The 144179-nt window shown below is 39.4% G+C and overlaps 2 long non-coding RNA genes across 3 annotated transcripts; both read right to left on the bottom strand.

The window, feature by feature from the left end:
* Window positions 1-14639: 14639 nt before the first annotated feature.
* LOC103175813 lies at window positions 14640-63788 on the bottom strand. Of its 2 annotated transcripts, none has more exons than XR_487535.2 (4): window positions 62507-62724; window positions 60227-60390; window positions 58688-58926; window positions 14640-14685 (listed from the first exon to the last, which is right to left on the bottom strand). It is a non-coding gene; the product is annotated as an uncharacterized LOC103175813 (long non-coding RNA). The 2 variants fall into 2 exon arrangements; XR_487534.2 differs by lacking the exon at window positions 14640-14685 and adding an exon at window positions 63639-63788 and having other exon boundaries at window positions 57350-58926; window positions 62507-62738.
* A 24009-nt stretch (window positions 63789-87797) lies between these two features.
* Window positions 87798-112221, bottom strand: LOC103175814. The gene is made up of 3 exons (XR_487536.2): window positions 111921-112221; window positions 90888-91088; window positions 87798-88937 (listed from the first exon to the last, which is right to left on the bottom strand). It is a non-coding gene; the product is annotated as an uncharacterized LOC103175814 (long non-coding RNA).
* Window positions 112222-144179: the final 31958 nt, after the last annotated feature.

A 144179-nucleotide genomic window follows, 5' to 3' on the forward strand; every position in this document is an offset into this window, starting at 1 on the left:
ATTGAGGATTAAGAACTTTGGAAATAGCACCAAACAATTGGCTACGGCATGCTTCTGAATTAATGCTTTTTTAACACTTTTCATGTTAGCTAATATTAGTGAAAATTTGAGCCTAATATCACTTTGCATTCCATGAAATCATTTTGATTTCGGTGAATGAGATTCATTGGACACCTCCAAGCTGTTGGAATTGTAGATAGCCACATAATATGGAGGGCTCTGTCTTCTCCTTTTTAATATCTGTATGCTCAGCTATGTCATCTGCAGCCATGGGATTAACTACATGTATGCAGATGACACGCAACTTTCTCTCCCTGTCCACCCTTGATTCCAGGACCATTTTTGTTCTTATCAATTGCCTGTCAGACATTAAGTCCTGGATGAGCATTAACTTTCTCCAGGTGAATTTTGATAAATCAGAGGCCCTCCTGCTTGTCTCCTGTCAGCACCTCCACACCTCAGGTCTTGACAATGTTAATCTATGTGGATGCACACTCCAACTAGTGGAGCCAGCAATAATAAATATAATCAAAATGCAAAATACTGCAGATGCTGGAAATCTGAAACAAAAAACAGAAGTCGTTGGGAACGCTCAGCAGGTCAGGCAGCATCTATGGAGAATATACAGTATATTCTGCAAAGAACTTTGAGACGTCTTGAAGATGTGATAATTCGCTATATCAAATTTAAGGATTATTATAAGGATTATTATTAACTGCACAGCCTACTGTTCCCATCTCGAATGGCTCCATTGGCTTCCCATCTCCCAGTGGATCAATTTCAAGATCCCAGCGCCCACCTTTAAATCCTATTACCTTTGCAATCTTTTCAAATCTTGCAAACCCACTCACTCCCTCTGCACACAGGCCTGCTTCATGTCCCCTGCCATATGTCCCAACATGAAAGGCTTTATCTAAATGTAAATTTGTTGTTGTTGATTGGAATTCAAATATGCTTCAGAGAGTAATGTTGAGAGTTTCTTGTGAACAAAACACACTCCATTTATTCAATTAAAAAGATGTTTAGTTTGAATACATAATAGAAACATTCAAATATAACTGCAAGTAGCAGGTGTTAAAATAGGAAACATTTCAGTTGCTGTTGCACACTGGAGTTGCAACTGGTCTTCTTTTGAGTTGGATAGTCCTGTTTTATGGAAAGAATGGCAAATGCAAAACAGACATAAAGACTTTTTTTTAAATACTGTAAATCCCCTTATTTTATGTGAAAGCTGTCTGAGATATTACCTCGGAGGACGGTTGCTAATATAATTGTTGTAATTTAGGTTATTAAGACTTTCTATTCATATTAATGATCAGGAAAACAAACCTGAAATCTCACCTTGTGCCTGAATTTGATCTTGGCAAAAGGTAGTAAACCTAGTGAATACATCTGTGCAACAAATGCTTAATCACAGTGTGCGCCAAATGTTTTTAGTTGAGAGCAGATTTTCTTCCCCCTGGTCCTCAAAAACACTAAATTGCACTTATAACCAAACATACTGCTGAATGTTACATTACCACGCTCTTATTTAATTATTACCGTTTTGCACAAACATATAATGATGATGATAGGAGAAGCCTTGTTGGCAATTTCTACACTTTGAATCATGCAGTCTTTTTACAAAAGTTTCTTCCCTCGGTAGTTCCTCTTCTGCACAAGCCGTTAAGTTCCTGCCTCCAGCATTGCCTGGTTAAATTGCACAATCCTTGTGTACATTTGGTAGCTCACATTTACGAGGCCAACAAAATGGATTATGTAAACAATAATTGACAGTCTGGCTGAGGAAATTTTCACATTCCCTGTTTTGAAGTTAGGAAATACCACTTTGGTACATTTAATTTTTATAACCATGAATACACACTAATATATCAACCTATCCTACAGCTATTTCATTTCTGTTTGTTTAATTCCATAAAAGATGTCTAGCTTTGTTTCAAAATAATGTGACTACATGTGAATGGAGAGATTACAATTAACAATAGATATATAGTAGAAACAATCTTATACTACATTGAATTTTAAAAGCTACAGGCAGATTCTAAACTTCTTGGTTTTTCATGTTTCTGCCCTAAATCATACTACCCAATATTGGCTATTTTTTATATTGCTAATTGCCTGACTCAAACTTTTGGAGGTCCTATGGAGTAACTTCAAAAACACATCAATAAATTGTGCACATTGCTATTTTGCATAATTTTCAACATTTTATTACTAAATCTTCATCATAAACATTTCAGTTAATCTTCTGAGCTTTCCTAATCTTTGAACATATGCACAAGTGTTATTAAATAATAATAAAATATTCAATAATAAATAAATAATAATAAATAAAATAATAAATATTCAAAATAGTTATAATAAAATAATAAATAATAATAAAATAATAATAAAATAAAATAATAATAACAAAATAAAATAGTCAAAATTTAAATCTGAAGTTTGTAAAATGCTCATTATTCTTTTTCCCTTTTAGCTATTACTGTGAGAAAATTAGATAATTAACAATTTTTATCTCAGGAGTGCTGGATCTTCAAACATACAGGATGTAGGGGAATTCTCTAGATGGGTGTACATTTAGAACACGGGGTAATTTTCCTCCTGCCAGTAACATTAGCGCATAAATAGTGACAACGGGAAAACAGTTTTAACAGCATAACATTTTAGTATGCTTAAAAAAACTTTTTGCATCACAAAGTGATGCAAGTGGCAAACATTGATTGGGAAACTTTGTTGAAAAAGTAATTAAGATACCTAATTGATACTGGAACAACAACAACAACAAAATGTAAAGTGCCTTTCACGTCAGGAGGACGTCCCAAAGCGCTGGACAGACAGAGTTTCGGATCCAAGCTGGGGGTTGGGGAAGGTGGAGGGTGGGGGGGAAGCAGAGAGATCGAAAGCACTGTCGAAGAAGAGGGTCTTGAGATGGATCTTGAAGGTGGCAAGAAAGGAGGCAAGGCGGAGGGACTGCGGGATGGAGTTCCAGAGGGTGGGGGCAAAGTGGTGGAAGATCCCCCCGCCAATAGTGGGGCAAAGTGGCAAAAGATCCCTCCGCCAATAGTGGAGCGAGTGAGGCGGAGGACATGAAGCAGGCCGGAGCCCGCTGAGCAAAGGGAGCGAACAGGATGGTAGGGGTTTAGGAGGTCACAGAGTTAGGGCAGAGCAAGACCATGGAGGGCTTTGAAGGTGAGGACCAGGATCTTGAACTGTATCCTCTGTGTGATGGGAAGCCAGTGGAGTTGGCCAAGGATACGGGTGATAGGGTCATGGAGCCTGGTATGGGAGAGGACATGGGCTGCAGAGTTCTGGATGATCTGCAGCCTGTGGAGGGAGGCGTTGGGGAGGCTGACAAGCAATAAGTTTGCATCGTCAAGCCTCAATGTAATGAAAGCATGTATGAGGGTTTTGGTGGCCTACGGTGTGAGGCAGTGGCAGAGCCGAGCAACGTTGCAGAGGTGGGGGAAGGCAGAGTGGATCATGGCACGGATGTGGATGTGAAAGGATAGTTGAGGGTCAAACAAGACTGCAAGGTTCCGGACTGGCTTAGCAAGGTGGAGTGCACAACCATGGATGGTGATGCTGTCAGCGCCTGAAATGACAATTGATCTTGGAAATCTACACTTTCAATAAGGTTTATGAAATGGGACAATTAAATATTAGTCCGAGCACAATACAATTTATACTTATATAGCACCTTTCACATTTATATGGGGCCTTTCAAAATGCTTTACATATTTGGCTGGCATCCGAGCTAGGGAGTGGGAGCCGAAGAGTAGCATGTCATGTGTTCGCACCATGTTGCACGTTTGTAATGGAGCATGGACGAGTTTTCATTTGTATTATGGCATTTTCTTCAATTGGTGTTGCCATTGTCTTATTGAAGGAGGAGACAGGTGTAAGGACCTTAGGTTATCTGCAGGAGACCCTTTTTCTGCAGATAAGCTCAATGTGCAGGCCCCAGACAGCTTCACCTGGACCTCAACTAGAAGACAGATTTTCTTATGAGACTCTGCCAGAACTGTGCAACAGAATGGGAGAGGACTAGAGGAAGTCCACAGTGGTCAAGTCTAATTTCCTTGTGGTAGGGAAGATCACTGTAGTTGTGAATATCTATCTAATGGGCTCCTTTTATTTTCCCTCTGGGCACTGAGCGGCATCAGTTAAAGGTCATTGATGTTTATCAATTCAGCAGGTGATAGAACTCTTGCTGAGAAAGGACCAGGAATATTGTATATTTCAACAGAAACTAACAGACAGGTGATAAGCAGCATTTTTGTTTGATTGTGGCAATGACTTGAGTTTATATAGCAGCTTATACATAAAAGAACATTTTCAAAATATTTGTCAAATAAGGTGGTGCACAATGAGCAGAGAACTAACAGAATTGAAATGTTGAGTAAAGGCACAGCGGACGTATTTTTAAAAAAGAGATCATTGACGGCAAGAAGAGAGATAGCAAAGCACATTGATTTTAGAAAGAGTTCCAGTAGACAGGGCTATGGTGGCGGAAGGTTTGGTGACTGGTAGTAGATTAAAGAGGGTAGATAGCAAGCAATAGACCTACAGCAGAAGATATGGTTTAATATGTAGGGCAGGAGAAGATTGCTTGGAGAGGCAAACTGGAATGATTTGAATGAGAGAGAAGTTCTTAAGTATTGATCTTCTGAGGTACTAGGAGCCAATGGAGCTTAGGCATGTAAACTCTTGCAGAGAGGGGAACTCCACTGCAGAGAGTGACTCTAGGGAGGTTAGCGAGGATATCATTGCAAGCATCTCTCCTCAAGCTGATGAGCAAGGTGACGATAAAGATTTTAGCAGTAGCATAACTGGGCTTTGTTCTGGTGGTGGAAGAAGATTTTGCATATGGAACAGATGTAAGGCTTGAAACTTAACAGTTTGGGGTCCAGCAGGATGCCAAGATTTTGTACTCTGTAATTCCTGTATACAAATGCGTTTACACATGATTTACACACAATGCATAAAACTTCTGCATTTAGACATAACAGACCGAATGTATACTGATTCTTAACATCTATGAAAGTGATTTATAAATTAACCTCACATCCATACTTCTGCTCTCAAACTACTGCCCCATCTCCATCCTCCCTTTCTTTTCCAAGGTCCTGGAATGAGTTATCTCTTCCCAGCTTCGCACCTTCCTCTCCCGCCACTCCCTTCACGAACCACTCCAATCGGGTTTCCGTGCCACCCAGCACAGAAACAGCTGTGGTCAAAGTGACAAATGACATTCTGTCCATCTGTAACCAGGGCTTCCTCTGCCTCCTTGTCCTCCTTGACCTCTCTGCTGCTTTCGATACCGTTGACAACTCTATCCTCATCCATTGCCTCTCCTCTCACCTCAACCTTCATGGTTCCATCCTTGAAAAGTTCATATCGTACCTCTCAAACCACCTCCACTTCAGGCGTTGACAGCATCGCCATCCATGGATATACACTCCACCTTACTATGCCAGTCCAGAACCTTGGCGTCTTGTTTGACCCTTAACTATCCTTTCTACCCCACATCCGTGCCATGACCCGCTCTGCCTTCCCCCACCTATGCAACATCTCTTGGCTCCGCCACTGTCTCATACTGCAGGATGCCAAAACCCTCATACAGGCGTTCATAACATCCAGGCTTGACTATGCAAACTCCCTGCTTGTCGGCCTTCAATTCTTCCCTCCAGAACTCTGCAGCCCGTATCCTCTCCTGCGCTAGGCTCCATGATCCTATCACCCCCATCCTTGCCCGACTCCACTGACTTCCCATCACACAGAGGCTACAGTTCAAGATCCTGGTCCTCACCTTCAAAGCCCTCCATGGCCTCACTCCACCCTACCTCTGTGATTTCCTAACTCCCTACCATCCTGCCCTCTCCCAACCTCAGCAGGCTCCGACCTGCTTCACTTCCCCAGTCTTGCCAGCCCCCACCCTCTGGAACTCTATCCTGCGGTCCCTCTGCCTCCCCCCACCCTTGCCTCCTTCAAGACCCATCTCAAAACCCTCCTCTTCGAGGAGGAGGGTCTTGATGTATTTTCAATCATCCTCCTTCCCCCACTACCCTCCACCCTCCCCAGTCCCGACCCCCAGCTCGGATCTGAAACACTGACTGTCCAGTGCCTTGGGAAATCCTCCCGACGTGAAAGGCGCTGTACAAATGTAATTTTGTTGCTGTTATTGCAATTGTATAAGCAGTTCGTTTTGATGCTAATGTTATGGAAAAATGGAAATTTATTAAAATTTTAGATATTTGGTGTGTGTGCCAGCTATGGTATTGGATCTCATCTTCTGTGTTAACATTGCATTTCTGTCACCATGCTTATGCACGTGTCATTGTGCTCTTTGTATTTCTCTTTGAATATCTCTTTTACTGAGACACCAACTGAGAAAGTTCATTGAAATCAGAGAGGTGAGGGTAAGATTAATGGCATTTCCTTATGTGGGGGGAAATTCTCCTGGATCTATATTGACTTTATTCACATAGCATTTCAGACTATTCAGAATTTGACAATTTGAACAGATAAGTAATCACAATTAAGTGATTTTAAGAACTACATTATATCAGAATGCATGAAGTTCTTACCATGGGTATCATAAGTGGAGCAATACTGGAAATCACTGACCCATGAGAGACAAATCAGTAGCTTGAGTACTCGTATCGAGTCTCTTTGGGGTCCATCTGCTCATAGGTTATAATTAACTGCCTGAGGACAGAACACTAAACATCTATAAATTCCCTGAGGCCATCCCCGTGATTAACTGTAGCCTATTACCAAGATTTTGAAAACCAATGATGATGGCTCCTTGGAGATTCAGCACCAATTGAGACGGCAGCTCTGAGAAGGTCCACTTGGGAAGTCACCAGCTTTCTCTGTATTAGCATGTGTCAGTGCACTAAGTCTCTTATCAAGTAGAACATGGTTGTACTGAAAAAAACTTTGAATTTGTCCATCCATGCCTTAACTTTGACGATAATCGCTGCTCTAATGTTCAGATACCCAAACCTCCGCCAATACTTGATGTACTTTAAGATTATTTTGTATAAAATTTTAAGGACCAGCTTCCAAATTGAGACAATTTACGAATTTTACGGCATCCTGCACAAACTTAAATTTTCAGACAAATTGTCTTATATCATCGCTAGATCAACCTGTTCGCTCCCTCCAAACAGCGGGTTCCGACCTGCTCCATGTCTGCCACCCGGCCCACCCGACCATCGGCGGTCGGGCCTTCAGCTTCTCTGCCCCCACCCTTTGGAACAGCAGCCCCCAATTCCTTTGTCTTGCCTCCCTTGCCTCCTTCAAAGCACATCTCAATACTCTTTGACCGCACATTCAGCAACCCTCAAACAGTCGTGGATTGAGTAGCCAAATTATTATGGTGTTTTTTTTCTTGAGGGATTATTATCAGGCATGTGGAGTAAGCAAACCTGCCCAAGGTTTTGCCCTGCTGGGAATCGAACCCAGGTTTCTTGCTTGCGAGGTGAGGGCTCTAACCACTTAGCTACAGGACTCCTAGTAGTATGGGAGGGAGTATGGAGTGGGTGGAAACTCGTATGGATTATAAACACCGGCAGGGACTGGTGGGCCGAGTGGCTGTTTCCGTGCTGTATATTCTTTGTTAATCTTTGTAAAATCAAAATAGTCAAAATGGCCTCTTTTTACAACAAACAACTCAGCTGAAAGAGAATTGAAAATAAAATACATGTATTCACCGACTTGAAGTTTCAATTCTGGCTTGATGCACTATACTTGTTGAAAGTAAAAAAAATGCCTCTGCTGAATACGAAATCAACCTTCACATATTATTTTCATTATACCCTTACTGTAACACTAAAAATGATTGGATGAAAAGCAATCGCATGTGAGAGAACAGTTTCAGTATTGCTTGCTGGCATCTCAAAGCACAGATTATAGCCTGCAAAGAGCAGGTGACTGCTCCCATTTTAAAAAAATGGATTTTGTCCAAAGGTATAATAAAACAACCTGCAGTCTTCAGCCTATAACTATTTTCCTTCAAGTTATTGAATTGATCATAAATATGCAGATTTTATAGCCCTAGACCAGGAATTGATTCCTCTGTCAAAATTGTAGCCTGTGTTTTTACATGGGGAATTTGGGGTGAAGGGGGAAATTTTCAAGGGAATCTCATTTAGAATTTGTCAATATTAAAATATCTATATCTTCAAGTACTTTACACAGGCTTGCCAGATATTATAATGTTGTAGAACTGATTTTTTTCCTCCAGGAAAGCTCTTGCTGAAACATGTAAATAGCAGATGATCCTCTAACGATTGAAATGAGTACTGCAGCATTTTAATTTAAACACAAGTTCAAAGACCTTTTTTTTCAAATAAAACATCAAAATTATATTCCCCTATTTTTATAATACAGTATAGAAAAGTTGCACTATTCCATAAAAATAATGAACATTAAAGGTGTTTTTTAAACACAAATCTTGGGTATGCACAAGATCCCAGGAATGGTTGGATGAAGAAAGATCTTTGGCCCATTTAATTTCATCCTTTCAGGACACCCAACCTACCATCTTCCCACCACAACAAACTACTTTTTATACTCTCCAGTATACTGGTCTCAATCTCGCTTCCTGGCACCCTGTTCCAGTCATTAATTACCCTTTGGATAAATAAAAACATTCTGGTGTCTGTCCTGAAATTGCCCTTTACAACACTAAATTTATGCTCTACTTTCTTGGTTCACTTTAGAGTATTGTTTTGGATTTATTTCTTCAATTCCATTTAAAATGTTATATATTTCTAAGGCCCCCTGTGAGACATTGTCTTTCACGACTGAGGAGCTTGAGATTGTATATTGTAGCTCATGGCTCGCTCTTAACTTTTTTTGGGGTCAACTAGTTGTGTCAAAACCAGGAAAAAATCAAGTGAGGGAGATAGATGCAAAGAAGTATGCACTCCAAGAACAAGGCCTGAAGTATTTTATATCTGTACAGTGCTGCGCAGTTGTAGGGTTCGGAAGCCATTTGAGAATGCACTATTTGCATGCCAATTACATGACTGCTCCACGTGCATTCTGGAAGCCAAGGAATTGTTTTAGAATTATTTTGTGGAGAAAATTATTTTTAACCCAATAATCTGGAAATTCATGGTGAAATCGTAAAAACTTGAATGTTGTGCTCAGTTAGCTAAATTTAGCTGGGCCAGCAGTTGGGGCACTGAGTTGTGCCCCATTGCCTCCCCTGGTTAGGGAACAAAAATTCAGCTTGGGTTCCCATTTCTATTCACGATGTAGAATATATCCTGCTGGAGTTGTGCACGTTACACAGAAAGTCAAGTTAGCAGTACTGCCTGCACATAGCGTGAATAATAATAATCTATATTTGGAATATCACTTTTCACGTCAGAAGGATGTCCCAAAGCACTCCACAGGATATACAGTAAAGGGCAATGACTGTGTGCTTCGTTGGTAAATGTGGCAGTCAATTTGAGCGCAGCAATGTTCCACAAACAGCCACAAAGTGAAATAACAATGTTATTTGGGGGAATTGTTGGCCAGTACATGGGGAGAAAGTCCCTCCTCTTTTTAAATACTTTCATGGGATTTGATGCCCGCCTGGACAGGCCTCGGTTTAATATCTCATTGAAGAACAGCACCTCCAACGATGCAGCACATCCCTAGCACTTCATTGGAGTGTCAGTTTAGACTGTATAAGTTCCAAATCCTGACTTGGACTGAACCCATAACCTTCTGACTCAGAGGCAAGTGAGCCAGGCTGACACAATGTTCAATGTACACAGAGATTTCTTATGACCTGGAAATCGATCAGAAACCCACAGCAATTTCTTATGACCTGGAATCAGTCATTTTTGTAGTTGAAAAGCTAAAAATCTGGAAAAAAGATAAAATATCTTTTGAAAATGGGAAAAAAATTTAAAAACAGCAACTTGAAGATATACAACATATGCATGAATGAACTATAAGTAATGGATTACATTCTCAATATACCTTAATGTTTGGAATTTTAAAAATCAATAACAAAGTTCTGTTTTCTTTACAACACGTTCAGATTATGAGGTTCAAAATGTTTTATTGCATACTCGATCAATCAAGTCTGCATTTGTTAGTTTTATTCCCCGCAATGCAAATTGTTAATATTCTTTCTATGTTATACCTGATGATATATCCCTGACTTTGGCAAATCGTTTGGACACAAATATTTCAGTACTCCATTCGTTGGTTCTCGTCATGCAATGTGGCATTTCAATTCAGCTAAGAATAGCATATCATCTTAACTCCTGTGTTTAACACTCAAAAGCCATCTCTGGGTAGAGAGGAACAAATGGGGCCTGCAATTGCAAAGCTGAAATCCAAGATAGTAACAGAACATATTGAAAAGAGAACTCCTTAACAAAGCACTGTGTAAAAGTCAGGTGATTTAATTAACAAACGGAAATGTATTTAGAAATATTGGAACCCCCCTGGCCCCCATATTTCAAAAGCACTTATAATTGTCTCAAATCTAAAATATTATTTGCAAATTTTACAACTGAAGATTCATTAGAATTATTCTTTCATAATAATCTTTCACCTATATAACAAGTGATTTGTCCATGCATATTGAGTGAGTTGATTGATTGATTATTTTGGTCTGATTTTCAGTGGCAATGTTAACTTCAGTTCAGTAAGATTAAAATTTATATTTCAGAGCATTGAATTATTACTGAACAATTCCCACAATTTCTAAAAGTGTGATTGCCACAAATCATTAATTTAAATGTCTCTACATTAGAGCAGTGTTTTACAGATTCTCTTTTGTTCTCAAGACCCTCATGTTTCTAAATTATGACAGAACAGTCATAATGTCTCCAACTGATGTTAAACAAGATTTTCACAGTTGTAAAACTTGCAAAAATGCTTTAATGATTTGCCTTTGAAATGTTGTTTTCCAGATCAGATTAATGGATGCTATTGCTAAACTGGGGAAACTTACATTTTTGATGATCAGCTAAAATTATGTAAGTATTTTCCAGTGAATTTCCCATTGGGAATTCAACCATATTCACACATAAATAAATCATGGTACAGAGTATTTTACTTATGTAAATTGCTGGTGTTCTCATTGAGAAATGGAAATGCGTATCAAGGCCATAAACATTTACATTAATGTGAAATAATTGTCACAATTATATATAAGGTCTGAAACTCTTGAAGTAACAAGAATATACAAAATAATAACATTTGGAAACTTGAGAAAGGATTATTTTTCTAATTTAGCAATATTTAAATTGACAACGTCCTTGGGATTGTACCTAAAGTTGTGATAAGCTCCACCTTCCTTCACTCTGAGGCCTCAATTGTCCCCAGAACCTGCCTGCCAAATCAATTTAGTTACATGATTTGTTACTAACTAATATGGCACCCCTTATTTTAGTTTCTCTGAAGTAGAAACTAGAAACTAGTAATCAGGTCAGAATTTAAGAATAATTCTAATCATATTTACCATTTTATTTTGGTCAGCTGGGTGCCTGACCCATGCGGAAACCATCAGCATGCTTAAGAGTATCCAAACCAAACAAAGTTGCATGCATCCCACCTATAAGTGGAAATTCAAGAGATATTCATTGGAATGGAATGCACACTCTATCCCAGAAGGATGCATCCTGACGACCTAATTCCGGAGAGTATTACGCACAGATTGGCCGAGGCTTGGGAAACCCCAGGATACACGGTGGGCTAACCTGCTAAAACTGCATCCAGGAAGCTGTAGGATTCACTGTTTGCAAATTTCACATTTTACACTTTGGTGTTGGATTAACAGTCTCTGTGATCTGCTGAGTTTTGTGCTGTTGTGGTCTCACAAGATATCTGAAAGGCACAAGACTAAGAAGCATTTTCGTGAGAGGTGCTAATGAGTGGGAAACAAGCGAAATAATTAGGACTCTTCAGCAGCTGTATTTAAACTGCAATGCTTTCCTTATTGTAACTATGGGAGATTAAGGATGTCATCAGCACAGCAAGGCCTCTTCTAAACAGCGAGAAATGCTTTCAGAAATGTCAGCACAACCTTACGCTTACTTAAGTCAAGGATATAAACACTCATTATCAGAAAACTGATAAACAAGGCTCTTATTTTTTTGCTAGTTGCAAGAAAGCTGTGTTCTGCTGAAGACAGGTTGAACCTGCAGTTGTAGCAGCAAGTCTCAAGACAGGAGGATCTATCATATGCCTATTTGCTGAATGGTAATCTTCTCATTGGGTCTTTACAATGGAAGATCCCATTAAAAAACATAATGAGAAGAACACTCTTTTTAATTATCAACAAATTCCAATGTCTAGTTACCAATTTATTTAATCTGATATCAAACGGTTCTAAATAAACACAAAAATATATATTTTGTCTGAGAGGCACAATCACAAAATGGTTTGCATAATATCCTGCTTGCCAAGACCACATTGACAAAATAGTTTCACCAGGAAATCAATTTGCAATACAAGAGGTGTGAATTGATTTGGTCTCCATTAAAAGCTCCACTCTGGCACTTTAACAACTTAAGAAGTTTTTAGGACCATTATTAATGTTATCAAAGAGCTGTTCACACTCTTGCCTCTTTAGCAATAATAAAAACCAACTGGAAATGTGGGTAGCGATACCTTAAAGTATAAGGTTAGCTGTACTTAACTGAGGGAGAACGGAGATGTGGCCTTTGATCCTCCTGATTAACCTCCAGATTAATTGGTTGTTCACCTTTTAGCTGTTGGCTAGCACAAATGGCTTTGGTTGCCTACAAAAAATCAGTCACTCCACTTGACAGTGATTACCTCTTAAGTACTTTGAGACATTTTCAGGCATCATATAAAAAATCTAAGTTTTGATAGTCCCAACATTGGCAATGTTCATCACAAGGTGCTTGTACAGTTAAAGGAATCTCTTTCCCTAGTTTCTGGCAACAGTGGCAAGAGTGGAAGCAAGAAAATATAAATTGACCAATTCTGTATCTGTTTTCCTGACAAATTCTCTTTTGACCCCTTTATAAAATACAGTAATTAGATGCAGGATTCATCATTTGTAATCACAAATTATTTGGATATAAATTAAACTCTATGCCTTACAATTATAAAATGACAGGGGATGTGATTACAATTCTAATAGCCAATGTATTATACCCTGGACTTGGGGGAATCCAAATATTTGGGTAACGCTATTGCCAACTAGTGCCCATGAGTGAACATTATATTCAAATTTCCTTTAAAATGCAGTCTTTGTAATGTTTGTTAAACATTTAAGATATAAACGTGACACAGACCTGTCTCTTGAAAGGACTGGATGATTCAAATAAGTTAAAAGCCTTTGTGACCATCACAACTACAGGTAGAGCTGTTGGGAATGTTGGACTGAGTTCCTTCTCCTCAGTAGGTGGCACAGTTCAGTCGCTGCTTTCCTCATATTGCAGAGCTTCCTGAGTCATTGCTCCTCCAGTTTGCCAAGGTATGAGATTCAATTATAGTACATCCTGTGAGCTGTATAAGCTATCATGCAGACAAAGCCCCTTCTAAAATTGGAATATCCTCTTACTTAGTTGGACCATTCCAAAATATTCTGTGACACTGAGACAATTATGAATGCCATAATAGAAACATAGTGGTTTCTATTATGGCATTCGTCTGCAAAGACATATCTTTGATTCCAAGGGCTGCATTTATAAATATAATAATAATAATCATCCTTACATTTAATACAGCGCCTTATCACGCCACTGAGGCATCTCAAAGTGCTTCACAGAGTATATTGTAAAGTGATTGACCGTATTTTGTGGGCGAAACACGACAGCCAATTGCACACAGCAGTGTCCCACAAATGGTATTTACTATACACTGTCAGTTTGGATCAGTTGGCAGCCTCTATATCTGAAGGCAGGATGTTGAACTCATGGTCTAGGTTGAGATTCATATACAGTGCTTGGGTGCTCTGCATTGAGCAGAGCACCCAAGCACTGTATATGAATCTCTGCATTGTCCCAATTGCTTGTTCAGGTGGAAATTAAAAATCCAATGGCATAATTCAAAAGAGAGTTTATTCATTGAAAATGTTAAATTTTCTGAACCTCCTCCTATTACATGGCATTTTAAGTCCAGGAATCATCCATATTATGTTTCTCTGAACCATTTCCAATGGATTAACAGCCCTTTTATAGTTTGGTTTGCTGAAATTAAGCACCATATTCCACCTGTGGCCTTTTGAATGGGTTGTACTTTGTTAAAATAGCTTGCTTCAACTATACTATAAACCAAAGTGTTTGTATCTGCACTGAGTGCTTTTATAAAACGGTACCAAACCACAATATACAGGTCTCCATTAAAATAAGAATTTTAAACTGTGGGAAACTAAAGGTATGTTTAACTAAACATGCTAAGTGTGATTTTTCATCGCACGCTTCAAAATAGTTTCTATAAACTCTTGTTAGCATTCAAGGCTTTTTCCCCCTGGATGTAAGGGCTTTTTGTTTCCTGTGGCGCATTCACAGACACAGCCTCAATTAAAGAGGCAAATGCATACATGGTTGCATGACTCACAATACATTATGCAATTTATTTCATTCAGTAACTTGGCAGCTGTACCACGAGCATGCTTCCCACGAACAATTCCAGTGTTGCTTTCCATTCACTATTATAGTAATGTGTGGTTTGACTCTACACCTGCAGTGCCTGAAACAGAAAAAAAACATAAAAATTATAAAAACATTCAACTAATTCCTGGCCAGTTTCATTTAAATATCAGTAGAAAATCATGATAAATTCAGGAGATTGTTTTGTTTGTTTAGATTTGGAGATATGTAATGAATGAATACTTTCAAGATTTCGTTCCTGCGTTCAATTCCCTTCATGATCTTACTCCACCCAACAAGAACAATGACAAATTGCATTTAAATAGCGCCGTGTACATCTGGAGGTTGGCCCGAAGCCCTGGAAGGTTTTCACCCAAGCTGCGAGGTTGGATTCCGGTGCAGGGTGGGGGGGTGTAAGGGGGTGGAAGTGATGGGGGAAAGATGACTCAAGGCTTGGTCAAAAATGAAGATCTTGAGATGGACCTTGAAGGAGGCGAGCGAAGGAGTGAGATTGAGGGACTCTGGGATGGAGGTCCAGAGCATGGGGACAGATAGGCTGAAAGCCCAAACACCACTGGTGGGGCGGGCAGGGCAATGGATGTGAAGCGTGCTGTGCTTGCTGAATGGAGGGAGTGGGCAAGTTGGTAAAGTTTAAAAGGGCACAGAGGGAGGGTGGGGCAAGACCGTGGAGAAATTTAAAAGTGAGGATAAGGATCTTGAACTGAATCCTCTGAGGGAAGGGATGAGAGCCAGTGGAACCGGGTGAAGGTTGGGGTGATAGAGCTTAGTGCAGCAGAGAACACAAACTGAAGAGTTTGAATCGTTTGCAGATTGTTGAAGGAAGAGTTATGAAATGTAGGAGGCAGAGAGTTGCCGTAGTCTCGCCTGGACGTGATGAACGTATGGATATGATGGCCCGAGGGAAGAGGTAGTGACGGAGGCGGGCAATGTTATAAGATTACCCACCAATTTCCAGGGGATTGCTTCCATTATAGCAGATAATTGAAATTATATGTTTTTAACAGGCAGATGGAAGCTTGGTTTAATGTTTCATACAAATCAATGTCTCAAAAATATTAACAATTAAAAAAACAGAGTTGAAAGCAACAACTTTGTGAACGGCATTTGTATGTGCATTATTTCAGCACAGCAATTAAATATCTTGAAAACAGGCCTTTTATTCATTCTATCAAATACCTGATGTGGCAATATTTCCCTATCCCAGCTGCATTTGATTGGCATTTTGTGAATTACTGTGCAGTGCACTGTTGTGAATATACCAGCTAATAACAACATCAGCCAGTTAAATTGTGGAATTAGTGATAATTATGGAATACAAATGGCTATTTTGTGATTTCAAATTACATTTTCAAGTTGCCTGATAACTACAGTGTACTCATTTTAAATTTGGTGGTAATTGATGAAGGTGCAAATAGACTTCAGTCCAAAATAGTATGATTTGGATGCCATATGTATATGTATATATACATTTTCTATATATACAAATTAAATATTAGGACTTATAAAATTCATAAATCTTCTGTTAACTGTGACCATGACCCAATTTAAGATATCCATTCATTCCCATTTGGGGAAATATTTATCATATATCATTACTGGTGATCCTGTGCAGTGCTACTTGATTACATATGTTCAAGCCATCTGTTGCAGATTTGGGGTTTTCTATTTGTGAGTTATAGCCGTTCAGCTTATGACACTGACTGGCATAATGTCCTGGATTTAGTACAAAAAGGTGTCAGATTTGTCCTCTCTTTTCTCCTCAGATGTCTTTGTTTTTCTGCTACATCAAAGTCAGACAGCTTCAAGCCATACTGCAAGGAATATTGTTTAAAGTCTTATAGATTAAATAGCTATAAATAAACAGTAGAAAGGCCATCAACATCCACACAGTCAACAAATAGGGCTTGGAATCTAAGGTTTTCATGTTGGATGATGTTTAAAAACTAGCAACGTTGAAGGCCATGAGAATTTTCCATTTACTTAACTTTGAGTAGCAAAATGAAAATAGCAAAAATCGAAGGAAAGTAAGAGTAAAAAGTGTCATTGACTGTGTGCTAATCATCATCTCTACCCTGGATGAAGGGCACTATATAAATGCAAGTTGTTATTGCTACCAATCAAAGAAGAGGTATGGGTGCACTTCACTCGGGAGTAGTCACGCACAAAATATACAGTCAAAGCACTTTGAGACGTCTTGAAGACACGATAAGTCGCTATATCAAATGCAAAAATTATTATTATTATTAACTGTTTACTGGTATAGCACATTAGTTAATTGAGGGTGATCCAACTTGCCACCCCCCACCGACCCCCACTCCCCATCACCAATTAATTTGACCCATCCACTTGCTCCATAACCTGTAAATGTTATGTTATAATAACATAATAATATTGCTTATGTGACCTGCGGTCATTTCTCAAATAGGGCATCTGGCCCTCAGTAGCTGAAATGCTGGACTACCCTGCAAATCCATTTAGGTGGTAATGTCAACACAGATAATTATACCATAACAGTCTTTCAACCCCAACCATGAACAAATGTACAAATCTTCAATCACCATAACATTAGACCAGCTTAGCCACCTATCAGTGTGAATGTTATCCTGCTACCTTCTGCATTTTCAAATAATATTTGATGGTATTTGCTAAATATATGGTATAAACAAGAACACACAATCAAATAGACATTGGGTACATCACCTAAGTGATACATGTGCATGTTGGCAATGAGTTTCAATGGATTGTTTGACCATGGAGTTGACAGGGGGAATTCACAGCCGAATCCAATTCTATCCTTATCTAATGCTCATATTTCATAATACACTGTGATCACAAAACAATATTTAACTACAGTATTACATACCATGAAACTACAAAGAAACAAACCCAGGGATGTGGATTTGACACGGTGTGCCGAATGGTCTTCTGTGCTGTATATTTGTATAACACACATAGCCTCGTGTTTTGTGAGGTGTATTTACTGATTGGTTTATGTTTTAATACACTATAGAGAACCATAATTTATATCTAAAATATTTCCTTTCTAAATGTAATGATTTATAAGTAAATAAATTCTGTGAACGGTTATAACAACTATAGACTATTAACAGCAGCTAATTATCCCGCACAAATACAGTATTGACACATCAACCATCAGCAAATGTTTAAATATCTGTAGTCGGGTGGGCAATTTGCTTGTGCACATAATGGTGTTTCATGCTGGGTGCAATTTTGAGGTAAAGGGATTTGCTGCTTAGCATCCACTTTATTGTCCTGTGTTCTGATGAGGCCTTCATACAAAAATAGACCATCAAAGCTAGCTAAGTCCCACAATTTATATTATTGATTCAGCTCTTAATTTTGCATGTGTAGCTGTTAAAAGCAAGGCAGAGGGTATTAGTCTAATTGTCTGCGAAAGTGGGGAATGAATCTGCATTCTCAGACCATTTAGTGGAAGATAAATTCATCCATATTCCTTGGCTGTGTACAAGTGAGCATACATGACATCCCTGCTGGCATGTGTTAAGAATCTAATTATTGGCAATGTTCGGATGGAATTACAACAGCTTTGGATCTTGGAAACACAAGTTGAGAAAAAAACATTCAAATGTCAGCATTTATGCACCAATATTTATAACTTTGCTTTATTTGCAGATTTAGAAAGGTGGGTTTGTTGAATTTTTGGAAAGGCCGACCTTCAAATAAAGGTACTTGGATTAAGGGCCACCTCGGACTCAGGAATCTGATGCCAGCTTAAGAACTGCAGAAAAATCTTCAACTGAAATGAGAAACATCTGAACGACATCTCAATGTAACACAGGGAAGAGTTACTGTTGTCACACCAGTACGGTGATCAGATTTACTGAAGAACTAAACGGCTCTGCTACTTTTATTCAACTGAATTGAATAATATTACACAAAATAAACATTTCATTGTAACTGGGATGAACATTTTTGTTGATTAATTTCTTCTGCTCCTCTCCTGAAGGCACTGACTATTGCCATAATATGGTTCACAGCCACTGTCCCATTTCAACTGGTCCTTCTTCATGAACAGATGTGGAAAGCTGTTTGATGGGGGTGGGAAGGTAATCACAGTCGAGCTTGATCTGTTCTTACTCAATATTAACACACATGTCCCTTCGGCAGGTGCTCTGTGTAGAAATCAGGAGTGGGAACACTGGTTGATTTATTCCTTTCTTTACCCTGAAGCCAGTGGTAGCACCATACTGATTCCCTATCTGAAATAAGATTATTCTGCATGGATTCGGATTCAAAACATTAAACTTTCTGGTATGGGCTAGAGCCTTAAGCTTTTACCCAATAGTAGGTTTCTTGGATTTCATATACAGTTTTGTTACTGGCCATATTAAGCAAAACCTTCTTTAGCATAAGCTGGGATACTGGTGGGAATATATTAACAGATCCAAACCCATGTCTCATAACTCTGATCTATTGTTGTAGTATTTGCAAGTACTGCAGTGTACTCAGAGAACAGTCCAGTGGTAGGTAGAGTTTTTCTGCCTTTTGCAGTACAATGTGGATTCTAGTCACCGGTTGGCGAATCTTTGGTAGTGGATGTTGATTCCACCTCCTCTAAGGATTTGACCTTCATTGTCACCACTATTATAATAGTTTGCATTCATTAGAATACATTAACATATGTAAAATACCTCATTCTTTCTTGTTAAGGCAGTGGATTTGAATAATTCCAATTAAATTTTGATTGGGTGTCTAAATTTATAGAAGCGGGAAGGTAAATTCTGTTAGAATTTGTAACATTCCTACCTTAGTGGTAAGTGAGCGCATTTACTCTTGCAAGACTGTACCTTCACAGTCAAAATTTAGGATAATGCTCCTTTTTTTGATTTTCAGTAGTTCTAAAGTTCAGCCAGTTTATTGGGGCAATAAAATACACTTCTTCTAAAATGGGACAGTATTAAAGTCCTTAATTTGCTATTTAGTTGGTCTGATACACCGGAATATTCCTTTGAGTATTAATTGATTTTGTAATGATATTTGTAGCATGTAATGAAGAACATGTTATTCTATTTTACTACTGATGCCAAGATCTGCAGGAGATGAAGCTAACAATATATGTTGATTTTCCATAATTAAAAATGTTTTCTTGTAAACAAATTAATAATTTGGATTCAAATTTGTCTACCTTTTTCATGTTTTCTTCTGATTTTCATGCTGTGTTGAAGCTCTAAGGAAACTTGTCAGTTCTAATTAATCTCAAGATACTGCTCCACCAGCTTTAAACGCTTTCGCCAGTTAAACCTAATACCACTGATCAATACCTTTTAAATCTTTTACTTACAATTTTTCAGTGCACAGACATTGCAAGTAATGTGAGTATTGTACCAACTATCAAAGGAAGAGGATTATAATTTACTCTGATTTTATTGTAAGTCAAAGCTATTTAACAATAAACCTTTTCAGCGTAGGTACTATTAATGATAGATATAATAGAATTCATTTTACAAAGGTATTTCATACTGGGCAGAAGTAAATTGCTGTAACCTTTATAGAGGCAATAGAACTTCACGCATGCCAGTCTTAATGTGCATCAAAATCTCAATATGAAAAACTGACATTGAAGCGCAATCCTCAAATGTATTTGACATATTAATTGTTAGTTGTTTAAATATGTTATTTTATATGGTAATCACAATAGTTTTTATATGACAACAGAAGACAATGTGTTAATGGCTCTCCCAAGTAAGACATAATTATGTTTTTGTAAATAATTATATAAGATCCAATGCACAGTATCCATTTAGATAAATGGTATGTTGAATTTTCATTGAAATGCAAAGTGTAATTTTCCTGCAAATATGAAGCTAAATTTCAGCATTAGCTGCTTTAATCAATCATGGTTCTTAATGAAAATCAAACCTGATTTTAGAGCTGAATAAGAAAAAAGATTTTGCTTTCAATCATTTTTGCAGTGTAAAATGACACCTTTTTTGCATTTGATTCCCCATCTCATGGCTATTTCAAACGCATTACATTTTTCATTAGTGAAATTTGATAGTTTAAAAATGGCTCACAAATCAGTTACACTGAGTCTTTTTTTGCTGGGTTTCTAATTATACAGGTTGAAAAATGGGTTAGAAATCATGATCCACTTTAATAACGGAAGTGGAAAAGCTTCCTAAATAACACAAATAAGTATTGCGCTAAGACTTCTTAGGACGATTCTTCATTTACAGTGTAATTAAGATATTATTTGAATGCTAAATCATTTACTAGCCATAATAATCTTACATATATTATAGATCATTTGAATTTTTTTAAAAAAGGTTTAATGCTGGTATAATATTCTGACCATTTAAACTGAAAATGTTTGCTTGTATGGTATTTCTGGATCATTTGTTTATCACTTCTCTTACAAATATGGTACTTTGTATTGTATAAAATTATTTTTTATGCAAAGCATGAAAGATCAAGCACAAAAGATAATGACAAAGAGTCTTTTCCTACCACCCAGTTGTTTGTCTTGTGTTTTCCATCTTCACTGCTGTTCTAGTTCACCTGCGAAACTAGGAAAATCTTACATGCTCTTTCAGAGGTTCTAATCTCAGTACTCCTCTATGGCTCTACTTATGTGAAAGCAATGCCTAATGCATTACATGATGTTTTTTCCTTTGTGTTAAATAACATTACAAAGATGCAGTGCATATATGTCTCCTTAGTATATATGTCCCCTCCTGCCTGAAAACCTTTCTTTTCGGTCGTGCTTACGGTCATCTCCTCCCCCCCATCCCTCCGGCTAGAAGTCAGTCTCCGCTACTGTTAAGCGCTCTGAGACGCTACCCTGCATGGAGAGCGCTATATAAGTGCAAGTTATTGTTGTTGTTGAGTTGTTATTGTTGCATTTTTCTCCTGTCAATTCCAGGTAAGTCACTGAGTATCAGATGAATTTGATGTATTGAATTTATCCAACAGAAGATTTGAATCCAGTTGAGGTGTTGGTGAGAAGCAATATCTGAAGCCTCATTTGACGACGGATGAATCCTTGTAAATCCAATAATTCAAGTAACTGTACAGAAACATTTTTTAAGCTGTCTTGTTTTGTTGCATCAGTTATCACATGTTGTTGTATAATATAAATTGATGTCATTCTTTGTCACATCAGTTGTTGAATTGCTTGTTAATAATCTAGTTAGTATTATCGGATAAATCAAAGGGAAGTTTCCTTTCAATGCAGAATAAGAACAAATGTCAGTTTCCTCCAAAGAAAGGATCATGTTGCCCTGGACTTCAGATGAAAACTATACAAAATCCATTGTACTCATTGGTAAATAGGCTTAATACTAAGTTAGTACTGCAATTCTTATTAATAACTGCAGTAGTTTCAAGCGCATGTTCTGGCTGCAAGATAAAAACAGAGGGTTTAGGTATTTAGTGTATCAAGTCAAAAGTGGAACAGAATTGTAGGACCTATCAGAAAGTACCATTTTATGTGTCCCACGAACTCTATGCAATTGCATATTGACTATTTCTACCGCAAAGAGATACGTGTTTGTCCCTACGATACAATGATGAGATTGTAACCTCATTTGTTGAGGTGCTAAATAGAAATCCTTCGCCTGAATGAAGGAAAATCTGTGTTGCTCTCCTGCATTTGCCATCAGTTAGTTACAGAGTGGCATTGATACACAAGAGAATAGGTTACCTCTTTGACCTTGCTGTCGAGGAATGCAAGATGTGACAGAACCAAAGAACGCAGGAAAAAAATAAAAGAAGTAATAATAAGAAACTCGAACCAAGCAAAATCCGAAACAGTAAACAAAATATAGGGCCAATATAGGCTTGATGACCAAATGGCCTGCAGTTTCTTTGATTCCATGATAAATATGCTATTAGGCTGAATTTTTAAAAATAAGGTAAAGTATTATGCTTCTATTTTAAATGAACATGCATTATTCCCACTCTCGGTCGAAAGTTGTTATAGGTCAATAACTCAACGTAAAGTACTGCATTTGCCCCTTATGTTTCCTAGCATAAAAAAATATATTTGTTTTTCTCTCAGTTGAAAATTTCCCACAACTGGTCTGTAATCTTGTACTAAGAATAAAAAGATAGGTCCCAATTGGGGACAAGATACAAATGGTCTTCAAGGTTCCTCTCAGCTGAAGTGCAGCCTCTTCAGAGAAATCTTTTTCTGGTCTCCAAGAAGGAGTCCTTCAAACAATACATTTTGTGAGAAGACTGAAGAATTTAAAAAAATAAGAATGAGAGATACATAAGTATTTCACCTGTCCTATAATTGCAATCTCCTTTGACTCTAGCTCATTCAGAATTCCACTACAATGCATTTTTTCAGTTCATTAAGATACAGAATTTAGACTGTTATCATATTTCTCTATGTTAACCACATAGCAATCAGTTACAACTGAATAATCTGCTCTAATAACAATCAAACAGTTTAGATTTGTATTAATGAAATTACTTGTCTGTAAAGTTGTTGTTTTAGATGGGTTTTACTAACTATGGAAATGACAAAAATAATAATGGTTGCATGAGCTGGCTAAACAACACAGGCACATTAAGCTACAATTTCGTTCTGAGGACCACAGGTGCTATACTGTAATAATAATATTAAACGGTATGCATGCTCCTTACAAATTTACAATCAAGTCTCACGTCTCTATCAATATTATTAAAACATATTTTCAAGTGAACTTTTCGTCATGCCTCAGATTCCAGGTAGGGTTGTCAGCCACTATAAGAATTGGAGAGTCTGCAGTGCTAATAGCAAGACGTGATGGAGATGGTCAGTGAGCGAAAAGGTTGTTAGAACTTTTAATACAGTATTGGAAATACGTCTGTTCTCTGCACTGTAGATAACTTCTATCGGGCAACAAAACAATTGTAACTATTATAACTGAAATAAAAAAACTAATTCAAAAATCTAAATGTCGCTAGCAGTGCACTCTCTAATAAAATAAAACTTTTACAAGCCTGTCATTATTTTCATAAATATTCTTCTTGGCAGAATAATAGTATCTCATTTATTTGGAGATATAAAATATTATCTTTCGTATTATGGTGCTCCTGGTATCTGAACATAGTTAATAAAAAAAAACTATCACTATAAAACAAATGTTTTTACGGCTAATAGGTGCTTTCACATGTCAGGTTACAAATCTAGTGGTTTAGAAAGTAAGTTCATTGTGTCAGAATAGCTGTACATCACTAATGACTTGAATACAGTTTGACTGTTCTCTTTTCTGCACTCTGTGGGATGTCAGAATATTTAATTCATGATGTTAAAAAGATCTTGAAATGTCAGAATAATTATGTCACAGCAGGCATTTAAAAACTCTGGAAAATGTCATCTGACTGAGTGCATTCCATGCTCTTTGTTATTTTAGAAAATTAATGAGTGACTGACACATATAGGGGGTCATGCTGCAAATTTCAGCTGTGACTGAAGATGCATCATTTGCATACTGCAAACTTTATAATACTCATCTTATTTTAACTGATGTCCAAAGCATGCATTATATCCGGTACATTGTGACTATACTCATTACTCTAAACCAAGGTAAAATATTATGTTAAGAAAGCTAGAAATATGCTTCTGTGATATTTAAATAATGATTCTAACCCTTACAAAAATCCTAAATACTGTAATGTTCTATTATTGAAAAACATGAAGCATTTAAAATGGTTCACATTCTTTGTTCTCTTGGCTCCTTTCAGAAGCTGAAAGAGAGTTTGTTTTGAATTGCAACCTAATTATGCAAAGAGGATTTTAAGGTGATGTATAATGCCGGTAGTCAAGGAAACAAGGTCAGAGAGATCATCCTTTGGATTCTCACTATAGCACAGTCCACCGGGCGGTACTTCTCAAACACAGTAAAATATCAGAATATCTTTTAGTTCAATCTGTAAGACAATTTCAAAAGTGGGCAAATGAAGGTGAATCAATATAACATGTTGCAATGGATTGATAGAACGTGGTTTACTCTCCAAAATACCTTACGTTTCTAGTCTCCTCTGCAGTGCGGGGTGGAGATATTAAGTGTAATCAAGGTGCTTCCCCAGAGGAAAGCAAGAAAAATCTGTTTGCAAATCATTTCAGGTTGCTTTTATGCAGCTGGTTACAGAGCAAAATTGCCAAGCGGTCTGAGGTCACCTGCCCACTCAGTCATCTGAGCAATGGCGCATGTCTGAGGGATCTGAAGAGGGGGAAAAATAATGATACAATTGGGATGGAATTGTTTTAATGAATAAATTAAATAGTATGTGCTGAGAGTTTGAATTTCAAGAAAACAAGACTTATTAGTAAGTGCCTGAAGGAAATGTCTGTAGAGTCCTCACATATATTTGATAACTCAAGTATATTTCATTCTTTGTTATGATGCAAAATAATTTAATTTGTAAGGTAGTCATATGTAAATTGCCTTCACGGTTGTTGCCAGCATAATCAGCAAAAGATCCACTGAAATGCCAACGTCTTGTATTCACCTCAATCAACCTAAGGCAAGAGAAGAGATTGAAGAGAGATAATAATAATATTCCTTGCATTTGATATAGCATCTTATCATGTCATTGAGACATCTCAAAGTGCTTCATAGGATTTACTGTAAGGTGTTTTTTGACTGTGTATTTTGTGGACATAACATGGCAGCCAGTTGCACACAGCAATGTCCCACTAACAGCCGTGGCCAATTTTTTTTATTATTATAATATAATTTGTATTTGTGGGATTGCTGTCCAGGAAGAAACTCCCTTCTTTTTCTGCTTGTGCCATGGGATTTTCAACGTCCACTTGAACAGGGAGACTGGACCTTGGTTTAGCATCTCATCCGAAGGACGGCACCTCAGGTAATGCAGCACACCCCTTGCACTTGTGTTGGAGTGTCAGCTTAGATGATGGGATTCCCGACATGGAACTTGAACCCAGGACCTTCTGACTCAAAATTGAGAGCGCTACCACTGAGCCAAGCTGACACACAATTGTCAGCTGACAAAAAAAGCTGGCAGATCCAATTGACTAAAACAAATTCCCTTCAATAGTACTATACTGACATGAATCTTACAAACTATAGAGAAACAAACAATTCCCTGCTAACAATGTACACGGTAGTATAGAACAATAGAAATTAGTTAATCAGTAGCCATAGTAGGAACATCAGTGGAGCTTTTCTTTAGACCCCATAGGCTTGGATTCAAATGTGATCTTCTGAAGCTGCTGCATTAAACTATTGTCGCAAATAGCAACAAGCAATAAAAATACTATAAGTGCCTCCTACTATTTTGACAGTAACATATATAACTATTTGAAGAATCTCTGATACAGCGATGAACGTTCATTCAAGTTTTGCATATTTATTTTGTTCTGTATTGTGGGATGAAATGAAACAGTGAAGCACGAGGAAATAACATAAATACTATTTCAATAGTCATAACAAGCAAACATTGTGTCACATTTAGCTCTATGCTTTCAGGTGACTGGCGTCAATGTTGTCTTGGAAAATGAACTGAAGTATAAAATTACAGGGAAGGAGTTGGGAAGATACAACATATCCACTCCTACCTACCATAAAGAAAGAAGCATCAAGTATGACCCCAAATCAATATGGTCTAGTGTTTAATTTATATTGTTGTGCCAATAATAGAAGCTGAAGTTCCTATCTGCAATATGCCAATTTGCTTGGTGAATAGGACACACCTATAATTCATTTCCCCAATTGCATCATGTATAGTAAGTCAATAACCGTCACACTTTGTATATGTGTGTTTGCATGATTAATGCCGTTTTTCAGCAATTTCTTCTCAGCAGTATATATTATCTGTGAGGTTATGTCATGAATACAGCGCAAACACAAATGATTCTTGGATCAGCTTTTGCAGATATTTACGGAATGCTTGTAGGTTTATAACTCCAAAGGACACTCGTGAATGAAATGCATTTGTGTCCTGATCTATGAATTCCAATGTAGTTAGAATTTGTTTCATTCCGCCAGAAACAATTAATTGAATTAAAATATATACCCATTTTAAACTTAATATCTTCAAAACAAAGACATATTTTTCTACGATTCTTGTTTCAGGGCTCAATATTGAGTACAGTAGTACTCTTAAAGTATTTTTTGAATAAGAGTCTTTCTGTTTGATGTTTCAGATTTACAACCAATTATTGAGCAAATTGATCAATGGAAAGCTACTGCAAAACGTTGTGACAGACATCTCAATAATAAAGCAACACATTCATGTTCACCAGAAGACACTTATGCATGGTCAACTCACACTGAAAACATTGAAACTGTTCTGTTGTAAAAAACTGAAAGTGATAACATTTAATCTGATCAAATTCAGTTTGCAGGATCCAAAATTTGATAACATCTAAAGTATTTTGATACACTGATGGGGAAAATGCACGTTGTATACAGAATTTCCAAATATATTTTGAGGAAAAATCTATTCTATTTAAAAAATCATTATTTATTAATAGTCAATACAATTTACATGTATATAGTGCCTGCCACATTGGGAGGACATCACAAAGTGCTTGAAGCCTGCAAATTTTTGGTTGTCTTGCTGAATCCATATCTAAAACAATTATTTTGATTCATACAGAATTTGCTACATCACATATTAGGACTTATTTCCATTGAAAAGAAAATTATTATAATGCAAATTGTATTATCAAGGATGTATGGCAGGTTGAACTGTACAATGGATAACATTTTTAACAAAACTGATCTTGTACTATAGTAATTGTACTATGAGTCTTTTATAATCTAAATGTTAAACTGTGAAGTCAGTGTTAATACTCTGCAGTCTCCCCACTCCTGCCAATACAGTGCATCTTTATTGGGAATGATCTTAAGACTCCTAGGATGCACAGAATCAAAGTAACAACCGTGTTGGTGAATTTGCTTCTTAGTAATTTGAGACGGCAAATATTTCAGGGAACGTAACCTCATTGTTCGAAGAATCGCCGTCAAATGATGGAAAAGGCAACCAATCAACAGTGAATACCAACAGGTAGCTGTAATACATTTAGCTCTCCACAGCCACAAAGATGTAAGAATTATTACTTTCAAAAAGAGAAAGCCTGTGTGTGACATTCACAAAATTACATTATGCTCTCATGAGAAGTCGATCTCCCTCACCCGTGCTTGCATTTCGACAGACGTTTGAAATCACATTTCATTCATCTAATTTCTATCGATTAAACCTTTAGCTAGTAGCAATGACCATCTTTTTCTCACTGAAGTCAATACTATGTAGGCATTTCTTTATGTAGCAATTCTGCAGTAATTGTTCTGCATTGTTTCTCTATGTCTTTGAACTACATCATGTGTTTTTTTATTTCAATAAAAGCTTTTAAGAAAAATCAACAAATCATTTAGAATCTAGGTGCCATGTGTGTTTTATTGCTTTGAATTGGAGCTGCAGTAAGCAATGCAAAAGGACTGATTAATGATTTACTGCAAAACAATTAATTAGATGTCCACTGAAAATAATTACTTTGTGCTTACATTAGCTTCATTTCCATTTTTAGTGTGGTAGGGATCAATCTCTAATAAATGCAAGTTGTTATAATATGATAGTCTGGCCAAAACCTATGCATATATTGAGTTTTATTCTCAATTGGGGTACTTATAATATCAAAAGTGTGCTTCTATTAGGAGATTCCATAATAATTGTTCAATAACAACAACCAATTTTAATAATAATAATATTTGTATTTGATATAGCACCTTATAATGTCGTTGAGACATCTCAAAGCACTTCACAGAATATACTACAAAGTGAATTCACTGTATATTTTGTGGGTGAAACCTTTTACATTTATATAGCACCTTTCACATTGAGGGGCTGTCTCAATGTAGGAGTCCTGTAGGAGTGGATAGAGCACTCGCTTTGCATGCGAGAGACCTGGGTTCGATTCCAAGCAGGGTGAAACATTAGGCAAGTTTTCTTACTCCACACACCTAATAATAATCCCTCAAGAAAAAAACAATAATAAATTGGTCACTTCAATCCATGACTGTTTGTGGGACACTGCTGTACATAATTGGCTGCCCTGTTTCACTCACAAATATAGAGTCAATTCACTTTACACTATATTCTGTGAAGCACTTTGAGATGTCTCGAAGACGTGAAAAGCGCCACATCAAATGCAAGGATTATTATATTATTTATAGAGAGAGGTCTTAGGTGAGTTTTGAAGGTGGGAAGGGAGGGAATAAGGTGGAGCGACTCTCGAATGGACTTCCAGAGAGGAGCAGAATAATAATAATAGTTCCATTTGATATACTGCCATATCACGTCTTTGAGCTGTCTCAAAGCGCTTCACAGAATATACTGTAAAGTGAATTGACTATATATTTTAATGTGAAGCTGGTGTTTGTTGAATGGAGGGAGCAGCCAGGGCAGTAGGATGACAAAAGGCTGGTTGTGGAGCAAGGCCATGGAGGCATTTGAAAGTGAGGATGAGATTCTTGAGTTTGATTCGTTGGAAGATAGGGAGCCAGTGGAGTTGAGGGAGGATAGGGATGATGGGTTTGCAGAGCCTAGTGTAGGAGAGGAGAGTTCTGGATAGTCTGCAGCTTGTGTAGGGAGGACATGGGGACTGGTGAACAGTGATCGAGTAACCAAGTTTGGAGGCATTGAAGGTCTCAGTAGCCCAGAGGGAGAGGTGATGGCAGGTGGTGGGTAATGAAATGAGGGAAAGCAGAGAGTCAGATTTAGGGCTTCGAACCTAGTTGGGAGGGAGTGGGGGGCAAACAAGGTGTTCTGCACTGGCTCTGTAAGGTGGAGCACCCATGCATGTGGATGCGGTCAGCGCCTGAAGTGAGAAGGCGTTGACGGTAGCTGAGCAGGAAAGCCTCAGTCTTGTCAACACTGAGCTGTAGAAAGTTAGAACTCATCTAGGACTCAATATCTGACAGACAATTGATCAGAACAATTGGAATGGAGAGTAGAGGTACACTGTAGGTCCCAAGTGAGGAATCCCATTTTATATACTTACATTAAATGTCAGAATCAATGGCAATTGAATAATGGAGAACATAGGTAAACAAAGTGGACCAGTAACTACTCAAAGTTAAAATTGCATGTATCAAAATCAGCCACTGCAGTTTGCAACTATTCCTGGTGCACCCGCATCAGTGCCAGTTTTGGGTGCGTAATCACAGGGAAACTCTATGCTGTCAGAGGAAGTCTGTGCTGGCATTTGTGTACAAGTGTCACCGACATGACTGCCAACCAGCTGTACATGTGCTGCTGCACACATGCTACCAATGGAGGTTATCTCACTGACCCGTGTGAGCATCCTTAAGGTATCAGAATCCTTTTGTTATGATTTTGCCTGTAATCATTCTCCAAGAACGTTGAAGACAACCATGAATACATACAGGAATTTAGACCTCATTGTCTCCATAGCAACAGTGGAGCATTCATGAGAGATGCTCTGACTCTGTCTGTGGCCGAGGATAAGTTAAATCTGTACTGCAGCGGACACTGGCATTGCTAAGTTATTGAGGTCCGACCATCAGCGCTTTGTCTTTTTTTAGTCGTGTGGGACATATCAGTGATAACTAAGTGACAGTCTCTTTCACAACTCCCAGAGAACTTTTAAATGTTAACGCGAAAGTTGCTCCAAAACACAGGCCTGCTTCCCTACCTGCTCCATTTGAAGGAGGCCTACTTGTCTGCAATTCACGCAGTTGGAATATGAAGCCTGCCGGCTCTGACCTGTATCAGCTGACTCTCCAACTCTCCATCCCTATTCTCTTTTTTCTCACACATGTTCACGTAGACCTTCTCAGCAATGTCAAAATCTCCAATTGGGTATGTCGCTGTGCTGGAACTTTAAGTGGAGAGGTTAACTATTTTTGTTAATATGTTTGGTGATCCTCTGGTTAAATAGATGATACACTAGGTTTCCTTATTCTGTGAAGTGAGCACATGGTACATTATGAGCAACTAATGCACATATATCCATTTGGTACAGCTTTACCCTAATACGACTCAAGTGCTGACATTGCATTCCCTATAATGTGTTTATGTGTTGTCAGTTTATATGAATATGTTCATGTCTTGTACAGTTCAGATAATATTGTGCCTACCATACCACCTGACAAGATAGTTTTTCAGTGTCTGTTCAATAATGGTCAATCTGAGTTTAACACCATGGTGTGAACTTAGTGTCAAATTATAAGATACTACTTTAATTAATTAATGTGAATGAGATCTAACTCGTTAGTGACAAAGTCATGAATCAGTTAATTGGGTCATCCTTGCTCATTTTTAATCAGAAAAGCAGAGTTATTTTGGTTTCTCTCTCTTTTTCTCTCTGTCTATGCTAGAAAATATGAAATGATCTTTATTAAATCTACTGGTCCATATTGTGTGATTTAACATGATGCAGCCACAGTGTATCAGTGCCAATATTAAGAAATGTAAGGTCTATCTGATTGGATCAAAAGATTTTGGAATTTCCAAATACAGTAAAAACAGCTAATGAGAAAGCTACTTGTAACCAAGATCTGAAAACTTATCTTATTAGCTGATTTCTTGTTTAAATCTGAATATGGTTCAAAAAAAAATGTCCTGCTGGGTAGAAAGATAAACTTAAAACACCAAACCGCTATTCAGATTTTCCAAAGAATTGTTATGCAAAATATAAGGAAATTTCACTTCTATTACAGGAAGCTCTTTGAGATGTCTTGAAGACGTGATAAGATGATGTATCAAATGTAGGATTATTTTTGTTATTATTTCACATTGGTTTCACTTTAATATCAACGCGCTGGGATATTTCTACTTAATTTGAGTAGGAGTCCAAGAAGGGCTGGAGATGGAAGAGTAAGAGAGAGATCGCCAAATACACAGTGAAAGTGATAGGCATTAAACGAATTCTGAAAGCAGAGGACGGAGCAAGGCAAAGAGATTTCAGAAGAGAGTTCCAACCGGTGGGGGTAAAGTAGCTGAAAGCTCTCTTATTGATGCTGGAGCTCGCCTATCGATGTTGGATGTTTCGATGCCTTGGGACGTCGTCCTGCTGTAAAAGGCACTACATAAATACAATTTGTTGTTGTTGTTATATTAGTAGGTGGGGGATATGAATCAGGCCAGAATTGCCAGAGCAGAGGGAATAGCTAGGGGAGTAGGCATTAAGGAAATCACAGATTTAGAGTGGGGCAAGTTTGTGGAGGCATTTGAAGGTAAGGACAAAGATCTAAAAATTGATCCACTGAGGTATGGGGAGCCAGTGGCTCACGGGCAAATATGGTGGTGATGGGCTCACAGTGCCTAGTCTGAGAAATAATTTGGACTGTAGAGTTCTAGGTGATCTGGAGCTTGTGAAGGGTTGAGCTGGGAAGTTGGTAGGCAGAGCATTGGAAAAGTCGATTCTGGAGGTGACAAAGTTATGAATGAGGGTTTCTTCTACATTGGGGGTGAAGTAGTGGTGCAAATGGGTGATGCAGAGATTGATTTTGTCATTTTGGCTTGGATGAAAGGCGTATTACTATTGAAATATTACACTCCAAACAAAACACAATTTAACACAATGAAGTGATTAAATAATGTTTGTAAGAACTGTGTTCTTTTGGCGCAAAAATGTAACGTTCACGTAAATGTAAAATACCAGAACATATTATAATAAAATTAGAACAGATCAGTAAATACTTGTGCTTTTCTTTTCTCCATTCTTTCGTGCAGTTTCCATTAGTATCCAGTATCTGTCAGATATTAGCTACTCTCTCATACACTTTAAATAGAAATGAACCAATAGTTAACATATCTCTTCATAGGCATAGTGATCCTCCCTACCTCTGTGACCTAATAAACCTTTACCATCCTATCCTGTTCCACGTCTCCCGGCTTTCCATCTACACCATCCACGGTAGGGCCTTCAGCCTGTCAGCCTTTCTGCCCCTACCCTCTAGAATTCCATCCCAAAGCCCCTCCTTTGCCTCCTTCAAGGCCCATCTCAAAACCTTCCTCTTTGACCTTGCCTTCGGTCATCTTCCCACCCCTACCCCTCTTTGCCCTCCGCCCCTCTTAAGTCCACCCCCCCCCCCCCCGTTCGAGTGCAGACCCTTCACTGTCCAGTGCCTTGGGACATCCTACTGATGTGAATATATAAATGCATATTGTTGTTGTTGTTGATCCTTACTGCCATAACGTGATAGACTGAAATAAATAAATCTACTGTGTTTTTCACATCAGTCCCGTGAAGTCACTTGTGCCACATCAATGCCAAATGGACAATATAAAACTTGATTTTGTAGCATTGTAAAATATAAGAGTCTTGGTAGGAAGAAAAAGCTGGTTTCATAATATTAGAGTTATAATATATAATAGTAATCCTTGCATTTGATGTTCGTACTGTACCGAATAACATCAAAATGTTTCAAAGCACCTCAAAGCATTCTTTGCCTATAATCTGACTTCATGGAATTAGACCTGAGATTAACATCCAAACAAAGGTTGCAAGTATCATACACGTGCAAGTATTTGCTTTTTGCATACCCTATTGTTGAGCTTGCATTTCAGACCCCAGTGTCTCATTTGTATAAACTTGTGTTGATTCCTTGGTAAAACTTTCAAGAGCTCCTTTGTATCACATTCCTTTTGATTTGTAGTAAATCACACTTTATTACTGAGGAAATATATTATTTTTTACAAAATCTCATGAAACAAAGTCTATGGTTTTAAAGTCCAAAAATGAAGTCGTTGTTACCGTTGGAAATGATCTAAATAAACTGTTAGACTTTTCTTATAAAAGTTTGCTGTTGCTCATAGATAGACACATTATTACCTCATTCTTCTTCCATACCACTCGCTTATTGGACATGTCAGTCTGTTTCAAAGCCGCATTACAGCTGAAGCCAATCCACTGTTTAACAATTCAAAGCATTTTCATTTCCTAAGCTAGGAACATCAATGAAGCATAGGTCCATTTGAAGACATGCAGTAGTGTATGCAAGATATGTCTTATTAGCAGTCATTACTGCCATCAGACTCTGCTATGTATGATTGGCAGGTTCAATGAGTATTTAACAGCCTTCATTATCGTCAGATAAAGAGAACTGGTTTAAAAATCAAATCGAAAATCAATTAATTATTGCAGAAAAAGTCTGTCTTGCCAAATCGTAAGGTTGTGGTTACAGATGTGGCTTTCTTGCGAACCAGATTATGTAATATTTGATGTTCGTTGCAGAGTAAGATGAAAATTACAAAAGAACCAAAAATGAAATGCAGTAATTTGCTTCTTCCTGGAAGCACAGGAAGTATCATCGCAATAACCATTCTAGCTACAAATGTGTTTACACAGCATGGTCTGTGACACAATGGTAACAGCTATATATTACACAGCACAAAAAAAAACTTATTTTGATTAGAAAATCATTAAAATTCATGCTAACACTAATATGTATGAAAATATGAAACAAATACTTTAATATACCACAGTCACCTCGCAGAATTAAAAACACTTTTCCTTTAATGAAACACTGATGAGCTGCATTATGCTGAACAACGGGTACATAATCTAACTCAAGTAAGGTACTCTATCTCAACTCTATCTCTCTGCCTCCACCCTCGATTGCAGGACCACTGTTGTCCTGACAGAATGTCTGTCAGACATCAAGTCCTGGATGAGAGCTAACTTTCTACAGTTGACCGAGGCTCTCCTGATTGGCCCCCGTCAGCGCCTTCTCACCTCAGGCGCTGACAGCATCACCATCCATGGTTGCACGCTTTACCTTGCTAAGTCAGTCCAGAACCTTGGCATCTTGTTTGACCCTCAACTATCCTTCCTACCCCTCATCCGTGTCATGTCCTGCTTTGCCTTCCCCCACCTCCGCAACATCGCCCAACTCCACCACTGTCTCACACCGCAGACCGCTGAAACCCTTATACACATATTCATAACATCCAGGCTTGACTACGCAAACTCCCTACTTGTCGGTCTCCCCAACTTCTCCCTCCATAGGTTGCAGATCATCCAGACCTCTACAGGTCGTGTCCTTTCCCCCATCAGGCTCCTTGACCCTATCACCCCCATCCTGACCCGACTCCACTGACTTCCCATCACACAGAGGATACAGTTCAAGATCCTGGTCCTCACTTGCCTCTGTGACCTTCTAACCCTCTACCAACCACTCTGCCCCCACCTTCTGGAACTCCATCCCACAGTCCCTTTGGCTCGCCCCTCCCTTGCCTCCTTCAAGATCCGTTTCAAGGCACTCCTCGGTCACCCCCCTGCCCTGCACCCTCCCCGATCCTGACTCCAAGCTTGGATCTATAAACTGATTGCCCAGCACCTTGGGACGTCCTCGCAATGTGAAAGGAGCTATACAAATGTAATTGTGTTGTTGGTTTGTTCATGCACTTGCTAAGGTTAGTGATATAATGAAGCATTATATAATGTGTAGTATTTTTCTTTTAGACTGTGTTGCATGGTATCTTATCTAGTATGATTACATTCAGCTCCTGATACTTCGCTTTTGATAGTTGCAATGATATAATATATTGCTCCCTCTGTATTAATAGTAAGATTTCTAAAAAATGTTCTTCTATTTCTGTAAAGGTCAAACAGATATTAATCAAAACTCCGTTGCAAAGAACTAAATGATGTAAAACCTGTCTGACATGGTCCAGAGGCAACTTTAGGAGATGATGATCTAAATGTCAATCTTCCATAACATTAGTTATTCTAGAATTATATAATAGTATTTCTGGTTTTCATGCATCATTGTTCTTACTGAAATACATAACAGTTACAGATTCTCTGTTGTTTGTTCAAATGCTCATTTTATTAAAATGGCAATCTTTCTGTTTTGTTATCCTACACCAAGTTTTTTTTCAAGGGGTTAACAAAATATCCTGTTGGAAGACCAGGATCAGTAAAATTGTTTAACTATAGCTGTGTGCTTACCAATATCGTAGTGTGTTAAATACACAGTGTTATATATCACAGAGTTTTACAGGAGAAAAAGTTTATGGGTCACTAGGCTAAGCTCACTTAGTCGATCTTTACTAGTACAGCAAAGGAGAACAAAATGTGTCCTTAATGACTAGGGATGGATGATTGCTCCTGGGTGAAGTATTGACTACCATCTAATAGAACTGTGGGGAAAGTTAACTTGTGCCATGCTCAATAATAATAATGCTTATATTTGGTATGGTGACTTTCACGTTGGGAGCATGTCCCAAAGTATTTCACAACATATACTGTAAACTGTAGTGACTGTTTTCTTTTTTTGGGGGGGTAGGGGGGGGGTGGGGCATTGCTGGTTAGGATACCAGGTGAAATTATTTTCTCTTTTCGAATAGTGCCGAATAGTGATTTTTAACGTCCCCCTGAACTAGCAGTTGGGACCTTGGATTTAACGTCTCATCTGAAGGACGACACCTCTGACAATGAGGCACAACCTCAGCGCTGCACTGGAATGTCGGCTTAGACTATATGAGTTAGAAGTCCCAACATGAGGCTTCAACCCACAAACCTTCTGACTCAGAGGCAGGAATGGGCTCTACCAAGAGTGGGAGAGGAGATTTTTTAAAAAAATAACAGTTGATTTCTCTTTTCCATTACTACTGCTGAAAGTAAGCTCTTAAATCATACTTTCTGATATTTTTTGGTGAGTCCGAAACTAGAGGGAACACAATTTGTAAGATAGCTCATACTAAATCTAACAGGGTGTTTCTTCTTCGCGTAGAGGGTGGTGAGAATGTCGAACTCACAGCCAGAAGCTGTGGTTGAAGAAAAAAAGGATTAATGTATTTCAGAGAACACTTGATGCATTCACGAGGAAGAAGGGAATAGAGGGGAATGGGAGGTGTGGGTGGAAGCTCGCGTGGAGTATAAACACTGGCAAGGTCTAGTTGGGGTGAATAGGCTGTGTTCGTGCCATATCACTCTGTGGAAATTTATGTAACTAATGTGTTGCTAAACCAATACACAATGTTCCCAGAAGTACAAAGAGCAGGTGGAGAACAGCAGTGTCCGAGCTGATTTACTGCGTCACTAGTCTTGTTCTTTGGCAACCAGAGACAAGTGCCCTGGGATAACTGCTTGCCAATGCTAGGATCTTGCAAATGATGCTGGGAATGTTTTGAAAAGTGTTAGACATAAAGTAGGAACACTGTTCTTCTTTTTACTGGGTGTGAACATTAATTTGCTTGATTTTTCTTCAGAACACATGGCTTTATATGTTATACCATTGCTGCTGTTAAATTTGATTGTTGAACAATACAGACTAAATGCCTTTTTCTAATTTCCATGCACATTTAGCATTCTTTTATTAAAAATATATATTACTTCCCAAAATGCTGTGCAATATTTGTGAACATTCAATTGAGTGATTACAAACACTTTGAGGTCATCAACATCCTGGCAGTAGGGTGGAAAATTGAATTAAAAGGCAAAGAAATTCAACATAATTCCATCATTATTCCACCAAGATTTCAATTTACTAAGACAAGCCCAGGTATGGGCAGCAAAATGGCACAGCAAAGCCAAATGCTGGGGTTTTGTATTGCTATTTGGCCTATTCACTTTTAAGAAACCTAGGTCCAAAATTCCATTGAGTCTTAGATTATTTTGTCTTAAAATTTAGGATTAAATTAATAGATAAATCTTTAATTTAGAGGTTCTATAAAATATAATACAATGCAAAATTACATTCTTATATAACACCTTTCGTGACAGGAAGCTGTCCCACTGCATTGGACAGTCAGGGATTTGAAATTTTATACAATTTTAAAAGGAGCTGGCTTCCAAATTAAGATCGAAATTTTTGAATTTTCCACAATTCTATTCGATATTAAATTTTAAGACAAAATAGTCTCATAGCCTAAGAATAGGTGGACTTCGTAGTTCATGTGTTCTTAAAATAGAATCTGCGTCAATAATGCACAGTGACTTTCCAGCGCAAGTTTGTGACTGAATGCATTGACAAAGAGAGGGCTAAGAAAGAATTGAAGAATGGAAGAAAATGAAAGGGAACAAAAATTGGTGGATTATGTGCAAGTGTGTGTGTGTGTGTTTGTTGGGGGTGGGGGAAGGGGAGGGGGGTGAAAGAGGAAAGCAGAGAGAGAAAATCTGACCAAAGAGTTAAAAAGAACAATAGATTGTGAGGAAAATGGCTCAATAAGAAGCAATCCAACACAGAGAATGAGGTCAATTTAAAACCGGAACAAGAGAATCCAAATAAGAGGAAATGCAAATTACATTATTCATTTAATCATTAATTTTCTTAATCTTCACATTATCCACTTAATTTTCTTGCTCCACACACCATAGAAGTTACTGTTGGTAACATTTGATAGTGGGTACTTATAAATGGGGAAATACGGAGAGGTACAGACACCTGGAAAACCATAGCTTATCTAGTCAGCCCCTTCCAGGGAGGAAGGAAGAAAAAGGGAGAACATTGGCAAATATAGCTTGTAAACCCTTTGTGAAACCTTGTTGCATCTGCCATTAAATTGCGTCAAAGTTGTGTTTTGTAATAAGTGGGGCAATGGTTCAGAACTCAATAAGATGGCAAATCTTATAACTGCAACAAACTGATCAAGAACATCAGAACAGTGTTTGAGGAATTGGGGAGATTCCACAAAGATCCATTTAATGGGAGAGATTAATTGTAAGGAGTAGGCATAATGATTTATTTCCCACAGTGATTCATAGGCAAATGTTACAATGATAAAAATTATATTCCTTGGATTCAACATAGCTGCCTTCTCACATCATCGAGATGTCTCAAATATTCAGGAGAAGGAACTAACATTGTGGTGGGTAAGGTGTTCTATGATTCAGTGTAAACAAAACACATGAACTGCCGCGAACTGCAATGAAAAATGTATTTTTATTAAAATGTTCCAAGCACATTCCTAATCTATGAAGTGGTTATGATTGTGTCTGTGTAAATTGCCTCAATCAACTACAGTATTTTGCAAAATCCTCGATCAACAATAGAGTCACTTTAATCCATTGCGTCCTTCAGGCAGCTATAAGCCCAGTAGCCAAATGCTGACATGTTTAACATGATGCATTTCTTGAAATGTTAAATTGTTTCTAAATGGGAAGGGTGGCGATTATGTAAGGTAGCTTAAAAAATGTTGCTAGATGTCTATAACATTAACATCTTATACAATATTGAGGAGAAATACCTCTTGTTGCTAAGTGCAGAAACAAGCAATGTATATTTATAATAGGATATTTCTATTATGAGCACAGATTGGAACTGTGACTACACGTACTGAGAGGAGAAATGTCTTACTTAATTGCTTTTTTATTTGTTGATTACTGACTACTCAATACTTATGAAATATGAGACTGAGTAAAAAATGGGGTTCGAATTTAACATAGATTTAGAATTTATTTAATTTGAGGCGAAGGGCATGGATAAGGTAGATGACATAATTATAAATAAAAATAGCCACAAAATAAAATTAACATCCCAGGTTATATAGTAGCTGATGTGGGAATGTGTATATATTTTTTAAAAATCTTAGGTGCTCACTGAACGAACCTCCCATTATTGCCCATCAAAAAACTGATGACCACGGCAAACTTCCTTTGTTATCAAGAACTTCCACAAATAGTTGGATGTTCCTGCACAGAGTTATATCCTGGAGTTTGAGCACCAATGTTCATAACTGTGTCTTTCTCCCATTCAACAGTGATCCCTGTGGATATAACTAACAGTATCCAACAGTTATAACTACAGGTTCCCCTTGCACCTCCATTGAAGATGCACCTCACACAATATAACTTGATACAGTGTAACTCAGGCATAAACCATTTCAAAGGGGAAGTGGAATAATTTCAGACTGCAACAAACAAAGTTTGATATAGGAAAAAGGTGAATGAATGTTGAAATATGAGCTAAATGAAGCAGCAGGGTTAATTGTTCTCTTTTACCATTTTGTCTTTTCCTTACTTTTGCCTGCTGAAGAAGTGTTGGGTATTAAATCCTTGGCGCTACATAGAAGCCGCTACATCATATGTGAGGATTGATTGATGGATTGATTGATTAATTGCATTTTGCAATACATTCAAAGACATTCCTTAAATAAGGATATAGAATGTGTTTAGGAAAACCACATCCCAATTTTATAATAATAATAATAAATAATAATAATTCTTGCATTTGATATAGCGCTTTTTCACGTCTTCTAGATGTCTCAAAGCGCTTCACAGAATAGACTGTAAAGTGAATTGACTGTATATTTGTGGGTGAAATGCGGCAGCCAATTGCGCACAGCAATGTCCCACAAACAGTCGTGAATTGAAGTGACCAATTTTATTATTGTTTTTTTGAAGGATTATTATCAGGCGTGTGGACCCCAATGTTAGCTCAATAAATATTTTTGTTTCTGAATTTTACGAGCAAGATCTACAGCACAAGTAAAATCTGCCCTCTGCCTATTTTTCATTGAAATGAGAGACAACCTGCAATCAATCAATTTGTTCAGTAGGATTAATGATATGAGTGGGTTATCTTGGACATCCATTGTCCAAAATGATCAGCTGCCATCTTATATATTTATCCATCTTTAGTTGATGTATCAGACAAAAATTAGAGAGATAGAAGAACCATGAGCAGCATAAAATAATAATAACAATTTGGATTTATATAGCGCCCTCCACACCGGACAGCGTCTCAGAGCGCTTCACAGTAATGGATCCCAGGGCCGAGCCGGGGGAGGGGGAGGAAGGTGACCAAAGAAAAGAAAGGTGTTCAGCAGAGACCTGAAAATAGGAAGGGAAGGAGCGAGACGAAGGGAGTGAGGAAGGCAGTTCCAGAGCCTCAGGGCATAGTGGCTGAAGGCATGGCCGCCGAGGGTGGAGCGGAGGACTCTGGGGACGAGGAGGAGGCCAGACCCGGAGGAACGAAGGCAACGGGTACTGTTTTGAGGAGTGAGGAAGTCAAAGAGGTAGGGGGGTGCAAAGGAGTGCAGGGACTTGAATACAAGGGTGAGGATCTTGAAGTCGATCCTCTCTGGGATAGGCAGACAGAGTCTGGCTGGCAAGGACTGGGGTGATCGGGGAGCGGAGTTTTGTGCGGGTGAGAATGCGGGCAGCAGAGTTTTGAATGATTTGGATTTTATGGATGGTAGTGGATGGGAGACCGGCGAGGAGGGCATTGGAGTAGTCCAGCCAAGAGGTGACAAAGGCATGGACCAGCGTTACAGCGGCTTTTGGGGAGAGATATTGGCGGAGACGGCGATGCATTGGAGATGGAAGAAAGCGGTGCTGGTGAGGGACTGGATGTGGGGGAGGAAGGATAATTGAGGGTTGAACCTGATGCCTAGGTTGCATATGGGTTCGGAGAGTTTTAGGGGGAGGTTGGGTAGGTGGAGGATGTGAGAGCTGTGAGATTTTAGACGTTGACAAGAGCCAAAGGGTATGGCTTCCGTCTTGTCAATGTTCAGCTGAAGGAAATTCTTGCTCATCCGGCTCCTGAGGTCTGACAGGCAGGCTGACAGAACATCAGGGGACTGGGGGTCGCAAAGAGAGGTGGAAAAATAGAGTTGGGTGTCATCTGCATACATGTGGAAGTGTACCCCATATCTATGGATGACGTCCCCAAGTGGGTAATAATACTAATCCTTGCATTTGATAGAGCACCTCATCTAGTCTTCTCAATGTCTCAAAGTGCTTCACAAGATTTTATTGTGAAGTGTAGAGACTGCATATTTGTGAGTGAAATGTGAAATGGCTTTTTCACCCCATTAACCCTTCTCCTTTCAGTGGACCAAGTACAATTTGTCATGTCAGGAACCCTCTCTCATTTATTGAAGGAGGTGAACAACCAAACGTAACACTTTCAAAATAAAGATTTTCTTGGGGAACTGAAGGCAATAAAGAGAAAACTCCAGGATACTGCATCATGACATTGAACTCACAAGCTAAGCTGACACTCTAATACAGTCCTGGGGATTGCTGCATTGTTGGGGTTGTTGTTCTTCAAATGAGATGTCAAACCAAGGCCCTGTATGTCTGTTCAGATAGACTTCAAAGATCCTGTGGCACTATTCGAAGAGAAGACCAACAATCCCCAGAAAAAAATGATTGTTTGCAGGACACTGCTGTGTGCAAATTGTCTGCCACATTCACTAACAGAATACACAGCCAATACACTTTACAATAAATCCTGTGAAGCACTTTGAGAATTGCTCCGAAATGAAAAGGCGCTATACTGAATGTAAGGATTATTATTATTTTATTGTCTATGTCTATTCATATCCTTATACACTTAGCCTTTTCAGAAGTCTGTGATTTGCGGATAGGGAAATTCTGGAAATAACAACATATGGAAGACATGCAATTGTGTACGTTTTATTCTTCTCCAGGGAACAGTGCAGAAGCATGGGTCATAGAGTCAAGGGAAGAATTTTACATTTGGATAGATGCACAAATTCTCTGGGATAAATTTCTGGTTTAAAATGTTTGCAAAGGAATACTAGGATGTCATATAACGCAGTAGCTGGGGTATGTAAGTTGCAGATGTAGATATACTGAAGTGCAATCCAAGGTGGAACTACTGCTGCTTTCTGTTAGCCAGATACCTCACTCCTGTACCCATTGACCCAACATGTGCCAACATTGACAACTTACCATCTGGAGCAACTCCAAGTGTCAGTCGAAGCCAGGATTCAGGTTTATGCCTCCCAGTCTGTGACACAGTGCATTGATGTCTTGGATCACTGGTCCAACACCATATGGTGTTTTGAATACTGATATAAAGCAATACTATTTTTGGCAAATATTGGACTGCTTTGGAGATTGAGAAACGTCATCAATTAAAACTCTTCACATATTGTGCATATTATAAGTGACTTATAAGTCTTATAACGGATTTGTGCTGAACCAAAGTCATATAGGTTCATGTCCCCCTTCCACTTGAGCAAATAGACAAAATCTACACCCAACAGCTGCTTAGTATGTGATTGATCCTTTACACATCTTAAATACAGAATTTTGTAACGTGATCTTACAAACAAGACCTAAAACAAGTTATCAGAGCAAAAAGCCCTATTCCATACAGTGGATTTACTCACCAAGTTTATGCATTGAGGATTCTGTACCAGTTATACTTTTCCTGTAAGTCTACTTTTATCAATCTGCAATTCAGGTCAGGCTGACTTTGGTGCAGAATCCTTTTGTTCTCATTGATATGGCCATGAAACATTACAGAGTTCCCTACCAACAGGGTTACTGTTTTGAAACTCTTTAGATACTGCATAAAAGCGCTTGAATGGGTCCCATCAGCCACTTTGGTATGGTTCACAATACCATCATTGGAACAAAAATAGATCTTGTGTTTAGGAACAACAAACTCCAAATATGTTCACACAGAGGAAAAGCCCACCAGTAGTCTGCAAACAATCAATATGAAGATAACAATATTCAGTACTAATGCAGTCAAATTGCTCATCTTGTTATCTATTTTGTCGTTTGCAAGAAAGAAGATAAGCAACTGCACATGGCTTTAAAAATTGCTAACTCAAAACTATTTTTTAGTCTTAGGATTGGATGGCGAAGAAAATATTAAATTTAAATTATATTTTTAAAACGATTTCCAGCAAAATGATGTGACTAAAGTTTACTACTTCACTTTTCATATTTTGATTGTCAGCAATATCAAAACTATTTTGTTACATGGGTAACAATACAAAATGTTCTTATGCGATCCTGATAAGTAGCATTTGATTGTTGACAACAATTATTGTAAGCAACGTTAGAAGGAAAACTGGAAAATTAATAATAATAATCCTTGCATTTGATATAGCGCCTTATCACATCTTCAAGATGTCTCAAAGAGCTTCACAGAATATACCGTAAAGTGAATTGACTGTGTACTTTGTGGGAGAAAGTGGCAGCCGATTGTGCACAGAGGTGTCCCGCAATGGATTGAGTGACCAGATTTTTTTTTAAGGGATTATTACCCCCAGAAAAGTGATCCCCCAATCGACTAATAACCGGGTTCCTACTTACAGCTAGGTAAGGAAACTTGCCCAACTTTCCGCCCTTCCCAGGAATTGAACCCAGGTCCTCTCATTTGCAAGGCGAGTGCTCTAACCACTAAGCTACAGGACTCCCCTATCCTTGTGACAATTCATTAGATTTTACTCCTCTTGCTGACTGTCTGCTTAATGTTCCTTGTCCAATTCTCTCCACCCTCGGTGGGTGAGGATTCAGCCATTCTGCCCTGTTGTCTGGAATGGTGCTGAAGTCTCTCCATCTTGCACCTCCCTTCCTGCCATCAAAACCCACTGAAAGAATTATCTTTTCAACTGTACTTTCAGCCATTTCCCCCTTCTTCAGCTCCCTCTACCCACCCAAGCTCAAGTTCCCAGACAGTTGGATGAAGCACTTTGAGGTGCTCTTGCAATGTGAAAGGCGCTATATGTAAATTGTTGTTGTTATTATTGTTATTATTATTATTGTTATTATTATATTATTATTGTTATTATTGTTATTATTATTATTGTCATTAATATTATTATATTATTATGCTCCTCTCTGGAAGTCCATCCAGGAGTTCCTCCACTTTACTCTCTCCCTTCCTGCCTTCAAAATTCACCTAAAGACCTCTCTTTTTGACTGTGTTTTCAGCTACCTCCCCTAGTCAGCCGGGTGAAGCACATTATATATAATATAATAATCCTTGCATTTGATATGGCACTTTTAATGTCTTCTAGACGTCTCAAAGCTCTTCACAGAGTATACTCTAAAATGGAATGACTGTGTGTTTTGTTGTTACCCCATGCATCCTTCTCTAACTGGTAGATTTGTTTATTATCATTAATGTGTAATCAGCCAGACGGAAGTGTACTTCAGTCCGGCCTGGATTCAAACCTAGGTCCCAGAGATAAAGGACAAAGTGCTCGATTACTTTACCATTACATTTTTCCAATGGGCAAAACATATATTCACTTCAGGGCTTCCATGTCCATCAGGAGTTATGTATCTATATCATGTTACCTTTTAAATTATTAAGATGTTTTGGTGAAGTGACAAACATCATTGCAAATTCTGAAAGCCAACAATTGCCATTCTGAGAATCTGGCAAATCAAATAGCTTCTGATATGCACAACCAGAAGCCACACATAATGCAATTAAGTGTTTCTTGGTGAATATTTGTGGATGGATTGCATTATCTATTGGGGATCATCATTTAAATGGTCTCTGCTGGTGTTGTGTTGTTGCCTTCTGATGGCTATAAGTTTATGTGTGTTTGAAAAGGAAAAATAAAAATAAACTGTCCAGACACACTGTAAATTTATAACAGTCAATTTGTCCACCAGGTCCAGAACACAAAAGGATCATGAATCATCCATTTTTCTATTCTTTATTGAAATACTATAGGTAGACAGACAAGTACAGCAACAACAACAACAAAATTACATTTGTAGAGGGGCTTTCATGTCGGGAGGATGTCCCAAAGCACTGAACAGTCATGTGTCGGGGCCCAAGCATGGGGGAGGAGGGGTGTAGGGGTGAGGGAAGGCAGAGAGGTGGGAGAGCGACCAAAGGCACGATCGAAGAGAAGGGTCTTGAGACCGGCCTTGAAGGAGGCAAGGGAGGAAACGAGGCGAAGGGACCGTGGAATGGAGCAGAGAGGCTGAAAACCCCGCCACTGATGGTAGAGCGGGTTGGGCGGAGACATGGAGCAGGCCGGAGCCCGCTGAACAGGGGGAGTGGGCAGGTTGGTAGGGAGTCAGCAGGTCAGAGAGGTAGGAGGGGGTAAGGTCATGGATGGCCTTGAAAGTGAGGATGAGAATCTTGAAGTAGGTAGTTAGGCAGGTAGGTAAGTAGTACATAAATAGACAGCAGAGAGATTGATTAATAAATAAATAAATAAATAAATAAGAAACGCCACTCAAATGAAAGCAATTCCTTAAGTATTACCCCAAGGGCACAGCGATAAAAAAGCATAGTGTAAGGTCGGATTCTTGATATTTTAAAGCAAGTCCATAGTGTCTAACAAAAGGGTACATCTCCTTAATGGGTTATGATGAATGTATTGGAGTTTGCTTTCCAGTGGACACTAACTGCAGTCTATTTTAGTATTTTATGTCAGTGACTGGAATACATTATCAATACAATTTTCTTTGCAGGCTTTAAAGCTTAAAGAAAAACAGATTTGGGGTCATATTGAAAATATGTCAGTTTTTTTTGTAAATACCATGTGCTGTTGATCTTTGACAGTCAGTCACTGTGAATTCCAGAATAAAATTGATTGTAATTTTTCCATTACTCCTCCCACTCGCAAGAACTGTAGCAGTAGCTTACTGAAATCACATTTGCATTCCTCTGGAAACACGAATAGCATTATCCACTATAACATTAAGGTTGAGCCTTTATTTTTGTTAAAACCTCCCAGAAAGATAGCGATATGTATTTATTGATGGTAATATTTTTTAAACCCCTTGATGCCTTGCTTACTTAAGGTTGTCCAATTCCAATTTTTCTGATAATCCCTAAAATATCAAGAAAGGAGAGATCTTTATCACAGATTTTTCCTATTAATTGGGATACTGTTTCCTAATGCATTGCAGCTGTAATGGCAACATCTTTTTATTTTTAGTTGTATCACTTTAGTTCCTCAATGACCACAATTCTTGCCAGGCTCCACTGATTCCCGATTGCAGAATGAATCGATTTCAAGGTCCTCATACTCATGTACAAATCACTTCAAGCCCCCGCACCTTCCTATCTTTCTGATCTGCTCACGCCCGACTCTTCTGCTGCCTTTGTTCAGCTGGCTCCGACATCCCGTATATTCCTTGTCCACTCCACTCTACCATCGGCGGCCGTACTTTCAGTCATTACATCTCAAAACTATGGAACTCTCTGCCTCAATCCCTCCTCCTTCCCTGTCTTCAGATCACACCTGAAAATCTTCCTCTTCGACCGTGCCTAAAGTCACCTCCCCCTCCCCTCAGCTTGGCATCAAGCTCCACCACTGTTAAGCACTTCGAGACATTCCCCCGCATGAGGGACATTATATATATCAAGTTGTTGGTGTTCTGTTACATATCTGTAGGAGGTTCTTTACCTTTTGTTTCATGTACTATTTTCTTATTGCAAACTTCCTGCAGCTGAATGTAGACAAGATGGAAGCCATTCTCCTTGGCTCCCGTCAACGTTTTTACTCCTGCGGATCTCAACTCCTCAACCTCCCTGGGCTCTCCCTCACAATAACCGAACCAGTGCGCAATCTAGGCATTCGGTTCGACCCCCAGTTGTCCTTCCTCCTCCACATCCGGTCCCTGACCAGGATTGGCTTCCTCCACCTCTGCCACATTGCCCACCTCCGACCATACCTTACCCCAAATGCAGTCGAAACCCTCATGCATGTGCTTGTCACCTCCCGCCTGGGTTACTCAAACACACACCTCTCCGGTCTCCCCAGCTCCACTATTCAAAAGATTCGGCTGATTCAGAACTGTGCTGCCCATGTACTGACCCGGACTAAACTGCGTACCCACATCTCACAAGTTCTGGTCAGGCTCCACTGGCTCCCCATCACCGAACGGATTGACTTCAAGATCCTCACACTTGTGTTCAAATCCATTCACTCCCTGGCACCTCCCTACCTCTCCGACCTCCTCACTCCCCAATCCACCACCCAGTGCTTCCGTTCGACTGGCACTGCCCTCCTGCTCGTCCCTCTGCCCCGTCATCAGAAGTCGCACTTTCAGCCACTACCCCCTGAAACTCTGGAACACTCTCCCCCAATCCCTCTGCCTTGCCCCCTCTTTCAAGTCCCGCCTGAAAACCTTCCTCTTCGACTATGCTTATGGCCATCTTCCCACCCCACCGCCAGCTGAGAGTCAGACCCCACCACCGTTAAGCGCTCTGAGACATTACCCTGAATAGAGGTCACGGTACATGTGCAAGTTGTTGTTGTTACTTCTATGCATTGACTAGATTCTTTATTCTATCTTGCCCCTCATTTTGTCAGCCTGGCTCAATCGGTAATCACTCACACACTCTGAGTGTGAGCTCAATCCCCATGTTGGGATTTTGGGATTATAGTCTTCACTAACATTCTAGTGCAGTGCTGAGGGTGTGCTGCATTATGAGAGATGCCATCCTTCAGTTGAGGTATTAAACCAAAGTCCCATCTGCATGTTTAGATGGACTTTAAGGATCCCATGACACTAATTCAAAAAGAGAAGAGAGTTTCTGCTGCTGTCCTATCAACTATCCTCCAATAAAATTGATCATTCACATTATGGCTATTTGTGGGATATTACTGTGCAGGTTATTACAATACACAGTTATTACACTTTACAATAAGTCTTGTGAAGTGTTTTGAGATGTCTTGATGACGTGATAAAGCACAATATAAAATGCAAAGATTATTATAATAAATACGGTCATTGCGCTTTATAGTAAAAACTTTTTGATGACATAATAATGCGCTATATCAAATGAAAACATTATTAGTATTTTAATTAATGAAAAATGTTCGTCTACATCAGGCAAATTTTGAGCTAATGTCATTGATATATTTTAAATATAAAATGTGCACCTTCAATCCTACCACTGTTTTGTATTTGACAATACACATTATAGTAATTTATGTAAAGATATATTTTGAGACATCTCACCAATATTATAAGGAAATATATATATCCAATGCAAGGCTTGTTATTGCAAGCACTTTAGAAATTCCCAACTCATTTTTACATACGTTCTGCTAAAGATAACATTTTAATTCTAAGCATGACATTTAATGTGTTTGTGATTCTACTGTTTAGAAAGTTAATTTTGTATCCAGGGATTACAGTTCAAAAAGGCTCATGTTTTTTGTTGAACTTTGTTACAACGATTTTATAGCTTGGGGAGTGATTCCCAGTCAGCTGTGTGAAGTGCTTTGAATTATTTTCCTGGCGTGAAAGTATATGAATGTAAATTGTTGTAGTTGACTCTTCGACTGTTCTTACGGTCAACTCCCTCCTCCTTCTGGCTCGGTATTGTGCTCTGCCACTGTCAAGCGCTCCGAGACGCCGCTCTGTGTGAGGACGCTATATAAATGCCCATTATTGTTGTTGTTGTTGACTACTATAGAGTATAGAGTAGAGGAATATGTCTTGGGACTAGGCTGGTTTCTTTAAACGTGTTTGGATAGTGTTACCAACTGAGCCAGACTGACACCTGAGGGGGAAGTGGAATGAGAAGAAAGGGAGAGTTGGAAGAAGGGTAGTCTGGTGGCATCCTCCTCCCCTACAAATTCAGAGAGCAAACTGCACAACTGCACAACGCCACTCAGATCAAGGGTAGCCTGACAGCAGCATTGACCCGGGTCGTAACCTTGAGCCAGGCTTTTCTCCTTCCAAACACAATTGCTCTGAACTTCAGCGCAGACCAGCTGGCCCTAGAAATGTAGATGCCTCCTTCCCCCTCACCACATCCTTCCTTCTTCTGAATCCATTGTTTCAGTTCCATTTTCTATTTGACTGTGCGCAATTGGCTGCCACCCACAAAATACACAGTCAATTTACTGTTCAGTATATTCTGTGAAGCGCTTTGAAATGTCTCAACGATGTGATACAGCACTATATCAAATGCAAGGATTACTATTATTTATAGATCGTATACATGTCCCACAGGTGATTATTACCTGGGCCAATAGAAAAGTGCAGAAATATTTGCCTGAAATTGCAGGGAAATCTGAAAATTCCCCGGGAAATTGCGGGGGGTGGGTGGGGGGGGGTTGATTGGTGCTATTGAGGTACATTTTCCTGCCAACCTACATTTTTTCACTTTATTGATAGAAACTAAACATGAGGAAATAACACATATTAAACTGTTGCAAAATATTTTTATTAATTTCTTCTTTAACAAAAACTGGATGGCTCATTTGGCGGGGGGAACACCAGCGCAGACCCGAAGTGACTGGAGGTCCACTAAATCCTAACTGGGGGTCTACAGGAGCTTAGCACCTCCTGTGTCTCAGGGCCCAGCACCGAACACAGATACAGAGACACAGAGAGAGACACACATACACACACACAGACACAACGCAGAGAGAGACACACACAAAAACACACAGAGACTCAGAGAGTGACACACTCACGCAGACATGGAGACACAGAGAGAGAGACATGCACATAGACACAGAGACACAGAGAGAGAGAGACACAAACACACAGACACAGAGACACACACAGATACAGAGAGAGACACACACACAGACACAGAGAGAGAAACACACACAGATACAGACACAGAGGGACACACATTCTCAGAGAGAGACACACGCGAACACACTCAGACACAAAGAGACATACACACACACACACACACACACAGACAGACAGAGGAGAGAGAGACACAAACACACTCACAAACAGACAAACACACAGAGGAGAGAGAGAGACACTCATTTAGACTCTCACCAACACACACAGAGAGAAAGAGACACACAGAAACACTCACATAGACAGACACACAAACACACAGAGAGACACACACACAGATAATCTCAGCAGCAGGGCCTCCGAGTGAAGCCAATTTCCCGCTTGCTCTGCACCACGCATGTGCAACCGCAGCCACTCCACCCACAGTGACGACAGTTAAACAGCCGGCAGAGAGACGGTGGTTGCTTCTACCCGCTCCACTTTTCACTTGGGGGCCATTCCTTCCAGGTCCACTTCACCACCTTCACCACCGCTGGCCCTGTGTGAGTTGGCAATATTGGCTGCCTGATCTCTCGCAGGTCCGTCACAATGCACTGCTTCTCGCCACCCCGCCCCGCACACAGTAGCAGGGGGTAAAAGCTGGCCCGATAGATCACTGTTTAGTGGGTTTATAGCGGAGGACGTTGTTTAGAGCGGAGGATGTACTTATGCTGGATTCCGCAGAAAAATTGCAGCTGCACTTTTCTATTGGCCCTGGTTATTACCTCATTGTTAATGAAGCAGCCCCTGAAAATGGCTTGTGATTGCCCACTGTCAGATTTGGACATCTCCAAGAGAGATTTTCTGGTCAGTCAGGTGTCTGACCCATGTGGAAGGCCATCACCATACTTAAAAGCATCCAAACCACACTCAGAAAACAGAATTAAAAACACAAGATCCAACAACAAATAGGGGTCTCCTAAATTCAGTGCCAGAAGAAAAGGCTGATTTTAATTCTGAGTTGCCTCTAGAGACAGCCCTGTCTCTGGAGGAACATTTGAAATATATAAACAGCATCACATACCTCAATAAAGTTCCCTCAGAGATATCTCTTCTGAAGCTCTGAAGAATCATAGCTTGATGCCATAGGGGCTCAATTCATATTTTAATTACCGTATTTTGAATCCCATTAATGATGCTTGCATTTAACACTTCCACATTGCCTCCATTAACAATGCTTAATCAATCCACCCTGAATGTGACTGGCAAGTTTGATTGCTATCCAGCATTGAGACTTGGATTCTTGATCACAGAGCAGTCAAATGATTTCTCTAATATCCCACCAGGTTACTTCTGATCTGGGATTCAAACTGCGCTTGTCTTTATAGGAAAGGATTGGCTGTGTATGTGCTGGGGAACATTTGCATCTGTTAAGCAAGCCATGTAATTATTCTTTGAATGTGATCAGTAATTTCCTTTTCATATTTGAATGTAATTTGTTGAATATCACCCATTTAGTACAGTGGTTCCCAAGGCTAACCAGAAGCCAGCAATTGGTCATAATAACAAACACTGTCCATATTAAAACATGAGGTTTTCTAAAAAAAACACTCTGCTTGCATATAACATGTACTCATATGAAGAATATATATTCTTTTTAAAAATACCAAATACTGACTTGCTTTGATAGTTCTGTTAATAGATATTATTGTGCAGTTTGTAACTGAAGCATATTGATTAGGAAAGTCTTGATCTGTGCTGAACTATCTGATCTCATCTCAGCTGGGGTTGCATTAAGGACACTATAATTAGCCTCAATGTGTCTAGGTCGGGGAGAACGGAAATCAGATCCAGGGTTCTGATCTCCGAGCAGTGCCTCCCCTCTGTTTGCCCTGGAAAGTTCTGTTTATTTTGGTCTTAGATAAGGAGAGGATTGGGATCTATTGTGATTCTTCGTTTCTCATTGCATTTGTTCACAATAAAGAATGGCAATTTTTTTTTGGTCAGCTGTGTGTCTGACACATGTGGAAACCCATCATCGTACTTAATAGTATCCCAACCAAGCTGAGATTTCTATGCATCCCACCTGCATGGTAATCTCATAGATAGATTGTTGGAATGGAATATGCACTCTCTCCCTGAAGGAATTCATCCTGCTTACCTAATTCCGGAAAGTATTAGGTGCAGGATGGGAAGAGCCAAGGCTTGAGGAACCCAGAGTGTGTGTTGGGGTACTGCTGGAGTCTAACCAGCTAAAACCACATAGCTTGCCATTGATATTGCTTTCTGGCAAGCTTTCCAACTAGGACCACCCTACCCATTAGGGATTTGGCTTGCAGGGTTAACAGGAGCTGAGTGGGATGACTCCCTGTCCCATTGACTTGTCTGCTTTCAGTTTTTAAGGGATTATTTACCCACTGAAAAGCGATCCACCAATCGACTGACAACTGGGTTCCTACTTATTGCTAGACAAACAGAGACATCTGTTGTAAGGAAACTGGCTTAATGTTTTGCCCCACCCGGGAATCAAATTCAGGTCCTCTGGGTTATGAGGCGAGCGCTCTAACCACTGAGCTACAGGACTCCAAGTCTCAGAATATCGTAGTATTGTACTAAAATATTGACTGGAAGTCATTGACAATGAATTCCAAGTATCCTTGGGTTCATGTAAACTGCTAGCACCTTTTTATACTTCAGAAGTTGTTGTAACTCACTGTCAGCGGTGGTTTCTCCTCTATGTAATAACATGGGCGATCTGACTGGTTAATAAATTGATTTTTGTTCAGTAATGTGATTATAGATATTGGATTGCAAAATAAACTATAACAGAATTACATTGTTGACTAAATTGCAACTTTCCAGGCATTCTCCACATTCCTCCCACTCATTCAGCCATTGTCAGTTTCAATTTTTTTTCAGGGTTTCAGCAAATCAGATCCCTGAGCAGGGAACACTGAGCTAACACTAGCAATTGATTAATATTGTAAACAAGAAAATATTTCCATGACAACTGTTGAAAGGCTCGAGTAATCTCAGCTCGGTTTATCGGGAATTGATGGTGAGGGCATGGGTGCAAGTCCATCTCTCCCCTGGCGAACAAGCTCTTTATCAGCAACATTTTCTGGAATTCAGTCAGTCTTAAAAGGTCACAAAATTTCAAACAGTGTCTTACTCATTATGATCTGGTTATCAGAATTAGTCAGCAGGTGGAAGAACTTAAAGCTGATAGCCCTGAGTCTAATAGAATTTGGTATTTTCTCAGAGAATGAAACAACTGTGCGGAATATGTCCAGCAAACAATCCCAATAACAAACGGGTTGAAGAAGCAGGACACAAGCACAGTGAATAGCAGATTAAATGAAGCAGATAAAAGGTGCAGTTTTTCATGCTAAACATGATTTCACATGGATACATTTGATAGATCTTAAAAAGCAGATTATTTTGCAAAATGAAACACATGAACAAACAACTGCAACACTCCTCATAGTTCACAACAATGATGTGTGATTTCACGCCATCCCGATGTGAAAGGTGCTATATAAATACAATTTGTTGTTATTGTTCCTAAAAATGTTCAGGTACATTTGCTAAAATTGCATTGTGCTATGTATTTTATGGAGGAAATAAAGGTTAAAAGATGTGCAATAATAAAATAGTTCTGAAAAACAACTCTAACTGTTAAAGCTTATCACAGTTGCATACAGCTCTGCCATGTTAAAAAAAACTTGACCTTGAAACGAGCAGGGTGTAACTTGCAGTTTACGATTAAGATAACACATAAATGGAACTTTTTGTCATGGTCTGTCAATGTTTAGTTACTATGTTCTCAGACATTTGATCTTGTGTTCTCAGCACTTGAAAATTCAAAACTCTATCATTCTGTACTTACCAACTTTCATCTGCCACTAATTAAGCTGTCGATCAAAGCTAGGCTAATGCAAAGAAGCATAAATATACCCGCATAGTATGTGCAATGAATACTCTTAGATTCTAATGCAATGTATTCATTGGAAATCAGTAATCAAATCCATTTGATTGTGTATAACAAGTCAAAGTTACAATTTACCAGGAAGCACTATAATATAAGTTCTGTGGTTTAAAGTGTATTAATTGTAAGATTCTTTGGAACGTATTAGCTGCACAGTCAATTGTGCAATTTGAAAGTGATTATTTAAGAGTGTGTAGCAAATGACATAGATCTTTTTACTTCCTTTCTTTTTCTCTCACTCTGCCCTTCCATAACATATACGCATGCTTAACAGGTATTCACACAGGCTCTTACAAATATACGTGTTTTTTTATTTAGGTTTTGCAATTCTCCTATGGCTGTAAACTGTAATGATGTTCCTTATGACACAATTTTACATCGCATTGGAATATAATTATCAAACAAACCTGCATTTCATTTTGAAGGTGCTCCTTAAACTAGCTAACTTCCAATTAGCAGTTACCACATCTAAAGTGATTTAATCACCAATTACACATAATGACCTTGGAGACTTGAACTGTAACAGTTTAAACACTCCTAGCAATGCACTGAGGCAGACAATCTGCCATTAAAATATATTAGCACTGGCAGTAAGCCAGCACAGCGAAATGAGACTTTGTATGCAGCAAGTCAAGTGTATCTATCCCTACTCTACCCCCTACACCACCACCATCCAATCTGTGAGTTATTGCCTGGACATGCCTCAGCATGTGTCTTGTTACTCTTTACCTTACATAAATATCTGACAACATAAAACCAGACCTGGCACAGTTTAGGAACACTTTTTTGGCAATAGGTTAGAGTCTGTTTCAAATGAATCATTGGGAATTTCTTAAAGATCCCTTCAGAGCCTTATTTAGATTTTAAAATACAATAATAAAGCAACATTGAGCAGCGGAGGCTCTATTGCCAAGGCTGAGTAAAACCAAATAAATAGGCAACATCATTAAAGTGTAACATTTTTGTTCACACATAAAACGTGACTAGTCTGGACATGTACTACATGCCATTTCCTTATCCTTTCCCGTAAGAGTTCATTGACCTGGAACAGTTAAAAAGTTCCAGTGTTTTTCAGAAAAATCATTTGTAAAAGCATTCTGCTCACCTGAATTGACAGCTGTTTCATATTAACTTGATCACTGTTGCGCTCTCTGAGGTTTGAATGGGTCTGTGTGCTTCACAAATGACCTGATCGGAGAAATGTATAATTTTGAGCTTGTATTCTAGGGATCTGAACTCAAATGGTTTGGTAATTGTGCTCAGCATCCTTTGTGTTTTGTTTATTGATGCCTCACTGTTTAAACATAATAGGTCTCTTCAGTTTCCCCTTGGTGAGTTCTATTCCTTCCATGGCATACATGTGTCTCCTAGTTTTATTTCAGGACCTTGTATTTGTCCATAATAACTTTCATTTGCCAGTGATCAGCCCATGTGCATCCACTGTTAAGCTTTCATTTGAAAATATGGTTATGCTACATTAGATGGCTTCTCTTTATCACTTTGGAAATCACCTACTCAAAAAGTCCACAAGATTATAATAATAATAATAATCCTTCCATTTGATGTAGCGCTTTTCGCGTCTTCTAGACGTCTCAAAACACTTCACAGAATATACTGTAAAGTGAATTGATTGTATATTTGTGGGTGAAACATGGCAGCCAATTATGCACAGCAGTGATCAAATTATTATTTTATTTATTTTAGGTTAACTCAACAAGACCTACTACTTCTGATGTTGCATTGGCCATCATTTAGTAAGTTATTTCCACACATAATTTACTTCTGATTATTGAATCCATTAGTTTTCCATGGTCTCAATGAGTCTGTAATTGCCAAGTAGAACTCTGTTGTCTTTCTTGCATATTGTAAATATGTTGCCCCTTCCAGTCTATCAGAACATCCTCAATTGCTAATTGACTGCTTCAAAATAATATTCAGTGCTTACCAAATCTCTGCCCTTGTGTTTCTAAATAAACTGGGATATACCGTAGTTCACCCATTATGGGGAATTTATTGTTCTTTAAGTCCTTAAGCCAATGTAGAAACTCTGCTTTGCTAATGTCAAAGTCTTGGATATTTTTGTTTTGTCTGACTTTGGGTATATAATTGCCTTGCATGTTTCCCCACAATATTTTTTTCAATTTCTATTTATCTTTGACAGATAGAGTTGTATCCTGATCTGTGTTACTAAACTCAGGTCTTATACTCCAGGAGGGAGAATTTCCAACTGGGTCTAGATTTTTCTTAGGATTTCAGACCATGCAAAGTTTGAACAAATCTTTGGATAAATTCAGTCTTAATACCAAAGCTGGAATTTTTTTAAGACTTCAAAAATGAGTTTAGAATTGTCCAAAATTTACGCATTTTAAAATGCTAAAGAGAAAATATAATGGGTGAAAATCCCATTAAAGACTGACATTGCCAAAGGCCAATGTGCATAATGGTGAACAGAATTTTTATTGTTAAATCTAGATCTGGGTGGAATTTCTGAACCTTGATGTTATCTTGTCTAAAGCCATATGTGCCTGTGATCTTTTCCAAGTCAGATTGAATGTTGTTGTGCTCTGGCTAAAATAATTAGTTAACAAACTAACAATGGGAATCTAATTTGTGATACTTTGCTCTTCCAGTTTGCAAAACTCATGGCCAGTGAATTACAACTAGAAAGTTGGCAAAGTCCAAAGAAAGGCTAGTGAGTAAAACATGTTGTGCTGGCACAAGGCTGGTTTGGCCTTTTTTGTGTTGAATTTTGGCACATTGGGATTTGAGAATTGCATTGAGTAAGTGAGAATATATAACTCACTGCCTGAAATTGTAGTTGTAGCAGAAAGCTTCGGCATTCCAGCCTCTCCAAGGACTTTCTAAGAGGAAACTCAATGCATGTATGCGAGAGTTGGGAATAGAGGGGTATTGAAGAGAACTCCAGCAGCAGCAGCAACACCAACATTTATGGAGTACCTTTCATGCAGGGTAGGATCTCGTACCGCTTAACAATAGCATAGTTTGACACCGAGCTGGGATGAGAGGGGGAGGTGACTATAGGTAAGGTCGAAGAGGAAAGTCTTCAGTTGCAAGTTGGTGATGGGCAAAGAGGGTGTAAGGCGGAGGGATTGAGACAGAGAGCTCTGGAGGTTCTGGGTAATGTGGTTGAAAACATGTCTGGTAGTGGTGGAGTGAAAGGGTTGAGGGACGTGCAGCCTGAGCTGGCTGAATGAAGGGATTGCCATGTGAGTAGGTCGGAGAGGTAGGAAGATTCCAGGCGAGAAGTGATTTGTAGGTCAGTGTGAGGATCTTGAAATTGATCCATTGTGCGAAAGGAAACGAGTGAAGCCTGACAAGAAGTAGGGTGATAGAGGTATGGTTTGGCACAGAGGAAGATATGAGCGGCTGAATTTTGAATCAGTTGGACTTCGTGAATGGTGGAGCTGGGGAGACTGGCGAGGAGTGTATTGGGGAAGTCAAGACAGGAGAAATTAAACCGGCAGAGACGAGTTGGCCCAAATGGCCTGTTTCGGTGCTGTACAGTCTATGTAATTCCATGTAAAGTAGTAAATTTGTAAGTGTGTGCAATGTACCAATTTACCCATGACAAACACATTAGCAAACTTATAAAAGAAATGAAAAGGGTAATTTAATTTTACATAAATACACCATCAACAACTCATATTTTATATAGTGCCCTTCACCCAGGGTAGCATCTTGGAGAAACTAACAATGTTGAGTTTGATATGTATCCTATGTAAATATGTTATATTTATGAACTTTCACACACAGTCAAATTCATTAAATGTACCAAACAGAGCACAAGAGTGTTTAGCCCACATCAACAAATTAGCCACATGAAGCAGAATCTCCCCTTTCGTCCTCATGTTTGCCATCCCACTGAGTTAGACTCATCTATTGGAAAGAAACCCTTTTCACTTTTTGCGTAAATAAATACATTATCGTATTTTGGTGGTATTTGGAATCTTTCTTAATAGTTTCATTTTTGTTTCTTTTATGACTGTGTTCTCCTTTATCCCGATTTCCTTTTACAACCATCTTCACAAATTCTGAACAATAATCAGTGCTTAACCTTGGTCCAATGTTCTTTTTAAAAATAAAAAAATTCTCTTCAGTAAGGAAATATTCTAAAATTGTATTCTACACTGTAACTCATTGTTGTTTTAGATTAAAAAAAGCCTGCATCTCTTTCTTTAAAGATCAGCTATTTCTTTCCCTTGACCTCCAAAGCCTGTGGTCCAATTATTTTTGCTACTAAGAATTTTTTTTTGTTGTATCCTCAAATACATGCAGAGCTTTTTGATTCTTGTTCCATTGTTAGAGCAAACAGACAGTTTAAAGCAAAAAGCTAAACCTGAAGGCTGAGTTTATTCATGGATTGCTTGGGCATTCCAGGCTCTCCAAGGATTTTATTAAAACTAACATTTAAAGTACAATGTGAAATATTTGTAATATAGTACAAAGCAGAGCCTGTGAATATGATATCAAAGATGAAACTATTACATGAACTGTAGATGCTATATAATAATAATCCTTGCATTTGATATAGCACCTAATCACATTTTAGAGATGTCTCAAAGCGCTTCACAGAACATACTAGTGAATTCACTGTATATTTAGTGGATGAAATACAGTAGCATTGTTGAGCAAACATTGCGCAGAAGACTGGGGCCTAGCACACTGTTTGTACAGGTTTGTAGCAGAGAAGGGCGTTTATAGTGGATTCTGCAGAAAATATATGGACCACATTTTTCTATTGGCCCAGCTCATTGGCCATATATGTACAGTCCTTCTCCAGCCCAATCATAAATGAAAAGACTTTGAAAAGAACGGCTTTGTGCTCTGGGTGTGAAAAGCTTCAAAAGTTTGCTGTGAGTCACTCAGGTAAGAAATATTTCACATTTGAAAGAAAAATACATCACTGTTGTAAAAAGAATCAAACAACAGAATTACCTTCTGCACATAAATAACACAATCCATAACTGTCTCCACCTCTTGTGTCTCTTGTCACCACCTCCGCATGAACCATTTTCAAAGGCTTTCTTGACCCATTTTGTTAGGATTAATGTTTTTTTTTCCTTTTTGAACCACTGATTCCCCTTTTCTCCCTCGGATCTTGTGAAATCCTCCCTCTCCTTCATAGATTTCCAAGCACATCTTCAGTGGATATACACTCTACCTGTCCGAGTGAGCTGAGGAAAGAAGAACATCAAAACAATAACAACATATGAAAAGAGGAAAATAAATAACATGTGAAAGAAATAAAAGAAATGAGCAATTGCAGACCTTTCAACAAGAAGTGTATAACATATAATATTTGGAGCCTCAAGGATGCTGACTCACTATTTAGTTATTTGCACCAGTGCCTTTGTGGCTATAGAAAAACAAGGTCAAACTATGTATTTTTTAAAATGCAAAGCAGACGTAGCTTGTAGGCTGGGTTTTGTAATCCTTCAATACTGCACTTAATTTTTACAATAAGCGTAACTATTTAGTATTTAAGCGCTCTGGAATGCTACCCTGCGTGAGGGGCACTATATAAATGCAAGTTGTTGTTGAAGTTGTTGTATTTACCTGTTTGCTTTCTTGGGTGATAGGAAGTTACTCATTCCTATGTCCATAGCTCTTTGGAGATTCTCCCATTTGTACCCAAGGACTCTGACAATAAGGGACCTCTGATTTGCAGGATCAATTAGCATGATAAGTGTAAAGTTAAGACTGGAAGATGTGAAGGATGTCAGTAAGGTGCTTCAACTCATCAGTTTCTGGGGTGGATCCTACTGAAATAGAGGGCAGAGCAGATTGTCCGAGAAATCATCTGATATAGTTTAATAATGGTGTTCTTCCCTCCTCTATCCCATTGCTTCATGATATTGACCGCTCCTCATCTCATATAAGTGGTTAACAAATACAATCTAAGGCTAAGAGTAATTTTAGACCTTTGGGCTTTGCAGCTTCATTATTCCAACAGTGGACGAAAACGTGGTGACATGGACAATGCGGTTTTGTGCATTTAAATAATACTTAATTGAGATAGAAACATATTACATTGAAACATTCCTCAGTATTGCAGTAGTGTCAGCCTGTGTTATGAGCATAATCCTGTTGTGGGATTTGATCCCCAAACCTTCTGATATGCAGGAGAGAATGTTAATTTAGCTAACGTGGTTATCCTGAACCGTTGGGCTGACTTTGGTTTCTGTGGTGGTTTTGATGTTAGTACTTTTCTGCTTGTCTCTTGACTGTCTCCTTATATCCTTCTGACATACCTTGACTACCTATTCATTCTTGAGTGTCAGGTGGGTAAGTGATTGAAGTTGCTGCTTACTGTAGCCCTAATAGTACAGTTTATTCTGTAGGTGCATAAAGAATTAATGCTGTAGTTCAACAGTCTGTGAATGAGGAAATTTATTTCAGGTCTATGCTAGATAGCGACTGGCAATGGGTTTTGCTTGAGGACAGAATAGTCTGGAACCAACATTTTTGGATTACCTTAGATGGGGTTAATTTCTCGTCAAAATCATCCTCTTCCTTCCAATATCCTCGACTTCATGTTTCATGTGAGATGTGCTGCTTTATGTTGATCAGCAATTAATTCCCAGACTCTTTAGTATGGCATAAGCCTCTTGGATAATTTACTTTCTTGCTTTGATGAGCTGAAAAACAAAGCATTCCTCAGTTTGTAAACACCACAGTTGTTTATCCTTCCACTTCCAGCCCATCAATGTTTCTTTGATTTTTTTTCTGTACTTGAGACTCTGTTGTTTTTTTCCAACCGCTCCCAACCCAGCTGACAAGCTCTTTTGTTCTAGGGCATACTTGGTTCCTCTTAGAGACTAAATTTCTCAAGTTAAAATTCAGAGATGCTTTAGGATCTTTTCAATGATCCTTGATTAACTTTAAAAGTGTTTTTCCCGTTTTAGTTTCTAAAAAATTATATATTTCATTGCAGAGTGGACCAGTATATTGGCAACATGTAGAATTGTATCACAACTTTAAGCCATAAGATACAATAAAAACAATTTACTATTATGTTGTGTCTTTCACATTTGCAAGAATGTCTCAAAGCTGATTTACAAAGAATGAGTGGGCGTCCGAGCTGGGAGGCTGCGGGAGGTTGGGGAGAGGTGGCTGAAAGTCAAAGAGATAGGTCCTTCTGCAAGATTTGAAAGCCGAGGGGGAAGGGGCGAGGTTGATGGGATTTTTGGAGAGCGTTCCAGCGAGAAGGTCACAGTATCTGAAGACACCATTGCCAATGGTGACCAATGAAGGATCCTGGATTTGAGGAACCGAGGGAACGACTGAGGAGCAGGGTCACAGGAGAAGGTGGCGCAAGGCAGAGGATGCTGCTGAAAGTGAGGACAAGGAACTCAAAATTTATAACAACAATAACTTGCATTTGCATAGTGCCCTTCACGCCGAATGGCGTGTCAGAACCCTTAATAAGGTACCAGTGGAGGCTGGTGAAGCTGGGGATGACAGGCTCATGGGGTTGGTGTGGGAAAGCATACTGGCTAGGTTATGGCAAAGGCAAGTGATGCTGCAGAAATGGAAGAAAGTGGACTTGGATAAAGGATGAAAGGTTTATTGGAGTTTTAAATAATGAATAAAATGTTGAGCTTCTGAACAGAATTTATGAGCTGAACGGAGCAACCAGGGAGGTTTAGATATCATTTTACACATATTAATAATCTTATTGGTGGCACTGAATCACAATGAATGTAAAATGAAAGCTGATCCCATCAGTTACTATGAGTGGTACATTGGATGAGGTGGGTGAGAATGGCTCTCACAACTTCACAATGATGAATATCATCATGCATAAGATAATCATTCAGTTTGGTTGTTTGTGGGACATAGCTGTGTCCAAATTTGCTGCAGGATTTTGCCTACAAAATACTGTCACTGAATGTTACAGTAAATACTTTGGTGCACTTTGAGATCTCCTCCCTAGTAAAAAAGCACTGTATCAAATGCAAGGATTATTATTATAATGAATATAAGTCTTCTGAATGGCATTCCTCCAGGTCTGTGTTTTTGAAGTTTACTTGTTCTTTGCAGCCAAGAACAGTTGCCACTCATCATAAGATACTCATCTTCAGGAAGCAATGACTGAAGCTTACAGCATCTTATATAAATGAAGTACTACCTGTATTTATTACTTCAGAAACACTGTAGTGGGTTAACTTCTGCCAGTCCTTAAAGTTTCCAGCCTTGATGGTTGGCGCTTATATTGGGGACATTTCACTAAGGTTGGTAGGTTTATCAGTTAGTAGAACTGTGTGCCCATAAATGCTGTCATTTTACTGAATTTCCTGATTCTCCTTGATAAGCCAGATGGTATAATTTATCCCAATTGGGGAGAGCAGTTATTGCTTGCATTGAGTGACACCTGCTTTTAGTTAAATGATAACTTCATACTGTCAGTTGAAAGATAATGGATCCTTGTACATTATATACTCTCAAGTTCTGTCCTGCTATTTGCTGACAAATGGGAGATTGTACCTTGCACTCAGCAGACAGGATTTCCAATCAGCATTAGTAAGTTTTACTAATCAGCAGAAGGAAAACTCTACACAGTTGTATGACTTAACTTTTAAAAGGTTTAAAATCATTGTTTTTCCCTTCCTCTAGTGCATCGGTGGCCAACCTTTATGTTCGGCCAACAAAATACATTTTCTTGATTGAATATTTCTTGATTGATGCCAGAAAGCAAGAAATATTCAGTCAAGAAAAAATTGAAGACACACTACCAATCAAAAACGGACTTACCTACACTCGTGCAAATGTTCAGGGGACCACTTCTTGACAGCTACTTGGGCCACTTCCAGCCCATGAGCCACAGATTGCCCACTCCTCTCCAGTGAATGGTTCCAGTGGGCATTCATTTCCAGGTTGTTGAATATATGATCATGGGCTCTCCACTGTGCACTCTTTACCTTGCAGTATGTAGGAACCCAATTGTTAGTCGATTGGCGGATCGCTTTTCTGGAGGTAATAATCCCTTCAAAAAAAAATAATAATAATAATCTGGATACTTAATCCATGACTGTTTGTGGGACCTGCTGTGTGCAATTGGCTGCTACGTTTTGTTTTACAGTGCATTCTGTGAAGCGGTTTTAGGCGTTTCGATGACTGGATATGGCGCTATATCAAATTCAAGCATTATGATTTATTTTTAGTTTTATTATTATGAGTTAGTTTATAGAGCATTTTGATATATAATATTTTATTATTAAAGCTGGTGAATTTACACTGGCATCTCTAATTGCTCAGTTGGTCTACCAACCATGGATAAATAATGTGAATATTTGTATCTGAATTTAATATTACAGCAGCCTTAGGATATTTGACTACATGTTCTTCATTACTGTGAGTGTTCTGCTTCCTGTATTTCTATATACACCTGAATGTGACCTAAACAGCAAATTGCAATAACATATTGAATCTCACCGAGTGAAAATTCACTGTTGCTATGCACACTATCTCAAGGGTATAATTATGGATAATAGGCACCCAAGAGAAAGAACAGATGTATCAATTACTCCAATGTAGTCATGTTGTTTTTATGTGGATGGTATGCGCTTGATTTATATGCCACCAATTTAGCCCTGAATGCAAAATGTATAACACGTTTGAATTGGTGCGTCCTCTACAATTTATCTGACTGTATAATTTAATTTATAAAAAGAACATACAATTCAAACACCACGTTCAACAATTATATATATGTTATATACATATATATACACAGTATATGCAAAGTGCTTAAGTCTATTGCTGGGGACTGCGAGTTAGAACTGTGGTGGCTCGGTCCCAAACTCTGTTCAATAAGAACTTCTATTTAGAATCTAAAGTGATTTTAATCCAAATCTACTCCACAGCGTTCTGTTTCAAATTATACCTTCTCCGTACAACTGAATTGTGCCATGTGTTAGTCTGTTTTCTTCTGAGTCCAGCAGGTTGTGTGTTTAAGTCCCCATGTTGCGATTTTGAGCTCCGTGTCTAGGCTGACATGAAAATGCGGTGCTGCATGGCTGGAAGTGCTATCCTTCAGATGAGACATTAAAACAAAAGTGGATACTAAAGATTCACCTGAACAGGCAGAACATGGCACTATCTATTTGAAAAGAAAGGGGAGTTTCTCCTGGTGTCATGGCCACAAACCCCCAAGTAAAATTGGTCATTCACTTCATGGCTGTTTGTCAGTCATTGCTGCATGCACCTTGTCTGTCATGTTCATCTACAAATATACAATCACTACAATTTAAGATAAATCCTGTGAAGTAATTTTTGATGTTGATGTGATCAGGCATAAAATGCAATTATTATTAATAATAATAATGATTGTTTTACATATCTGATTTTGCAATCTTCAAAACAAATTGTTCACCCGAGTACTATATTATCCGAGTATCGTATTATCCAAATATTTGTTTTTGGTCAGCTGGGTGTGTGACACATGCAAAATCCGTCACTATGTTTTAATTCAGGTGCTCATGTGAGGGGCTTTGGCAAATAAATGTGCCCGCTATAAGGCCAACTCTGCATCCAGGGTGCTCAGGGACAGGTTGGTGTAGGCCGGAGTCCTTCTCCCCTGAAGCTGCTTTCTGTGTCTGTTGCAAATCCAAATTACTGCTTGATCTGGACTTTGCAAATGGGCCAGAGGAAGCCTCTCCCCTGCATTCCCAGCAGCTCAGAACCATAAAGGAGGATTGTTTGGATACAAGTCTTATATACAAAGAGCTCGATCTGCATCGGGACCTTGTGTCCAAGCAAATGTTGGACCACAACAACAACAACAACCCCCAGGTTCTGATAAGAATCAACAAATGGGCCTGATGTGCTTTATATCTTCCAATCAATATCGCTGATGTCTTCTCTTTAGCCATAAAGAATCATGATTCAGCACTTGGGAGCACCCACCATCATATCTCACAAAGTACTGTATCTGAGCACTATCTCTACTGCACTTACAGGCTTCATTACAGAATAGTTTTGTGAGGACCTTATTCATAAGTAGATACAAAAGAAGAAGGGTGGCATTTAAGCCAGAATCAATGATGCATGAGCTGGAGCTGGAGGCAGGTGCTGAGAAAATAGATACAGTATTTGGCAAATGCCCAGGCAAGTAACAAGAAAAGGGTGGACAAAAAGTATTGTGAGCAAGATGAAAGGAAAGTGCGAGGTTCCAAAAGAAAAGAACAAAACCTTTTCAGGACTCGCATTCCTGGAAAAGGTAAAGATGAAAAGGACCACAATTGCTGGATATTGGAACTAAAAAGAAAACCCTGGAACTATACTTATTTGTACTTTAGAATCAGACAGTTAGGGATGCAAATGTCCTTTTCGGTCCTATACATTCCAATATTTCCGTTTGCACAGCATACTGACTGACATCTGAAAGAAAAAGAGATTTCAGGAACAGATGCAATTGTAATGAATAAAATACCCAAGAGGCACGATCAAAAACTCAGAATAAATCATGCTAGTGATCACGATCCTGCTAGCTGGCTGCTGAACAATATAATCTGTGAGCCAGAGAACAAATGCTCTACCTAGCTTCAGGATGCCAGCAATGAAAAAGGTGTTGGGTTGTTTGCAGCATATCTGGATTATCACATTTTATACTTAAGGAATCTCTTAATTTCAATTTTATATGAGCTCCATTGCCTCTACTGTCCTGGCTGGTGGTTGGTTTGCTGTCTGCAGAGGAAGCAGGCCTGAGGGGAGTATTAGAGGTGTGAGAATGGATGAATAATCTATAATTTGTACATTAGGGATCAGAAAGTATCTATACAGCGTGGACAGAATCTACAATAGGCTAGGTTTTGTGCGTTCTGTGGAAGCAGATATGAAGGACCAAATGACTTTTTCTCGTTAAATGTTCTATTAACATATGTTCTATGGAGTCCTGTAGCTCAGTAGTTAGAGCACTCGCCTCGCAAGCGAGAAACCTGGGTTTGATTCCCGGCAGAGCGAAACATTGGGCAAGTTTCCTTACTCCGCATGCCTGATAATAATCCCTCAAGAAAAAAACCCCAAACAATAATAAATTGGTCACTTCAATCTACGACTGCTTGTGAGACATTGAGGTGCGCAATTGGCTGCTGTGTTTCGCCCACACATATACAGTCAATTCACTTCTGTGAAGCGCTTTGAGATGTCTAGAAGACGTGAAAAGCACCATATCAAATGCAAGGATTATTATTATTTTCTTATGTTCTGGTAGAGGGTTTTAAGTCCGTTTCATGTAGTTATTAGACTTTATTTTGTATCCATGCCATTTGTGTGTAGTTCCTGGGTTAAACAGAAAAAGCATCAGGGAAGAATTATTAGAATATTTTTTATCTTTACCTTTGTGAAGCTGTTGCCAAATCTGACTTTGAGCAAAATGATGGTAGAGTGACAGAATCAGAGACAGATTTTCCTTACAGTGATCTGTGTCCAAAATGGACAGATATACATTTGCTGACTTGGAAAGAATCTGTGTAATCTACTTCTTGAGTGAAAACAGATGGCATTCACTTTCTAGGTGGTCCTTTCATCCCTGTTGTTGTCCAGTATTGTTTCCATTTAAAACTTCATCGTTTCTGGTAGAGTTTGCTTTCAAGGAAGTTGATCAGAGCAAAAGAGGAAGACAAACATTTAAAAATGACATCAATCTGAAACAATTAAAACCAAAAGACACAAAAAAGACAGGAGGAGACAAGCTCGAACTAAAGTAATCTTAGCAGAAAGAGGAGACCCAAAAGACAGTATTGTATTTCTCACTGGGAGCTGATTCTACTGTAAACAGCAGTGTTTCCATTGCCCATTGATATTTGTGACCTCTGCATTAACCTTCCTAAGATTCCGGGGCCATTAAACCCCATTATCCTCTCTCTACTTCCTCTCAGTGTATAGGTTTCTGATGTTTCAACTGTATCCAAATAATCAAAGTAAAAAGAATCGCAAATACAATACATAATTACAGTTAGACTGAGTGATGCTCTATGTATCTATGATGAATAATAATTATTACTAGTAGTAATACTAATCCTTGCATTTATTAATAATAATCATATGCACCTTATGAGAGCATTGGTAGCATGTAGATTGTACACAAATGTCCAGTAGCACAAGAGTTTACTAAATTATATCATTATATGATCATAGTGTCTTATTTTGATGTATGATCCTGTTTATATCATAATATATAGCTGTTATATAATTATATTTTTTCCCCAGTAAACATATGTTCAAGCGTAAATCTAATTTCAAATTTGTTCCAGTTTGTAATAAATTGTTAAGATCTGTGTGTCACAATCGTGGGATTAATGGAAACAAGAAATGGCATGATCATCCAGTGTCTTGAGTTTTTGATGCAATCTTGTGTGTCAGGCTGGTTCAATTGGTAGCAATCTTGTCTCTGAGTCAGGAGGAAATGGGTTCAAACCCTATTAGACTTGGAACTTTTATGGTTTAAAAACTAAAATGAAAGATGCCAAACCAACTGTAAGGATTTTTACTATTATTATTATTAATCTCAGTATAAAACAGAAGAGCTCTGCATTGCCTTCTTTCCATAAAAAACACAGCTTAACATGTACTGGATTCATTGTAATGTTGCTTATTGTCATTTTAAAAAATACCTCTAATGAACATTTGTTTTCATTATATGCGTGTGCAGTGTGTGTGGGTGAGAGTGTGTGTGTATATGGGTTTATGGGGGTGATGGGGTAGGGAAAGAGAAATAAAAGTATGTTTAAAAAGATCAAAGTGAAATAGAAACAGGACCTCAGGCTATTGAATTATGTCAACAGTATTTATGAGTGAATCAAACAATTTTAAGGAATTTTAAACACGTGGATTCTGTTTTGTAGAATTCACATGCTGGAATCTGTAGCAGAGATCTGATCTAGGAGAGCTCTGTTTGGTTGCAACCTGTTCTTGTTTTATGGTGAGATGTGTTTGGAAAGTAGAAGGTTATCATCAGTGCACAATTTAGTTTTGGCTGTATTTAGCGAGTAGCTTAATACTGGCTGGATTTTCAGATAGAAATAATAGAGGTCTCATAACGTTTAAAAAATGGGCCAAGTAAAGGCTATCTGACTCTTCCAAAGACCACATACAATCTCGCTCATTGTGGACCTTACACATTTATTTAATGCTACCATTTGTATATTTATCCTCCCAGTGGTTGTAAAATCAGAGTACTTATGATGCTCAGTGAGGAGCTACCATTGGTCTATGGGACAAAGTCCGGAAACAGATGAACTGTAGTATTACTGACCTACAATATGATTGCCAGGCATAACCAGTGTTTCATCTAAGGCACAAACTGGTGGGTAAGTTTTATCACTGGACAAAATGTTTTCTGGTCAATCTCTCAGTTCCGGTAAAGTGTTATCTTCAGTGGGATGGACTCCAGCTCCACATTCCATTTTCGTTCAAATGGTACATTTAAAGGTTCTTCCTTCCTCTCAAAAACACCACTATCACAACAGACTGCCCAGAATCACAAATGCCGTCAAAATGCCTATAACTGCATTTATTGGAGGTGGTCACAGTGGGATTGACTAATAGAACCTCCAAATCGCATAGGGGAATTCCTGCCAAGGATCGGGAGGACATAATGTCTGACTTGTGGGCTGTCCCGCTCCAAAGCGTGAAAAGTAGATTGTGGGGTTCCCACAAGCTGATTAGCAGCAGAATTACTTACTTACAACGGAATCACTATTAGTGAATCATGTTTGATTATTCGCCTTTTCAACACAGTAGTCTGTGGGGAGGAGAGCCTCCTTATGTTAATATATCATTCCTAAGATGGAAAAACATGAAACTGTGGTATCAGTCACCTGTTAGGAGTGCACTCACTGCTGCCTATTAACACCAAAGCTTTGTTAACTATTTTGAGAGGGAATCAGATAAGTGTTAGAAGAAGAAGAAGAAGAAGGCAAAGGGGAAAGAGCCAATAATTAGTATTCAAGTGGATATCTTCAGTGAAGGTGGGAGCCCAAGTGGAGGCTTGATGGACCAAATAGATTATTCAAAGTGTTCTCATTTCTATGATTCTGCGATGATATTAATGTGTATTTTGTTATGTTCCTAATTTTGGGATAAAAATTAAATTTGAGTAATTATTGTTAAAACAGGAAATCTAATGAGAAGAAGCTTGAGGAGGTTTTGTCCTTGCGAGAATCTGTAAATAGTCCTAGAACAATGCTACAGTGTACAGTGATATATTAGTGGGAATGGTTAAAAGCTCAGGGATACCTTGCTGTAATGTGTTCCATTTCCTATCTGAACACGTCTGACACAGTTCATTTTATACAGAATCAATTGCATGAAATGCACACACTGTACGGAAATACACATGGCTTAAGAATTGACCTAAATGGTCCTGAAGGACCTCTTGGGAACTCTGCTTATGAGCTAAAAGTTTAAAATCCTGCTGGCGATAAATAAATTTGCAATTGAACCAATGTAAAGTGAACTCTGAAACCTACAGGGAGAAAATATCCTGTGCTTTCAAGAAGCTGCTTGATTCAGACAATCTATGTGTGCTACATTATACATACCCAGAATGTTTTATAGCCTTTACAGCTACACGCATCATTACTTTTCTAACAATGGAATTTTCCCCCCTGTAGCTTAGCCATAACATATTTTACTCAAGTATATTTATTTATCTGTTTAGCTTGGCTCAGTTGTTTCAACTTTCTTTTTGGTTATAGGTTGGGATTTGAATTTATAATCCGGGCTGATTCTCCAGTACAGTAATGGAAACGCCCTGTGTTGGGGTGAGTGCTGCCTTGTGCTGAGATATAAAACTGAGGTCCAGTCTATCTGTTCCATCACACCATTCAAAAAGAGAAGTACATTTTTCTTCGTGTCCTAGCTAACAATCCTCCAGATACGCTAGTCAATTACCTCAATAATTTGTACCAACAAGGTCCTAGTTATTTGTAGGACCTTGTTGGCTCAAATTACTGCACCATTTAGTAAGAAAACAGTCATTATAATAGTCATTATAATAATAATTATTATCCTTACATTTGATATACATTTGATACACCTAATAATAATCCCTCCAAAACCAAAAACAATAAAAAATTGGTCATTTTCAATCTACGACTGTTTGTGGGACATTGCTGTGCGCAATTGGCTGCCGCGTTCGCCCACAAATATACAGTCAATTCACTTTACAGTGTGTTCTGTGAAGCGCTTTGGGACGTCCTCCCGACGTGAAAAGTGCTATATCAAATGCAAGGATTATTATTATTATTATTATATATCATGTGGTGTGTGTGTGTATATCGTGTGTGTGTGTATGTGTATATTGTGTGTCTATATCATGTGTGTGTGTATCGTGTATGTGTGTATATCGTGTGTGTGTATCGTGTGTGTGTATATCGTGTGTGTGTGTGTGGAGTCCTGTAGCTCAGTGGTTAGAGCATTCGCTTTGCAAGTGAGACACCTGGGTTCAATTCCAGGCAGAGGGTGAAACCTTGGGCAAGTTTCCTTACTCCACACGCCTAATAATAATCCCGCGTTCGTCCACAAATATACAGTCAATTCACTTTACAGTGTGTTCTGTGAAGCGCTTTGGGACGTCCTCCCGACGTGAGAAGCGCTATATCAAATGCAAGGATTGTTATTATTATTATAGTGCCTTTCATGCAGTGATAAAGTCTTACAATGTTTCACAGGATATATTGTACAGTGGAGTGACTGTATTTTGCGTGCAAAATGTCTGCACAGAATTGTCCCACAAACAGCTATGAAATGAATGACCAATTTTATTCATTTATACTTGACAGCAATTCAGTAATTACTTGTGAGGTGCTTCAAAATAGAGTACTTTTATATGATATGGTGATTTAAAAATCTGTAGGACAATTAAAAACTTGAATTCATATACAGAGTTACAAAGAGATCCCAAAAATTAAACCAAATAGGAACATTTCACAAAGACACAGTTTAAAATAAGGAACCATTTGCATTGATTCTAGACTTAGTGTGAAATGCAAATGAACGGAAACTGGTTTTAATTTGAATCAACACAATTTTAAAATATTTGGAGAACCATATGCTTCCCTTTAAATTAACGTTGCTATAATAAACATTTTTCATAGATTTAATGGTATATGAAATATAATTGGGTGTGCCTGAGACTCTGTTCAGGAACAAATTCCATAGAATAATCTAGGTCCTTAACTCTTATGTTCACTGGAATTGAACATGCAGTCATCATAAGAGCAGTAAACGATCTGAGATGCTGTATCACATGAAGGGCACCATATAAATGCAAGTCACTACATTTTACAAAAAATGCAAGGTTTATTATTATTATTTTTATAAGTTAATTCCTGGTTGGTAAATGAACCAAGGGAATTCCCTTTGAAATTCATCAATAAATCAGGATCCCAAAAGTCCATTTTAAGACCAGCATTTTGTATTCCAATCTTTCGTCAGATGTTCAGGGCTGTTCTCATCGAGGAATTGTTGAAAGCAAAATGCCGACTGCAATTGCAAACTGAAAGTTGTGATTCATTCCCATGTTGGCCACTGACCCCTGCTGAAAAGTGACTTGTTAGAGAATTAGTGAGGCAAGAAAAGATTTTGCTTGGCTGTGAAGTCCCCATTGTGTCACATGGCTTATTAATGCTCACTCTAAGATCACACATAAAGAACAGTTATTTGGCCAAGGTGCCCAGGATAGTTGGACTGTTATTATTGTAAAGTGAAATGATTGTGTAATTGTAGGCAAAAGCGGCATCCGATTTGCACACAGCATTATATATATATATATATATATGCAAATCAGATGTCGTGTTTGACTACAAACCTGCAAATCGGACGCCTATATGTTACACATATATATATAGCCTGCAAATTGGATGCCTATATATATATGTATTATATATAGCACAAACTGCTGTGAAGTGAAAGGCGAATTTAACCATTTAAAACCATTGATTGGTCTGTATGAAATGCTTGGTAATAATTCAGCATAAGCTTACTGACAGAATCCTTACTTCAGAACATGTTAAACGCCTCAGTATTATTTTATTTGGAAATCAATTATAGTTACACGCATTTATCAGTAACTGTAATTGTTATGGTAACTTCATTGGCCATAAATTTATATCTTCTCAATTAAAACACTGTCAAACTGGACATCTGTTAAATCTCATTTCATGCCCCCCACCTTACAGTTATGCCATTACATCTGCTAAACTTGTGGGAGTATCTCCCCTTTCCGTTACAAATCTGGCTGCCTCAAGAACTGAGTTATTTCTGTCGCAAGAACAACATACGGATTTCTATTAGATTTATCACTTTGATGACCTCTTAGGGCAGATGTGTAAGGAAATTACATCATGTGTACTTCAGCACTTTGATAATTATCAATGGTGAAAGCTATTCTATTGAGACGTATGTTTTTGGTACAATATTTAGCTCCTTATTGCTCAAAGCTGTATGTGCTGACTTGGCCAGATTTAGTTAAAGTTGGTTGGGAACTCACTCTCTACAAGGCTCTCCTTACTATCACTTTTTTACCTTGTTCATACAACTTTATAACATTCACATAATCTACCAATGCCACAATAATCATTGTTAACAATTTTGTTAATATAATCTAACCCTCATAATTTTTTCCATTGTGGTCAAGGGAAAGAAGGATTTCTCCTTGTTAACTGGATGTCCAGTTCAGTGAAACTCCAGTTTTGGAGACAAATTTGTTTGGAAAAGTGTATTATTTTTGTAGGGGCTATGAAAAATTATATCATAAATAATAACATTCCTTGCATTTGTATGGTGCCTTACCATTCAGAAGGACTTCTCAAAGCACTTCACAGGATTTTCTGTGAAATGGAGTGACTATGTATTTGTAGGTGAGTGGGGCAGCCCAATTGCGCACAGCAATGCCGCACAAACAGCTATTAAACAAACGACCAATTTTATTTGGGTGATTATTGGCCGGGACACCGGGAGAAACTTCCTCCTCTTTTTGAATAATGGCATGGGATCTTATAGGTCCACTTAAAAAGGCAGACAGGACCTTGGTTTAACGTCTTATCCAAAGCACGGCACCTCCAATAAATCAACACTCGCCCAACGCCGCATTGAAGTGTCAATATGGACTTTTAGGTGGTGCAGCATTGCGTGAAGTGTAACAAAACTTAAATCCCAGCTTGGGGCTTGAACCCACAGTCTTCTGACTCAGAGGCAAGAGTGCTTCCATTTGAGCCGGGCTGGCACATGTAAAGTGCCATTATCCCTTGTAATGTCCTGCCACTGGAATGTCTACCCTTTTGTGAGGTTTCAAAGGGCAATCACAACAGTGCACCTCGTGCTGCGATTCAGTCAAAGAAATTTCAGGTTCGGCAATATTAGAAGCTAGAAAGATATCTCCTCCAATTTCTTTTGTTGCCTCTGGGCAAAGCATCTGCTGCTCGATTCTAAACTTAGCAGGTGGGCTTCTGAGAGTAATTGTGTTCAATCCACAATTAATGTGGTCAAATGTATCAAACTCTATCAGATTCTAACCCCCCGCCTCACCATCTCACTAAAGGTGAAGCTTGATTAATACTGCTGCAAATGAAAGCTCCTCAGAGAGGGGTTAAAGGAAGAGAGGAGACTGTGTTGATTGGTTTGAGGCATTTCACATAATTCTCTTCTGAAAGTACTGGCTTCTTACAGGATAAAGAAATCAGATGTTCAGAGTTTCAAAAGAAGATTCTCCAGTTCAGAGATCAGTTAAAAACTATCATTAGTTGATCAAGCTTGCAAACTGTATATTTTTTGTTTGTGAGGGAGAAGTCACTTGAAGGATAATAGGAAAGGTTTTTGTGTGAAAAGAAGTGTGACATTTCAGAACAGATTCAATATTATTTTGATGGATTTTTCTCCCATTTTCACTGAAATAGAAGATTACAGTTATGAGAATGAAGAGCAGAATATGATAGCATGAGTCAGGCTGATAGTCTTGAATCCTCCCTATCTATCTCTGAGATCTGGTGAAATAAAACAGGTTCAAATATTTCCTCACAAACAGCCATTCACCACTACGTTTGGAAATGAAGCATGTTTGCTTTGCGGTCTGTACAAAGATTAGCAACGCCTGTTTGCACATCTCTAGAACACAATGAATGAGAGTGGCTGCAGGCACCTGTTAGAAAATGTATATCAGAGAAAATGTCACAATAGTTAAATAAAAGTCATGTTCCAGTACTATATAAATAAGCCTCAATCACAAGAAGGAATCGACAGTTAATGGCTTCTAGCTTAAAATTGAATTATCTCGGCTCCACTAACCACAATAGATGCAAAACATATTGGGCATAAAATGCAAAGTTTTGAAAAATTAAAATCGAATACAAGTATTATTATTGTTATTGCAAATACAATCCCTACGTGCCACCTGTGACCACAATTGGACTTGATGTGCCAGTTCCAATGGTGATTTCAGGCTGCTCTTGCACTGACTATTGTGACAAACAACAACAACAACAACTTGCATTTATTTAGCGTCCCACATGCAGGGAAGCGACCCTGGAAACTTTAAGAAATCATTGGCGGGGGCATCAACTGTTTGGAATTTTTAACAAAGGAAACAGACCATTCGGCCCAACTAGTCCATGCTGGTGTTTATATTTCACATAAGTCTCCTATAGTTTTAATGGGAAATAAATCATTTATCTGCAATATTGTATTTAAATTATGTGAATTAAAGCAGTGGATGTTCTCATTCTGATATAAATCTGCATACAATTAAACCATTAAAGGGAGTACCTTTGAAGAATAAATACATTTTAACAGTGCTAATTGGCCTAAAACTATTTGCATATTGTGTACTTGTTGAATTTACAGAGAAGTGTCTGATAAGCTCTGGAAGTGTCTGCACAGGTCAAGCTCTGAGTGAAGTGCTAAATCAGCTGTAATGGAACTGGATACTGCCCTCACTGATTGAGAACTCAAGGGATCTCTGAACAGCAGCAGTGATGAAGAAGAAAATTACTGGATTAACTATAGAACCAATCTGCTCTGCCTTTCTACCAAGAGCAGGAGTTTCTCCTGGTTTCCTGACCAACAATCTCCGAGGTAAAATTGTCATTCACTTTGTGGCTGTTTTGGGGATGTTGCTGTGAGCAAATTAAGGTGCCAATTTTGTCTACAAATACACAGGCACTGCACTTTACAACAAATCCTGTGAAGAGTTTTGAGATGATTTGATGATATAAGACTCTATAATAAATGCAATGATACTTATTAGCAGTAGGTGATTATGCAATACAATAGTGGGGGTCTAACATTGTAATGTATTTATTAGGACATATATCCAGGAGCACTCATCCCTTCCTACCCCCTTGCCCTGACACAGATTGCTGTGAAACCATGTGATTGCATTTGGTGGGTTAATGGATTACTCTTTGAGCATCCAAGTACCTGCACGATTTACCAGTTCCAAATTGTTTGGTGACTCTTGCAAAGAACGCCCTCCTCCCATTTTTTTTAAATGACTCTCATAGTTAACAACATTTAACAACATAACACTTCATGAGAGAGGTGCAATATAAAGGCGCTAAACATTATAAAGCTGGCTGGGCACCCAAGTTTTTTCTAGAGATATTAATTTTGAGGGACCTGTTTATAAATTATTTTTGATAACAAGAAACCTTTTGCAAAAAAAAACAGGTACTTAATTAGCAATTTTTTTAATGCACAGCAACTGATTACAGGCAATGAGCATTATATAACAGATTTACAAAACTAAATAATAATAATAGTCCTTACATTTGATATAATGCTTTATCATGTTGTCGAGATGTCTCACAGAATATACTGTGTGTGTTTTGTGGCCAAAATAGGTGCAAGTTTATGAGTTACAAAAAGTAACAGTGATTATTTCTCACAAATGATTTTTTTTATTAATTACTAAAAGTGGAAGGTTTGAGCATGTATTACCTACCAAGCCCAGAAGGGATCATTTCCAAACACTTTTATTGGCCATGTAAACATCTTTTGGAAGGATGGGCACACAACTGTGATATTGCTTTCTAAAGTCCATCATTCAGATTAATATATTCCTTTGCTGAAAGATACAATTTAACTTCAGTGAAATAGCATGCAATGTGCTTTTCCTTTAATTGGCATTCCTGTTGTTTACTGCCAGAGGCCTTTAAATGATAATAATTCACATCGATCAAGTGAGTCATTCCCAACTGAGTGGTAAATTTGAATTATTTCATTTATCTCAGGCGCTCAAGATACCATCATCAATAAGTTTAGAAGCAGATCTGAATAGTGGATGTTAGTGGATCAGGAGCAAATGGAACATGATTAATGCCCAGTCCCTTCCAAAAATTGCCCTTATGACACCAAGTTTAAATATAGGACTCCAACATTTTATTACTTACATAATTGTATGTAGTACATTACCCCATGCTCAGGCCCTGACTCCTGACTGTTCAGCGCTTTGGGATGTCCTCCCGACATGAAGGGCGCTCTATAAATGTAATTGTGTTGTTGTTGTTGTAGTAGGTAATGTACTATCTTTTCATTGCATCACTTGTTTAAGTGCTGTAACCTTGCTCATTCGTTATTTTCCCTGTTAACAGTCAACACATAAAGCATTAACACGCAGTTCCCTATTAGGAATGAAATGTGAACTGAATTAAAGCCCAAAATGCACTTATTTAGAGAATTGTGTGTGTATATCGTGTGTGTGTGCATCATGTGTGGGTGTATATCATGTGTGTGTGTGTATCGTGTGTGTGTATATCATGTGTTTGTGTGTGTATATCATGTGTGGGTGTGGGTGTCATTTGTGTGTATATCATGTCTGTGTGGGTATATCATGTGTGGTGTGTATATCATGTGTGGTGTGTTTATCATGTGTTGTGTATCATGTGTGGTGTGTATCATGTGTGTGTGTGTATCATGTGTGTATGTGTGTATCATTTGTGTGTGTATATCATGTGTATGTGGGTATAAAAAAAAGGGTTAGGGTGTTTGTGTGTATATCGTGTGTGGTGTGTGTGTGTGTGTGTATCGTGTGTGTGTTTTTGTGAGTGTGTATTGTGTGTATGTGTATATCATGTGTGTATATTGTGTGTGTGTATGTGTATATTGTATGTGTATATCATGTGTGTGTGTATCATGTGTGTGTGTATCATGTGTGTGTGAGTATCATGTGTGTGTGTGTATCATGTGTGTATGTGTATCTCATTTGTGTGTGTATATTGTATGTGTGTGTATATCATGTGTGTGTGTATATCATGTGTATGTGTGTATAAAAAAAGGGTTAGGGTGTGTGTGTGTATATTGTGTGTGTGTGTGTGTATGCGTATATTGTGTGTGTATATATCACGTGGTGTGTGTGTGTATATCGTGTGTGTGTGTGTATGTCTATATTGTGTGTGTATTGTGGAGTCCTGTAGCTCAGTGGTTAGAGCACTCGCTTTGCAAGTGAGAGACTTGAGTTCAATTCCAGGCAGAGGGCGAAACCTTGGACAAGTTTCCTTACTCCACACAGAGCCTAATAATAATCCCTCCAAAAACCAAAAAACAATAATAAATTGGTCATTTTTCAATCTATGACTGTTTGTGGGGCATTGCTGTGCGCAATTGGCTGCCGCGTTCGCCCACAAATATACAGTCAATTAACTTTACAGTGTGTTCTGTGAAGCGCTTTGGGACGTCCTCCCGACGTGAAAAGTGCTATATCAAATGCAAGGATTATTATTATTATTATATATCATGTGGTGTGTGTGTGTATATCGTGTGTGTGTGTATGTGTATATTGTGTGTCTATATCATGTGTGTGTGTATCGTGTATGTGTGTATATCGTGTGTGTGTATCGTGTGTGTGTATATCGTGTGTGTGTGTGGAGTCCTGTAGCTCAGTGGTTAGAGCATTCGCTTTGCAAGTGAGACACCTGAGTTCAATTCCAGGCAGAGGGCGAAACCTTGGGCAAGTTTCCTTACTCCACACAGAGCCTAATAATAATCCCTCCAAAACAAAACAATAATAAATTGGTCATTTTCAATCCATGACTGTCTGTGGGACATTGCTGTGCGCAATTGGCTGCCGCGTTCGCCCACAAATATACAGTCAATTCACTTTACAGTATATTCTGTGAAGTGCTTTGAGACGTCTAGAAGATGTGAAAAGCGCTATATCAAATGCAAGGATTATTATTATTATCATCTGTATGTGTGTATATATCGTGTGTGTGGGTATATTGTGTGTGCCTATATATCGTGTGTGTGTGTATGCGTCTGTGTGTGCATCGATGGGTTGGGGAGGGATTCTTTGTGGATAATGGAATTTTGTCCCATTTTGATATTTTGGATTTCGGTTCCTTTGTTACTTTTAACTTTAAAAGGTGGCATCACACACAATAAAAGGAAGTAACGCTTTTCTTTTTCTCCACCTGTCAATAGTTTTCCTGCTGTCACGGGTCATGAATAGTTTCTGTCTATGCTTGAAGTCACAACAGCACAGGCGTAAGTGTAATCATAACAACAACAATAATAATCTCTGCATTTGATGTAACGCCTTATCCCGTTGAGATATCACTGTAAAGTGAATTGACTGTATATTTTGAGGACTGAAGTGTAATATCTAGAGAGAGAAAGAAATTATAATTTTATCTTGCCTTATTGTGTTGAAGCATCTCAAAGATTTTCACAGCTAATTACTGTCAACTGTAGTGACTGTTTTTAAATGCAAACAAGGTAGTTATTTGCACCAGTGAAGTCGTACAAACAACATGAGATAAATGATCAATTAAACTGGAGGGACATTAGCCTGGTTACTGGGAGAAACTCAGCTCTTTTTTGAATAGTGTCATGGATGTTATAGCATCATGGGGTCATAAACATTTCCTTAAACAGGCAGGTGGAAGCTTGAAATAACATCTCATCCAAAAATTGTATGTTTGACAATGCACCTTTCCATCTGTACTGCACAGCAAGGTGTTATCGTAGACTATAAACTGAAGTCCCAATGTGAATTTTGTAACTTAGGATAGCATTTAACTGATTGCTCTTATATCATGAAGTCTGACAATTTTTCCGACAGTGTTTCAGACAGTCCATTGACAGTACTTGTCAAGTACCCTGATTTTCATGCTAGAGATGCATGCATGTGATCCCTGGTGCTGTACAAGTCGAAGTGTTAATTTTCCTTCATCCTACAGTTCAGGGCTATGTTTCCATTCCTTGATGATAAAGATTCACACAATAGCTGTCAAAATCAAAATTAGACCATGATAGTCATCTTTGCAGACACCAAAATTGTGAAGCTATTGAAGTTGAATTTGGATCTATATCCTGGGGAAAAAATCTAATTATCAGCATTGCTCATTATAGGAGACTTTTTATATATCTCCCAAATGTAGAGATAGAAAATGCCTCCAGTGTAATTAGTTGAATCGTTAGTAATGTTATCACTGGAATAATTTATCCAATACAGTAGGTAATGTGTCTAAAGATTCATAGAATGAATTAAAGGCTTCTTTGGTAAATAAAATGGATTATGTGAATTACACATCAAATCCATTGTACAATAGCTACCCTTTTATTCTGCACTGAAACAAAACTAGATATAAACTGTGAATTTCCTCTGCTGTTTGGGGAGTTATGGTAATGGAGAGATGTGAATTCCATCGTAATAATAAAACTTTAACGACATATAGCGACATTCTGCTCACATGACCTGTTTAATAATAGTAAACAGGAGCTAGGTGTCAGCCTGGCTCAATTGGTAGCACACTTATCTCTGAGGTCCTGCCCCCCATGTTGAGCTTGCAGTCGAGACTGAAATCTCAATGTGTGGAGGAATCAGACCTTCAGTTTCTTGCTGTAATAAAGATATTAATAAAAACACTTTCACTTTTTTGAGGACACCATAAAGAAGGCGACTGAGTGTCTTAAGGTAACTAGAGTGTGTGGGGATGGAATAGTTCAGCCCCAGGACCTTGGTGGCACTCAGTTTCTCTCAGCGATCATGAAAGACAACTTTTTGAACAGAGGATCATATTATCATAGTCCATTCAGGATTGGCCTGCCCCTGGAATTTTGACGTAAAATCCAAAAAGTCAATGATTCATACAATTTCAGTGAGAATTGTTTCACAGCCTCTCCATTAAATTTTGTGTATCTTTGAAATAATAACAGGGCAGAAAAAAGTACATTAAATTAAGAACGTTTTTTACCGTCAAAATCAAAAATTCCATAAGTGTTTTTGGACCACAGCAATATCATTAACTCCAATGGCAAATGGAATTTCACCTATAAGAGTTTGAGCAATTAGTTTTAATCTCATCATAGCATGTTGCCCTGTATGTAGAAAAGCGATAATTGGGTATGAAATGATTAAATCAGAGGAAAGTGAATCTGAGTATTTTATATTTCATCTACATTTGCCTGCAGCTCAGCAGCTCAGCAGTCAATTTAAAGTGAAACTTAAATACATGCATTGTATCTTCAGGGTCAGCTGGATGCATTTGTCCAAATAGCTTCCCTTCAGGTTTTGACATCTTAAGGAACAGGAATCTCTGCAGTAAAACACACAGTGTGTCAAGTGAGTGCTGTTCCCCTAATGATAGTAATTACTCAGCAGTCTCCCCACCCCCCACCTCGTGAAGTGCTTCCTTTGGGTGTAGGATTATGGAACATTTCAGTTTACAGTCTTCTTACCTGAGTATAAAGCATTGGCAGAGATGTCCCCAGACATTTATCAGTCTAAGGGGTAAAACAAAACCTGAGGACAGAATTCAGATATAGCAAACAATTCTAATGCATAATGTAACCTCTTTGGAGACTAATTGCAATTTATAGACACTGAACTTTAACCTCTGACACTTCAGACCCAAGCGAGCCCAATCCTCTGTTTAGCTGGGTCCTTTGGATGGTAGTTAGTCACACTCTCGCCTATGAGTCATTGTGTGTTCAAGGCCCATGGCGGGACTTGGTACTCATAGCGTCCAAACTAACATTCCATCCCTCAGATGAGAAGCCGAGAACCCTTTGTGCCTATTCAGGTGGACGTTAAAGATCCTGTGACACTATGGGAAAAAAAACAAGAAAGTTTCTTTCTTCCTGTTTTCTGGTCTACAATCATCCAGATAAAATTGGTCACTCATTTCATGGCTGTATATGGGACACTGTAAACTGGCTACCGTGTTTGCCCAAAACACACAGTCACTACACTTTACAGTGAATCGCTTTGAGACAACCTCCCTACGTGAAAGGCACTATGACAAATGTAAGGATTATTATTATGAAAATGCATAGCTTTTCCTGAGCTCATTAATCTGAGGATCTGAGGTTTGGAGTATGTATAATGTAAGTAATACTGAGTATATTGGCTTCAGAATTCTTGTTGAGAGCCCCATCACTGGAGCCTTTGAGATTCCCATTCTCCAGATGATTTTTTTCTAGATGCCACAAGTGGGCTAAATTTAACTTGCTGTCACTTACAACTGAGATGTACTTCAATTCAACAAGTGTTCAACAATGTCACACAGGCGTATGTCTTAGTCAAATATCAAAAACATACACTCAACAACACCTTCAAAGATATCCACTGCAGTACTCCAGAGGCAGAGAAATTTAGATCAAATAGCAAGAGGCCAAGTAGATAACATTAACAACAAACCTTCATTCCAAGGCATGAAAGATAAAAGCAACAACAGCCTGCATTCATATATTGTCTCGGAGCGCTTAACAGTGGGTGAGCCTGTTGCCGAGCCAGGGGGAAGAAAGGAGGTGACCATTAGCACAATTGAAGAGGAAGGTCTTCAATCATGATCTAAAAGAGGGGTAGAAAGGGGCAAGGTGGAGCGATTGGGGAGAGGGACAAGCAGGAGGCCAGAGCTAGCTGAGTTAAGGCAGCAGATATTGAGGTTGGGAGAAAGTAGGTCAAAAAGGCAGGGAGGTGCCAGGGCATGAAGGGATTTGTAGATGAGTGAGAGGATCTTGAAATCTGTTCTGTAATAGGGAGCCAGTGAAAGTGGAGCCTGGTGAGTTCACTATACTTGACAGTAAATACCAGTGAAATGTCTTGAGATATTTTGAATTATAAAAATGCAAGTTCTTTCTTTTTTTCTGTGTATATCCTTATAATTGATGCCTTTTTAACTGGTTAAACCCCAGCAAAAGTTGCAACTTGTTAAAGTTGCATCATCACAATCCAGGTTCTCCACCCTTGACTCTTGCTAACCTGCGCCTAATACTCTTTTGAACTAGGTAAGCAGATTGCTTTCTTCCAGGTGGAGAGTGTGTATTCCATTCGAGACACAGGGACATGTCCACAGGTAGGTGATATATATATATGTGGAGCTCTGTTTGGTTTGGATACTCTTAAGCATGCTGATGGGTTTCACCATGTGTCAGACACTCAGTTGACCATGAAAGAATTGAAACCTTTGGAAATTCAAAGTAAAATGGATGTCTAACTGTTTGTTCGCAAATTCTTTGGGTTCATGTAAAATAAAAATAAGAACTAACTTCCAACTCATATTACAGAAGACTTTCTTTTTCCATTAAGTGGAGTGGGAATTGCAAGTTCCTTGATGTGCTTCACTGACAGGAGGAGGACATTAGCAGCATGTCATGACCAAATGAGCTCTTTCAAGGGATAATGGCTATTCACAATTGATTGCTTTTCTCCCGACACTTGCATTTTAGGCTGAACATAAGAAAGTAAATGACAGACTATTTCTACTGTACTTACCTTTCCCACTGTGTTCCACCATTCCCTGTCCTTCCAATGATGATCTCTGGCCTATATGTAAATGTATATCATAAAAGCACTGCGGGATCTTATATATTCTACTCTACAAGCTATTTTGGGGATTACAGATAAATGCAGAGGCAGCACTTCATACATCATAAAATGTGCAGAAAGCCCAATCATGTATATTTGAGAACCTGCAGGGAAGTTCTCCATATATTTGGTCACTGGCTGGTGAGGCACATCTGCCGTGTTCAGTCTGAAGCAAAGATTTAGATGGTTCCAAAGGCATTTGTTAAAGTACACCTCTGGCAGCACTGCTCAGTTTGCCATAAGCGAAATGATCTGTTGTTCCCAGTTGAGTAGCGACTAACGCATTCAATCATCTTTTTCAGCATATTACACAGCAATTCAAAATATAATTCATTATAGCTTCAGCCATAAGCTTCCAAATAAGTATAAGGGATTTGAAACTGTGGCTTTCATATGCCAGTGAAAGCACTTGTTCAGGTGGATGTTAAATATTGCTTGTCCCCCCACCCCGTGGAAAAGAGAAGGAAGTTTCTCCTGGTCTCATGGCCAACAATCCTTTAGATTAATTGAGCAGTCACCTCATGGCTTTGGGATTACCTGACAGGTATTTACTGTCGGGTGTAATAAACTCACCAGACTCCACTTCCACATTGCTTGACCCTTGCCAAACTGTGCCGAATACTCTCCAGAATTAAGTAAGCAGGATGCGTCCCTTCGGGGGGAGATTGCACTCCATTCCAATAAATATCTTGGGAATTTTCATGTGTAGGTGGGATGAATGGAACTCTGTCTGCTTTGGAAACTTTTAAATTGGTGATGGGTTGCATGTTTTAAGACATTTGGCTGACGAAAAAGAAATGGCATTTGCGTTTGCCTACAAAAGTAATTCCTACAATTGACAATATTTGCCTGTAAAGCAAGGTGCTATAAATACTTGCCTTCCCACTCCACCCTCCTGGCAGCTCTACCCCAACGGTATCACTACTACGTGTAGCTAATTTTCCCACAGCAGTATACCACAAGCAGAAGAATTGTTGTTCAGGATACCATGAGAAACTCTTCTCTTATCTAAAATTGCCATGGGTTCTTTAGTATCCATTGGACCAAACAGGTTTGATCTCGGTTTAACGATTCATCCAAATGATGGCATCTCTGATAATTCAGAGCTCCCCCAACACTGCACTGGACTATCAGCAAAGTCTGTGAGCCTGTTTTAAGAAAACGTTAAATATGATTGTCAGTACCTTAGGATGTCCTCCAGACATAAAAGGAGCGACACAAATGTAATTTGTTGTTGTTGATTGTCTGTCGAAAATGAGATTTGAATTCAAGTCTCTTTTAGATTAATCTAGAGTGGAGATTATGGGTTATACAGCTTTGAGTTACTCCAAATTTCTCTCATTAAGGCTAGGGAAAGTTCTGTACAATCACTAATAAGCGTGGGATCAAGAGCTTTGCTAACTGCCCCTGATGTTGGTCATAAATTGTAATAAATTGCCAGGTTTGTGACTGGAACTTGAATAACATTATAAAGCTTGAGGGCGTCAGTCCACCGGACTACACAAAAACTTGTACATTTAATTTTTTTAAATGTCTGGAATCTGCTACAATAAAACTCAATTAATATTCAGCCAACCAGGCTCAGGTCCAAATCAATGCTCCTAGAACTGGATTTATACTGCAATTCTAGCGCCAAATCAATGGTGAAGCCACATTGAATCAATGTTAACTATAAGATATAAATAAGGCATTAGACTCACACCTAAGGGATTTACTTCACTGTGTCTACTTGGCTGCACTCCTTGAAAATGTTACAAGCAGAGAACCAATAGCTATGGATAACTACTATTAGCTCTAATCTTTAACCTCATTTAGTTTGGAAATACTGTATAGGCACATTGTTGGAATTCAAATATAAATAATTTCTCCTTGTTCCTATTGGCCTATGAAACCATAGCCTGTTTAAACAAGAGGCGGTTTCCTGAGCTAGCAGGTAGGTAGGTGAAGAGTCTTTAACTGTTTTTAACTGTTTCTAACCCATTCTAGCTGACTCATCTGCCCAATGCAAATGGCTTCCTACAGAGTACATTCCTGCTTTCATTCACTGAAACAACGGAATAATGCTTTTACATTATCCATGCATGGACTGTGGCATTAAGTAGAGGGCAGTAGGGTGACACTTTTTCGTGCATTAACTGCTTTATCTTTGCCTCTGCACTTCCAGAAGGTGGGGTGGGGGGCTGGTCGGGGGGAGAGCAAGCTCTTGCAGCATGTGGGGAATGCATGCTGTCGTCTAATACGTGGCAGAATGATACTGGCCACACTGGCCAGGCGCTAACAGTTTATTTAACGGTTTATTTTCATTATTTATGGCTATTCAGGTGTATCTTCTATCCTCCAACCCCATTATGTCACGTGTGGAGGACAGGGAAAATAAACTCCCAAAGGCCTTGTGCAGCCAAGAGGAACTTAACATTATATCTTTCCATTTCCACAATGGCAGCATATTGGGTGTCAGTGGGTGGAATGTGGGCATACTCCAGTGCTCTGAAGCCCAGCCTTTTCTTTCTGCAGTTGCGTCTTCTTGCTGTGAAGAGAATGGGTGATCTTGACCCCACAAAGGGTCTGGGATAATCAGTCGCCATTCTTGGCCACATTGTGATAATATAACATGCAACATTTTTCCCGCCCTCTCTTACTTGCATTTGCAGCCCTCTCCTACTTGCATTTGCAGAAAAGAAGAGCTGGGCTGATCCCAAGTGTAAAAGGGATGAATTATGAAGATAAAGAAATTGAAGCTTTACAGTCCGTAAAGAAGGCAGTTAAGTGGGAACCTCATTGAAGTATATAAAATATTTAATGAGAGTGGCACTATACCGTCAAGTGCATCGCGAATGAATAAATCTTTTGGAAGTTTATTTTTCTGATCCCCTGCCATAAAATAACAGGAGTGGAGGATAGGAAGTGGTTATTGTGAAAATCAACTTTTAATTGTATGTACAGTATTATTATTTATTATTACATTCCTTATGCTTTACCAGCCGAGCCACCCCCAAACTGTATTTTTTGCATTTTTCACCACTGTATATCATTTGTGGTGCAGTGATTAAAACTGAGCATAATATTTTACTTAAAGCCTTTGTAGAACTCATTTTATAATAATAATATTGCTTACATTTGATATACCACTTTTTACTTAAATAGGACGTTTTGAAAGCGCTTCACAGGATATACTGTACGTGTAGTGACTGTATTTTGCAGGCAAAAGATTTTTCCCTAATACATAAGGTATGGAACCATACAAAGAACAATACTCTTTGTAATAACTGTGATATATATTGTACATTGTATTGTAACTCTTACAATACAATATAAATTTACATTTATATCGCACCTTTCATTTCAGGAGGACGTCCAAAAGTGCTTAACAGTACTTGCTGGACACCAGAGCTGGGTGCGGGAATACTGTAGTGTGTATTGTATCCATGATTGCATAACAACTGATGTTCAGGCATCAGCACCATCGCTTAAACATAATGCGGCTGGTGGCGAAATATAAAAACAGCATTAGTTTAATTAAAGTCCTTTGTATGGAACTTTGTAGAAGGTTTCTGACAGTTGGAATAACATCCTTAAAGAATTCAAAGAGGTTCTTGTTGGCATGATGATAATAATAATGTTGCTTGCATTTAGTATAGCACCTTATCGCAACGTCAAGATGTCTCAAAATGCGTCACAAGATATCCTGTAATTTGGATTGATTGTATTTTGTGGGTGAATTGCAGCAGCCGGTTTGTGCACAACAATGTCCCATAAACATGGAGTGAGTGACCAATTTTATTTGGAGGATTGTTGGCCAGGATACCGGGAGGGAGAAACTCCCTTTTCTTTTCGAATAGTGACATGGGACCGTTAATGTCCACCTCAACGGGAACAACCTCAGTTTAATGTCTCATCCGATGGACGGCACATCAGCCAATGCAACTCCTCCCCAAACCGTCTCGGAGTGTCGGCTTAGACTATGCGATTCCATGTTCTGACACAGGGCTTCTGTCTCGGAGGCGAGAGTGCTACCACTGCGCCAGGCGGACACACATAGATCATCCCCTTCTAAATCCATATTGATTGATCATTAATTTCTTACTATTAGTGGAATCCCACTTTGTTATAACTTGTAGCATTTACTGCACATGCACACAGCTGATCGTCTCACTTTCACGTGCCAGCTAGTTCCTACACAAATAAAAATTGCCGTCATCAGGTTACTTCCTGTGCTCTGGTTAGTTGAGATTTTATAGATCCCAATTACTGCCTTACAACAGAGCTCCACTACATATGAATTATTCTTCATCTTGCCCTTTCATATCGTCACCATTATATTCCTGATGTTAGGATATCAGGCCTATAATTTCCTGGGTCAGTTTTATCTTCCCTTTTAAATATAAGTTTGACATTGACCAGCTTCCAGACCTCCAGAAGCTCACAAGTGCTTTGCCTTCCATAATGGTAGGCAGTGTTCCACAAATGTCCTGATTTTCCTCCCTGGGAGATAAAGCATGGAGTTCATCAGGTTTATTTTGAAAGACAGACTTCAGGTAGGTCTGATTCAACGTAGCAGTCAAATGTCCTTGCTCCAGCTATAAAAGATTTTCCTGGTGCAGACCCCAGCTGCTGTCTTTTGTCAAAATGTACCAGTACTGTGCATTTTATGTTAAGTGACTCGGTTTACAATCCATAAATTACTGGCCTTATCTCACCTTTTCAAATGCTAATCTATTAATTGTACCTCTAACTGGGTCAGTTGAACACTCATTATTCATTAACTACTGGAGTGCAGCCAGGTTTACTGTCACACTGACTTTGAAATCCTTTAAGCTCTCTTACTGTCTATTTGTAGTGTCCTAAATAACATTGTTATTACGATTGCAAAACAACCTTGAGGGTTAGAATTCTGAGAGCCAAACGGTGGAAGAAATTGATGTCAGTTTGTTTCTGTTACACATCAGCTGCATTCAAAAGTTCGGAGAGAGGCGTACATCAATATTTGCCATCTATAATAGGGAGGAGCTACCCTAGACTGAAGCACAGAGCCATTCAACTCGAACTATAACAAGCAAAGTATTGGATTGGGCACAGGGTATGTTGTCTTCAGAAACCATTGTAGGCTGGCTAGGTCTTTTATCCTCATGTGTTGCATACCAGCCTTGTCATTCCCTCGCACAGTAGCTCTGATTGGTACACAATGATTTTAAAAATAGTTCTTGTAGTAGTAATAACTTTATGGAGACTTCAGACTGTAGAACATGATTACTTGTTAAAGACATAACAATTTGATAAATTTCATTCATGAAAAGTGTAGATTTATTTTTGATTAATAGGTCTAGAGAACTGGCATGCCTAAATTCCACATACGGTATATATCAAAAGGACATTTACCTAGAGAGATTGCAGCAAAGATAATATATTGTTGGCTACATAAAAGTAGAGTAATTAATGTCATGATTTTCATTATGCTCAACATGCATAAGTCACTAACAAAACACAGCCAAGTGTATACAGATGAACAGATGTACACATATATATCTATATAAACTTGCCACAAAAATCATAGAATCATAGAATTGTACAGCACAAAAAGAGGCCATTCGGCCCATCGAGTTTGTGCCGGCTCTTTGAAAAGAGCAATGTAATGTCAATCCCACACCCCCAGCCTTTTCCCAATAGCCCTGCACACCCGTCCTCCTCAAATACCGATCCACTGCGTTTTTAAAAGTTGTTATCAAATCGGCCTCCACCACCCTTTCAGGTAATGCGTTCCAGATTCGAACAACTTACTGCGTGAAAAAAGTTCTTCTCACCTCCCCTCTGCTTCTTTTAGAAACTATTTTAAATCTGTGATCTTGAGTCACCGACACACCCACCATATTTGTAAATATTTGTAAATCATTACAAATATTTAGAAATTGAGATAATGCCATCCTTGTCCAATCATTTTAGTCTCACACAATAATGCACTTGGAAATCTCCAGCGGTTCTTGAAAGGTGAAGTTTATTTTTCTTCACAAACAAGTGAGGATGATCTTTTAAGCATTGCAATCTCTCTACCATAGTCATGGCAATGTGCAAATAGTTTTTCAAGTTGTTGAACTGTGATGCAGGTTATAACTTGCGAGAAGAGGTGGTAATCATGAGCAGGAGTTATTTGAATCAGTTTTGTTTCTTGGCCAGCTTCAAGTTGCGGCTTGCAAATGTAAAATGTAAATAAATAGAAATGGAAAATTGTATTGCATTGTAATTAAGAAAGAATTAAGCAGCTCTCGGTCAAGAATGCAATGATGTACACAAAAGCTTCCTCCATGCTGGCTAGAGAACTTGCCTACAGCACCCTGCATGTTGGACAGAAGGCTGCCCACTGTTGAAGGTGGCCATTGGCTCCTGTTGGAGGAAAGTACATTGTTTTGAGCACTAGCAGACTATTTGCAACTCCTCCATGTGCAGAAATGGTTACTCAAGCCTGTGAGCAGTGGTAGATCGTCTCTCAAATGCGAACTGCAGAGGAAATTAGGTAAAGAGATGCACTTCACTGCACACAAGACTGACTTTATGTCTAAAGACAGATAATCATGGCCAAATAATAATGATCATAATAGAAGTGATAATAATTTTTGTTGCATTTGATATTATGTGTTTCACATCGGGAGGGTGTCTCAAGCCTTCACAAGAATTATTGTAAAGGTAGTGAATGTGTTCTCTAAGTTGGAATGGCTGAAGGTTTCAATTAAAGGAACATGTACTCAATCCTATCTGCTGTTCAGGTTGTTGCTCCCTTCTATAGTAGCATGTGATAGGTTTACAGCAACATGTAAACTAGCACTGACAAATTCCAAAACAAACTAATCGTGATTTGAACCTCAATTATCAATGAGAACCAGTTAAGGTTTTTTATAATGGTAATGTTGGATTTCTTAATGCCACAAAGAGACACCTGTGAAATTTCTCTTGGATTTAAACCTGGTTATTTAATTTTCTCTCCAAATTCCATCATTTTAAAACCATTAACTTTAAGATGGAATTTTGGGCACATTTTTCCTATGTACATTATTCTTTGTACTACAGAATACTTTCCATTTAGTCTTTTGGAAGGGTCTGACCCACATAAGTGTGCAAGATGTAACAGACCAATTAGACATTTAAGTACAATACAGAACACTTGGCACTTGGCTGGGTCACATATGCTGTGAATTACCAAAATGCTATAGAAGGCTGGCACTGAAGCTTTCATCTCCTCTTCCCTGGTGTTACCTGTGTACTTGAAAATCATTTGCTGAAACTAAGGATCACCTGGCAGTTAGTCATTAACATCTGGCTTTCCTGGAAAAAGCAGCCTGTGTATGATTGGGGAAAGGGTCAATTTGGACTGCGCTCTCACAGAGTCTCAAAGCCTTGGCTCAGTCATTGACCTGTGTGGAATTTTACTGATTTTACCTTGTGGTTCAAGGCAGATATCGGGACATAAAGCAAATCCAACCCTTTAAACCTCCTCCGGGCCTCCGCAATCATTGAGTATGTATTGTGATGGTATCGGTTATCCACACATACACGGAACACCATTAGGAATATACTTTTGAGGTCTCTGTTAACCAAATAAACAGTAATGGAAGCCAGGAGATATACCTGAATATTAAGTGACACAATTCCTTAATTCCTCATGTTAATTAGAAACATTCCACAACTACCACTGGGTGGAGCATTGCTCCCCAGGTAAGTGAGATCACTTTCTCTTAAATCACCACATGGCCATTTTTTTGAATTGATTTTTTAAATGTAATTTTTATTCATTGGGATGACTTTAACTGTATTGTTTCCTGGGCTTGGCCAGCAAGAGTGGGGCAAAATCCACACACTTTCCAGCTCAGAAATAACTTAAAAATAGATGATTGTTTAAAAGTAACTTTTGGTTAGGAAAAGAGCATGGATTTTACCTTTATTGGTTTGATCAAGCTCAGAAAACAAATATTAACAACAACAACAACAAAATTACATTTGTATAGCGCCTTTCATGTCGGGAAGATGTCCCAAGGCGCTGGACAGACAGAGTTATGGACCCGAGCTGGTGTCGGGGTGGGGGAAGGTGGATGTCGGGGGGGAAGCAGGGAGATCGAAAGCACGGTCGAAGAGGTGGGTCTTGAGATGGGTCTTGAAGGTAGCGAGGGAGGGGTTGAGACGGAGGGACTGTGGGGTGGAGTTCCAGAGGGGCAGAGTGATGGAAGGCCTGCACGCCAATAGTGGGGTATTGAAAGAACAAATTACAAATGACTAAAAATTATATTTAAAAAATCTTTGTTCCCCAAAAAGGAGTGAGCAAACAAAGGTGATTCCACTTACCTGGTCCACCTACTGATGATTATAGAATTTATCTTAATCAATAACAGCAATTTAAAAAAAATTATATAGCACTTTTCACGTCAGGAGGATGTCACCAGGACAGTCAAAGATTTGCACTCCAGCAGGGGGTTGGAGGTGGGATGGGGGTGGAGGGAGAAGATGACTGAAGATGTGTTCAAAGAGGAAAGCCTTGAGTTGGACCTTAAAGGAAGTGAGGAAGTAATTAACACACAAAATGCTAAAAAATAGTGTAAATCACTATCCCAATCTTCTTATAATTGTTGTGGACACCATTGTCTGCTAGCATTGTTTTTGTTCAACTCCCCTTTCTTCCTTGCCAAATGATTTTATTTAACCAGTTTTATCATCTATAAAACTCACAGTCACTACGCTTTACAGTAAATCCTACAAAGTGCTTTTACATGTCCTTCCGACATGAAAGGCGCAATATCAAATGCAAGGATTATTATTATTTTTTCAATTCTACAGAATTGTAGCAAATTGATGGGATTTGTGTGTGCATATACTACATTTTTAATGAAGAAAAAATCTTCAATGAATATCTACCGAGGCTAAAGGACGGAAAATATGCAAAATTCATTATTATAGTTCTAGTAAGCAAATCCATATTAACACCAGGTCAAACTGTTAAAATAGGAAACCGATACACTTGGGCTACCCTGAAGGAGGAAATCAATGCTGAGACCACAATGCTCTAGTCTACTTTCACTTTTTCAAACACTATGTGTTGATAGTTTAACCTTCAGATAACCTTAAACATTCAGAGACATCTTTGTTGTTTAGCCAAATTATCATGTTTTGTATTTCTGAGGTACAGTTTTAAATGTGAATGTTCGAACAATAGCATTAGCTTTATGCTTCAGTACATGTCTGTGTTAGATGAAGCCTCTCTTGAACAACAAAGCAATTTAATGTAATACCATTATTCTGCATAAGAGCAAACCTCCTTTAGCACATCAGCTCACATGCATCTTGAAGGGGAGTGACAGTACATTTCTTGTTCAACTTCAGTTCCTACACCACAACTAAATAATTTGGCGTCAGTGTTCAGTGAAAAATAATTAAACTTCACCTAGCATAAGAATATCTCAAAGATTAAGTTAATTTCAACAAAAAACTGCTTGTGTGATATAATTACCAATTTTGCAATGTTTAATTAATTTATTTAGATTCCACTTTCCCTGGCGTATGTGCATGAATGTCTTAAAGAGCAATATATAGTTATCATCACAGGAAAACTACTGTTTATTTGTTCTACGAAGAAAGGTTTGTATACAGGTACAGTCATTAATATCCATTTGATTCTGTTTCCTGAACAATTCACACCAGTTAGTAGGAAGTGATTGATCTGTATAATAAATAATTTCCTTTTAAAAGGAGGAACTGCACTAAAATTACAGTAATTATTGATATTAATGGAAGACACACTGTATTATTGACCCAGTTCTTAAGTGTCTCAAATTCCACTGTGATCAATTAAAACACATGGCAATTTAGATAGACAATAAGAATGAAAAGACATTTTCAGTAAGAGCGTGTTCAGAATTTCAATAATATTACTAAAGGCACTGGTGGTGGTGAGAGAAGGGGGAGAACAATAATCCCAGTATTGATATTTGAATCAATTTTTATAATTTGTTCACAGTACAATAAAAAGAGCAAAGGAATAAGAAAACGTATGCTATACACTTGCAAAAATTATGACAATTATGGATGGCTCCTAATATGTTTCCATCAAACGTACATTTGTCTTAAATTTTGCAATGAATTTTTAATGCTGTGAAAAAGCCTAACACTGCTATCTGCTAACACTGTACACATGCTTAGATCTGCTTGACCTTGAGGTGCGTTTCAAACCCACGTCTGGTCTATTTCCAAGATCACTTTCTTCCATCTCTGGAACAAAGCCTGCTTCCACCCTTGCCGCACCTCACTAATAAAACCCTTTTCTATTCTTTTGCGACCTCGAGAAGTGAATTTCCAGCACTCTCCATGGCCTCCCTAACTCCACTCTAGTGGCCTCAATTAATGAAGAATTTTGCAGCCTTTGTTCTCCCTTGCACAAAGTTCTTAGGATTCATTACGTTTATCTGTTAGCTTGCAGCACCTCAGAAGATTGAATTGAAGATCTTTATTCCGGTCTTCAAATCCCACCATGTTTTACCCACCACCATTTCTATTTGAGCCTGACTAGCAATCCAGCAAGTACCCTACATTTGTTCCAACTTCGGCCAAGTGTTCACTTCCCATTCCCTTTGTTCCACGATCAATGATCTTGCCTTCAGCCACCCTATCCTCTGGAACTCCCTTTCAAGATCACTTTGCCTTTTTCCCTGCCTGTAGAATTTTAAAAAATTCGCTTTGACTATACTTTGGTTAACATCTTAAATGAAGAGCGGTGAGATGTCTCAACAATGAGACCAGGCGGTATATCAAATGCAAGGATTATTAATTTTATTATTATAATTCTTATTTCTCTGTTTGTTGTCCATCACTGTCTTTGCCAAGCTAAAATACACTATAATAATTCAAGATTTTGTTGTTGCATATGTAGAACTCCACTCATTGATTCCAAGTGGGAAATATTAATCTTGCTTCCTGCTTCCCGCTGGTTAGTGTCTGTCCCCAACACTGTTAAGCACCTTAAACCATTCTTTTTTGCGAAGGCTGCTACATTAATGCATGTTCTTGTTGTTGTTGCTCTGAATTGCTCTACAGCTCAAAGCTAGGTCACATCAGCTCCATCAGTATAAAAAAAAGCTTCAGTGCTGATAACTAATGTACATAGTAATGTCTGTGGTTAAATATATTAGTGCCTAATAATATTCAGGGTTGATTTGCCAGCTCTGATTAGGTCAAATATTTTTAGACCTGAAAATTGCTAGGTTCATGATTTTTGTTGAAGTTGTTTTCCACATGATACATGGTGTGCAGATACATGGGTCATTAAAGGCAGCAGTGCTGGTAGATAAAGTCATGTAAAAAGGCAAACCGAGTCTTTGCTTCTTGTGAAAGCCCTTAATTACCCCAAAGTTGGAACATTATGGACACTTTTTGTCACCTCATAACAGGAAAGATATAAAAGCAATGGAAGAGGTGCAGCAATGATTCACTAAGATGATTCTGGGGATGAGAGATTTCAGTTATGAATTAGCTTTACTTTGATTTTTGCTTTTATTAAAGCCAGTTAGCCACTAACCGGGAGTCTAACATTGCAATTGACAAGCTAAACGTGTAATACAAAGTTTGGGTTGTTTTTCAGCATGGTCAATCTGTGGTGTGAGGGGTGGAGGGACACGGAGAATAATTCTGCTTCAGAACATTGAAGGTCTAGTCGATGTGTTAAATATCATAAGGGCACTGCTTTCAGCAACTATACCCCAAATCTCTGGGACTTTTTGCCTCAATTCCTTCATCTGGCCCCTTCTTTGCCCATCTTCAAATCACACTGGAAACATTCCTCCTCGACCGTGCCTTCAGTCACCTCCCCTCTCTTTCCAGTTCAGCGTGAAGGCCGCTTTGTAAAAATGGAAGTTGATATAGTCAATGCATGTGTTAGTTAGCCCCATAAGTGTTCCATTGTGACTTTCACCCATTGGCATCTGTGCTCCCAGGTCTCAGCTCCTCTGAATATTCTCCATTAGGAATATAATATGTTTTGATTTACATTATAGCACCAAAACTATATACAAAATAAAATAATAATGATAAACAATCCTTGCAATTGATAAAGTCTCATATCATACCATTTAAAGAATCTGAAAGTGCTTTCATATGATTTTACTGAAAAATGCAGTGACTATTTTGTAGGAGAATGTGGCAGCCAATTTGCACACGGTAATGTCCCACAAAAAAATCCATTGTCTTCGAAATAAAGTTGATAGTTTTAGACTGGCAAATATGCTGATCTGTTTACCCAAACTGTGGTACATATGGCTTCCTTCAGAGGAAATCCCCCTTCTTGAGCTTCCTTATTCTTATTCTCTCTTTTTCTCTCGCTCTCTTTCACTCTTTCTTTTTCTCCCTCTCCTACCAGGCATTGATAATTAGATATAGGGAAAGAATGGGAGAAGTACAGCAATTAAAAAAAAAATTATTTAATATAATTTGCCATATGATATTAACACTGATGAAAATTTTCACCAATTAATCTAAGTGGAGAATCGATGAATTCAATGAACGATTAAAGATCAGATAGATTGCTCAAGTATCTTCACATGAACGGGAGATTTTTTATAATGATTTAGGCAATAATCAGTTATCATCTTCTTGTGGGTATTTAATGAATCATTGAAGTACACAATAATTGTATCCACGTTTTAACCTTGGCCATTGTAGATGACGTGAAAGCAGTAGGCCACAATTTAATTGTTATTTGTTGCACCCTTGCTGGTTTGCGATCAATCCATTTACAGCTTGTTTCTGCTCATACATTACATTAACAATTTCTCTACCATTGTATAAATTTCAATGTCCACGTGAATAACAGACAAATGGCTGTTGTAACAGTAGCAGTAGCAGCACCTCCAAATATTCAACTTGGATCTATTTTGTAAACCACTGCTATAGCCTTTGGGAGTCAGTAGAACCTCTGCACCAACAGAGATATACGCGGCTTTACCTATAGCCAGAAAAATAGGAAACATAAGTGCTCTTCAAACGAGTCATTAACAAGTGAATTCAAAAATATATTTACCTATGTTTGGGTAAAATTTATTATGTTTATGTTTTGAAACAAAAAAGAATGTAAATAGAAAGAAAGGTACTTGGTGTTTGTTTCAGGAAAGAGAACAATACATTCTCAAACTAATAAGTGAAAAACGTATAGAAAATAACCTGAAGGTTGTCTAGGACATTAAAGCATGAGAGAATGTGCCCAAGAGAGAGATGTTCTTAGGTAAAAATGATGCATTTCAATTGCAATTACTGTGCAAATCAATTTGAAACATATAGGAGTCAATTAGCTACATACTGTGAGATGGATTATCATATTTCCATAAGAATTTCATGAACAATGCCTGCACTTTGACAAGCCTGACAGAGAATACATCAGTTTTCATGCAAATCAACTACAGTCCTACATGTTTCTAACTTCAGTCAAACGGCTGCACGTGTTGAAAAGGCAAGAAGCTGAGGAATGCATTTTGTATCAAGTGTGTGGAAATGTCAGGAGGATCGCACACCTGGGTAAAATTAAACACATGCTGTAATTATGAACAGATCACTAAATTGTTGCCAAAGTCACACAATTCTGTGAGTGAACTGGCCAAGAACGATAACAGTTCATACGCATTAAAGTGTCCAATGGAACAAATCAATTTAGAGGCAGTTACCAAGGAAAGAATGCTTTAATCATAATTCTGCCTTTGATTTAACCCTGGAAAGGAATGGAAAATCTGGCCAGTTTTATCACTCTATCCTCTGGTTGATTGCTACTCATTGACCAGTGTTACTGCTCCCATTATAACAGCCCTAATGGAAAACAAAAGCTGGAGCAGATGTTTAATAATTAATGCTTTACGGCTGTATTGCTAATATTTGAAGACATTCCAGGTTGCTTAGCAGGTTCTTGTTAATGAATTGAGATGTTGTTTTTATTGCATTTGTGGGGACAGATCAAGAGATACTAGGTTGACACTGTTCAATATTTAGTTATTCAATGTTTTAGAAATTCCATTGGGGTCGAGAATTACTCTGTTTATGTAGCATTTAAAAGAGTCCAGAATGTAATAATAATAATAATCCTTGCATTTGATATAGCGCCTTAATCAAGCCTTCGAGACGTCTCAAAGCCCCTCACAGAATATACTGTGAAGAGAATTTATAATTTGTTGGCAAAACGCAGCAGCCAATTGTGCACAGCAGTGTACCAATGTTGTGAATAGAGTGACCAAATTCTTATTTAAAAACCTTTTTTTTTAAAGGGAATATTACCCCTGGAAAAGCAATCCATCAGTTGACTAACAGCCGGATTCCTATTTACTGCTAGGTAAACAGAAGTTTGTAGAGTAAGGAAACTTGCCTAAAGTTTTGCCCTGCTCGGGAATCGAACCTGAATCGTCTCGCTTGCGAGGCAAATTCTCTAACCAATACGCTACAGGACAATTTGGCAAATTGTTGAATTCAGTCATAACTTGGAAGTCAGAATTTTGTAGTGCTTAAAACAACTTACAGGAAAACGGCTTCAAAATTATGGCTGTATTTAAGAATATGCCAAATTCTGAATGCTCTGAAATGCTCCATTAATAGAATAAATCTCGACCCGGGTAAAATTTCTTCCTACAAATGTTCATTTCAGCCTGAAATAAGACAGTAAAAACAGGAAACATAAGTGCTCTTCAAAGAAACCATTAACAAGTGAATTCAAAAATCCAAGTTAGTGTTTTGTGGTTCTCCTTACACAAGATTCTGCTTCTTACATAAAACACTTTAGAATATACCGAGGCAGTAGATCAAGAGGATATAGGTTAAGAGTTGTAAAGGGCAATTTTTCAGACAGATGTCCTGAAGTTTTTTTTAACCCAGAGAGTGATTAATGACTGGAACAAGTTGAGGCCAGGACACTGGACTCACCTGAAGAACAGCTTGATGCAATGATAGGAGAGCAGTAGAGTGGGTGTTCTGGAGGGAAGGTTCAAGTGGCCTTCTTCATCCAATCCAAACTTGTGACCTTAATTCTTCCCTACACATTGGCAAGTGATTGAATTATGTAGATTGGAAGGTTTAGTTCATGAGCATAAAACTTTGGACTGTGCCTCAGCTGAGGAATGTTTCCAAATTTCTCTGCTGAACGCTTGAACAGCTCTTGATTTTTGATTACTATGTCAAGCTGTGTTTTGTTAGTGCCCACAGTGAGCCAGCCTAAAATACGGGTAGCTGATAGTTTTGGACAACAAATAATATCATATAAATAAGATATCATCCTTGCATTCTCTACAGAAAAACTATTTCCTCTGGTGGGGCAATCCAGAACAAGGGAGCATAATCTTAAAATTAGAGCTAGGCCATGTAGGAATGAAATCATGAGCATTTTTTCACACAAAGGGTAGTGGAAACCTGGAACTCCCCCCCAAAAGGCTGTGGATGCTGGATCCATTCACATCTTCAAGGGTGAGGTGGATAGATTTTTGTTAGTTAAGAGTATCAAAGGATATGGAGCAAGGGCTGGTAACTGCAGTTGAGGTACAGATCAGCCATGGTCTAATAGAATGGCAGAACAGACTTGAGGGGCTGAATGGCCTATTCCTGTTCCTATGCATTTGCTACGGCTCCTTTCACATTGGGAGGACATCTCAAAGCACTTCACAAGATTTACTCTAAAGTGTCGTAATGGTGTGTTTTTATGGATGAACGCAGCAGCCAAAGTTGCTCACAGCAAAATTTCATTTTATGGCTGTGAGCCATAAAGTGATTGATTAATTTTCTTGGGGATTGCCATGACATGTGGTGGATAATGCCACGGGATAATTTTCGAATAATGTCACAGGATCTTTAATGTCCACCTGGACAGTCAGACAGGACCTAGGTTTAATGTCTCATCTGAAGAACAGCATCTCCAATACTGCAATTCTCCCCCAGTACGACATTGGAGTGTCATTTTGACTAGGTGAGTTCACGTCCCGATGTGGGGCTTGAACCCACAACGTTCTGGCTAACAGGTGAGTGTTACCAAATGAGCCAGGCTGACATTTGTATTATAAAGATAAATCTTCACAAACTAAACCTACCAGATTCTGAGATGTCATAGGTATAAATTCTTGGCTCCACAGATTTACAATTTACAAGCCCATGTTTTTTTCTGTGATAAGTCTGCTTTCTCCTGATAAGGTACATTCAGTAAATTGCATTTACTGGAATGAACTTTTCAAGGTTTGTTTTTTGATCTAATTTGACAATCTGAGACAGCTTGGCATATTCATCATCAAAACCCATCATTTGAAGTTTTTCATCTGGACCCTGAGATCAAAAGAGACTTCCTATCTTGAAGATAGAGTTTTTCCCTGGTAGCTGGTGGACAAAAGAATTTGGTTGGAGTTTGAATTGCTTCTGCACATGTGCAGAGGCCAGGCACAACTACAAGAACTTTTAATTCAGCAACAAATTTTATAATAATAATAATCCTTGGATTTAATATAGCCCCTTATCACGTCATTGAGACGTCGCAAAGCGCTTCACAGGATATACTGTAAAATAGATTGACTGCTTATTTTGTGGGTGAATTTTGGCCTTTATTCAAAGATTATTTCAAGATTATTAAATAAGATTATTTCAAAGACTCTTTTTACTGCTAATAGCTACTAGGTAGGTTGACAACTGAGTCGAGTTCAGATCAGAAGTAATATTCAAGCTGCATGGTGTTCAGGTTTCCTTCTAAAGTACACTTTTGGTCAAAGCCATATAACGGAGTTTCCCAGGTCCTAGAGACTGTGCAGAGCTATATGCACAACTTTTTATACTATCCTTGTCTCTTTATATACACAACCTTCTATATTGTATTCAAATGCTCCGGGACGCTACCCTGGGTGGGGGGTGGGGGAGGCTATATAAATGCAAATTGTTGTTGTTGTATTCATCTCTATACACTGGGCTTTCATATTATCCTCATCTCTATTCACACAATTTTGTATATTATACACATGTCCCTATACATGTGTACATACATATATGATAAATAACCCTTTCTTTATGACAGCTATTACTAGGAAAGCTACACAGTTGGTCCTTATTATCTTGGACTGTCTGTCATCATCTTTAAATTTTCTCTCTGAAGCGCCAGCATTTCTGCCCTTGTCCAGGCAGATAATTGGTGAAAAAAAACGATGACTTCCTTTAGTTGATTTCCTGATCTGCTGCATCGAAGCTCCAAACGCTGAGGTCCACAAATTGGAATTTAAATCAGGGTTTCTCATACTCACAGAATTCACATTTAACATTTAAGGGATCTTTTAATTTAGACTGCAAGGTAGACCCAATATATTTTATTGGAGTGGTAAAAGATTAAAGTAACCTATAAATGATATTTCATAAATGTACATCAGTGATTTATTAAAAATGCACCTCATGCAAAGCACTTATTTTCATAAAGATAATAATCCTTGCATTTTATATAGGGCCTTATCACGCCTTTGAGACATCTCAAAGCGTTTCACAGAATACACTGTAAAGTGGATTGACTGTAAATTTGTGGGCAAAATGCCGATAAAAAATGATGAAAAAAAATGAAAGGGTACCCTGATTTTAAAGTAACATCCATCCTAATCATTTCCTATTGATGAAGCTGCTCTTTCTTGTCATTTTATCAGTGTATTGTGAAGTAATCTTTGTTCTCATGGAACGCTGAAACTCCTAAAAGTAGCAAGCTGGCCCTCAGAATCAGAGTGTGTCTGTCTCGCCTTCATTTCACCACCCCCCCACCCCCACACTTTATTGTTGCATATTTTAGTGCTGGAGCAAAAATCATTATGCAGGGTTCCTCATAGCAACCTGTCCATTCTGACCCCTCGGGAGTAAAGCAATAAAGAATCCTCCTGATCTAATTGTCACTGTCGCTATAGCAACCCCTTATCCATCACACAAAAAAGGATTGAATTTTACACTGATGTCGCCGCCTAATTACATGAAATTGGGAACTATGGTTGCACGCAGTTAATAGCCAGGTGAACATGCTTCACGCAGTTCAAACAAAATAATGTTGCACCAAAAACATCTGATCGTCCCGATTTCTTCGGCGTTTAAAAATCACAGCTTTTGTATTTCGTGTCCGTGACGCTTTGATGCATTGCAATAGTCATCTCCATTAGCGCCGTACATGCCATAAACAGTTATTTAACTCTACGTTCACGGTCAGTGCCATCAATCACTTCATGCTTCTCTGAACGCTGTGCAGATTCTAATGGAATTACTGGGGCACTTACTGTATTTTTACTCCTCAGCTTTCTTGGTACCATGCTGCACAGTTAGTGACTCATTCAGGTCATCAGAATATTCATTTAAATGCCAGAGTCAGAATAATTGTGCGAGAGCAGTGGGTTTTCTCTGTGCCATTTATGACATTTTTTTGCGGGGGGAGGGGGCATTTACTTGTGGATCTTGAGCTCAGCCAGGTGCAGTAATTAAATGTGATGGTGCCCTTGATGTATCAGCAGGTAAATGTACCTCCTGGTGTGGCAATCGGCCATATGGACCAGGAAGAGCCAGGTGTGATCCCCAGTCTGTGCTGAGCTGCCTTATTGCAACAAGGTGGTGGTAGTGCTATATCTGGGCTATGGGGATAAAATCAGCTTCTGGCTGCTATTCATTAACCAGCATTGCTCTGTGCGGATGTTGGGTGAGGACACGATCAGGTTCGTATACGATACCCACTAGAGCCGTACAGCTATTGGCAGTAGCTGTCCAAAGTTACACATGAAGTGTGTGTGAGGCATCCGAGGGCTTCTGTCAGCTGTACCCCATTCATTTTTGTACTGTCATTCATTTCATGGCTGTTTGTGGCACACATTTGCTGTGTGCAAATTGGTTGTCGCATATGCCCACAAAACCCACTGCACTTTTCAATATATCCTGTGAATTGCTTTGGGATGTCCTTCCGACATGAGAGGGACTGCAACAAATGTAAGAATTATCTTTATTACGAGCTCGGAAGAGGAGCAGAGGCACAAAAAAGGGGGCAAATTGGCAAAAAAGATAAAAGCAGAAAAGGAAATTGATATTGAAGGATGAAAGTTCTTATAAACTACTGAATTTCTTTTGTAACACTGGAAACACACACACAGGTACACAAAGATGTGCCTTGTGTTTCCTACTTGTTCCGAAGGCTGTGCCTTGAGATTATTTCTGGTGCTGGTTACCCTGGAGCTGTCAAGGACAACTTATTTGTTACTTTCTGTTCAAGCAGACAGTGGAAAATGAAACACTAGCTGAAAGAGCTCATTTATAGTCTGAAATGATGAGGGTCCCTGAAATTCTATCCTCTTCCTTCTCATGCCGAACACTTGTTAACCCATCAAATATTTTCTTTATCTTCTGGAATGTTGATGTATTTCAATCGCACAGTTTTTTATATAAAAGTTTCACAGCAAAAACAACTTGCACTTATATAGCGCCCTTCATGTAGGGTAGCTGACTCCGAGCCGGGGCGGTGGGAGGTGGTCATAAGCACGGTCGAAAAGGAAGGTTTTAAGGTGGGACTTGAAAAAGGGGAGAGAGGGGGCAAGGCACTGGGATTAAGGGAGAGTGTTCCAAAATTTTGGGGTGTAGTGGCTGAAAGCACGAACACCAATGGTGGAGCTGAGGGTGCGTGGGACGGGCAGGAGGCCGGTGCCAGTTGAGCGGAGGCACCGGGTGGCGGATTGGGGATTGAGGAGGTCGGAGAGGTAGTGAGTGAAGGGATTTGAACAAGAGTGTGAGGATCTTTAAGTCAATCGGTTCGGTGATGTGGAGCAAGTGGAGCCAGGCCAGAACTGGTGAGATGTGGGTAGAGAGTTTGGTCCGGGTCAGTATGTGGGCAGCAGAGTTCTGAATGAGCTGGATTTTTTGAATAGTGGAGCTGGAGAGACTGGCGAGGAGTGCGTTTGAGTAATCCAGGCGAGAGGTGACAAATGCATGCACGAGGGTTTCAGCTGCATTTGGGGTAAAGTACGGTTGGAGGTGGGCAATGTGGCGGAGGTGGAAGAAGGCGTTCCTGGTCACAGACCAGATGTGGGTGAGGAAGGACAACTGGGGGTTGAACCGGACACCTAGATCGTGCATCGGTGAGTCTGAGGGAGAGCCCAGGGAGGTTGAGGAGTTCAGATCCGCAGGAGTGAAGACGTTGATGGGAGCCAAAGAGTATGGCTTCCGTCTCGTCTAAATTCAGCTGCAGTAAGTTTGCACTCATCCAGGCCTTGATGTCTGCCAGATAAGCTGATAGAACATCGGTGGACCTGGAGTTGGTACTGGAGGAGGCAAAGCAGATTTGTGTGTCATCCGCATACATGTGGAAGTTTACCCCTTGTCTGCGGATGACATCGCCCAGAGGGAGCACATATAGATTAGGAAAAGAAGAGGGCCAAGGATGGAGCCCTGGGGTACCCCGCAGGTAACCGGGCGGGGGTGGGAGGAGAAACCATTTGCTGAGATGAAATGGAGGTGGTTGTTAAGTAGAACTCGAACCATGTGAGTGAGGTCCCACTAGGTAGATGAGGGAGGAGAGGCAGTGGAGACTGTGTTGAACTCGGCAGAGAGATCCAGGAGGACGAGGAGGCAGAGGGAGCCCTGGTCACAGATAGAGAAGATGTCATTTGTGACTTTGACAAGTGCTGTCTCTGTGCTGTGGGCAGAGCGAAAACCAGACTGCAGGGGATCAAGAGTGAGAGGAGGGAGTGGAGGGAGAGGTGTGACCCAAGTTGACCTCCAACAATGCGTTCCAGGAAGGAAGGGTAGGTTGGAGGTGGGATGGTAGTGTGAGAGATTAGAGGGATCTAAGGNTTTTTTTGAGGAGGGGTGTGATAACAGCTGTTTCGCGGGAGTGGAACAGAGCCTGAGCAGAGAGACTGATTAACCATTCCGGCCAGCAGGGGGATAGGAGGGGAGTTGAGTGACCAGCAGTTGGGTGGAGAGGGGTTCGAGACAGCAGGTGGTGAACTTTATGCAGGTGTTTGCGGTTGAGAGGGAGGAGAGAGAAATGGAGGTCAAAATGGAGTGTAAGGAGCGGGGAGTAGTGGCAGAGGGAGAAGGTAGTGTGGCTGGTGTGGGTGGAGTGGAAGGGAACATGTGTGAGGAGGATGATGCAGACAAGTGGATGTTTTCAATTGTTGAGGTAAAGAAGTCTAGGACCTCTTTGCACTTGATGTTTGATGTGAGGATGGAGGGGATTTGAGGGGGTGCATTGGAGGAGGTGATGGACAGTGGAAAACAGCGTCTTTGGATTGTTGTTTGCCTCCAGGATGACTTTGGAGTAAAAGTCAGTTTGGGCCTGTGATAGGGAGAGGCGGTAGGTGTGGAGGTGTTCGAGCCACAGCTGGCGGTGAATTGTGAGGCTGGATTTCTGCCATCAGCGCTTGAGCATCTGGGTTTGGGTTTTAAATGAGTGGAAATGACTGTTGCACCAGGGAGAGCGGATGGATTTGGAAACAGCCCTGGGGAACCAAGGAATTAAAGGTTGCGGAGAGATGGTCATTCAGCAGCTTCGTGGCTGCATCAGGATTGCTACGGGTGGAATCGCACAAAATTCTTTAAAGATTTTTTAAAAAAGTTACACAATGCAAAAAAATTTATGACAGAGCAAAATCATATATGCAAAGCTTCTCAAGCTCCTTATTGTTCAAATATTGTACCAATATCTGCTGCTTGAATTATTTGACTGAACCAGATTATTTTAAAAGCGACAATGTGCTTCCCCTGGGTATTGTGTTAAATTACCACCTTTTTAGTCCAATTTTACTAAGGTCCTGCATTCAGGAAAGGGTCTCATCAGTCTTGCCTTTCCCATGCTACATTTACATTAGCTCCAGCTAATTCTGCTTATCATTTTCTGTTGCTCACCAATTGCCACCTCTTTCTTTGCTGAATGATCTGCTGCCACTCAGTCAGGCCTCTTGGCACCACATAATTCCTTTTATCCTCAAGCTGCTATCTGGCTTAATCTTTAATTATGAGAATTGGAGGATTTTAGTTTCAGAATGGATGTCATAAGGAAACATTAAATTTCATTTACCCGCTTTTCATTTGTAAAGCTTGTGAAAACCTGGTGCCTCATTGTTAGTCTGACTCCAAGGATGTATTTAACTGGATTTGTTCAATGTGGACATCTGAAACATGTCTATTGTCTATTCTCTGCTGCTCAAGACTTATTTCTTTTACCAGCTGACTAAACATGGCCTCTCCAGGCCAAGAACTTTACAAACACTTGCTCTTACCTCGGCTCATGGAAGGATGAGGTGAGCAAGCCTTTTGAGCTGTGTAGTTACTTGCTCTGCCTTATCCCTTTTCACACAAAGGGTTGTGGAAATTTGGAATTCTTAAGAACATAAGAATTGCTGGGCATCCATCCAATTCGCCTTCCACCATCCTGGCAGTCACATGCACATCCCAAATTATATACTGTATCCCATGATATTATTTTCTAAAATAAATTCTAATTCTAATCTAAAATGCTTTTGAAGGAATCAACACTTTCTGCATCCACCGTCTCCCCGAGAGGCTATGGAGTCTGAGGTCGATAGATATCTGTTACATAAGGATAGCAAGGGATATGGAGACAAGATGGGGAAATGGAGTTGAGGTACAGATCAGTCATGGTCTAATAGAATGATGGAACAGGTTCAAGGGTCTGAATCACCCACTATTCCTACATTCCTATCCAGAAGAGCACCATTTATGACTTACCTCAAAAATGGAGCTTTGCTGCTAGTGCCCTCTCCCTCATTCTTTCTCTGTTTCTTTTCCCAGCTCATCTCTCATAACATTGAACCGTCCCCTTTCCTGAACTTGGACACCACCACACCAAAAGGAACAGAGATCTGACAGTTAGGGGAGCTATATGCCGGAAACAACTGAGTTACATCCGTTCTGCTGGTTCTTTAAGGCCAAAAGACTAGCACTGTTGTTAATGGGAGATCCTGTTTCTTCTTTCCAGGCCAAGTTATAGGGGTCTATCTCATGCCGAGCACTGAAATCTTTATAATAGGATTTCCATTTCTCCTCAGCTCCCGGCCAATATGATTGGGAGCAGGAAGTATAATTCAGGCTTCCTGCTCCTAATTGCTTTATTGCTAGAAGTGATATTTTTTCACTGCCATTAGTATAAACAGGGCATTATATAACAGCCAAGAAGAGGTGTATGCTCCACACAAGGTGAAAGTGCAGGGACACACCACAATGCTCTCGTTCAGCACTGAAACTGTACATAGAAATATTCAAAACAAACTAGTGCAGCCAGAGACACTAGTGGCAATGGGTATTTTTATGGTGTAAGAGAGCAATGTGGCTGATCCTCAGTGTTAGAGACATGAGCTTTGAGGATTGTCAACAATGTACCGGAAGCGTAGTACACGTCCTTCCTCTGGAACTGACTGACCAACTTCCTATACGTGCACAATGTCCAGGAAATGATGTTAGCAGTGACCTGACAACCTGGAAATGTCTGACTGGCTGCCATTTTTAGCACACCTTGAGTCTGAGTTTATGATCACAAACCACCGTGGTTATAACATTGTCAGCCTGGTTAAGAATGTAATATGATAGCACGTAACAAATTGGCTCCAGCAATCTGTTAACAGCATTGGCCTAGAAACAGCCATTGATCTATGGAAAACTGGGAAGTCACCAGGCTGAAGCTATACAGACCTCAAGGTCATATCCCAGCCTGGTCTGAGTTTGATGATCTCGGGCAAGTGAACAGTAGTCAGGGTTTGCAAAATTAGCCTGATCAACGCTTCACCAAGAGAGGGGAAATAATAGCCAGGATTTGTGTTATACAGAAACTCCTTCTGGAAAGCAAACATGTGTGGTTGATAATTGAAGTCATGATATGGTGATCTATCCATCAGTGAATATCCTGATGACACTCATTGTCTGCATTCACACATTAAGAATTTTCACTTAAAACCAAAGAAAGGTATGCACATTTGGCCCATCGTCTGTACCAGCTCCTATGAGAGCAATCCTTTCAGTCCCATTTACCTGGCCTTTCCCCATACCCCTGTAGTTTATCCTTTTTAGATATCTATCTCATTCCCTTTAGAAAGGTTTATATGGATTCTGCCTCAACCACAACTCCCAACTGGGCATTTAATACCCTAAATACACTTTGTGCAAAAAACATTTCTCTAATCTTTCCATTTTCTCGTTTACTAACTATCTTAAATTGATGTCCTCTAGTCACTAACTCACTGACTACTGACTCTCACAAGGTATTTACTGAATGTAACTGTACAACAATACTCCAACAAGAGAAGCAGCAGAAAAAGTGGATAATATTAATAATAATCCTTACATTTGATATAAAGCCTTTCACATTGGGAGGAAGTCTCAAAGTGCTTTACAGGTTATTCTGTGGGCAACTATCTTATATTACTGTGGCTTTTTCTGCTTTCATTATCTGATAGACTAAGCGCTGAGGAGAACAACTTCATTTCCTAGAATAATTATAATTGCATTTTGAAATTAAAATTAGTTCTGACACTTGATATAATGTGCAATTTTGAGTCTTCTGTCACTTGCTCCCATTAGGATTTTGCAGGTGTAATAAATATTTTGAATAGTATTAATCTGGAAGGACAGGTTAGTTATATATATTTAGATCTGCATGAAATTAATCGTGACTCATGATTAGCAATCCAAGCCTCATCATAAACTGAAATATAATATAATATAACAGATGTTTCAGTGAAAACAAAAAACACTTGCCTTGTTTCAATCATTCTCTGATATTCATATGAACATCATCTAGCTATTAGTTTAAAAATAATAATAATACTTGCATTTAATATAGTGCCTTTCACATTGAGAGGACGTGGTTGAATACAGCAGCCAATTTGTACATAGCAAATAAAATATGACTTTGTTTTCTGGCTTGAAAATTGTATTAATTTGTAAATGCATAAGTTAAAATGGAAGGAGGGCTTATGGCTGTAAAGGCACTCAATGGATTTTGTTACGCTGTATGAGAAAGTCCCTGAATTGGCACAAATAGCACAAAGAACAGTTATAGATATGGCCTTGCTCATACAGCACAGAAATAGAATTCTAAATACTGAAGCAACAATAGAAATTATACAACACAATATATTTTATATTTATATAGCGCCTTTCGTGTTGGGAGAATGTTCCAAAGCACATGGGGGATGTCTCAATGTTTATGGACTATGTGCAAACCATGTACAATGAGTAAACGAAAGTAAATGCATTAGGTACCATATGTAAACCATATGTAAACCCACAATTACAGTGGTAATTACAGATTTTTTTTAATGAACTATGTGCAAACTATCTGTAAACCCATATGTATTTTGCATAGTGTGCAAACTATGTGTAACAACAGCTTGCATTTATATAGATGTGGGTTAACGTATCAGAGCACTTAACAGTTAAGAACATGAGAATTTGCTAGGCAAAAGAAGACCAAGGTCCATCTAGTTTTCCTTCAACCATCGTGGCAGTCGTTTGACATGTTGTGCCCCAAACTATATATTGTAAACTATATATACAGTTGCAAAGCTGGACATCGAGACGGGGAGAGCGGGGAGGTGACTGAAGGCACTGTCAAAGAGGATAATCTTCAAGTGAATCTGAAGTTGAACAAAGAAAAGTCAAGATGGAGGGATTGAGGCAGAGAGTTCCTGAGAGTTAGAAATGGCTCAAAACTGTAAGGAGTTGCATCATTTCACTCTGTGGAAATATGTAAACACCTTTGTAAAGAGGGAATTACAGGATCCCTTAATTATGCATTTAACAACCAACGAAACATATTGTTTGTAAAGGACATAATTAATAAATGAATAAAAGATTAAGCTGTTGAGGTTGTATTAAAAGATACCTAGAATTTTCTTTGTGTTCAGGATTACAAACTCAATACATCAGGACTGACTGTCAGGAACTCAAGATCTGCTTCTGGTGCTGTGGAGAAGGAATTTCCTGAGTCAGGCTGTGATGTGCAGCAGCATTTCCTGTTAGTGACTCTGAGCAGCTGTCAGTGAGTCATGTTGCAAACCGCGGCTTTCTAAAACACATTATTATGTACCCATTTATACATTTTCTCTCAGATTCACAATTTACATTCACACGTGAATTGAGGGGCTCTGTCTATCTTTGTCTGTAACATCATTTGATTTATGCCAATGCTCAATGGTCCTGAATGGGGAGATGCTGTGCTTGTTTCTGATTCAGTATCAATGGGATAATGTAGGTGCTGGGGTTCAACTTTATGCTTTGAAGTCTGCGATTGCAGGTTGGGGGGAACAGATGGTCCTGCCTCACCACACTGCTGAATGATTCAATGTGTAAAAAAATATTGTAGTAATTTAGATTTTATACATCCAAATTGCTCCAAACAAGGGTATTTTTAATGGCTTTTCTGCAATTACTACCTGTGAGCAATTTTGTCATCACAGTTTGATGTGTTCACAATGTAGCCTTTGTTTTTTTTGCTACGTCGGCAACTGCACTAACTATGTTGGCTAAAAGGTGGCATGTGAACCAGGCAACACTCTTTAATAATAATAATATTAATCCTTGCATTTGATATAGCGCTTTTCACGTCGGGAGGACGTCCCAAAGCGCTTCACAGAACACACTGTAAAGTGAATTGACTGTATATTTGTGGGCGAACGCGGCAGCCAATTGCACACAGCAGTGTCCCACAAACAGTCGTAGATTGAAAATGACCAATTTATTATTCTTTTTGGTTTTTTGGAGGGATTATTATTAGGTGTGTGGAGTAAGGAAACTTGCCCAAGGTTTTGCCCTGCCTGGAATTGAACTCAGGTCTCTCATTTGCAAAGCGAGTGCTCTAACCACTGAGCTACAAACTCCACAGGACTCCACAATTTTTTCGATCTTTATTCAGGTCCGAAGGAATTTCAGGTTTTGGGCTCTTTATTGGTTTCACGACATTTGTTGATAATAGGGAGACACAAAATCGTTATAACTTGGCTTCAATTTACGGAACTGAAATCAAGTGAAACTTCTACTGGACGTTCATACTTGGTGCGTGCAAACACTTCATTGGGAGGCATATTCTGAAGCAGAGGCCCAATCGAAAGTCATGCCCAACAACTGAGGTATCAATAAAATACAACACAAAATTACATTTGTATAGTGCCTTCGTGTCAGGGACGTCCCCAAGGTATCAAAGAGCAGTATGCAATTTGTATCTACTTGTATACCTGCTCCAAGTCCCATGCCATTCATGCTCTACAATTGGTGAGTGAGCTTTCAGCTATTTTAAGCCCCACTCTCTGGAGAGCCCCTCGGGCTCATTCCCTCCATCCCCAAATTCAAAGCCCATCTCAAGACATTTTTGCCTGTGCTTTTGATTATCTTTCTCCTCCACATTCTCTTTGGCTCCCACCACCAGCTTGGGTGCTCAACCAGCAATGTCAAGTACTTTGAGATGTACTCCTGTGAAAGGCAGTACATGAATGCAATTGTATTGCATTGGAGCCAAGTGGAAAGAGTGTCTGGAAATTTCTTCCTCTAATGTATTGTGTGAATAATTGTAGCACTCACTTACCACCAAGCTCAATATCAGAGGTGTGAACAAGATTAATGTGTTTACAGACATGCTGCTGTAAACAACACATAGTGTTAGTGTTGATGTACATCCTGCTTCCTTCCTTCCCCCCGCCCCTTGAATTGAATAACTTTTTGAAGTTCATAAGCTTGAAGTTTAATGGGCAAAAGGATCTTTAATGTGCAAAAGCATCTTTGTTTCTGTTTAAATAACAAGAGCAATATTTACAAGGTGCAAAGCAGGCTCTGGAAATGATTATCTCTGAGGGAGGAACCTGACAGGATGTCTGTGTGTGAGAGACAGCCAACCAGACCTATTTTAAGTAGAACTTGCTGTTGAAACTACATTTTGAAACTGCTAATTTTTCTATTTAGTTTTCTGTTCTTTTCTTTCATTTCGTTTACTCAATTATTTGTATTCTGTGCTGTGTATCTGCTAGGATCTTATTCCTAATAGATCTTTAATTAAATTATTATAATTGGAAAATGAAACTGGAGTGACTTGGTATTAATTCACCAAATATTTGAGGCTGAGAAACAAAATACTCGTTTGTGAATTGTCAGTTCTGGGCCAATCTGAACTTGTTATTTGTAGTTATCATAATAATAATAATAATAATAATAATCCTTGCATTCGATATAGTGCCTTATCATGTCATTGAGACCATCTCGAAGCGCTTCACAAAATATATTGTAAAGTGAATTGCACGTGTATTTTGTGAGCGAAATGCGGCAGTATTTTGAGGGGATTATAATAATAATTATCTTTGCATTTGGTATAGCGACTTATCACATCTTCGAGACGTCTCAATGCGCTTCGCAGAATATACTGCAAAGTGAATTGACTGTGTATGTTGTGGAAGGAAGGCGGCAGCCAATTGCGCACAGCAGTGACCCACAAACAGTCGTGAATTGAGTGACCAAATTATTATTATTAGTAAGGAAATAAGGAAACTTGCCCAACGTTTCGCCCTGTTGGGAATCAAACCCAGGTCCTCTCGTTTGCGAGACGAGCGCTCTAAGCTACAGGACTCCACAAAAATGATTACCCCAGAAAGCGTTCTCCAATCGACTAACAACTGAGTTTCTACTTACTGCTAGGTAAATAGAGGCGTGTGGAGTAAGGAAATTTGCCTAAGGAATCGATCCTGGGTCCTCCACCTTGCGAGGCAAGCGTGCTATCCACTACAGAAAGCACAAAACACTGCACAAGCTTGAGAGGAAAGATATTGGGTACAATTGGAAACTGGTAGCCCTCTTGAAATAAGCAGTCTGTGGAAGACAGTAGATAAAGCTCAAGACAGAAAAATATAATAAACCGATGATGCTTTAGTTGGTAATAATCTCATTCTTTGTATTCAGACACAGAATATGATAAGTGAATAGATCAAATTAACTGAAGCAATTGAAGCAGGAACAAATTAAACCTAAATGCTCCAAAATGGATCAATGGGATAATACAAAAGGAGAAAGATTGTCGAACTTGTTTGGAGAAAGGAGCAAGTCACTATTGGGCACAATACAAGACTGCACAGAATGAGGTTAAAGAAAAGTTTAGGGGTGCCAAGAGAGAATTGTAAATGGACATGGCAGCAAATATAAAACATAGTCCCACAAAATTATTTCAATATTATAACAATAAGAGGGTAATCGGGGAAGATGTTAAAACCCTAAGGCAGGGAAGAACAATGTTTTTGGTCATCGAACAAAGTATATTTTCTTGATTGAATATTTCTGCAATATATCAAGAAAATATAATCAAGAAAAAACTGGAAACTAAACATTGATTTAAAACAGACTTACCTAGACTAGGGCGAATGTTCGCCAAGCTACTTCTTGATGGCCCCATGAGGCACTACTGGCCTAAGGGATTTAAAATGACTTGAAAAATAATGAACAGGAGATAGTGGAAGACGTTCACATATCCACATCTGAAGACTTTCCTCATCGACTTGCCTAAGGTCACCTCCCCCTCTCCCTGGTTTTGTGTCAAGCTCCAGCACTGTTAAGCGCTCCGAGATGCTACTCTGCATTGAAGTCGCTATATGATTACAAGTTGTTGTTGAGATATTAAATGACAAATCAAAATCCTGCCACCCAACATCCAGCAAACAATGCTTGGGCTCCAGGACTTTGATCTAAGTGAGGCTGAGGTTCTGGATAGGCTTAAGGGAATGAATACCAACAAAAATACTTCAGGCAGGAGATTTGTGAAACATTGACAGACATTATAAGGCAGCTAATCACCACTGGAGACTGGAAGCAAACAACGTGGTTCCAATATTCAAGAAAGGTGACTGAACCACACCTTGTGACCACAGATGCATAATTGAAAAGCTGATGCAGTTAATCATTAAAGAAAGGAAATAGAGGTATTAAACGGGGTGCCTCAGGGGTCTATACAGGGAACCTTCCTGTTCTTTGCATTTATTAATGACCTGGATTCACAAACTCAGTGGAAAGTTAAATTGATTATTCAAACAACAAACTGCATTTATAATGCCTTTCACATCAGGAGGATGTCCCAAGACGCTAGACAGTGTAGTGTTTGCAACCAAGCTGGTAGTTGGAGTCAAGAGAGGTGGGCGCAAGATGACCGAAGCCATGGTTGAAGAAGGTTTTGAGACGGGCTTTGAAGGAGTTAAGGGTGCAGGATGGAGTTCCAGAGGGTGGGGGCAGAAAGGTCTTGGTTAGGCCTGACTGCTGATGGTGGAGTGGGCAGGGTGGGGGACATGGAGCAGACCAGTGCCTGCCGAGTGCAGGGAGCAGACAGCTTGGTAAACTTTTAGTAGGTCGCAGAGCTAGGGAGGAACAAGTCCATGGAGGACTGAGGTGATAGGCTCACAGAGCTTAGTGCAGGAGAGGACACGAGCTGCAGAGTTCTGAATAATGAGACAGCAAAGGACTTACAAAGAGAGTTTGATTGATATGCACATGGCTGATAACTGGCAAATAAAGTTCAAAACAGATAATTGCTTATAGCAAGTAAACTAGGAAGAACATGTAATCCATGAGCTAGATGGAACTTGCCAAGGGGGAACCTGAAAGAGATGTAGGTGTCAAAAAAGTGTGAGCAACAATAATCAAGGCAAACAGGATGCGCAGTTGTATGGCTACATCAGTTGAGTTCATATCCCCAGCAGTTATGCTTTTGCTCTGAGCTAGGTATAGTTCTGGTCACCACAACATAAAGAAGATGTCCAGGCTCCAGAGGCAGGCCAGTAAACAGAAATGCGCATAATCTGAAGTATTAGAAAAATGATCTGTGAGCAATGATTTGACAAGTTAAAGCCCTGTAACCTTGGGAAGATACATCTCAGAGGGGATTTACAGAGATATGTATGATTGTATATGGTATTGAGGAATGCCAGGGCAAGAGGGCACAGATTTTTCACATCTGTCAGAACTTGCAGTATTAAATCAGTCCATCTATGGTGATGATTGTGGAGGTATGGTTCTTTAATACTGATGGTTTTCTCCTATATTGTTGAGTGGTATAGCAAACCTCTTTGGGTTGTATTATATTAGTGCATCACACTGAATGGACACATGGGAAATAGATCTGAGTGCAGCATTTATGTAGAGGAAGTAATTTACCTGCTGCAAGTGGCTCAAGTAGTCTGCAGGAAGAAATAATGATAACTGGGCCCACGGGCTGAAAGAGACACACATTTGACTGAAAATTCCAGAAAATGTCACATTTATAACCAAAGAGAAGCTACATACTGAAATGTACAAATTTGTACATGAAATGGGATTGAAACAATGGCATGGAGGGCACTGAATAGTTGGAGATAAAAAGAAATAATTTACTTCAGGCATTAGATGCATATATAAATAAAGTAACAGGATGAAATTTGTGTGACGTTTCAGATCACATGGGTTGAGAATATGGTACGTGATGTAAATATTTATCACATCCCATACTACATTTCCCTCACCCCCACGTCTCAATGTTTACCTCAATCTTTCTGATATTGCAAAAGTATCTGTACCAGTACAGATCAATACAATTAACCTCACAACAATCTTATAAAAAGTTGTAAAAGAAACATAAAAGACATTAACATAATTTTTTTCTTTGTACTGACTGGAAATGCGGTAGTTTTGAAAGTTTTCAAACCAAGCTACTGAGTATTCCACATATGTATATGGTTTCTGTTTGTATAACATGGGATGCTCACTTTTTTCCCAGAGGTAGTCACCCTGTTTGCCTAATCTCAGAGTTTAGATGCAGGTTGGCAAGACTCAAGTTTTAGGAATCACACAGTGCCCATTGAGATAAACCTGAAGTTTAACCAGCTATAACTGGAATGCTATTGTGAAATAGCACAGATTAGACTTCCAATTTAGCCGTAGAAAGCAGTCACTGATGCTATGTTTATGTACCATGTCAGCCTGTTTGGGGGGTCAGACGGATGTTTGACTTATGTGGAAACCCCATCACCATGCTTAAGAGTATCCAAACCAAGCTGAGAATTCCATGCATCCCACCTAACATATGGAAATCCCAGAAATAGATTGGTGGAATGGAATACGCACTCTCTCCCTGGAGGGACGTATCCTGCTTACATAATTCCGGAAAGTATAAGGCCTTGGTTGGCAAGCGCCAAGGCTTGGGTACCCCAGAGTGTGCATTGGGGTAACTGCTGCAGTCTAACCAGCTAAAACCACATAGCTTGCCGTTGATATTGCTGTCTGCCAAGCATTCCTGCTGTGTGTCCAGCTAGGACCACCCTACAGGTGAGGGCTTTGGCTTGCAGGGTTAACAGGAGCTGAGTGGGATGACTCTCTGCCTCTATAAAATATGTATTCTTCTTTGGTCCCGTACACCAGTCTGATCTCGTCAATCCCAGTTTTCCAAACAATGCGGATTCCTTGGGATTGATCTTGTCAACCCCAGTCTCTCTGACTGGTTTCTTATCTGTGCTGAGCTGCGGTCTTGTGTTATTCTGCAGATATTTAAATAACATTAGATTAAAGAAGCTAGCAGCAATTAAAGGGTTGAAAGGGAGTGTTAAGCTAAACAGAGGCATTGTGAGAAAACAATCAAGGTAAAAAAACACCAAATGCAATTAGTCAGAGTTGGTTAGAATCTAGATACAAATAGACAAGGCGGAATTGCTGGTGACAAAATATCTGGCATTGAACTTTGTGTATTGGGTCTTGTCTTAACCATATATGGGTAAAACATATTGAGAATTGAGGTACAAGATGTGTGCGTTTAGTAAAGGAATGAACAGGGTCAACTTGTTTCCCTGAGGAATCGGGTAATAGCGTTTTCTCTGTAAATTTACCGTTTTAATCTTTGTGCAGGTTAATTTTATACTCTGGACTGATCCGAGTGTTCCCAGCGACTTCTGTTTTTGTTAACTTTAAACTTGTTGGCCGAATAAAATCGCTTGTCATTGCATCACCATTTTGATAGTCTTCCGAATCTCGCTGACTTACCCCCCCCCCGTGTCTGGTTTGCCCTTCCAGGTCCTGCCAATGAGCCAGGCTAGCTGTCCTGTCATCAGTCCGGCTTAATTGTTAGCACTCTCATAAATTAAGCCCCACATTAAGACTTTAAATGTATAATAGGCTGTTGCTCTAACGCAATGCTTGGGGTGTGTTACATTGTGGGAAATGCAGTCCTTTGGATGAGATGTAAACGCAGGTCCTGTCTGCCTGGACATTTGGTGGCAATACAATTAACACGTATTATATACCATCTTTCACATTGGAAGGAGGTCTCAAAATGCTTTACACAACTGGCTGGGAATCTTAGCGGGCTGGGAGGGGGGGAGTGGGGGGAGATGAAGAGGGTGGGGGAACAGAGGCAAGGCTCTTTATGCTGGGATTGTTGTAAACTAAATGAAGTGGCATACATGCTGTCAGTGAACTTTAACATCACACAATGTGACTTGATCCTGCAAGCTGTCTGTGTACCATCATGTACACTGTATGTCTCCAGGCTGATATAACCTTATGTCTCCAGAAGCAGGAGCACAAAAATGGAGATGTAGTCAATTGAGCTCTGCTTCCCCCCCTGTTGCCATTACTTTCATTCTGACATTGTGTAGACTCACTGCCAGTGCCAACATGATGAGCAAGACAGCGTGGAGTGATGTGATTGACTGTCAGGTAAGTAATTTGATACATAACAACTTTTGGCACTTGTCAAATTCTGTAAACATCTTTCTGATAATGTGAAAGATATTCTGTCCTCAGCTGAAGGTAGCACGCAAAGCAAAGATTAATGCTGGGCACAAAAAAAATGTATAATTCCTGGATGTGCATCAGTCTGAAAACACATCTCCTATTTGTTTGAGGGCTTTCATACTAGCATTATATGACTGCTGCAAATTGCTACAGTAGTTCAGTAGAAGCCTAATGATGTGCTGCAACACAGAAATACCATCTCGTAGTTATATCCTGCACAATGATGTGTTAATGGCACTGGCAGGGCAAATGTAATTTTGTTGTTGTTGAATAAGCATTGTATATACTCTGCCAAATGGGACTCTGAAGGCAAATCCTGAACAATAGTAACTACAATAATAAACATTTACAATAGTATAGTACCTTTAATGGGGTCAACTTCCACATGTATGTGGATGACACCCAATTATACCTCTCTGCCTCCACCCTTGACCACTGCTGTCCTGACAGAATGTCTTCCAGACATCAAATCTTGGATGAGAGCTAACTTTCTTCAGTTGAATGTCAACAAGACCGAGGCTCTCCTGATTGGCTCCTGTCAGCGCCTCCTCACCTCAGGCGCTGACAGTATCACCATCCATGGTTGCACACTCCACCTTACTAAGTCAACGGAACCTTGTGGTCTTGTTTGGCCCTCAACTATCCTTTTTACCCCACATCTGCACTGTGACCCGCTCTACCATCCCCCACCTCCGCAACATCGCTCGGCTCCGACATTGTCTCACCCAGCAGGCCGCCGAAACCCTCATACTTGCCTTCATTAAATCCAGGCTCGACTGTGCAAACTCATTGCAGTCGGCCTCCCCAACTCTTCCCCCTGTAGGTGCAGAACATCCAAAACTCTGCAGCCCGCACCAGGCTCTGTGACCCTATCACCCCCATCCTCGCCCTACTCCACTGGTTTCCCATCACACAGAGGATACAGTTCAAGATCCTGGTCCTCAGTTTCAAAGCCCTCCAGGGTCTTGCTCCCCCCTACCTCTGCTACCTCCTAACCCCCTACCATCTTGCTCGCTCCCTCCGCTCAGCGGGCTGCGGCCTGCTTCACGACCCTTGTCTCACTCGCCCCACTATTGGCGGGCAGGCCTTCTGCCACTCTGCCCCCACTCTCTGGAACTCCATCCCACAGTCCCTCTGCCTCGTCCCCTCTTGCCACCTTCAAAACCCACCTCAAGACCCTCCTCTTCAACTGTGCTTTTGATCTCCCTGTTTCCCCACCTGTCCTCTACATTCCCGACCCTATCCCCCAGCTCGGGTTCAAAACTGTCTGTCCAGCATCTTGGGACGTCCTCCCGACTATTGGCTTTACAAATGTAATTTTGTTGTTGTTGTTTAATGTAAAAACAAATATCTTGAAATACAAATACTGTAGTTTGAAATGAAGTGAATATTGTTTTACATAGGTAAACACGGTAACTAATCTGCAACAGCAATGTCCCGTAAACAATAATGACATAAAATGCTAATTATTTTGAAATGGGAGAGTAATTTCGGATCAGAAGGGGATTATAATCCAGGAGAAAGACTCCATGAATCTTTGAAATAGCAACGTTAGGGAGTTCCTTTTAAATCCAATTAAATCACGAAGTAGATGGAACGTAATGTTAATACTGTAACACGATCAAAGAATGTATGATGGTGAGTTGGAAATAAATATGTATTTATAAATACATATAAATAAATATATAAATACATTGTATGTAATATAGAATGATGTTGTGTAGTCAATATGTTCAGATACCTTGAGGCAGCAAGACAAAAGGGCACTGGTTTAGGCTCGTGAAGGGAAATATAGGTCAGACATCAGGAACGTTCACCCTTATGATGGCAAATGGGACTCGGTTTAACATCTAATCTGACAATCTCTGACAATGAAGCAATATCCCAGCAATGTCTATGATCTTACCTTCGTGGAATGTAATGAAGAAAGCAATTGTTGTTGTGAACTGACTGTACTTCAACATGAGTTTGATGGCTCGAATCAATATTCAACATGACCCTTATTGAAAACCGTATAATTTAGCAGATTATTTTGTCGTAACTGCATTTAGAAAGCAAGGCCAGTAGAATTTCAATACTGCGTTGGAAACACATTTGGTGATTCACGCATTAAAATAACAGGAAATCAACTGAGCAATAAATCAGGAAAATGTTATTAATCTGACTATTGACTCTCCCAACACATAGTGAAGATCAATAAAGTAAGATGGAATCAATAGAAAAAGGAATAATTATGTGATGAAAATCAATTCCTGACACAAGAATAATGATTGTCACGCCTGGAATCTGAAGCATAAGGTAAAATATTAACCTCCATAACCTAACTCTCTTGGTAAATTTATGTATCTCACGAAACACTCAAGTGTTGTATGCCTGGTTATCACCAACCAAGCCCTTTGCACCAGTTTTAAATATTTCTGCAAAATCTCAAAATTCTGACCCCATATTACAGCTCCTAGCAAACAGCAATCTGTAATTTCAGTCACATTTTAGTATCTAATGTATTTGTTGCTTTACACATGAACCTTAAGGTAACATATTTCATGAAGCATGAATTAATTTTGAAAATCTTGTACGTGCTGTAGTCACAATTATGAAGTGAGCTCCTATTCAAATATAGTATCATTAAAGCATACGGCAATCCAGCAAATACAAACAACTTTAAAGAGGTTCTGTCTGTCTGTTCAGGTGGACGTTAAAGATCCCTATACCATTCCAAAGAGAAGGGAATTTCTCCTTATGTCCCAGCCAACAATTCCCCAAATAAAATTGGTCACCCACTTAATGGCTGTTTGTGGGATATTACTGTGCACAAATCGACTGTGACATTTACCCACGAAAGAGACATTTCACTTTACACTTTACACTTTGAGATATCCTCCTGCTGTGAAAGGCACTATATCAAATGTGAGGATTATTATTATCTTTTTTGCTGGAGGAATGCTCTTGTGTCAGAAAGGAATTTTAATAAGGTGACCCTATGTGTGAAGAAATGTTTCTGATTTCACATTTAACTGGTTCAGTTCTCAATTCAAAAAAGGCAGAAACCTTCCACATAATCACCACTTTTGTTTGCATGAATGCATAAACAACTAAAAATAACGAGCAGGAATCTCAAGGGTTCCATTGAATTAGCAAAGAGTACCCTCTTGACAGGTGCAGTTTTCTAAATTATCCATATCACTGCACTTCACACCAAAATTGGTGCATCATGTGCACATACGTAGACCGCCCAAATGTGAATTTATAGTGTAAGGTGATAAATATCACATCATGTGTTACATTTTCACCCCATAATGCCACCCAATTTCCATTTGTGTCAAAGCTGTGAAATACTATAAGGGTACATTACATTGTATTCAATGCATTTATATAGCTCCTTTCACATAGGGTAATGCCTCAGAGGATTTTACAAGGGCAGGGTTAGATGCCGAGCAAGGGAGAGGAGGGAGGTGGCCATAGGTATGTTCAAAGTAGACTTTGAGATTGAACTGAATGCTCAGCCATGATAATGGTGCAGAGAGGGTGGGGTACATGGAGCAAAGTCCAAATTAGCTGGGTGCAGTGAGCAAGTGGAGGAATAGCTATACAGAGGACTCTTAATTCAAATGTAAATTCACTTTATAAACCTGTCCCTGTCCTCTGGTACTGTTCCCACCCCATTAAAAACCGCCGTCATCACTCCTATCCTTAAAAATCTCTCCCTGGACCCATGTCTACTCACAAACTACTGCCCCATCTCCAACCTCCCTTTCCTCTCCAAGGTCCTGGAACCAGTTTTTGCTTCTTAGCTTCGCTCCTTCCTCCCCTGCCACAAAACCCTCCAATTGGGTTTCCGTGCCGCCCACGATACAGAAACAACCCTGGTCAAAGTGACAAATGACATTCTGTTCATTGGTAACCAGGGCTCCCTCTTCCTCCTCCTTGACCTCTCTGCTGCCTTCAACACTGTCAACCACTCTATCCTCATCCACTGCCTCTCCTCTCATTTCAACCTTCACGGCTCTGTCCTTGACTGGTTCAGATCGTACCTCTCACACCGCCTCCAACTTCATTTCCACAAACAACTTCTCTTCTAGCACCCGCACCATCTTGTGTAGTGTTCCTAATGGCTCTATCCTTGGCTCCCTCCTCTTCAATAGCTATATGCTCCCTCTTGGTGACATCATCCGCAGACATGGGGTCAACTTCCACATGTATGCCGATGACACCCAACTGTACCTCTCTGCCTCCACCCTTGACTCCAGGACCACTGCTGTCCTGACAGAATGTCTGTCAGACATCAAGTCCTGGATGAGAGCTAATTTTCTTCAGTTGAACGTCAACAAGACCGAGGCTCTCCTGATTGGCTCCTATCAGCGCCTCCTCACCTCAGGCACTGAGAGCATCACCGTCCATGGTTCCACACTCCACCTTCCTAAGCCACTCTGGAACCTTGGCGTTTTGTTTGACCCTCAACTATCCTTTCTACCCCACATCTGCATCATGACCTTCTCTGTCTTCCCCCACCTCTGCAACATCACCTGGCTCCGACACTATCTCACACCACAGGCCGCCAAAACCCTCATACATGCTTTCATTATATCGAGGCTTGACTATGCAAACTTATTGCTTGTCAACCTTCTCAACTCCTCCCTCCATAGGCTGCAGAACATCTATAACTCTGCAGCCCATGTCCTCTCTTGCACTAGGCTCCGCGACTCTATCACCCCCATCCTCGCCCTACTCCACTGGCTTCCCATCACACAGAGGATACAGTTCAAGATCCTGGTCCTCACCTTCAAAGCCCTCCAGGGTCTTGCTCCCCCCTACCTCTGTGACCTCCTAACCCCCTACCATCCTACTCACTCCCTCCGCTCAGCAGGCTCTAGCCTGCTTCGATAGTGCTTTCGATCTCCCTGCTTCCTCCCCGACCTCAACCCCCAGCTCGGTCCGAAACTCTGTCTGTCCAGAGCCTTGGGATGTTTTCCCGACGTGAAAGGCACTATACAAATGTAATTTTGTTGTTGTTGTTGCTTGACTTGACTTGTTGCAAAACCTTAACTGTCATGTTGACATGATGTGGAATTGGACAGACGTTGAGCACAAATTATTCATGAATGTGGAAAGAAAAGGATCCCAAATATATATTTATTTAAATAAGAGCTTTTTTCTTACNAAAAAGTGTGGTGTAGACGTTAAACTATCTGACCCTTCACAAGGGCTGCAGCATGATTTCAAAGGTTTCTATGCTTTGATCTTCAATTTTGCAAACTCTTAGGAAAAATGAAAGGTCAATGCAATGCTTACACTTTGATATTTTGACAGTTGTACGTGGGAAAGAGCTTTTAACACACATCTCAAATTAAAACCACCAACAGACAGGAAAGGGGCCCTTGTGTAATTATAGATGGAGTGAAACGCCTAGGGCTGAGAAACAACTTCTAACAGAAGGCAAACAGCAGTTCGTCTGAAAAGCCACTCACCCTTGCAGTTAGGAACATTGCTCTGCATCCCTTATGGAGTGCTTAGTGGTGTCTAATACCACTTTTGTAGAATGTGATGCAGCTGCCTTCTGAGTCAAGCCTGCTTCAGGAGCAGGCTTTATTGTAAAATGGTTGGTTTTCCTGACTGGATATCCCAAGAGCTGACTTGGAGGTGCGTCTCCCATTGGCTCCAGTGCAGGTTCGCAGCAGGTCAGGGAGTTGGAACAGTGACTCTAGCATTGCTCCATGCATGTGCAGACATTCTAATAATAATTTGCATTTAGTATAGTATCTTTCACGTGAGGAAGATATTTTAAAACACTTCAAGGGTTTACTGTGAAGTGGAGCGACTGTATTTTTGTAGGCAACTCATTGGAGTGCAGCAAAGTCCCATAAACATGAAATGAATAACCAATTTTATTTTGAGGGCTAAATCATTGGAAGAAACTTCCTTCACTTTTCAAATAAATTGTGTTGTATTATTGTATTGTATACTGTATTCCTGAACTCGATGCAATGGGGAGCAATGAAGCTGAATGAGAATGGGTCTGGTAGACTCTCGGAGCCTAGTGCAGCAGAGGATAAGGGCTGCAAAGTTCTTGATAGTCTGCAGCGTGTGTGGGGAAGAGCTGGGGAGTCCGGCAAGCAGGGCTTCACTGTAATATATTGCATTTTAAAAAAAGGATTTTCGTAGTTATATGTCATTTGCTCAACACGATCTCATAGAATGCAGCACGGATAAGAAATTCTATTGATTGTGCAGGCAGGAAGACAAATGCAGGTCAATGTCATCCTGCAGGCACTTCCTACAAATCTATACTGTAGGTTTATGGTAGAGAAGTGGATTAACGAAAGAAGGTTTTTCATTCTAGGCACAAATTACATTTTATTGATGAATTTGGTTTTGTTGCTAGTGCTTTGTGTAATCTTGCTTCACTCTGGATGTTTGACTTTTCCAAATCCGTCAACTAGATATTTAAAAAAGTTATAAATTATTAACATCATCCAGACAGGATACACAGCAACACCTTGTATTAAATGTAATAATGCTGTACTTACTGGAAAGGTTTGTTTTGGTCACCTTCTCCTTTAACAGTGTATAAACAAACCTGAAAGGTATTCCTGAATTCATAAGTGTGTATACTTACAGGCTGTGGGAAGATTTCCGATTCCTCAGAAACACTGGGCTGAAAATACTGTCATTAATGCCAGTAATTTTATCAAATTACATACCATAGTTTTATGTAGCAACACAGCCATGTAGCCTCAAAGATGAGTTTGTTTTCTTATGGAGAACATACCTTTTAAAAATTGGGTCAAATTTGCACTACTTGCAAATGTGTTTGAAATGTTCTCATTGTGACTTTGAATTGGAACTATTGAAAATTATGATTTCTAATGTTCTCAAAGTAACTATTTCTGATTTCTGAAATCCAGCAAAGTGTGAGACATTTTGTGAATATTACAAAAAAATTACTGGGATAAAAACTCTTCTCCTTTCAAATATTGCCAGGAGATCTTTAATGTCGACCTGAAAAGTCAGACATGACCTTGGTTTAACACTTCAGCCAAAGGATAGCACATTCAGCAGTTCAATGTACCCCCAGGACTGCATTAAAGTGTCAGCATAGACAATATGGGTTCAAACTCCCAACGTGAGGCTTGAACCCATACCTTCTGACTCAGAGGCTAGAATGCTACTGACTGAGCCAAGCTGACAATATCTAAGTTGTACCACAGCAATGTCTCTCCACATTTTGGTGATGACTAACCTGGTTGAACGGGAAGATCAGATGGATCATAATAAAAACACAGTTTTTCCCTTATCACCTCTGATACCTAAGCTGCTCTGTGATTTTCTCACCACTATATACTATTCAACATTGTCATATCATGAACTATTGGAGTCATCTTTTCCTGGTGTCTTGCTTAGGTAAATGGAAAAGAGCTTTGAATGATAATACACAACCCTTGCAAAATTTACGAGCTCCCGTATTTCTTTCACTTCTGTCTTGTTACTTGTCGGTGTATAAAATAAAAGAAAACTCAATCATTTCAGTGGTGACTAGTTTTTAGGATTACGAGTTTCATACCTATCATCATTTATGGCTATGCAGTGCTGTTTGACTGGTCCAGTAGATATTGATCTGATGGAGTACCGCACAATGTGAAATCCACTGAGACCTTAGCACAAGCAATTTTATTTTTCCTCATTCCTCAGTGTTATTTGCTGCTGTTGAATGGTAATATTATAATCATAATAATAATTCTTGCACTTGATATAGCGCCTTATCAAGTCTTTGAGATGTCTCAAAGCACTTCACAGGATATACTGTAAACTGAATTGATTGTATATTTTGTGGGCGAAATGTGGCAGCCAATTGCACACAGCTGTGACTCACGAATCTTGTGAATTGAGTGACTAAATTGTAATGTTTTTCATTTTTATATTAGGGTCTAAAATGTGACATTTCCAAACTATGAGTTGCTACATAAATTCTGGTTTTCGACTGAAAAGCTATGAACAAAACCGAACCCCACAAGACAACAAAAGATATTTTGTGGCTGGCATTTGGCTTTCCAATTTGCTTTCAGCCTTTTTGTCAATCGAAAAAAGATCCAAGATACAACAACAACAACAAAATTACATTTATTGAGCGGCTTTCACAACGGGAGGACGTCCCAAAGCACTGGACAGTCAGGGGTCGGGACCTGAGTATGGGGGAGGGATGGTGTAGGGGTGAGGGAAGGCAGAGAGGTGGGAGGGAGACCAAAGGAACAGTCGAAGAGAAGGGACTTGAGACTGGCCTTGAAGGAGGCAAGGGAGGAAGCGAGGCGAAGGGACCGTGGGATGGAGATCCAGAGTGTGGGGGCAGAGAGGCTGAAAGCCCGGCCACCGATGGTAGGTCGGGTTGGGCGGGAGACATGGAGCAGGCCGGAGCCCGCTGAATGGAGGGAGCGGGCAGGTTGGTAGGGAGCGGCAGGTCAGAGAGGTAGGAGGGGCCAAGGCCATGGATGGCCTTAAAGATGAGGACAAGGATCTTGAATTTGATCCTCTGGAGGATGGGGAGCCAGTGTAGTCGGGCGAGGGTGGGAGTGATGGGGTCACGGAGTCTGGTGCATGAGGGTACACGAGCTGCAAAGCTGATTATGTGTCTGAGCTTCTAGTTTACCAAGGCTGTGTTTTAGAACCCAATTAACATTTCACTCTGGAAACATACATCTTGTTCGTCATATGTAACCACAAGATAGGGCATTCATACAATAAATAACATAAGGAAAAACATCACAGTTTTACAGTGTCTTATCCCATCAGAACATGTGGAGCCATGAGGTAAATAACCCATTTAACTGGAAGATTATTGGCCAGGAGAATAAAAAAGTTCCTGCGTGTTTCAAATATAACATTGTGAGATCTTGAGCATCTACCTGAATAGGCAGACACTCCCTTGGCTTTGATGTCTCATTGTAAAGACAATACCTCTGACAGCAGTAATCCCCCATTACTGCAGTGGAGATCCAGCCTCAACTGTGTGCCCAAGTCACAATATCAGGCACAAACCCACAACTTTCCAACCCAGAAGCAAGAACGCTACCGAATGAGACAGACTAACATTTAACATACACAAACCTACATTTGAACATTGAGTGCATGGTATGGTATTTAAGGTCATGTGTCAGAAGTATGCCTGGCTTGAAAAGAGAATGTCATGACATGATGACACTTCCACTCATAATACATTAGGGAGATATAGCCCCTTCAAGGGATAAGTTAAAAGAGATATAATAGGAGATCAAGAGATGGCAGGCATGCTAAATAAATTCTCCACATCAGTTTTCACAAATGAAGACTGCTGTCAATTCCAGTTTCAGTCTTTTTTGGTTCAGTCATTTTTAAAGGTAAGTAAAACCTGTGCTCAGAAGCAATTCATAGCATTCAGTGGCACATTCTCTGTTATACCTGCTCCTTCTGATCTGGAGGCACTGGCCTGCTTCACATTCCCCGCCCTGCTTGCCTGCCTGCCCCACCATCGGCAATCAGGCCCTCAGTCTTTCTGCCCCCACTCTCTGGAACTTCAGCCCAATGTCTCTTCACCTCACCTCTTCCTTCATCTCCTGCTGTTCACACTATCTATAAATGTCTTGTAGGGCAGCGCTTATTTAATACTATAATATTTGCTGATGATACCAAGCTGGGAAGGTGACTAATATGAGGATAAATAACATTCAGATTCAGACGACTTAAGCAAGTGGGTCAAGGAGTGGCAGGTGGACATCAATGTGACAAATGTAAGTTAATGAATAGAACAATGAACATGTAAGAAATGAATGTGGGTTCTTAATCAGAAGGTGAGAAAGAAAATGATTTGGGGGTGAAATCAAATGAAAGTATTATTATTAGGTTATTCATCATTAACTTAAATTTTCCAGTTGTTGTGAAGCTATTATTAACATAGCTAAAGAAATATGAGGTCACATCTCAAGAATGTTTCACTATAACTTGAAAGAAATCACAAGGCCACATTTCGAATAACGTATGTATAGTTATAGACATCCTATTTTCAAAAGACAAGATTGAAGTCTAATATACGATAAACATACAGTCAATTCACTTTACAGTCTATTCTGCGAAGTGCTTTGAGACATTGAGAAGATGTGAAAAAAGCTATATCAAATGTAAGGAATATTATTATTGTCAAACCCAATTTGTCGCATTAATTGTGACTCAGAGGTTTTTGAATAGTGGATTGCAAAACGTGCGTAAAAGTCACAGTTGACAAATGGAAAATCCTGAGCTGAGCAAGCCAAAAAAAAGGCCAAAAAAGCAGAGAATCTGGTTTGCGAACACCAAAATCAAATGCCCATTGAAGAGTTTAAAAGGATTCAGAGAAAATCTGACAGTGGGTTCAGTTGTCTGTCACCATTATTGATATTTTTTACAGGTCATTTTGTGAATAGCAATGATAGATGACACAACATTAGAATGAAATGGCATTTGCAGACAAGAATACTGCATGTAGTTTAGAAACTTGGAATTTCTAATGATGCAAAGGGCTGTTTTCTAGGATGAAGTAATGCAAAAATTGTATCCTTACAAATGCAGCATTCAAATCATTAAAGCATTCATATTTCATTCCTCAATTTAACCAAAGGATTTAACGCTGACTGTATTTATGTAATCATTGTATGGCAATATACTAGTGCTAAATGCATTTGGCTTTCTTTCTTAGAGATTTTAGCAGAACAAGATTGACATGTTTTATTTACTACATATTGTGTTCAGTTAATTTGCTTCCTATGATATGATAGATCTCTTTATCTACCACCCCCATAAACATGCCACAGGGCTTTGTAGACAATTTCTCAGATTGATAGCCAACATCAAATGTCACTGGGGTTTTTAGTATGTCAGAATGGATTAGGCAACTGCAGTGTAAGCGAATCTTAGAAAGTGTCAAAGATATTGTGCCATAAACAGATATTGACTTATTTAAATGATACAGGGATTCAGAAGAGGGGGTTCCTTTTCCTGAACTGGTGCAGAACATGCTTTAGGCATAGTGGGATGTAGAAAACAATTTTATAAAGACTTTGTAACCTAATTTTTGTCAGTCTGTATCTTACACTGATTAACCATTGTACAAAGGAAGAAGATGGCATTATGCTTTCATCGTTTAGCAAACAACATACTACATGCCGATAGTCACTTGAACCTCTACATAAGGTAATTGTCTAATTTGCTGCTCACATACTTCCCTGCTTATTGGCCTTGTAAATAATTGAAGAGTGGAAAAATATCTGATCAGTTCTGAGCCACGACTGAATTTACAACATTAGATAAGAGAGTGCCAGGGCTATATTTTATTCTCTGTGTTTACGATTGCTAATCAGAGCACCAAATTGTGCATGTTTGTGCATTGATGCGTGCAGCCAATGTTCACAGTGTGACTGTCGGCACGAAAAACATTCAAAAGGTAGATTTTAAGAAGATGCAAATGAAGGTGGATATACAACATTGATTTCCTCTGCCGTGTGGTCGAAGGGAAAAAAAGAGAATGGAAAAATAAAGCAGTCGATCAGCATTGCTCCACCAGTTAAACTTAACTTGGATTCAATGCATCTGAGAAAATCATTTTCGGCTGTAAAACTACTCAATGGGCCTAAAATGCTACTCAATCTTAATCTGAAAATCTATTTCATCTTAAAATTCAAGATTGTGCAGAATTGCTCAGAATTCTTCAATTCAGTCTTAATTTATAAACGGTCCACATTTCTTAAAAAAAATGAAGGTTGAAATTAAGAATTTTCCCAAATTCTAAGCAAATTTTTGTAGATATTTTCTCTGATTGAGAGCCAACATCAAATATCACTGAGGTTTTAGTATGTCAGAATGAAGTAGACAACAGCCAAATAAGCGAGTCTAAGCAATCTTAAATGTGAAGGCATATACAGAACCCCAACGTCACTTGTTAGCACCACATGGCTGTGTCATGATGACCCATAAGTTGGCCATTTTTTTCAGTGCCTTGCCTCCTTCAAAGCCTGTTTCAAGACTTCTTTTCGACCCTGCCTTCGGTCATCTTTCCTCTTCCACCCCTCTCTGAAACCAATCCGCAATTCCGGTGTAAACCCCTCATTGTACAGTACCTTGGGACATTCTCTCGACCTAAAAGGCACTAAAAAATGCAATGTGTTGTTGTTCCATGTCATTATGTCACCACTGACATTACTTCCTGCTTTGCACATGTGTTACTTTAGTCGGAGCCTAATGCAGGAGAGGACATGGACTGCAGAGTTCTAACAAGGTGGAGGAAGGGAAATGCTACGTCTTAGAACGCAATGAAAATATTGCAATTCTTCTCCCTATTGTGGATGAAAGCCTACCATTCTGACCGTGCCTATGGTTCCCTCCCCACCTTCCCTGACTGGTGTCCCAGTACCATCTATGTTCAGTATTTTGAAACATTGTCAACAACAACAACTTGAATTTATATAGTGCCAACCCAGGCTGGGTGGTGTCTCAGGGCACTTGACAATGGCGGAGTCCGAGGCCGAACTAGGGGGAGGGGGAAGGTGACCTTAGGCACGGTTGAAGAGGAAGGTCTTCAGGCGTGACCTGAAGATGGGGAAGGAGTGGGTGAGGCAAAGGGGTTGAGGGAGGGAGTTCCAAAGTTTCAGGGAGTAGTGGCTAAAGGCACAGCCACCGATGGTGGAGCGGAGGATTTGGGCGATGCGAGGAGGTCAGACCCAAGAGAGCGGAGGTACCAGATACTGCTGTAGGGAGAGAGGAGGTTGGAGAGACTGGGTTGCCAAGGAATGGAGGGATTTAAACACTAGTCAGAGGATCTTGTAGTCGATGTGACAGAGCCAGTGGAGTTTGGCAAGGACTGGAGTATTCGGGGTATGAAGTTTGTTGCTGGTGAGAATGTGGGTGGCGGAGTTTTGAATGAGCTGAGTTTTGTGAATAGTGGAGGAGGAGAGACCGGCGAGGAGGGCATTAGAGTAGTCCAGCCGAGATGAAAGGCGCTGCAAAAATGCAACTTGTTGTTGTAGGTCTTGGTAAATGTACAAACATCAATGATTATGTTGTGGAGTGACACAGACTGTGAACATGTTTACAGAGTACAGCACTTTGCAGTCTTGGTGTAACACAGGAATCTGTGCAGCTCTGAGGCTGTTTGCTCCCATAATTTGGAGTCCTGTAGCTCAGTGGTTAGAGTACTCGCCTTGCAAGCGAGGACCTGGGTTCAATTCCAGGCAGAGCGAAACCTTGGGCAAGTTTCCTTACACCACACAGAGCCTAATAATAATCCCTCCAAAAACAAACAAAAATAAATTGGTCATTTTTAATCCACGACTGTTTGTGGGACACTGCTGTGTGCAATTGGCTGCCGTGTTGTGCCTGCAAATATACAGTCAATTCACTTTACAGTCTATCCTGTGAAGCGCTTTGAGATGTCGAGAAGGCGTGAAAAGCGCTATATCAAATGCAAGGATTATTATTATATGGCCATGGAAATCCCTCTGGGTGTCCATTGCTCCTAAAAAGTATCAAGAAACCGGACAAGTCAAAACAGCTAAAATTAGACTGAATCCCGAAATCTACATAAACCTAAAATAAGCAATTTCCGGATGATTCAACAACAACTTGTACTTAGATAATGCCTTTTTTTGTGGGATAACATCTCAAAGTTTTTAAATGGCACAGTGTGGAATTCGAGCAATCTGACAAAAACAATACTTGGATTTATACAGCGCCCTTCACATGAAGTAGGGTCTCGAAGCACTTGAGAAAAATAGGGAGGATAGGAGGGAAGTAACCAAAGAAAAGATTTTCTTTTAGAAGGATTTTGAAAACAGGAGAGAGAGAGAAAGAGAGATGGAGGTGTTTTGGAAGGTAGTTAACGAGAGTGTGTGGGCATAGTGCCTGAAAGCTGAGATTTACTGTAAACCTGAATCTAATCTTGCGCTGGCCTGTCTCTCTCTTTAACAGCTGTTGTGAAGCCACAACAAGTTTGCCTGGAATTGTAGCTGAGTGGTTGCCCTCCAAGACTGTTGTCACAGTAACAAACGCAGCACTTTTTTTACACCAACACATTTGTTCTATTGACTGGTGAACTGAATGGAGAGGAAGAGTTGGATTTGTAGTGGTTAATGGGGTGAAGTAACATCTCAATGTGTGGCAGCAAGCAGACTGCCAGTGTACTACATAGGTTTATAGGATAAATTCCAACAACTGTTGTGGCTAGAGTTTGTAGTTAGTATATTATTAAAAATCTAAAAGAACACGTTAAACTTCTTTCGCACAAATTCAGGGAAACATTAACAAAACAATTCTGCCTTCCAGTCACTCACAACTTTGTACAGAATTTTATAAACCCGAATCCAATTCTGTGCTCCATGAAATCACACAATGTTTACGAATAAAAGCATTTTTTTTGCTCTTCTACATGTAACATGAAATAATTTGCAGCTGAAAATCAATCTTTCTCTCACCCATCCCACCCACACACATGACAAAAATAGTCAGCCCCCCCTCCCCCCAAGCATATTTCCTTTATTGACTAGAGGCAAACAATTTCTTAACCAAAATAATGGGAATCAAAATCCAAAGCAACCTCAGACTTGAAATAATGTGAAGTGCACAAACTTTGAGAATTACCTCAATAGGAGTTGAATGCCTGTTGTAAATAATGGAAAATCGGCTCACAAAAGGTCAAAGTTCCTACTCTTGGCGGTCAAAGCTATTTCGTGAGTTGCCCATATGGCTTTGGTTGTGGCCTGTTTTAAATGAAATTCATATTGTATCTGCATTGCTGTCCATACTCACTGCAGAATCTGTTTCTCCATCAGCCCTAACATAAACTTTGAACTGTTTACTTGCCAACCAAAACCCTCCAAATATGTACATTTGGGCTGCGTTCACAACACTTGAGACCTGATAGAAGTGGTTCTTAATTGTATATGCATGATGTGAATAGAGCTGATCCAGAGAACAACAGAGGGCAAAATGTCTGTTTCTGTGCCCTAATTGGTATATTAATAAGATGTGAACATGGACATGCACTCTGGAGTGATCAAGGCATTTTACACAAGCAAAAAGTGACTGTGCCGTAGTGCAACAGGGGAAATCTAACTCTTAAGTGTTTTCTTGTCTGCTATTCTCCTGGTAATGCATCTGTATGTTTTCCTTCCTGTGCCTCCAAGGAAGCAAGTGAATTGAAAAGTTTTGTTAATTCCTTCTATGCTATTCTTCCTAAAGGAAATCCACATGAACAGTCTATGTGTTGAGCCATTCCCTACTAATGATGCATGGTGTTCTTTTATGTTCAGTGCTATGTACAAGATGAAAAAAATTTTGCAAGCATCTCAGTCTCTCTTTTCTCCAGACTCTCTATTCTTCTCTTTTCATTTCTTTTCAATTACTAAGATTAATTGGTCGTTTGGTTCATAGCTGTTTGTGGGATGTTACTGTATGCAAATTGGCTGCCATATTCTTCTACAAATACACAATCAATTCTCTTTGAAATGCTTGGAGTACAGTCAACCCCTTCAAGACTGTTTCACACATTGAAATGCATGTAGTGACTGTTATGTTGGCAAGGTTGTATGTAGGTTGTTACTCTGGAGTAACAGCTCATTGGCCTTCTAACCTTTAAAATTCATATCAACCAAATACCTGAACCATTCAGATGTGCTTCCTATTGTATAATGTATGTGAATACCTGTCTGCTAAGCATGCTGTATTTTTTTAACAATGCATTCATTTTGTCAAATTTGATCAATTGTGATTCAGTGTGGATACAAGCCATCCGGGACAAGCAACAGCCAGTTGGGAAATTCAGCAATTGAACCTGAATATTATTTTGAATGATGTGCAATTCACTTATTGGTGCCTGACTTTGAATAGACACAACATCTAATGTTTAAGGACAGAGCCCATTTCATTGTATGATGTTCTTCTGTAACATATACAATGATATGGCAGCAGCTTACATCTCTTAAATCTGCTAAAATCTCCAGTGACAGGTTGAATGAACACTAGAGCTACACAAGTACTGTCATCTGCCTTATATTAGAACTGGTTCTGTTTTCTGCAACAAAGGACTGGAATGAATTGCCAAACGCAATAAAAGTATGTTTAAACCATCATTTCTTTAAACAAAATATTTCAAGGGATGGATATTTGCTCCCGTTAATAGCCAATACTATTTAATTGCAAATAGCTATTGAATTGCAACAAAAAAAATCAATATATTGTAAAATACGTATATGATTAATGGAAAAATTAAATATTAACCATGCCATATAATCTTTACAATTCTAATTTTCTGGGCTGTAAAACATTCTTTCTGCAAAGTTACCATTTATTGAGGTTTTTCATTTCACTGAAATAATATGCATGAATAACATCAACTAAATTAAATTAACTAAACTAAAAGCTTTTTAGCAAAAAAACACCTTGCCAAAACAGAATCAATCACTCCCGACAAGGATTTAACACTGGTGCTGAGTTTAAGCATACTTAGCAGTTTGATTTAGGGTATTTGTTCTCATAAGCATTCTTCCTGCCACAGATTATACATTGCAGAACTTTTCCCCAATCCATGAGGCTAATCAAACAAAACTTTCATCATATTAATGTAGCTGTTCAGCCCATCTTTACTGCTCTGACCTGTTGACTCAATGGTGATTCAGACATATTCATATTCCAGGCAGGGCAACCTTGGGCAAGTTTCCTTACTCCACACACCTAATAATAATCCCTCCAAAACAAAACAATAATAAATTGGTCATTTTCAATCCACGACAGTTTGTGGGACACTGCTGTGCGCAATTGGCTGCCGCGTTTCGCCCATAAATATACGGTCAATTCATTTTACAGTCTATTCTGTGAAGCACTTTGAGACGTCTAGAAGACTTGAAAAGCGCTATATCAAATGCAAGGATTATTATTATTATAATATTATTAACATTTCCAGACTTTTTTTTAAGTTGAAAGACCTTTATAAATGTACATTGTTTAAAGATACCAAGACTACAATGAAGTGTCAATGTAGACTATATAAGTTCAAAGGTATTAGTCACTCACAAAGCTTCTAACACAGCAGCAAGAGTACTACCAACTGAGCCAGACTGAAACCTAACTGACTGTTGTAGGAACATATAAGATAACTGCACCTGCAGTGGGTTTGCTGAGTCAGTGAAACGGCAGGAAGCGAAGTATCTAAGGGTGAAAAAGCACTCTGGCATGGAGAGGACAAGAGCAGAACATGTTCTGTTTTTATTGGACTGGACTTATCTTGCCGATCAATCGAGTCTCACAGCACTTTATGCTTTGATTTGTTTTTAATAAAAATATAGGCTAACTCTCCTTTCATTTCAAGTGATATAAAAACAGAACATTCCTTTTATTATTTTAACCTCAGTAAAATATATATTTACCCAATCCACCCGCAATCCTTGCACTGCCAGAATGATTGGAGGTTATTCAGGATCAGATATTATTCGGATGTTACATATTTACAATTTACAGAATTGAGAACTTTTGCAATTAATTGAGTATGTATTTCTTTGTCAAAATATGTTGAGGAGGTGCAGAGGGACATTTTGCTACTGTTTCCCTTTACGGGTCCATAATATGTTTTGCTTTGCACTTTGAATTTACCCTAATGTGGGTGGATTTTGGTTGCAAAGCAAAATCTCCTTGCAAGGAATCTAAGGATTTCCTCCGTTGGTGCTCTACTGGTGGCATTCACATATTTATATGGGGAATTAGAGGCAGAGCTGGAAAAGTAGATAGTCAATATTCTGAAATGGATGGGAGGGGAAAAACAATAAGATGTTAATGCTGTTGCTGACTCTTGCTAGTAAAATAGCAGGGTTGTGATGCTCGGAGTTCTACTTAGATTTATCCTGCCTCAAAAGCACAAAGAGATTGTTGTCTAGGTGCTGACTGACTGCTGTAGTGTTATGGTCAGAATCTGATGATAAATCATTTTGACGTTAACAAAATCCTTATGATTAAAGGATTAAGCAAATTATATTACTGCGTCCAGACTGTGATATGCCAATGAATTGAAATATCAAACTACCAATGGAGTGAGCTCGAAAACAAATCAAACCCACAGGCCATAACCAAAGAACAAACCATTTTCCGGATGGGTGGGGAAGAGGGTGACTTGACATCAGGTTGATACTGGGTGTAGAACACAACTCATAATGTTGCTGCTACGTGTCTATGTGCTGGAGTAAAGAGAATGCAATAGCTACACTGTTAGAAATAAATGAGTTTCTTCTTTCTCCATCTTTTTTCTTTGCTGCTTTTAACTTTTTCAGCTCAAAGTAGCATACTTATACCAGTTGATATGTGCGTCTGCCTACAAAATGCACAATCACGATACTTTGGCTTCCTGTCAGAGAACGGATCAATTTCAAGATCCTCACACTCACCTTCAAATCACTTCATACCCTAGTATCTCCCTACTTTTCCAACTTACTTATACTCCACTTTTCCACCTGCTCCCTTTGTTCGGTCGGCTTGGGCCTTCTGCACTTCCCTCCACCTCTCTGTTTCACCGTCAACAGCCATACCTTCAGCCACTATGCCGGGAACCTCTGGAACTCCCTGCCTCAATACCTCTGCCTTGCCCTCTCTTTGCCCATCTTCAAATCACACCTGAGGAATTTCCTCTTCCACCTTGCCAATCTCCTTTTTCTCCTGGCTCTGCGCCAAACTATGCCATTGTTCAGCACTCTGAGATGCTTCCTTAAGTGAAAGGTGCTATATAAATGCAAGTTGCTGCGGTTGTACAGTATATCCTGTGAAGCGCTTTGAGATGTCCTCCTGGCTATATCAAATGAAGGATTATTATTTGTATTTATCTTGCCTACCGCCAAATACCCACCTATTAACGCTGGCACAAGGCCCCAACGCCAGCACCTGTGGTGCTGTGCCTGGGGAAGGGGGTGCTGTGTGTGGGTAAATAGGAACCGGGTTCAATTCCCAGGCAGGCGAAACCTTAGGTAAGTTTCCTTGCTCCACAGACCTCTAGTTTTCGTAGCAGTAAGTAGGAACCCAGTTGTTAGTTGATTGGTGGATCACTTGCTTTCCGAGGGTAATAATCCCTAAAAAATCCCAATAATTTGCTCACTCAATCCATGACTGTTTATGGGACAATGCTGTGCGCAATTGGCTGCTGCATTCTGCCCACAAAGTATACAGTCAATACACTTAACAGTATATTCTGTGAAACACTTTGAAACGTCTTGATGTTGTGATAAGGTGCTATATCAAATGCAAGGATTATTATCATTATTACTAATTAGTAGAGTACAGTTAAAGATGCAGCATTTGGATTTTTAATTGAAATGTATATCTTTGATTCAAATGAAATTTTTTAAATAAATAATATGTCCCTTAATAGCTAGTATTTAACTAAACAAATGAAAATGAAAATCATACTTCAATTCCCTTTTTGTTGAGGAGATATTTGGAGTAAATTCCTCTGTGGTGCTACCAAATTGAGAAGTATTACTCTAAATGTATATCAATATTGGGTTCAAAATTATGGCTTGGATTTGCGACTTGGAGTAATTATTAAGGAGGCTTTTACATATCCCAGGGTATACAACATTTATATTGTGCCTTTCATGACAGGAGGATGTCCCAAGGTGTTGGACAGCCCAAGATTTGCACCTGAGCTGGGAGTGGGACCAAAGGCATGGCGGGGCAGGGGTGGAGGGGCTCGAGGGGTGAAGGGGGAAAGGATGGCCGAAAGTACGTTCATAGTGGAAGTTCTTGAAGTGGATCTTGAATGATAATATAATAATCCTTGCATTTTATACAGCGCTTTTCACGTCTTCTAGATGTCTCAAAGCTCTTCACAGAATATATTTTAAAGTGAAAATTGACTGTATATTTGTGGGCGAAACGAGGCAACCAATTACACACAGCAGTCTCCCACAAACAGTTGTGGATTGAAATGACCAATTTATTATTTTTTTTTCTTGAGGGATTATTATCAGGCATGTGGAGTAAGGAAACTTGCCCAAGGTTTTGCCCTGCCGGGAATTGAACCCAGGTCTCTCTTGTGAGGCAAGTGCTCTAACCACTGAGCTATAGGACTCCACAAAGTGAGGAGGGAAGAGGTGAGTCAAAAGGACTTTGGGATGCAGTTTCAGAAAATGGGGGCAAATAATAATAATAACCCTTGCATTTGATGTAGTGCCTGGTTGTTATTGTTGCCTTATCACATCACCCAGGCATCTCAAAGTGCTTCACAGAGCTTGCCTGTAAAGAGAATTGACTGTATATTTTGTGGGTGAAATGCAGCAGCAAATTGTACACAGTAGTGTCCCACAAACAATCATGGAGCGAGTGACCAAATTTTTTTTATTTTGAAGGGATTATTAACCCCAGAAAGTGATTCTCCAAGCGACTAACAATCAGGTTCCTATTACTGCTTGTAAACAGGCATGTGGAGCATGGAAACTTGCTTAAGGTTTAGCCCTGCCTGGGAATCGAACCCAGGTTCTCTTGTTTACGAGGCGAATGCTCTAAGCAATATGCTTCTGGACTCCACTGAAAGCCCGACTGCTGATGATGGGTTGGGCAGGATGGGGGAAAGTGAAGCAGGCCAGTGCCTGCTGACTGGAGGGAGCAGCCGGATTTGTAGGTTTGGAAATTGCTAAAGTAGGGTGGGGTAAGACTATGGAGGGATTAAAGGCTAGAATGAGGGTCTTGAACTCGATCTGCTGGGGCATGGGAACTAGTGAAGCTGGGCGAGGTGGGAGTGATAGGCTCATCGGAGTAATAGCGAGGGAGAGGACACGAGCTGCAGAATTCTGGATAGTCTGCAGTTTGTGAAGGGAAGCCAAAGAATAAATGACATGCCAAAATGTTCAAAGCAATTTTTATTAGAGTGGAAATACAGCCTTATTTCCTCAAATATATTGCTTAATGCACAAACAAATACAAAAGAATGATTGCAGCCTGCCAACTTCTGAACAATAAACCTAACTTCTGAATATTATTATTATTATTAGACAGTTTCTCAGACATTTCTCTGATATTGAGTCACTTATGTCACTGGTGAATTAATAATTAATACATTGCATGACAGGGTTGTTGTGTTGTGGCCGGATGGGGGGGAATTAGATAAAGAAACAGCATGATTCTGTTAATCAAGCGGGAGCAATCTAAATACAATATAATTTACATTTGTAAAGCACCTCTCACTTCGGGAAGTGCTTGCCAATGATAGCTGGGCACCTGAACTGGGGATATGAGCCAGGGGAGGGGAAAGATGCCCGAAAACACGGTGGGAATGTTATCACTGTTCCCCGTAAATGCAGTCAGGTCATGCTCAAAGCAATAGGTTTCAGATCTGTGTAAGAGAGTAAGCCTAGGTAACCACCACACAGTCTTGAAAAATGAAACTGCTCTTCACAGCCAGTCTTTTCACACTCTTTGTTTGAGCCCTGGCAACTTGTTGTCACAATGATTTAACTTCACAGTGCTTGGAATTTGTTGAGTGAGAAACAGCTTCAATCTGTGTTTCTCTACCTGTTTATGCATTCACTAGCTGTACGCGTTGCAGCTACGTTTGCAACCAAAGGATCCAATATGGAATGTAGATTGACACACAGACAGACACGCTTATTCTTGAAAGATTTTTGCTTAGGCATCTTTATAATGATGAATATAAACGTATAATTTATAATCACTGGGAGGTCCTCCCGACATGAAAGGCGCTTTAAAAATGTAATTGTGTTGTTGTTGCTGCGGTTTAGCTTTGTCTGTGTTCTTTATTTTGCTCCCCCCGCTGCTTGGCTACGTGTGTGCTCTGAGACGCAAGATGCCACAGTGCCACTGCAGTGAAAAACGCAAACCTGAAATACATTTTAGGTCACAACTCATGAACGATAGGAGCTACCTGAAAACTAATATGCCCACATCACTCCCAAGTACAAGACCTTTCCGATGAGGTATAAATTATGTTTCTACCTCTATCGGTTATTGAAATCCTTTTGAAGCGCACACAGGCAGCCAAACATTGTCGTTTTATTAGTATAGATTACAGCCTCCACCAATATTTTGCAAGCAGCAGTGCCTTCATTGCCCTATCAAAAAGGTCAACTAGACAATGTAAGCGTACTGCCTGCTGAGCAAAGTAGGCAGAAACAGTCAATTTAGCATGCACGACAGATGAATAGACCAATAAACAATACATTAAAAATAAAAATGACTTTCTATACAACTTCAGACATGTTTTTCCTGTCTCAGGAGCTGGAAGAGGATGGTTTTGAAACCTGGCAGTAACAGTTAAGCCAATTTTCCTCTCATCAGTAGCTCATATTGAGGGTCAGAGAAGGGGATAGGATATTGCTTTCTGATTTTCTTCTTGTGCTACTGAAGCTACTGTTGACATAGATAGGGCAGTTGGAAGCATACTGGGTTGCTGTAAATGGCCCTATACAAATGTAATATTTTTGAGTTAATATGTGCATTGTTGAAAAGTTAAAGAGGGCTGAAGGCAATGGTCCCCAATGGGATTCACTAATAGTAACTCAGAGTGATGAACAGAGAATGTTTCTGGTGATGGGCAGACCATCATAGCTGCCACTGCTCTGGAGTGTCCAAAATAGATTGTGGGGTTTCTTACATTGTGTGTTACAGGCAAGATCTCCTGTTTGCAACCCTGAGTTGCTGTTAGTGAATAACATTGAAAATCTCTGCCTTTTCAACCCCATTATTGATGCAGAATTTTCCACAAAATATATTTTTTCTTTAATTCCCCTCTCCCCCAACCAAACTAAACACACAATAAAAAACATTGAGACGGTATCTCAAGCTACCAGCTTGGCAGGTCTCTCTGTCTACTAATGGACAAGCAAAATTGCTGCAGCAGCACATATAAAGTCTGCTATGATGACACTTAACATATTGAATTGCTGGATTTACTTTGTGGCACCGGCTGCACTGTACTCAACTACTAACACTTGATGCTCATATTGCAACCGCAGCATTTAGATTTAAAAGGCCCAGGGTTGTCCAAGCTTTGGCTCTCAGCCGCATAACAGAAGCTGGAGCTGGGAGATTGGCCTTAATACAGGTGGATAACATTTTACTGCAGGTATTCCTTTGAAATGTATCATTGCGCTGAGGCTGTCAGTTGAGGGGGCAGATGGGGAAACTATCTGTACTTCCAGTTAAAGAAAGGAGTCCCAATTTGCACAACTCTGATCCCATATTAAGAAATACTGCACATCAGACCCCGATCTGTGTAATTGAATTGTACGATTTAACTATCATCTTTATTTGCATTCCTTGTGAAAAAAATTAATAAAATTGAACTTAATTAAAGTGAGCTTGTAAGACAGTTAATTAGAGAACCTCTTGAGTGACAAATTTGGATAATTCTCTCTGATTAACGGTTTAACCATCTGTCTCTGTCTCTCTCTGTCTTCCACTCACTGCATGAGGCAGGACACTTTGATTGGATTCTGTGCTCATATCAATGGCTTTGCAAAGTACAGTATAATCTCAGCTACTTTTTGAAAGGGTCAATAAACCGAGATTCTGGCTGCCTGTTCAGACGGACGTTAAAGACCCCTGGCATTATTCAAAAGGAGCAGTGTCCTTGCAAACAATCCTTCAGATAAATCGGGTATTCAACAAGTTGTATTTATATAACATCTTTCACATAGAAGGGAATGGTAAAATGCATTCACCTCAGTTGTCTGTCTGGCTCAGTTTGTAGCACCCTTGCCTTTGAGTCAGAAATTTGTTGGTTTAAGCTTGATGTTGGTTTAAGCTTGATGTAGGGACTTGGAAATCCAATACTATGTTTTGAGACCTTATAAGGAACTCTTAAAACAGAAATGCTTTCTTTCTATATATTTTTTTTAACGACCAGGGCTCCCTCTGCCTCCTCATCCTCCTTGACCTCTCTGCTGCCTTCGATACCATTGACCACTCTATCCTCCTCCACGGCCGCTCCTCTCACCTCAACCTTCATGGTTCTGTCCTTGAATGGTTCAGATCATATCTCTCACACCGTCTTCACTTCATCTCCACAAATGGTTTCTCCTCTAGCCCCCGCATGGTGCGGTGTTCCTCAGGGCTCCATTCTTGGTCCCCTCCTCTTCAATATCTAAATACTCCCTCTTGGTGACATCATCTGCAGATGTATGTGGATCACACCCAACTCTAGCTCCCTGCCTCCTCTCTTGACTCCAGGACCACTGCTGTCCAGACAGAATGTCTGTCAGACATCAAGTCCTGGATGAGAGCTAATTTTCTTTAGTTGAACATCAACAAAATCAAGCCCCTCCTGATTGGCTCCTGTCAGCGCTTCCTCACCTCAGGTACTGACAGCATCACCATCCAAGGAAGCACAAGCCACCTTACTAAGCCAGTCCGGAACCCTGGCATCTTGTTTGACCCTCAACTATCCTTTCTACCTCAAATCCGTGCCGTGACCCGCTCTGCCTTCCGCCACTGTCTCACATCGCAGGCCGCCGAAACCCTCATAAATGCATTCATAACATCTAGGCTTGACTATGCAAACTCCCCGTTGTTGGCCTCCCCAGCTCCTCCCTCCATAGGTATTCCAGATCTCTGTAGCCCGTATCCTCTCCCGCACCAGGCTCCATTACTCTATCATCCCCATCCTTGCCCAAATCCACTGGCTCCCCATCACACAGGAGATTCAATTCAAGTTCCTGTCCTCCCTTTCAAAGCCTTCCATGGCCTTACTCAGCCACTCTGCTCCCAACATCTGGAACTCCATCCTGCAGACCCTCCCCCTCGCCCCCTCCCTTGCCTCCTTCAAGACCCATCTCAAGACCCTCCTCTTCAACCATGGCTTAAATCACCCTCCATCTCACCCTGCCCTCCACCCTCCCCGATCTTGACCTCTAGCTTGGGTCCGAAACACTGACTGCCCAGTGCCTTGGGACGTCCTCCAGACGTGAAAGGTGCTATACAAATGTAATTTTGTTGTTATTGTTGAGATATACAGTCTATTGCTTGTGAATGACAATGAACTCATATTGCAACATAGTTCCATTTTCAAGCATTATAGGTGCTCCTGGGTGCACTTCAGTTTCCCTCCTCCCCAACACACACTCCTTGTGAAAACAGCATAAAGGAAAATCAATCTGTCAGAAAATAATGATCACATCGCAAAACACTGTAAATTGCAAATGTATCAAATTACTGTAGAATCAGATCTTTTCAGTGTCAGCTCTCATCGCTCCACGTTCTGAGGAACGCCATTTCATCAACAATAGCTAGGTAAGACACATGCTTAAAGCATCTAATGGCTTTATTAATGTGCTTCAGTTTCAGGTACAATAAACCACCTAAAACTAATAATCATTAAAAAAGGGCTTTTGTTGCTTGTAAAAGATGGTGTTTTTTGATTGCAAAGGAAAACAGCCTTGATCTGAATGATCTTTAGGACATTTAATATGTCCTATCAAGTTTGCTATCATCACATTGGTTACAGGTTAAGTATTTGGCATCTATGCCTGAAACCACAGAACAAAAGGTATTTTATTAATGTTTGATAGCAGTATAGTGGATGTGTGTGGCTTTGTACCTGTACTCCCTGGTTGTCTAATAGTGAATCTGTGTTTGTGTGTGTGGAGAGAGCTACATTCATATTCCCTGCTGCTCACTCAGTTATCCACATTCTATGGTTAGTCTGTCTATGTGGTGATGGTGGGGGTTGAATCTGAATTGCCTTTGATTTTGTGAACGTTTGGATTGTGGCCCTTTAATATCAAATTTAAAGGCAACCTGACGCACATCCATTGAGCACATATCTTGTCCTTGGCTCTGCAGTTGCACTCCTTCTACCAATGTGAATTCAGACATTTTTACAATAACAATTGTATAGCGCCTTTCACAGTCTCCCAATGTGAAGGATGCTATACAAATGTAATTTGTTGTTGTTTGTCATTGTTTCCCCCTACACACACCTTATGCTCTCCTGAAGGCATTGAATAATATTGGAGTTTAATCCAGTCAAAAAATACCCTTTGATATCTTGCCCAAGTGGCAAGTGTTGGCTGCCTGTTCAACAATGTGGGTATCAGGGGCTGGTCTTGTGCTCTACCGATGTCCATATAAGTACAGTGTCTAGAAGGGAGCCAGAAGATAGTGATCAGGAACCCTAGGATTTTGCCTTCTCCAGGTCAGGGATATAAGGGGACAATCTTACCACCACCTCAGCTCCAATTGATTAATTTTGTATGAACCGTACATGGAACCTGGCTCCAATGGTTATGTATGGCTCAACTTCACCCCACGCAATGAATTAATCAAATCAACCACTGAATTAGATCATGTGGAGTCCTGTAGCTCAGTGGTTAGAGCACTCACCTTGCAAGCGAGACACCTGGGTTCAATTCCAGGCGTGAAACCTTGGGCAAATTTCCTTACTCCACATGCCTAATAATAACCCCTACAAGAAAAGCAATAATAAATTGGTCATTTTCAATCCACAACTGTTTGTGAGACACTGCTGTGCGCAATTGGCTGCCGCGTTTCGCCCACAAATATACAGTCAATTCACTTTAAAGCATATTCTATGAAGCGCTTTGAGACGTTGAGAAGACGTGAAAAGCGCTATATCAAATGCAAGGATTATTATTATTATTATTATGTATATGCTTTTAAAGTCTTTAAAATCATCTGCTGGTTAATTCATACTCCGGCTCCCTGAAGTTCAGAAATCCGACATAAATTAATGTCAGAGGAAAAATAGGATTAGCCACAGTTGAATCTAAGTATGTTTACTAACTGCTATATCATTTTAAGGCAACAGAAAATGAGCACAGAATCATTACTATAGCGTCTGTGACCTCCTAATGCTTATTACTGCTTTATATAGGATTAATAACTGTTCACAAGTTTAAAGATCATGTGAATGCAGTCACTTTAAAATCCATTCCTGTTAAGGTCAATACATGTATGGTATGCAAAACACTGGCAAAATCATTGAATGGAAATGCAAATACATCGAAGAAAATGAGTATCAAATACTTTAATTAAGCTTAAGATATACCCAGGGGCTGGGCTGGGAGCTGACTGGAATTGCTCCCCTAATCTAATTATGTTGCTCATTCTCATTCCTAGTGGAGAATCAAATTATATATTAGCTCACAGACTCACTAAATAGTACGATCTGCTAAATGACAGCCGCAGTCCCCAACAGCCATCTATTTTTTGGACAAGAGGAATCATCTTGTTTTGATTTCTCTGTTAGAGCAGCATATAAGAAGTCAAGCAAAATTTAAGGATGGCACTCCCCATACATCAGTTGATGCCCAGACCCATAGAAGGCCCCACGGTTGCTGCCCTTACAGTTTAAAAGATGTTGAGAGCATAATTTATATTCTTTGAAGTGATTTATGTAATTATTTAAAGCACGTCTCATAGCCAAAGCTCCAAATTAAAATTATCTTCATTAAAGCTCGGCAGACATGTTGTGTAAAGACTGCCATCACCTGACCATGCAACAATCATTGCAATTTTTATGAATTCTTCAATGTTTCGTGTCTTTCTTTCACTTTTTGCGCTCAAGGCGCTTACTCGCAATACGAAAACTGTGTAGCCTTTTGGAACCTCGTACAAACGAACACTTTTCATGTATGTGCCAAAAGAGTGAGAGTCATAAGAAAACATAGGAGCAGAAAAGTCCTTTCATCTTGTTATGCCCACTGATTTCACAGACTACATAATCCTTTCTTGCCCTTAACCCTTCTCATCCTGGAATAAAGCTGCACAAATATCCTGAATTATAAAGACTGAATATCCTGAATTAGTCAACAACTGCAGACTACTTATCCATTACATTAACTTATCTTTCTCGTTCAG

This window comes from Callorhinchus milii, unplaced genomic scaffold, assembly GCF_018977255.1.
Source record: "Callorhinchus milii isolate IMCB2004 unplaced genomic scaffold, IMCB_Cmil_1.0 Scaffold1, whole genome shotgun sequence".
Lineage (NCBI taxonomy): Eukaryota > Metazoa > Chordata > Chondrichthyes > Chimaeriformes > Callorhinchidae > Callorhinchus > Callorhinchus milii.